The sequence below is a fragment of the Mus caroli genome, unplaced genomic scaffold (assembly GCF_978045245.1).
Source record: "Mus caroli unplaced genomic scaffold, Mus_caroli_1 scaffold_3, whole genome shotgun sequence".
Lineage (NCBI taxonomy): Eukaryota > Metazoa > Chordata > Mammalia > Rodentia > Muridae > Mus > Mus caroli.
The window spans coordinates 109608699-109752877 of record NW_028227258.1 but is presented as its reverse complement, the minus strand read 5'-3'; the positions used below and the strand labels follow the sequence as shown (position 1 = coordinate 109752877).

Genomic DNA, 144179 nt, shown 5'->3' with positions numbered 1-144179 from the left:
AGCTGGTGAGTCAAGTGGGGAAACACTTTTTTTTTTTTTTTTTTTTTGGTCTTGCGGCTGATGAATAGAAAATCATTTGCTTTGTTTAAAATATATCAACTTATGATGAATTTAGCTTGAAGCAAATGGATTCATATTATCATCATATTAGTGTCCTGACACTGGAGCTAGAAAGCTTCCAGCCTATAGAAGGGACACAAACAGTTAGCTTTTCTTCTCCTCTGAGACATCTGTCAGAGATCAGATGGGTTTGAATCTCAAGCCAGAAATGGGGACATCTTCCTGTTGCCGCCCCTTGGTTTTTCTAGACAGTTGCTCAGGGGATTCCCTTGCTGGCTGGAAACAGAAGGAACTTGAAATTCTGCTGAATAGTTTTTAGAAAGAGAAATGACTTTTCTTACAACACCTTCACTTGAGAAATTTCGGAAGAAATGTCTGCACGATTGCTCCCTCTTACCGGCTCACCTCCCCAGCATACCTCAACACATTTGGGACTCTGCAAAAAGAAGCTGGAAGTTCCTGTTTGTCTCCTTATAGAGGGTCACAGAGCAGACTGAAGGAGCCAGGCTTCCAAAGACGGCAACGCCAGGGCACCTGAACACTGACTGGCTTTCTAAGAGCTGCCCATATTTCTTTGCTTACAAAGCAGCATGGGCAGACATGGGGTACCAGACTCAGTCTCTTTTCTTTTTTCTGTTCTTTTCATCTTATTTTTTAATGTAAGAAACTTATTAGTAATACTTTTATATCTCTTCTTTTAAAAAGACATTTATTTTCTGGCATGCTTTTAAAAAATCATTTTCACCACCAGGGTGGGGATGCTGCGGGCCTTTGATCCCAGCACTGAGGAGGGAACAACAGGTGGGTCTGAGTTCAAGGCCAGCCTAGTCTGCAAGAGTGAGTTCCAGGACATCCGGGGCTACCTAGAGAAATCCTCTCTCATGAAACAAACCAGCAACAAACAAATCATTTTGACCAATCTAGCTATTTTGATGTGAGGTTTTTCTCCACCCTAAGGAACCTAAGCAGCTTTGGTCCCGGATTGGAGGAGAGGGAGAACGGATGTATTCCGAATTCAGAAGGTTATCAGGTAAGAGACTGAGGGCGCTGAGACTCGGTCTGGAATTCTCAGGCAAGTTACCCTCTCCCTGTGCGGCTGCTGCATGGAAGTGAAACCACGCCAGATAAATAGATAGTATGGGAGCCCAGAAGGGAAGCTGAGTCTGTGATACACAGAAGCACTGTTAGAGGAGAGCCCTGCTTCATTGTCAGTGATAACAATAATTAAAGGGCTCTGGAACCTCGGCGCTCACCCCTGGGATGTTTAATAGTAATTATTGGTAATTACATATTATTATGTCAGAGATATATAATCATATAATTGTTATTATTAAGTATGATGTTGGCCATTGAGGTTTCAACCCCTTCTTCATTTGTGGGTCCGCTGTTGGGTTGGTAATTGAGATAATAGGGGCTAAGGTACAGAAGAGGGAAAGTAATTGGGCGAGGGCATGCTTGCTTGGCTCCTACAGAACCCCGGGAGTCAGCGGCCTCGGTACCCTGGTGGTTTGGTTGGCATCTCTGGCTGACCCAGGAGATAATGATTCTCAAAGAATTTCTGGCACCGATGGATCTGGCTCCATCCTCCTTCCTTCCCCACAGCCTCTGCAGAATGTCTGACTGGCGTTACTTATGGGCAGGTTGTGTGGCACCCTGCCTGCCGTAGTCTTCATTGTGGGTAGGTGCCTGGGAACAGCAGAATCGGTGAGGGACAGCAGAAAAAGAAAGAGCAGACAGGATGGGGGGTGAGGGAAAGGGGGGCCTGGATGGCAGCTCCCTAAATGCTTCATTTTGTGTCATTTTATTGATTCTCTCAACAACCCTGTAAAGGGAAGCTAGAATGCTCAGAGAAGCCATCTTTTGGGCTCGTTAAGAAAGACCTAGAGTCTTGTGCCCCCTGCCCTGGGGCTAACTTCACTTCATCTGGTGCGTCTGTGGGGGTAGCAGTATCATTTGGAGGCGCTCTAGAAGACTGGACAGCATGCACAAACCATCCACCACAGGGTCTGGCTTGGGAAGTGTTCAGTGAATGAGAAGGCTTGGTAGATGGCCCACAAGAGAGCTGGCCTCAGGGAGAGCAGGAAGCTTACTCTTCAGGAGTGAGCACTGAAGGGCATAGCAGCCTGACAGTTTCCATATTGTGGGGAGTGCTATACTGAGAGGCTCTAAAGGCCCTCAAAGGTGCCTCTCCTGTGAAACAGCCTTCTGGGAGCCCTGGGGGTGATCAGTTGAGCTGTTCTTTCAATAAGGTTCTGTTTTCAGTGGAGCCCTAGACAAGCTGAGGCTTGTTTGCCTCTGTCTTGAGTGTTGCCCAGGTCGCAGGGAGGGAGTTGCTAGGCAATGACTGGGAAGCTTTCCACAGAACAGTGGATTAGCAAGGGAGGGAGGAGGGCAGGTTGGGTGGGAAGAGCAGAGCTGGGGAGGCCAAGGCAGAGATGGGTGGGGTGTGGCTGGATGTGTTTCACCTGCAGCAGCTCAGTCTCCAGAGAGGTGAGGTGATCGTCGGAAGAGTTACAAATAGACATAATGTCCCAGTTGTAAACAACCTAGTTACTTAGCTTGTTCACAGTATCCTTCCAAATGCCCACGTGAGCCCATCCCCCAAGATACACAAATTTAGGGAGAGAAGGAAGAATACCATTAGCCCTGGGCTAAGGTGTGATAAAATCTCTCTTCCTGGAGAGAAAACCATTCATGATTAGACTGAAGAAAGATTTGAGTGAAGAAAAATAAGGGATAATAAGGCTTATAAGTATTTTATTTCTCTGGCTTTTTTTTCCCCCTTGAGAACTTAAGAGTAATCTCAGACATTTGTGTTAATTTATTACCAGCTCCCTTCAATAGAGATACAGCGAGGTAGAGCTAGACTCCTGTGATGGGAGCAAAGTTCTTTAAGGTAAGTTGGCTTTGTGTGTGCATGTGTGTGACTGGGATTGAACCTAGGTTCTTATCCACGCTGGGCAAGCGCTCTTCCTCAGGTCGGAGTCCTTATTCTCCTCTCTCCTTTTATTTTGAGACAACATGTCACTAAGTTGTCTTGGGCAGGCCTTGAACACACCCTGCAGTCCTAACAGGCTTTAAACTTGTGATTCCCTTCCCCCTGCCACTCACAACTGCAGTGAGAGATGAAGGTCTCTAGCAGGCCTGAGCATGGCAAACATGTCTGCTGGCAGGTTTTGCCGTTCCTTCCTCCCCAGTCCCTCTTCATTGCTAAAAACCGTTAGATGACACTCCTAAAGCAAACCCTCAAGGTCTATTCCCTTATATGGCCACTTCCTCTTCCTGAGGCTGACTACCAAGGTCCAGCTATCAAAGTATTGAAGTTCAGCAATCAAAAGTCCTCTTTTGGCCACCTTAATTAACCATCCAATCAAAATGAACCAACTTAGCCTAACACCTTTATAAACTGACATTTACCTATGGGCCATGTCTGTCTCCTCTCTACCCAGAGGCAGTCCTTTGTGTGCCCCCTAGCAACCTCCCAGGCAAATGTCCTGTCCCTCTCTCCTTTGTCCCTCCCCATCCCCTTCATTCTCTATTTCCCATCTTTGACTCTTATTCTCTGACCTTTGTCCCTCTGGGAAAAAATAAGTCTTCGTGCTAAGAACTTAGTCTTGGAGTGTCTTGTACTGACTTCGAGGTCCTTCCAAGAGGTCTATGCCACAAGACCCACCCAATATAAAATAAGGTTCTTAAATCATTTTTTCTTTTTACGTCTCCAACTTAGTGCTTCTGTCTCTATTATGTGATTAACCAGACTATTTTCTTGTTTTAGTAGGTATGCATATTTTGCAGCCTTCCAGCATGAGAAGAATAAGTTATGTTTTTTTCCTATTTTGTTGTTAAAGTGTGTGTGTGTGTGTGTGTGTGTGTGTGTGTGTGTGTATGTATGTGGTTGTGGTGAACGGGAGGTAAATTTACACGTGGATACTGGGAACTGAACTCAGGTCCTCTGGGAAAAGACTGAGGCATTCTTCACTGCTGGGCCACCTCTCCAACCCCAGGAGGGAAATTTAGAACCAAAGGGAGGAACTGTCCTGAGAGCAGGACAGCTGAAGCACAGAGTGTTGATTTTGACCAGTTTGTCCAAAAGTGATTAACACCAGGTTTCTTAAGAAGCACGGCCAGAGCTGTAGACAAGTCTGGCCTGCTTTGGCAGCATTGACAGGCACTGTTAAGAGGAAGACTGACATTTGGTGTGGCCACCATCCCCAGGCCTTGCCTCAGTCAATCATGCCTTAATTGCAGTGTCGCACAGTGTGTCCATGTGGAGTCAGAGGAGGATGCGCTTCCTTTTGTTGGCTGACTGCCTGTTGTTTCAGGGACAAAGAGGTGTGGCCATGAGTCCTTGGAGCAAGAGTTAGATGACTGGAGCTACGGTTAAATGACCATTCCATGATCGTTCCAACTGAATCTTTTGACTTTCGAGGGTCAGGACAGGGGCTTCAATGGTGACTGTGGGACAGATGATCCGTACAATTACCTACACTGGCCTCTGTGTTAGTTATGTCTGTTGCAGTAGCAAATTAGGCAGCTCTAAACCCCACCCCTATCCCCACGTGGCACAAGTTCCTTGCTACCTGCCCCAATGCTCTGGACTCTCCAACAAAAGACCCACTCACACAGCCTTATATCTAATATACCTTAAACAGCGCAATGGCTGTGCCGCAAACTTCCACATTGCTAACACCCCCCATGATACTCCTGAGTTATTACTTATTAAAATCTATATTCTATCTTTGCTACCTTGGACTCAATGGAGAGGAGGCTGGGACCACTTTTCCCATGATTAGTATGTCTTTCTCTCCAGCCTGGATTTTACTCCTTTCGTGGCACAGCAATTCTGCTTCTTCAGTTCTCTTGCCCATGAATCCTGAAGTCCCATCTCTGTCTCCCTGCCCAGTCATTGGCCCCCTGGCCACTTTATTCACCAGTCAGAACCAACTGGGGGCAGGGACCCCCACCCCCAGCCTCTTACATTTGGGATTAGCGTGCCATTTGGGAACCCAAATAACATAATACAAGCTTTAAATCCACACCACATGTCTCCTGTTCTGTGACCAAATACCCTACAAGAAGGTGACTTAGGGAAGCAGGTTTTGGTAGTTGTTGCTGCTGTTGTTTGGGATTTGTTGTTCTGTTTTATTTGTGGTTAAGGTTTAAAATTGATACAACCCATCATGCTGGGAAAGTGTGGTGCTAAGAGCCTGGGCCTGTTAGTTACGTTGTATCTGTCAGGAAGCAGAGATGAAACCGGCTCTGTTTGCTCTTTCTCTTCTCTCCTTTTCTCTTCCCTTCGCTTCTCCCCTCCCCTCCCCTCCCCTCCCCTCCCCTCCCCTCCCCTCCCCTCCCCTCCCCTCCCCTCCCCTCCCCTCCCCTCCCCTCCCCTCCCCTCCCCTCCCCTCCCCTCCCCTCCTCTCCCCTCCTTTTCTTCTCTCTTCTCCTCTCCTTTTCTTTTTCTTTTCCTTCAGTTCAGTATTCCAGTTGCTGGATAATATCCCCTACCTTCACAGTGGGTCTTCCTTGCTTCCTTAAACCTTCCTGGGAACACCCTGATGGACATACTCAGAGATATGTCTCCTGGGAGATTGGATCCTGTCAAGCTGGCAAGATCAACTATTATATTCTTGGAAAATCAGTTGAGTCTCACATTCCTCGATTTAAACAATGCACAATGAAACACACCTGCATTGCCTTTGCAAAGGCTCAGAGAGACAGTGAATTCACAAATTCACTGGTTACATCTAGATTTCTGAAAAGGTACCCAGAGGCTTAACAACCTTCATCACTGCACTCTGTAGGCAAGATCCAAGAAGTTTTGATAACAAAGAAACTGGTCACTCTTGGTGCTGATCCGTGCTGGTAGATTTATATTTCCAACTGAGCAAGAAAAGTGGGTATCTGTTTAGCCTTGCTTCCCTTTTTTGGTCAGAAACTGAGGAAAACCTACCTCTTCCTAGTGCTTTGAGACGCCTAACCAGTATCACAAGAACTATCACCAGAAAGCCAGAGCATGACATCCAGTTTGAGGTTTCAGTGTGGTTTTGAAAATGTTTAGGCAATGACTAGCTGTCCAGGCTATTTTGCTCTTGACTATTTTGGTGGTCTCTAAAAGGCAATAATTGAAATAACTTTGCCTTTGCAACCTATAATTTCTCTATAACACAAACTCTAAATACATTCCTCTTGCTTCATTGGAAGTTTGTTGCTACACGTGTGGGTCATGTGGTCTCACACACATAGTATGGGGGAGGTCCTATAGGCATATCTGGGGGGCCCAGAGGAGTCTAACTAATTCACATCTGCTGATGCTCACTTTGAGTCTGAGATAGAAGTTAGGGTTTAAAGTCACACACACACACACACACACACACACACACACACGGACACACGGACACTTGTTATAATTACATGGTAGGAACACAGTGGGTTGGGAATCAAATGTTGATTAATGTTAATTTTAGGATAAACAGAAGAGAAAGACAGGAAAATCCAGTGGACTCCAAGGATAAAAATATTCCTGAGTTGAGCCTCAGCATCTATGGCTGCACAACCCAATAATTACTTGTGAATCGTGATTACCTGTTCTTATATAATTAACCCCGAGGTTCCTTGGGATAGTTAGAACTTCTGTCCTGGAATGTACCGATCTCTGTGGTTCACAGACCACTGAGCCAAATCCAGAAATGTCCACACACTCCACATGGCCCATATAGAACAAGTGTCCTCTTTCTCTGGAGTACAGGAGGGCCAGTGTTCATTAGAGACTAAATCTGCCAGGAAGATAATAACAGCAGCAAGATTGTCAAGGGTGATGCGATCTCTGAAGGGGACTCAGAGGTCCTCGTGGCTTCATTTAATTAAAGCCTCCCGTCCTAGAGTCCCTCTCTCTGCCTCGCTTGGGAAAGCCTAGAAAAGAAAATGTTAATCAGCCCTTCAGCAGCCTAGCGCCGATTAGTACAAGCTGTGTCCAAAATAAAGCAAGAGTGAGAGACCCAGGGGAGACAACGAAAGATCTTTGGTAAACGCGAAAGGAGTTGTAAATGCCTTAAACTCAAACTGTTATGTGATGGAATGGCAATGGAGGGTGGGATGGGGTTGGAGAGCCATGTGCTTTCTTCTCTGGTGGAGACAAGCAGAGAGCCTGTCTATCACTCATTGTCTAGGGAAGCTGTTGCTGATCGCTCATCAATTGCCATGTTCACTTCCATGGTAACAGAGCTGTTGTCTGTATTTGGAGACTCCTCCCTCTTCCACGCTGTCATCTGCCTCAGGAGAAAGTCTCGGTTGCTCATGCTTCTCTTAGGAATCGGTTTAGGCAGACATGTGGAGGAAGGTTTTTGGTGGGATGAAGTTATTCTTTTGTGTGTGTGTGTGTGTGTATGTGTGTGTGTGTGTGGTGTATGTGCATATACATGTGTGGCTACATGGAGGCCAGAGGAGAATGTTGGATGTCTCCTCTGTCCTCTATCACCTTCTGCCTTGTTCCACTGAGATGGGCTCTGCCACTGAACACGAGGCTCAACATTGTCTGTCTAAACTGGTAGCCCAAGTGTCATAGAAACCTTTCTGTCTCTGCCCCGCACAGTGCTGGCATTACAGGGACATGTGCAGCCAGGATTGGCTTTCTTTACGAGGAGGTTGGGGATTCAAGCTTAGGTCCTCCTGTTACTGCAGACATTCTCACCCACTGAACCTTCTCCCCATCCCTGGAGAGATGTATATCTTGTGTTTTATTTTCTTTCTTAAAGAAGATAAGATCAGGAAGAAGGGAAGATAGTATGTATCTTCATATGGTGGTAGAGTTGGCCATCTTACTCCCATGAGCTGAGCTAACGTAAGAATAGGCAAACAAGGAGGACAGAGCAGTGGGGCTGTCAAGGAGCCCTTTAGCTTCTGTTGGAATGCTTCCATCTGGAGCTCTGAATCTGAGAGTAGCTCCCTTGTTCTTTATGGCAATTGAGGCAGGGTAACTGGTGATGAGAACATCTCAGCCAATGTAACACTTTCTTAGGTGGACTGTATTTCTTTTTATAGCACATCTACTGTTCTCACCATGTAGGGAGCTTCAGATCCCTAGAAAGGCATCCTCTGATTAGGAATGACAAGAATAATGGTAAGCTGTGCTTGTCTAGGCCACACGCTCTGTCAAATCTGTTACATTAATCCTTTAGAGCAACCCAGGGAGCCAGGCTAACGGGAGATTATTACTCCTGTTTTCAAGATCAGGAAACGAGCTCGAGGAGGTGAAACAACCCATTGGACACGTCCAACCGGAGTGCCGATGCGAAAGCGAGGATATGAACTTACGTTTGGTAAAGAGAATTATTTTATTGGTGAGGGACAATAAAAAAGATTTATAAACCTGTGGGTCTAAATTCTCACTCAACCTTCTTTAAGGCTGGAGTCTTAGACAAGTTCTGTAAATCTCTCCAAACTTTGGCCTCCCCTCTCCAAAGATGACAATGGTAAAGATCCATCCCACTAGGACATTTCAAAAACTTAGATAAACAAATGTATTTGCAGCATAGGATCCAGTGGCTGGCACAAAGTGGATTCCCCACTCTTAAAAAATATTCAACATTAGGCAGGCATTGTGGGAAGTCTGTCCTTGCAAGTATTGTTCAAATTAATTTTTTAGGTCAGCATGCATAGCAATAGGCTTTATTATTCAGCTTTTTAAAGATAAAATGGGCAACTTTGAGTGCCATTCAAAGCAAAAGACTCAATAGAAGCCATTATACCTAGAAACCATTCAAAACACAAGAAAAACATATCCAACAAGAGGAGGCGCATTGGAAGTGTTTCTGGCTGGTGGGTAAGAAAGGCAAGTGATGGAAAACAGAATCCTACTTAGTAGAGAGGAGGCTGGGTAATTTATGTGGGAATGAAAATAAGGACATAAAAACAGGCTAGGAAGGAGCTGGCAATGTACAAGTATGGAAGAAGCAGCCTGGGGGCTGCAGTGGCAGGCAAGTTACACGTAAGCCTGTTGTGTTTTGTTCTTATTAAGAAAAGGCAAGAGAAGCGCTGGAATTTACAAACCAGCACCTAGCATGTGGGGCCTGAGACTTGAGTCTCCTGCCCTACCCAGTTTCCAGGCGGCCTCTTAGAGCCCGATCTGCACTGTTTTGTTTTTATTTTTCCTACGTCTTAAGTGAGACTGAATAACTGAGGAGGGGTCTAAAGAAAAATAGAGTTGAGGAATGACAGTGTTTAGGATGGGTGAGCAGGACTGAACGATGGACACAATTTCTCCTGTAGGTCCACGGGCAAGCAATGAGCCTAACATAAAGGATGCACGGAGGTGTTACCAGGAACTACCTTCCTCTCTGACACACCGTGTGTCAGGTGCTAAGGTAACCACTTGGCAATGATACTGATGATGTCATCTCTAGATGCCTTCTGAAGATTCAGGTAGAACTCACTGCAAAACCCTTTTGGGCATTAAGCATTAGAGAGTTGGGGATATCAATAGTAGCGTTTTCTTTGTTGCTGCTCCCTTAGGAACACTAATCTCTTTATCACACATGGCTGCCTTGTCTTTACTTGTTTTATATAAAAATTTTAAACATGGGTGCATTCTTCTTCGGGTCAAACCACATCCTTTTTGTACATCTTCCTACCTCACTTTTTGTTTTGGGTTTCGCTATAAACCCAGCTGAAGGGAGCCAGCGATAGCCATGCTACTACTACCTGACTCTTACTGTCTGGAAATCAATCCATTGCTTCTCAATTAAGCCTTACTCAAAGTTCCAGGACGTAAGTGAAACATAGATAGCTATCAGTGACACGCAAATGGCCTCTAGTCCATTAAAATCATCCTTATCCCCAGTGGAAGCCTGTTCTTTTCTTTACTGCCCTTTCTTCTCTTTGCATCCTGGCCATTCAAATTACCACCAGAGGCAAACATTAAATGATGAGACGTTCATTCTAAAGCTCCTCTGGCCGGTTTGGCTATCCTATGAATCCGGTGTTTGAGGCTTCTGCAGACTAACCCAGCCTTCGGGAACGGGATAGTTTAAAAAGAGCTGAGAGGTGACGGTTCATAGTCTGACCTGTTCTTCCGAGGCCTGATAGTCTGTCTTGAAGATTTTCTGTAATACCCCGTCTACAGATCCAAGTTGTTGTTTTCTTTGAAATCAATGTTTTCTGGCCAGATGCCACAAGAAGTTTCCCAGGAAATGTCGGTGAGGGTGGCAACGACTATGGCAAGGGTCCGGTAAGGGAGGACCTTCATGAATCTGCCCGAGAATTAGGATGTTAGCTTCTTAATCTATACTTTTGTAAAGCCTTCCATGGAGGCTGAGTCCCCCTGTACTGCCTGTGCTGGATTTGGTGAAGAAGAACACGTGCGTGCCTGGTGAGTTCAGGTTCTCTGCTGTCTGGAGCAGTCTCTCCCTTCCTTTAAGTCCCTTGCTGGCTCTTTACCGTTTTCCTCTCTGACCAAAGTCTTCTTTTTCCCCAGCAGCCACAATTTAATTATGTCCTGGCTCTTTCAGTCTTAAATTTTTTGAGTTAATGAACTGTAGTAATTAGCATGACGAGCAAACTTTTACATTAAAAAGCAGCATCACATAGAGATTTGATCCTGAAATCCATACGTGAGGCAAAGATTAAAAGCACTCAGTGTTCATACTGAAGTCTCCCATCTATCATCCTGAGAGAGATGGCAGTGTATACAGGTTTTGTGCAGAAACCTGGACTACAATACTTACAAATATGTGTCTGATCATACATGCGGTAATAGAGAGTACCTGATAGTATTAAAATTAGTTTCATCTTCTGCTTTTCCTACTGTCCCTCCTTTGCTGAGCAGATGCCACACTGACCTGTTGTGTTTCCTGATCTCAGAGGTCCTCAGCTTGCGGGGGGGGGGGTGTCATCTCTCATCTGTGTGTGGAAGGTTCTAGTCTGCGCCCTCTCTCTCATTAATCATTTTATTCGTTTACATTTCAAATGACATTCCCCCTTCCTGATTACCCTTCCATAGACCCCCCATCCCATCCCACTTCTCCCCCTCCCATTTGCCTCTATGAGGGTGGTCCTCTACCCACTCACCCACTCCTGCCTCACCACTCTAGCATCCCCCTATGCTGGGGCATTAGGCTTCCACAGGACCAAGAGCCTCCCCTCCCCTTGATGTCAGATAAGGCCATCCTCTGCTACATATGCAGCCGGAGCCATGGGTCCCTCCATGTGTACTCTTTGGTTGGTGGTTTGATCCTTGGGAGCTCTGGGTGGCCCAGCTAGTTGATATTGTTCTTCATATTCAGTTACAATCCCCTTCAGCTCCTTTAGTCCTTCCCCTAGCTCTTCCATCAGGGTCCCCAGGCTTAGTCCAATGGTTGGCTGTGAGTATCTGCATCTGTATTGGTCAGATGCTGGTAGAACCTTTCAGGGAATATCCACATCAGGTTCCTGTCAGCAAGCACTTCTTGGCATCAACAGTAGTGTGGGGGTTTGGTGTCTGCAGGTAGGATGGATTTCCCCTTTGTTGAGTATTTGGATAAAGTATTTCGGTCCTGGGAACCTCTAACTTCCCTGGAGGCTGGGACCTTCTAATGGCTACCTCTAGTCCCCCACACCCCTACATGTTTCCATTCAATTTACTGACCCTCTGCAGTCCTACAGGCAAAGAAACTCATCTGAGAATTAATCAGGTAATGTGAAGAAAAATAAAAATGAAAAATCAGCCAGGAAAGATGCTAAAATGTCAATTATTCACCCAGGCAAAGATGGATTGTAAAAAGGACAGGCAGGGCAGAGGGCAGTACAGTCAGGGGCTCTCCAGCCAGGGTCTGCTCACCTGCAGTCTGTAACATGGAGGCTCGGATGATAAAACCAGACAGCTGGAGCGTCTCTGTTTTGGGGCATGCACAGCTGAGTTTTGTCTCAGAGGCTGGCTCTCCCTCTGAAAACTTCATATCACCCTTGGAATATAAGTAATGACATCCCAGGAACAAGAGTGCTCTTGTGCCCACAGAATGCAGAATGACTGACTGTCTGGGTGTGCCTGTGAGTTTCGAATTCAGCATGACTGACATTTTAAATAAAAATCACCTAGCCTGGTTTACCATATGTCTGAAGAAAATACTGGAAAAATGTAGTGCAGATCTTTGCAATTCCCTTTGGAACAAATGCATCTGCTGTCTTGTCTCTGAGATATTTATTTCTTCTTATTTTAAGTGTGCCCCGTGCCACCCTTCCAGATGTGTGTCAGAGGCACAAGTAAGAAATGGAAAATAACTTCTCAATTATTTGAACATGCAGCAGATACGGGGCTTTAGAAAATAAGAACAGAAAATTCCAGAGAATACGGGTGAAATACCGATGTTGCAGGTGTTGGAACCTGCCTTCAGGGGTTCGGAGATACTAGCTTGGCATCCAGCTATGTCATCTGGGAAGCTGTGATCCCAAACAGTGAGGGAGCCTGGTTCACTCATCTTGACAAGGACAACAAGAGGAGGTAGAAAATAAATGCAGATCAATAAAGTGCAGTAGAAGCTGCTCATGGAGGCTGACCCCGCCCCAGCTCCCGGAAGCTAGGGAGTGAGACCAGGAAATGCTTCTCCCTGGCTATAGGTGCAGCAAGCCCCGTCCCCCTTTACTCCATCGAAGCCACGTGATCAGAAGGCACAGCCCTCACTTTGTTGCCTCCTCGGATGTGGAGCCTGCTTAGCCACAGCTAGCCTCCAGCTGCTCTGATCTCCTAGCAGATTTGAAACATCCTGGCTTCCTGCCAGGCTCTCAGTGTTCCGGGAGGCCTCGAGGACTCTGAGGGCCCTCCACACTGCCTGCATCACTCACTAGACATACCCATCCAATCACACTAGTTGTCGTGAAGTTGGAGCTGGTGCCACCCTGACTTGGTCAGTCAGTATCTTTTGAGGAGTTCGGAAAAGCCGATTCAGTCAATATACGGAGGCTGGCACTCTACTGCTGAACCTTGGGCCAGTATCTTTGCCCTCCTCAGATTTGATGACCCATTCAAACCACAAAGCCACCTTACCATGGACTCTTCCAATAATGTCACTAGTAGGCTTAAGGACTCAAAGACTAGCAGTTTGTCAGTATGGCTTAGCTTCTGCCTATCTCTAGTGCTGATACTCGTGGCAGAGGGTGGCAACTGGTGGCAACAACCCAGAAGTCTTGAGTCCTGGTTCTGGGAGCTATTCTTTCCTCCAACAGAGCCTATTTCTCTATTTGTAGCCCACTATCAGATTGGATTAAGGCCCACCCTAACAATCTCACTCTAAAGGTTTGCCTCCGAGCACAGTAGTGCTCTGGAGTTCTGGGAGTTAAAAGCTTCAACACTGGACTCCTGTGTGACAAAATTCAGCCATAGCGGCCTGCTTATACTTCAGCCGTCTGAAGTCTATGTCCTAACTTGAGGGGGGTGGGGTGGGGATTGCAAAGGTCCAGGAAATCACTGACTAAACTGGGAATCAAGAAGAGGATAGGCCCTCTGGCCGCTCCTGTGGCCAGGAGTTCACCTGGAGGCAGGGTCCCCTACCTATTGCTTTCTTCTCCTTTAAGGGAGGTGGACGTGACTTTCTTCAGTGGTCCCTAGAAATGGCAAACAGATTAAAGGGTAATCCCAGCACTTGAGGCAGAGGCAGGTGGATTTCTGAGTTCGAGGCCAGCCTGGTCTACAGAGTGAGTCCAGGACAGCCAGGGCTACACAGAGAAAACCTGTCTCGAAGAAAAAAAAAAAAAAAAAAAAGGCAATGGAACCCGAATCTGCAAATTCTCTGTGGCTGTTTCCTTTTACCTCCTTTATGTGTATTGAAGGCTCATGCCTGATTGTTGGCAGTTTCTCTTTACACTGGCAATCAATTACCTAATCACAAGGGTAGTTAACGTTTATTGAATTCCTGACGTGTTTCGTGTCCAGCTGGTGCTAAGATCTTAGTGTAAATGTTTACCAGTCTCGACAACAATTCAATGAGGTCATTATTATTACTCTCACATTACAGGTAGGAAAAGGAAGACTACAGGAGGCTAAAAGAACAAAGCCAGGGATTAGGGAAATCCAAAACTGAGCATAGGTCTACATGATAAACACACATTATTGGAATAACTGGAGGGATCTGAGAGCCGAATTGTTATTAGACAACGATATAGTGTTACAGCTAAGTATCCCGAGTGTGGTTATGGCATTGTGGTCATGGAGGAGAATATTGATGTTCTTAGGAGAGTCATGCTAACCGGCTCAGCTGGGAGAGGTCCCAACATCTGATAAAATACTCAATTAGTTCATTCAGCAAATTAACAAGCGTGTGGGTGTGCCTGCACAAATGCACAGTGGATAAGCAGATGAGACTTTAAAATCATGAGCATTCTCTATATGCTGACTGTCATTTTTCTGTAGCTTTGAAAGTTTTCAAAATATGAACATTGCATGGAGCCAGGTTCACACAGTAGAGCATGCTGACAATCCCAGCCCTCAGAAGGCAGCGGTGGGAGGATTGTGAGTTCCACAACAGTCTATGTTACATAACAAGCTCAGAGCCATCTTGGGTGGCATAGTGACACTGGCTTTATAAACCCGAGGGGCTAGAGCACTCTCCCAGCATGTGTGAGGCCCCGGCAGAGCCTCAGGGCACAGAGTTGTAGGGTGAAAGGCTCTGACACAACCCATAGACTCACACAAGCAGTGACACACAGCACATGCACCATTTGGGGTCTAACATGTCATGCCGATGTCTCTCATTTGGGCTCTGGGTCTAAGTCTTTACTGATGTGTGAGTCTTTCTCCTACTGCACAGGCGTATGCCAGCCAACCACACAGAGCCCATTCATTTGCCAACTGTGTCTCCAGTTATTACCTTGGAGTTTTTCACGAGCTCAAATGTAAGGGTTAGCACATGTAGCAGATGAAAGCACAGAGTGCCCGGTGAGTTAGAACTTCAAATGAGAAAATTACTTTGAATTTTAAGAAGGTGTTCAATGCTTCAATGGGACATAATTCTATTAAAGATTGATCATTGTTAATATTATATTTAAATACAATTTGGTATTCTGTATTTAACCTATTAGTAGTTGACCTGTGATTCAGTATCCTACACGAGAGACCATGGTTCCTTATGAAGACTGAATTTTAGGAGCAGAATAGAGTATTAGACATCTCTGCCCCTCCCCTGCAGCACACAAACATACATACACCCACAAGTTTGCTAACTGTAGTGACCCTGGATCTTCTGTTTTCTAGCAGCTAGCTGAACAGGAAGGGATAGGCAGATACAGGGAGGAAAAATGCCTTAGAGACTTACCAAGGCTGGGGTTGACCTTTGCCCACCTACACACATAGATGTGCTGGGCTGCTGCACAGCCTTTCATACAGCCAATGACTGCATGGGGCAGATGAGGAGCTGATCTGGTAGAGTTTCAATCCTACCTTTCCTCCTCACTGTGTGCACTTTCCTCACCTGTATAATCCAGAAGACAACCGTGCCCTTCTGATAGAGGATTAATAGGTCAATATTTGCCAAGTGCTGGGGATGGTGTCCAGTGTATGGTCAGCCCTGTATAAGTATTTGTCCAATAAACAATCTATTGATAGAGAATGTTCAGATTTCTATGGGGTAGGCCTATTGGTCTAAGATCCCCAGGGCCTTAAGTAGCTCTGACTTGGTGGGGGGGCGGGGCACAGTCTTTGGTAACCTTGCGCAGGCTCCGTTCTATGGGTTCATTTCTTTCTGAGTTCTTGGAGTGAAGGAAGTCTCAGAAGTGATATACAGGCAGGAAGGGTGGCAGCCTGCAAGAGTGACTCTATCCCCGTGACACAGCTGGTTATTGGTTATTGGTGCTTGGGGTGGAGATGTTGAGCACTAAGAAGTCTTAGTGTGGCCTGCTTTGGGAACAGCCACTTAACCTGTTCCATTACTGTGACACTGTATTTGTAGTGTTCTCTTCTGATCTCCGACGCCTCTGTTCTCCCACTCGGCACCACCTCATTTCTTTCCCTTTACTTAGCTTTATGTCTTGTCTCACGATCCCCCCCCCCCCCCCCCCGTTCTCATTTAAATTCCTTCATCCACTTTTGGTTTCGAAAAGGAAACCATCACTCACAGAGTGTCTGGTGTTACAGTGGTGGGAGAGGTTGGCTGGCACCTCAGCCAGCCACACAAGAAAACATTCCTGAGCCTGGTCATCTCCGAGGAGACGAGACTCCAGATGCTGGCACAGGGTGCTGCAGTGACTCACAGTAATAGTTCTCCGGAGTAGATTTCCGAAAGCACAGTGCCAAGTCAGAGCCATGTCTCTTGTACATCCTCTCCAGTCCTTGTAGGCAAATTATATGAAACGTTAAACGATTGAGTCACAACTAGGAAAGCCAGCTGTATTATTCTCACATTAAGCCACACCAGTCCGGGATAGGCTGAGCTGTGTATCTTGATACCTGGGATCCACCTGCCACTGGCAAAGTGATTTGTGTACTTGAACTTGACCACGTGGCAGTTTATATTATCCAAAGGCGCTAGCTAGCAAGAACCTTTTCATCCAACACCATCTTCCGAGTGCTCCCTTGTAGATCCCCGTCAAGGCACCAGGAATCTGGCCAAGCTTGTGATCACTTTTACCAACAGATTTGGCGGAGAGACACGAATGCAACCTCCCAGGCTCAGTCATAAAGGATGAGGTGGCTTTCGTCTCAGCATGGAAGCCATGGAGACCAGAGCTGCAGTAGAAGACATCTGTCTACCTGGAGGCCCCGTGATGTGACATGGCTATGTCACACATGGAGTGTCCACAGGCAGGTACTCTCACATAGCCCCCAAGGAAGGTACGCAAGTGAAGAAGCCTCCAGGTGGTGAGGACCCAGATTTGGTTCTCAGCACCCACAGATCCAAAACTAACCTAGGGGATTTATGCCTCTTCTAACACCTGTAGGCTCCTGCATAAATGTGGTTCACACACATGCACTCAGACACACAGATACATGTAAGATGGATATATGTTTATAAAAAGAATCCCCAGATGGCTCCAGCCCAGCTATTAAGTCAATCCAGCCTTCTGTGTCTTCCTGAGATCTTGGACGTCGTGGAACAGAGACAGTCATCAACAGCCACCTCCTCGTGTTTGTTCCAGATTTTCGACAGACAGAATCCATGAACATGATAAAAATGGTTGCTGCTTGATTTAGCTTTGTAAGCTTTGTTATTTCACTGTATTGTGATGAGGACAGACACATTTTACCAATGATGAGCCCCACATTTGCCTTTGTTGTCTAACTTTCCTGTGCCTTTATGGCCTTTCAGTCCTTATTATTGACATATCTGTAATTTTGTTTTCCAAAAATAGTGTTACTGGGCTGGTGAGATGGCATAGTGGATATAGGTGCTTGCTGCAAAGCCCAGCAGCATGAGTTTGCTGCCTGGAATCCACTGTAGAAGAGAGAAATGACTCCAATAAGTTGTCCTTTGATCTTCACATGTGTGCTTTGGCATACATGCATGCACATATACATATACAAATGTGTATATATATATATGTATGTATATATATATATATATACACACACATACTAAATGTAATAATAATTTAAAGATAGTATTTGAATAAATTAGAAACCCAAGATTTAAGATAAAAGATGCCCATAATCCCATTACCTAAATTAGAGCCACGGAGGCTTTCTCTATATACAACCCTATTTTGAGGTAAATTTTTGTTTGACCCTAGATATAAAGGTATGTAAAGTAGGCATACAAATAAAACATTAACTAATACTAAATCATAAATAAACTTAATTTTAAGCATTTTACATATAATTTTGTTATTTATTAAAGATGCAAACAAATTTGCACACAGAGATGGTATGTTTCTTTTTTCATCAATAACTAAACTAAATCTTGGGTGGATAATTGATTCCTGGAATGTGCAGCATCTTCAACCTTTTATGGAGTTGATGGATATTTTAGATTTGTGGTTGTCAGTGCTGAGAACTCTGCTTCACAATTATTATTTTCCTTTAATAAAACTCAAGTCAGCAATTCAAATGCCAATTTATTTTGCTATGTAGCCTTGATGTCTTAGAACTTGCAATATGTAACCAGGCTGTCCTCAAACTCACAGAGATCTGCCTGTCTCTGCCTCCTTAGTGCCAGAGCTGAAGGTACATGCCACCATGTCCTTCTCAAACATCAATTTTAAAATGTAAGTACAAGCAAGTGATTGGGTCTCTGATTCTTGTGCCTTCTCTGGGTTTCTTTTCCTTCTGTTTATTTGCTTTGTCAAATTCCAATGTGTTAGCTTTTGTTTTATCTCATATTTTAGCCTGTCATTATTCCTTAAATGTCTGTTAATTTTCTAATGAGAGACAGAATATCTAGATGGGAGGCAAGGCGGGGAGGAATTTGGAGAAATGCAGGGGAAACAGCAATTAGAATATATTATGTAAGAGAAATATCTATTTTTAATAAAGGGGGAAAATAAGCAAAACAAAACAGCAACAACAACAACATCAAAAAACAAAACAAAACAAAACTTAATCAGGTACAACACAGTCTTAGTGCAATCCAAAGGTATAGTGCTTACATGCATAGAAATGATGCTAAGAAAATATTAAAAGCCCTTGTTTTCTGTAATTGAATTACTACTGTGTTTCTCTAAGAGCAAATGACTTTCTAACTACTGTATAGACACATTTACAACACAATTTAAAATGTGACAGGGCAAGACAATGCAGAAGGTCCTCCATCTTGTGTTCTTACTGAGGCCATTTCAGGTTTAACTAGAATCTGAACTCCTTGATGGGAAGCCCTGTGAAAAAATTACCCAACTGTATTCTAGGAACCCAAGGTCAAGATGCCCCAGCTCACTGCTTATCCTAGCTTCTGTTAACCTGCTTGCTTTCCCAGAACTCTGCTTCCCACCTCCAGCTGCGGAGTGAGTTGTCAAGACATGGTTTTTTGGCTCCAAGCACTTGGGCTCTAGATATTCAGTGCTACACTTAGGCCCTGAATACCCAAGTGTAGGTAGCCCCAGCGGGCCGGAATAAAGACTTTTAGTTGACTATAAATCATGTCTGAATGGTCATCTCTGGTGGGCTTCATATAACAATAGCACACACTAATACTGACTCACTGAAGGAAGCTTTTTGTTGGTGTTGCATACTATGACAGCAAGCACATTTGTATGCTCCAAATTGAGGCTGCAGTTAAATTAAACAATGCAACATGGGTGAGCACTGCCAGACATGCCTCCGATTCATCATACGATTTATGTTAATTTACAGCCATTGCATTTTCAGAAGACTGTTGCTCTACACCTCTGGGACTGCTAGGTTGTTGCTTTTGATTGTGGTTAAGACACCTTCCATCAGCCCCTCTCCCCAATTTGTGTTTACTTTCTCTTGCATGCTCTTCTTTCCTTTCTCCCAGCAGTAACTATAATGTTTAGTACCCAGCACTTTTACCCACTGAGCCATCTCACAATAACCCTAAAAGGTTTTTCTTGGTGAGCAACTTATGTTCTAGCTGTCCTTTTCCGAATCTCCCCAGCTTCTGTGTGAAGGTACTGGTTTGAGTCTGAAAGGTCATGTGACACAATGTATCATGAAGATTTGATGGGGGAGGGGGGAAACCACCTGCTTCTTTATTTATCTCTAAAGAATAAAGGATATATATTTTTAACTTGACAAATATTTTTGCTAAAGTAATAGTGTCAACAACAATGTCAAGATGTCATGCTCCACCTTTGCTGATTCTAGGGTCTCGGTTTGTACTTTTTATTGTGGTTGTTATACAAACTCAAATTAAAATACAATAAAGCCATGAAAAAAAGCTAAAAAAAATAGCAGATTTCTCTGACACTGTGTGTAGGTGCCTATATGGGCTCCTCCCTCCTCTTTTTTTCCCTTTGTTTCTTCCTTCTTTTCTTTCCCCCAATCCTTTTCTCTCTCACTTAATTAAATATTGAGGGTAGTTTGAGGTTGACCTATTTCACATGCATTTTAAATAATGATGACTTTGGTTTTAGTACTGAGAATCTAAAGTTTTCTTTTTCTAGACTAGACAATGAAGAGAGCTTTGCCTTTTGACACTCTGTTTGCTGCTTGTATGAACTTCTGTTTTGTGGGGGAGAGAAGCTGAGATGGACTGCCAAAGTGTACAGTGCATATCAGAGAACAAAAGTCACTCTTTCCAGGACATGTTTTGACCGAAGCTTAATTCACTCTAGAGGAATTTAAAATAAAACTCCTCACCTATAAGATGTATTTGACAACACTTTGGATTTTAATGTGAACTTGTGTAATGTAGATACAACTAAATCTGGCAGCATATTAATGTCACAGAAAGTGTGATTTATTTATAGACTTCACCATCTCCCCAGTTCCCAGTGAGAAGCCCATACACAGTAATTAAGCCATTATAAAAACACAATAGGATATAACATAATAGATCCATCCTGCTGTCAAGGCACACAGAGTGAGGGAATCAGGGGAACACAAAAGAGCACAATTCATCCAATTTAGTCCTGCTGTGGAAATGTCACAAACCAGTACCCTCCAAAGTGTAAGGAGGGGGAAAAAGTCATTTCCACAGACAACTGGGCATTGAGTCTTAATTGTCAGAAAATGGGAGCCCAACCAGCAAGCAGCCAACCAATCCACCAACACTGATCAATTATGGAGGAACAGTGGATCCAAGGTGCAGTCTGTACTTAAGGGGCTCCCAGTCGTACTGGGAAACAGGCTCAGAACAAAAATACACTATAGCAACGGTCCAGGAGATGTCACAAGGAGATTGGCTTGGGCAAACAACACAGAAGGCACGTTCTGTAAAGGTGAAGGAAATCTGTTTATGCAGATCCAGAAATACCAAGGAAATCCTGAACAGACAGTGGAAGGCTTGCACAGGAAGAGAAAGAATGATAGTAAAAAGAGAGAGAGAGAGAGAGAGAGAGAGAGAGAGAGAGAGAGAGAGAGAGAGAGAGAGAGAAAAGCCAAACATTTGAGAAAACACATGCAACTATTCAGTGAAGTGGTTTTTAAAATATAACAATAGACAGATCATAAAGACAATGTTTTCCTTTTGGAAAAAAAATGTTCTGACAATGTGTAGTAGGTAGGATTGCATAGTGGGTAAGGTTATCTTTTGCCAAGGCTAACAACCTGAATTTGACTCAATTTGGAATCCACACGGTAGAATGAGAGATCTAACTTTTCTAACTTTCATGTGTACACTGTATGTGTAGTGAAATGAAAATGGCTCCATGGGCTCATAGGGAATGGCACTATTGGGAGGTGTGGCCTTGTTGGAGGAAGCTTGTCCCTTGGTGTGGACTTCGAGATTTCAGATGCCCAGGCCAGGTTCAGTGCGCTCTCTCTCTCTCTCTCTCTCTCTCTCTCTCTCTCTCTCTCTCTCTCTCTCTCTCTCTCTCTTTCTCTTCTTGTTGCCTTTGGATCAACATGAAAAACTCTCAGCTCTTTCTCCAGCACTATGTCCGCAGGTATACTGCCATGTTTTCCACCATAATGACAGTAGACTAAAGTTCTGAACTGTATGTAAGCCAGTCCCACTTCAATGTTTTCCGATAAAAGAGTTGTCATGGTCATGGTGTCTCTTCACAGCCACAAAACCCTAACTAAGACACAATGACATAGTGCACAGATATGCACAAACACACAAGTAAATACAACAAACTATCTTAACTAAAGATAGATAGAGTGTTTGTAATACGTTACTTTTTTAAAAATTCACATGTAGTAGAGAACAAAACTGGAAAGAAATCTATCGACTTTTATACATTATGATAATCATAAATTTTATCATAATAGATACACACACACATACATCCACATACATCTTGCAGCATAATAGACCGAAACCAGTGCCTCACAGCTGCTTGACAAGTTCTTCCCCCCAGGCCAACTTGTAATAGTTTTTCAAATGAGTATTGAGAATGTGGTAATTCTATTTTTTCTTTTTGACATTTTTCTATTTTCTAATTCTAAGGTGAATAATAAGAGCTGAACAATACATCAACAAACAAAAGGACACTTAGTTGTGCTCCTGAGAACGTATATGTTGAGGTCCCATCTACCAGTGTGATCATTTTTTTCTCTCTCTCATGAGTAACTAAGGCTAAGTAATGTCATAAGGGTGGGTCCCTAGGAAAAGAAGAGGCCCTAAAGATGAGCATGCTGGGGCATGGCCCAGGGGGACACAGAAGACAACAGTTTGCAAACTTAAGAAAAACTAAGCCTGCTAACATTTTGATTTGAATTTCTAGCATCTGGACCTTTGAGAAAATAAGTTTCTTTTGTTTAAATGGCTCAGTTTCTGGTATTTAGTTATAGTAGTACTGGCAGGCACTGTATTTGCTCATAAATTTTTTTTAACCAAAAAAATTAACCTAAAAATAGCTCATGGTGTTTGTGCACTAGCATGAACTATCCATTCTGCTTTTGTTTCTTATTTATGTCATTTCTTTTGGGTCATGACCCCCACACCAAACATTCAACACATGAAGCTTTCTGGAGGATCTTGCATATACAACCCCTTTTCAGCCTGCTGGTCCCCAAGGATGCAGGGAGAACGTGTGTGTGCTTCTGCACGGTGACCAGGTCTTCCCTTCAGGCCTGGATGACTTGTTACCCCGCTGCTGAGCCTGTGGATGGTTGGTTGCCCACCTTTCCTTTTGTTTGCTTATTAATCTACATTCCTAGAGTTTCTGGACCACTAGCCTAGAAAACATCTCGGTTTACCTGCACACTATCTTCTTGTCTAAGAAATTGAATTTTCTTATCTATGCCAAATGAAGGTTATCTGTCACCAAAGATTATACTTCACATTGTGAAGCACCCACAAGTGAGTTTATGAGTTACTGTCGAAGCAGGGCTTGTGGCACACACCTATCATGTCTGCACTTAGGGGGTAGCGGTAGGAGGATCAGGGGTTCAAAGGACATCCTTAGCTATACAATTCGTGTGAAGTCAATCCGGGTTACATGAAATGCTACCTCACACAACCAAGAAGACAAACAAAACCAGCCAAACAAACCCACAATCAAACACTAAGATTTCAGCTTGAGGAGGAAATTTTATTTATCTCTGATTTGCTACTGAAGGTGCCTTTATTTGCCTTTTTCACCTGGGAGCTTTGTCTTCAGCTAGCCACAGGTGTTTGAAACAGGAGTTTAGGTAGGTTTAGTGTGGTCCTAAGCAATATCTTAATATCAGCATTTTAATATAGAATGTCAACTCTAAAAAAGCCTCTTATAAATAACCCAATGTAAAAAATGACTGGGTGATTTTAATGTCTTGTGACTTGGTTAGATTAACGTTGGCTGTTGGAGAGATTTTATGACCAGGACTAAATATTAGGAGTGCAGGGATTAGCTCTGGATAGCACACAAAGCTATCAGGTGGGGACTGGAGCTGCCACATCAATATCCTTGATGATTCCATTTTTCTTCCTTGTCCTCCGAAGGGAGGCAATGCTTTATCTGTGAGTAAATGCTGGGATAAGGTCTTACGCACTGTGTAAAAGCATCACCTGCCAACAAAGAACTGAATGGCTTACAGCAAGGCAGTGGTGTATAGGTGGGACTTTTGGAAAGAGATAGACATTCTGGGGAAGAGGCAGGCACAGAGATTTTCCACCAAGACTCAGAGGAAGTCACATGTATGAAGCTGAGGAGAGGTAACCAGTCATGTGCCAGACATAGAATGGTAAAACAGATTAATTTAGTTATGAGCTAGTTGGGGAACACATCTAGCTTAAAGAGTAGGCATTAATTCATAAAATAGTAAGCCTCTGTGTCATTATTTGGGAAATGAGCAGACACAGAAAAGCCAAATGCTTATAAGTAAAGTCTATGTATCTCTGTTCACAAACAACTCTGCCGCTTACATAGGCATTGCCATTACACGGCAACATTATGGATTACACAGACAGTATGGATAGAAATAGGATGGGGATTTTCAGAAAAGGTGTTTGGAGCTTGGCATAGGCACACAGGACCTGGAAACAGTATGACGACAAAGCAGAAAGTTCAGGGAAATAGAGAAACAGTAAAGGAGTGCTTTGAACCATGTTACAGTCTTGGCCCATCACAGATGGGTTAGGAGAAAGAATATTGGTGCCTTTAGGAATTAGGACTGGCCTACACATGAAAGCCAGCAGGAGTACAGGAACCCCAGTCCTGTAAGCATAAGGCAGAAATCTGTCCACAAACCAAAATACCAGATTCTCCCTTGAAGGTCACAGAAAGAATCAACCTTCTGTCACCTGGATTTTGGTCTGGCTCGCAATAGAAAATGGACCTACAGAGCTCCTCTCTAGCTGTCTGCTCTCCCCCATCTCAGAAGTCAATGAATGGGCCACTTCCTTCACTCAGATGAACTTTAGTTGATCTGTTGCGAATTAACTAGTACTGCTTACTCCAGCCCCATCAAAACTCCACTCTCTGGCCTTTAACTCACTTCTTGCATTAACCCATTTCTCCTTGAAAGGCTTGGTACTTAGGCAAAAATGATTTTATGAGATGACCTGGATAGCATGGGCAATAATAGTGAACCCTAACGAAAATAGATTGCACAATGAAGGGGTACAAATGGAAGATGGAGATGGGAAAATATGGAGAAATATAGTAGGAGGGGTGTAATATCCGATGAATGGGTGACTATGTTATAATAAAAGCATGACAACTCTGGCATTGAGAGAAAAGTGTGTGTGTGTGTGTGTGTGTGTGTGTGTGTGTGTGTTCCTGTGTGTATGCACGAGTGTGGGGCAGTGTGGAAGACGACAGGGTATAGACATTCCCACCTAAGACCTCACAGAGCTTCACTCAGTCTTGATTATCATGCTCTATACCGTGTATCGGTGATAATTCCCCCAACAGGTGGATTAGCAGTGGACTGACTCATCTCAGAGCAGGAAAACACCTGCCACTCACTGACTCTGCTCCATGGACTGCCAGCTCTGAGGGATCTCTGCCCCTTGGCTTACCCGGCATAAAGCAAAAGACTGCTGAGGAACACTCAGGTAGAGGATGGCATGGGGAGGGACAAGGACAAAGTTCCCACAGCTTTCTCAGACCTCACAAAGTAGCAAGAGGAGTGCCTGCAGGACAGCCACACTGAAGGCTCTCCTTGTGTAGCTCGCTTATTGTTAGAGTTTGATTTTCTGCCAAGTCTTCATATTTCTTCGTTGTCAGCAGCTCAGTGCCGGACAATAGGGAAAACAGTTCTTTTGGCCTCTCCTACACTTTAGTCCAGAGAAGAATGGCTTTTGAAGTTGAACTTGAATGGTCTCCTTACCTTATTTGCCCTGACCCGGAGTTGCACTGGGCTAGCTAGCAAGGAATCTAGAACATGGGCATGGAAACTCTGTGTTTACGAGATGAGCCCAGAGCTTCCACACTCTCTGAGTCACAGCCTGGAGTGGTGATTTAGTACGGGTGTGGGAGGGAGGCACGTTGTCAACTCGACAACCACCTTTTTGAGTTGAGAATTTTTATCCAAACTTGCAAGCCCCTGCCTAAGCCTTGAGAGTTTATTTTCTCTTGGAAAATGTCTGGATCTTTTTTTCCTCCTTCCTGCAAGAAGAGACGACTAAGAGATGACAGGTTTACTTGGATCTGAGTTCACTGTTGGAATTTTCTTTTTCTGAGTCTAGTGCCAAAAAGTTCTGCAATTTGCTGAATAAATTTTTCTGAAGTTAGACTGGGGTGGATAATTGGGAGCAAGCTGCTGGGGCTGTTGGGCTGTGGTGGCTCTGCCCTTCTGGGAACATGGGTCCCTCCCTTCCCAGCTAGAACTCCTGGGCAAGCTGACCATTCTGCACACCAGGGTCTGGTTCACAACTGTTCAAACTGCCTGTTCCCAGCGTTGCCGAGATGCCATCACCCTGAGCAGCGATGGGGTTTCCTCCTATCTGTCAGTAAGATGGGCAAGGACTTATTTTTATGGCGTTACTCCTTAATGCTTTTTCTATGGCTCTCAGGAAAACCTATACAGAACTCAAGTCTTAATGCGGCCCCAAGAGCTGCATGGTCAGCAAAAATGGCCAATAACGTGCCTGTGTCACAGTGGGCATTTCTGCCTAGAATGAGCTCTCTGCAGGCTGAGGAGAGGCTCAGTGGTTAGGGGTGCTCGCTGTTCTTGCTGAGGACCCTGATTCTGTAGCCAGCACTCATCTGGAGTTTACAACTGCCTATAACCCCGTTCATCTGTCCTGCCCAAACTCCTGCGGACATGTGTTACACATAAATTCAGGCCCACACACAGATGTGGGATGATGATGATGATGATGATATTTTTTAAAGGAGAAAAATAAATAATCTGTCTGAGTTCCCCTGCCTTTGTGGATTGGAATGAGAGCGGCATCTTGCAGGTGCTACTTAGAAGCCCAGAAAAGGCCATGAAATTATATTTCACCCCAGAAAATGGCTTCTCTATAAAGTTTTTACAGAACATGGCTCTCTCAATTAATATGCGCAAAGTTTTCCTTAGCTCAAGTTCATTTGTGCTTAGGTGGGCATTAGGACTTCATAGCATCATTAATTAACACTGAAAGCATTGCTTGATACCCATATAACTCGAACTCTAATTAAAGGCCCTGGGATAAGTGATATGCAGTCCCATCAGGAAGAGCCTAGGGAAGGCGACCTCCGCTGAGGTAAACTTGAGTTTTGATGCTTCTTTCTCTTGGTCTGACCGTAGCACAGCCTCTGAGTGTAAGCTTCTGGGATGCAGGCTTCCCTACACAGCGTCTGGTGGTAGAGATGGTTGGCTGTTCCATCCCACCTTGCTGTTGGGGCAAGAACTGGGTCCACATTGAGCTCCCCGGAAGGGAAGGCTTTCTGGTCATGGTATTCTGTGCAGGAACAGCACTGGGAGGTTTCAGTCCTCTGATAGCAGGCTGACTGGGAAGAGGCAGCAGCTCCCCAGTGAGTCACCTTTCCTCAGGTGCTCCCGACTGAAGAGGAAATGTTGTCTGAGAGTGGGATGAGCCGGTCAATGAAATCTCTTCTTTGAACTTCTCTGGGGAGGGATTCTGAGACTTTGAAAATCTTCGAAGACCTCAGTCTGTGAAATCAATAGTTGATTTTTTTCCCCTCCTAAGTTGCCCGAGTTAACAGAAGAATTCTGCCCAGAAAGGTATAGGAAAATTCTCCCAATGGAAGACCTAGATATCAAAAGGATGAGTGAGACAGGGAAGCCAGTGAGTCTGGTCTTGAGGAAGTACCAAGGAATAAATAAGGATTAACTTTGGTCATGTCTGTGGCATCTGAGGGCCACAGGAGGGAGGGGCCAGCATGGGCTTTTGGGGTCACCGTCGGGGGAGGAAGAGTGGGACTGGATACGATACTGCCTTGGGGGAATAGGGAAGCAGTGAGGTGCCCTCAATGGCTTCATCATTGTCAATGAATGCTAGTTTTGAAGCTACAGCAGTGATACCAAAGGCACAGTAGTCTGTCAGTCCTTAGTAGATATCAGATATTGTGAGTTCACATGGAGTATCATGGCTTAAAACCCTCACTGTACAGTCTGTGTGGTTTGGTCAACTTTGCTTTCCAGAAGAGAAAATGGACTCAGAGAGGTCAGCCAGCTTGCTCAAGGTACTTCACCTCGAGGCTACCATAACAGGGCGACAAATCTGAGTCTGCCAAGCTCCAAACACTTGTTTTTGCTTAGAAGACCGAAGGTCTTATACCTCATGGCCCCCGATTCTGAAAGAGTCTAACACACTTGTGGGGATTATTGAGCTTGTGATTTTCAGAGTCCTCAGTTTTATGTCACAAAATGAACAAGGGCTGCTTCCAGTTGTCAGGCTCTGGAGCTGAGGCCATTGCGTTCCCTCTTCTGCCAGGACGAGCAGACACTACGGGCTCTGCAAAGTGATGGTTTTTGATGGCTCCTCTCTTTCAGCTATGGTGGTTCCTTTATCCATCTGCCCCACTGGCACTTGAATTGCCAACAGGAAACAACTGCCAAGAGGGAAACCATGCTTCCAGGCAAAGGAAATGCATGGTCCTTGAGTCAGTGGAGCTCCGAGGAGAAGAGGAACCAGATGTAGGCATGATGGCACCCACCACGAGTGCCTGCCAATTGTTGGAGATCAAGGCCTTTTGTCTTTGAGAGTGGATTGTGAGTCATGTGCCTGCTGCTGGATGCCAGTTAAGCCCACAGCACCACTGGGGAAACAGTTGAGTCAAATCTGTCTGGATTCAGTCTATAGACATCTCTGAGCTGGAGCAAAGAAGTCACGGTTTTTGATACGGGATTCCCCAAACCCTCATGCTCCATCTCAATCGCTGTAGGAACGAGCTGTGCTGTGTGAGAAATCTTGACGGCTGTGTCAACTGCTCGTGCGCCAGCTCATTGCTCTGGGTGAGTAACTGGTGTGGCCTGTTTCTTTTGGGTTATTGATAAGGATGTCAAGCAAACAGGAAACCCTGAAGTCTCCTGCTCTTCTTTCAAGGTGTTAGGAGTGACAGATGGCTATTGATTTTCACTGAAAGAGACTGGACTTTTTTTTTTAAGTATTCCTTTCTCTCTTTCCTCTTTCTTTCTTCTTTCCTCCCTCCCATGCTATCCCTCTTTTCTCTATTCCTTTTTTCCTTTTCCTTCCTTCCTTCTTTCTTTCTTTTTCTTTTTTTTTTCTTTTTTCTTTTTTTTGTGGTGCTGGGAATTGAGCGAAAGTCTACACAGACCAGGCAGAATGCTTCTCTTATGTTGAGACAGAGTCTTGCCGAGTTGACCAGATGAGCCTAAAATGTGAGCTCGCCTTACCTTAGCCTCCCCAGTGCTTTAAAATCCAGTCCCCTGGACACAGCATGGCTGCTGCACACATGAGCTCCCACCAGCTGTGGTGACCTCCACAAGATCAAGCCACTCAGAGATTCTAGCCTGGAAGGTGGAGGGACCCTCAGTCTCTACTCGTCCCTCTTATGACACACAGTTTACCTGCGTGGCAAGATCACACGTTCCATGGAGCTTTTGTATGCATTCCCTCATTTTGGTTAAAACTGGGAGCCCTCACTGCTTCCATGCGTCTTTCCTGCCCGTGGCCTCTTTCTAGTTTTCTGTCTTCTATGTGTACTCATGTTAAATACATAAAAGATTTGAAGCTAGGACCTTCACATGGGAGGAAACATGTAACACTTATAATTCCCCCTCTTCTCTCCCCACCTCACCTCTATCTATCTATCTATCTATCTATCTATCTATCTATCTATCTATCTATCTATCTATCCTGACTTCTTTTCTCTCTAGAGCTGAGTAATATTCCGAGTATAAATGTACCACCTTTTCATTATCCATTCATCAGTTTATGGACATCTTCATTGGTCCCATTTCCTAGTTATTGTATATAGAGCAGCAGTAAACACAGGAATGCAAGTGTCTCTGTAGGGAGATAGAAAGCCCTTTGGGTATATGCCCATGGGTGACGTAGTTGATTCATATGACTTTTCTATTCCCAGTTTTTTGAGATGTCTGCAGACTGAGCTTCTTGGTGGCCACACTATTTATCCTCCCAACAAGGTGGGAAAGGGATCTCCTTTTACTACATCTATACCAACATCTGTATTCTTGACAGCAGCTGTTATGACTGGGGTGAAGGGGAATCCTAGGGTAGTTTTGGTTAGTGTGACCCTGATAGCTAAGGTTCTTAAATAAATACTTTTGAAGTATTCACTGGCCATTTGTATTTCTTGTTTTGAGAACATCTTGTTCAGTTCCATAACACATATAAAAAAATGGGTTCTTTGTTTCCTTGACGTTTAAATATATGTATATATATATATATATATGTATGTATATATACACACACACATATACACACACATATATACATATTTATATATACATATATACATATATACACAAACACATATATACATATATGTGTGTGTGTGTGTAGATATATATATATCCTGGTGTCTTCTGGATGAACCTTTTGTCAGAAGTATAGCTGGCAGAGATTTCCTCTCATTCTGTGGGCTTTTTCTTTACTTGATTGACTATCTTCTGTGCTACACATAGAAGCCTTTAAGTCTCGTGAGAGTGAGAGGTTGCCTGTTGCTGATCTTATTTCTCATGTTACTGAGTCCTATTTAGAAAGTCTCCTGTGCATCTAAGGTTAAGCATACCCTTTATGCTACTCTCTACAAGTTTTAGCCTTGAAGTCCATGATCCACTTGGAGTTGTGTTTTATGCAAAGTGAGAGTTAAGGATCTAGTATCATTTTTTTCTGCATACTAAAATCTAGGTTTCTCAGCACTTTTTGCTGGAGACCCGTCTTTTATTCAATATATATTTTGGGAATCTTTGTCAAAAACCTAGTATTTGTAGTTACATAGTTATATACCAGTCCTCTGTTTTATTCCATTGATCCAAATGTCCATTTTGTATTAGTATTTTTTTATGCACTTGCATTTTGATTGTGCCTTGTCCACTTGGGGAGTTTCCCAGATGTGGACTAATCCATCATATAAAACCTTTTTCTATCTGAAACATTTCAAATGCCACATTTCCAGAGTAGGGATGTTCAATCAGCAGAATGAAAAAAAAAGATGTGCACAGAATGAATTTTAATACAAGCTAAGACACAGTGTCGTGTCAGGGATGCAGCAAGTGCTTTGGGGCCTTGTGGGCATCCTGGCAATTGTTTGAGAACTATGAGACAGAATTTAAATCAAATGAGGGTGACCAGTGAGCAATGAGATGACAGAAGGGACAGAGCAGTTGTTGTTACCGGAGCTAAGAAGTCCTTGTGATAGTAGACAAGTGGAGGCAGAGGAAAGTTTAGCTGTTTTCCTTGAATAACTTCTGCATTTCAGCATTTTAGCATTGCTAGTGCTATCTGTTATGCAAATGGCAATGGCCTATTTCCTTGAATTGTTAAGTTTTTTCTATGTGTTTGATATCATGCTGAATTCTTCTCATATGTTATCTTCCTTGAATTTGCACATCAATCTATACATTAGATCCTACCATTGAACTCCTTTTACAGATGGGAAAAAAAGTGGGTTCTCAGAGAGGCTAGGTGACTTGCTCATGATCACATAGTTCTTTATATGGCAGCAGTTGGTGGCTAAAATATCTCCTAAGATGAAGACATGTATAAATATGAACAGTTGAACTTTGCTTACACTGAATATGAACATTCCTGGGCGACCCATTTTATTAGTCAGTTTTCCATCAGTGTGTCAAGGTGCTTGGCATAGTCACTTTATGGAAGGAAAAGTTTATTTTGGTCCAAGGTATGGGATCTCCATTGTGGGCTCGTCCCATTGCTCTTGGGTCCATGATAAGCATACTAGTCCAGGATAGTGTGTAGTGAAGGAAAACATCACTTCCTGGCAACCAGGCAGCAGAAAAACAAAACAAAACAAAACAAGGGTTGGAGACCAATTCTCCACTTTAAAGGCATACCCCAACGTCCTACTTCCATTCCCCAGACTCTCCCTCCTAAAGGTTTCCCCACTTGCCTGCTGCAGTGCCCTAGACTGGGCTCATTTAACTAAACCATAGCAGCTAGAGTTTTGAATAAAAGTGACATATTCCCCCAATATGTCTTTAATGAATCTTGGCTAGGAAATCCTTATAAGGGATATTCTAGAACCCCCTAACCTTTTGTACAGTAAATTTTGCTGATGATTTTGATCTCTTATTGAAACTTTTCTATCACTCCCAGAGGCTCCAGGGCTTAGGTTAGCTGGAGTTGTGGCTCCCAGGCTCTTCTCTGCTTCTCTAGAGCTGACCTTGCTCCATCTGACGCCTTCTGCATGCTTGCCCTCAACCTGACATTCCTTACCAGTTTTTATCTCTGTTTTCCCAACCAGCTTTGTGTAGGGCAGCTTTTGGTGTGCATATCCTTTTGCAGGGCTGCTGCACGATGCCCAGTGTTGAGTGCTTGACATTTTGAGGACTTTGTTCTCACAGACCAACTAATCCTCACTGCAGGCCTAGGGACGTGTTGTTCTACATCCAACAGAGAGTACAGGGCTCAGGTGTACACTCACCGATCTCTGCTTACTTACAACCTTGGAAGTGGAGTTGTGATTGAAACCCATAATCTAGTCCCAACCCTGCTTCCTGGGAGGCAAGAGGTACTGCCTGTCAGGTCAGGGTTGGGCAAGGAGACTGCTCTAGGGCTTTCCCATGGCACAGCAAGGTGGAAACCTCTGTCTATGGTGACAGCAACTCTTGCCTAATAGTGAGACCAGTGAGGGAGAGTGTGCGTGTAGTCCTGACCACCTGCAGAATAGTTTGTTTGGAGGAAGGAGACCCAGGCCAAGCCTTCCATTTCTACATACTTGTTTGGTGGCTTGGCATTCATTCCAATGCTCAGTTCGTTGCACTTCCAGCAGAAAATGCATTCTGTGTTACGGTAAATCATGGTGATGGTAGTTAGCTGCGTAGTTAATAATAAATAAAAATAACAATGGCACTGCTGCTCTTAGCTCTTTATGCACATTTAACTCCCCGGGTTTCACATCCACCCCTGAGAACCTGTAGATCTCTCTTCCTATAGTCTGAGGAGACTAAGGCCAATGGGTCAAGGAGTTTCTGAGAGTTCATGGCTAGAGAGTTGTGGAGCCATGGCCCAGACTTGGGTGGTCTTGCTGCCATCCTTAGGATGTCCTATGACCCCACAGGGGAACTTTGTCCCTCTCCAGGTAGCCCCATACTTGTTCTGACGTTGTGTGGCCTTTTCCTACATCCTGCCCTTACTTCCTCCCCATTCTCTCTCCTTCCTTCTCTCTTGTCTTCCTCTACAATCACTCCTTAATCTTTCTTTCTTCCTTCAATCTTCAGGTGGCCTCTTTTGCTGGCCTGGGTGGCTGAAAGGCTGGTTCCAGGAACTAGGGCCCTTCCTGCCTTTCTGCCATGGCATCCTCTGGCACATGGGCATCTCTGGTATCTGTATCTGCTCCTGCAGGAAGGCCCGAGTTGCCACCTTGCTGCCAATTAAGCCCATGTATCATAATTGTACATTTTCCCACTGAAAGCTAAATGATGAAGCTAACAGGGCTCCTGCTGAGAACAGATGTTCTTACTCTGGCCAGATGCTCCACATGCCACTGATCTGCTGGAGCGCAGCGTTAGTGAGTTTCCTTTGTACTTGCATTTGAAGTGTTTCTGGCTGAAGGGTTCTTGGGAAGGGCTAAAAATTCATGCTGTCCTTAAATCAAGAACTGGGCACCAGTCTTGAGGGGGTGTGAAGGAGCCATCCTGGGCACTTCACCATCCATCTGCTACAGGGGAACAAAATCCTGTTCCTATTTGAAAACTATCTTGGTTTGCATTTTATAATTAAGCATACAGATGCTTGCTTCTCTGCTTGTTTTCTTCTCTAGCTAATCTGGCAGCGAGCAATTCTATTTCCACTTCCTTTTCTCATCTGTCTCTACTTGAAAAGCATGGAAGCTCTCCCCCCCCACCCCCCCACCCCCCCCCGTCAAGGAACTTTGAAGACTGTGGTCCTACCGTTCATCCGATTAATATTCAGTATGCGCCTCTTTAAAATCCCATTTTTTTTAGATCCAATATTTTTATTGTATGTTTCTGCATGCTTTCTTGGCTTGTAGGTACCATGTGTGTAGTGGGGGTCAAAAAAGGTCATCAGATTCCCTGAAACTGGAGTTATGACGGTGGTGAGTCACTATGTGGGATCTGGGACTCAAACTCCGGCCGTCTCCAAGAGCAGTGAGTGCTCTCAACCACGGAACCATCCTCCCAGCCTTTAACATGTGCATTCTCTGTGTAAAGGTTTTTCATCTTCATAGAATTCACATTCAGGTCAAGGGAAACAGAAAAAACATTACGAAACAATGCACCTGCTGCTCAGGGGAGAATAACAAGGGAACAAGCCAAGGTGCTAGGGAAGGAAGAGAGAGAGAGAGAGAGAGAGAGAGAGAGAGAGAGAGAGAGAGAGAGGTCAAATGAGTTGCCTTGTACAAGACTGGCAGTTTTACTGTCGCTGAGGCATGAAAGTGTTGAAAAGTTAGAGGTTCGAGATGAAGACCATTGCGGCCGGGCAGACCCAGGAAGGAAGGCACGATGCAATGTGGTCACAGACATGGGCAGGGATCACATCTGTAAGGCTCTTCTATTGTCTTTTGCTCCTGGAAAAGCCAGCCAAACTCCAGATATTCTCTGAAAGTTGTTCCTGATCTCAGGGTCCTTTTTAGACCAATGGACTCTGCTGGTTAGCTTGGTTTACCCTTCACTGGTGGCCTTTGGGCACACTTTCTCTTACGTTCTAAGATGGAGAAGGTCACTCTTTCATCTAGACTGTAAATGGTTTTTGGTGAATCTGACCTACAGACTCAATTGTGGGTAAAAGAAACCACAAATATAGCTGGCATCTCCAGAAACCATGCTAGGGTACCAGTACCAAAGTCTAAGTAATGTGCAGTCTGGGGACAGAGCAAAGCTTGCAGCTCTCCTCGTGCATTCCAAACAGAAGTGTATGCATTAACTCACATTGATTGTTTGAGTCAGGGTCTCACGGGGAAGCCCTGCCTGTCCTGAATTTTGCAATGTAGATCAGACTAGCCTCTGATTCAAAGATCAGCCTGCCTCTGTGCCCCAACTACTGGGATTAGATGTGGGCACCACCATACCCAGCTCTCAGTGAGCTCTAAGGGCTGGTCTTTGTTGTGGTGACTGCACAACCATTAACTCATTGCCTTTCTACCTTCTACAGGTTAAGGATCCCCAGGGGATCACTGGCCCAGGTACCTCACGTGTTGTCTTGGACAGTGTTCTAGGTTTTCTCTTTTTAAACTTACTTTAAAGTGTGTGCGTGTGTCTGTGTCTGTGTGTGTGTGTGTGTGTGTGTGTGTGTTTCTGAAAGCAGGAGCCCACAGGGGCTCAAGGTCTTGGATCCCACAACTGGAACTGCAGGTGATTGTGAGTCACCTAATGCAGGAACTGAGACTCAAACGTGGGTCCCTTGGAAGGACACTAAATGCTAATCTTAGCACAGAGTCATCTCTCCAGCCCTGATTTGCCTTTTCTATATTTCCATTTGCATCCATACCTTCCATCATATACACAAGGTCTGCCAGAGATGCCTCCTCATCTCCCCTACAGTTCAGAGTTCCCTGGGGAGCATTTCTGTGTGATGGGTATCATTCTATTATTGTCCAATATGGTAATAATCAATAGCAGATACTGCCAAACTTTTACTTGGACTTAGGTACCATCCTAGTCATCATTTTTAAAAAGCACTCTTATGACAACTCTTAAAGGTGTCTTCCCCATTTAGTATGCTCAGAAATCAAGAATTAGAAATCAATCACATGACACATACAGTCAAAGGTGGCAGGCAGATCTGTGCTTAGAAGTCAAACCTTCCTGACACCAGGGCACAAGATTCGTGGTTACTGTATCCTCAGCCTGAGCATATCAGTTGTGCTGGGGGCGCCCTGAAGGAACTGGTTCTCTGTTATTTCTATGATGTTAGACAAAGCTACAGCCAAGGGTCAGGGGTTTGATGAGGTTGATGATGCTGTATATCTTCTGAGACAGACTAAGCAAGTGTCATGGAACAGAGAAGAATGACTTAGAGTCAAATCACCGAGTTGGAATATTTGCTTTATCACTTGACAAGTAGCATGGTACTTCTTTATTGACCTGGGAATTATAACTCCTGTGTAGCTTGTAGTGAGGGTAAGGCAAGAGATAGTATGTATAGTATAGAGTGTCTGGTTTAGATAGTATTCACCTGGGATATTTATTGTGTCATTATTATAATCAGTACTTACTGCTATTTGAAGCTGAAGTTCTACAGAAAGCAGCAGCATGAGTTAAGCTCATTATTAACAAAACGCAAAAGGCTCTGAAGAGATATAACATGCTATGGAGGGAAGCCAGCCATCAAAGGCTCTGTGTTGAATGGTTCTATTTGCATGGAATGACCAGGGTAGAAAACTCTGTGCCAAAAGAAAGTCATTTCAGTAGGTTTTTAAGATGAGGACATCTATGGAGACAAGGAAGATGGGGATTGAGTTTGGGGCGTGACATAAAAAGTCCTGTTATACTGGTTATGGTGTTAGATGCACGACTTTGTGAACACACTAGCCACTGAATAATATTTTAATTTTTAAAATCAGAGTTTTAGGTTTTGTTGTGGCATTTTCACACGCACATAGTTTGGTTCAAGCGAACTCTCTACTCTCAGATCTCTCCTCTATCAAGTGTTCAAATGTGGACGCATGTAAGGAGGTCTCCCTCTATCTGTCGTATAGTTTGTTAATCCCAAATCACAAGGTAAGTGAGTTGTGTGTGGGGTGCTGGGACTATATCTCATGAGAGTTTTTGTTAAAAACAAACTTCTTGTGCATGCTAAGAGAAAGGAAAATGAATACATTTCAGTCTATCAAGTCAAACTATGCATTTCTCCAAACAACATGTGCTGTCTTTTATCTGTGAAAATACTCAGAAGAAAGTACTACATTTGTGTTGTTGTTGTTGTTGTTGCTGCTGCTGCTAAAAACAAACCCAGTAAGGGAAGTGAGATAGGAAAATGGGGGGGGGGAGCAGAAAACCAAAAATGCGGTTGCCTACAAGTCTACCTAACCACCTCGAGTTCAACAAGGCTTGTGCTGAGGCTATATGCGGTCAGGATGAGGGATCTACTACTATGACCTGCGCACACACTACCTGTGAGGACTGCGTGAAGAAGGGATGTGACCTTGCCCCATGGGCCATAGATGTTTGAACAGCTGTGAACTGAGACAAGAAGAAACAATGTGGCATTTGTGAAGTAAGCCATGGTGTCCACAATGTAGTTTACTGACCTAGTCAACCACAACTCCAAGCGTGTACGTGCCAGCGTGTAAGACCCATCAGATTATTTAAGGATATAGGAAGATGTAGAACTAACAGGGTCATAGCTATGGTGCCTTGAATTTCTGAAAAGGGAAATAAAGAAATGAAAGGGCCTGCCTAGTGGTAAGGACCTCCAAGGAAGACTATTGAATGTGTTGTTCCTAAATGAGTCTGGCCATAATGATCTTGGCTACATGTCTCTCATACAGTCAGTAAGCTCAGCCAAAAAGGAAAAGAGTTTAATTTGTTTTTTTGACACAATAATAGTAGATTTGTTTTCTTTTTATTATTCTTGGTAGAACCTTAGAGTGTGTAGAGAGCTCCTATACCAATCTGGTTTTATATTTAAACAGCATAGAGCAGACTCAGAGATAATGAACGATTTCAAGGGCACAAAGCCACGACAGAGGATAGGCCCAAGTGCAGTTCTCAGGTCCCAGGTGATGAGCTGAAGTTCCTAGGCTCTGGTTCATCAGATTAATAGTTCACTTTACAAGAGTGTATGCTGCTGTGAACATTAGAATGGTTGAGAACCACTGCTCTGGATGCTTGGATGAACTTGGACACGTAAGACAGTAACACCACTGGTGGGTCTACACCACTAAGCAGTCTGAACAAAAACTGTGTTCGAAAGACCTCCTTTTGCCAGGCCCGGTTAGCTCGGTCAGTAGAGCATGAAACTCAGGATTGTGGGTTTGGGCCCCACGCTGGGCATCATTATGTTGTAGAAATTATTAATCCCAATCTGAGGCTTCTACCTTTGACCATTTAGTTCCCAGATAAAAGACACAGGCAACCTTACATTTACAATAAGCCTTAATCAGCTCAGGCGCTGGGCAGATACTCTCTATGCTATTAGAATCTATGTTTCTAAGATAACCCTGAGTTATTACTTACTATGTTTCAAACTGAGAAGGCACAAAAAGGTGTAGAAACTGTAAATACTTACAAAACAGTGATCTCATTACTTTTAAAATAGGGTTTTTCATATAGCCCAGGCTGCCATGGAAACTACTTCCCAGTTGCTGGAATCATGATGTAAACCACCATAGCTGGCTTCAGGGTGGCTTCTTAAACACATGTTGCTGCTACCTGGATTTGCCTCTGCCTTAAAAGACACAAATAGTGTCAGGATCTTATTTGGAATATTCCTAATTGGAAAACCGTGAACCCATATTGAAGTTCTTCTTTTATACTTTGCCTGCCTTCTCAGGCCTGGGTTATAATTACTGGGCTGTGTTTTCTGATTAATTTAATTGTGCATCTGAAACTGGGGAAAGTTGGAATGACTAGTTTAATTAATATCCGCTTTGGCATCTCTTGGCATGACTTTACCAATGCTTGATCATTCATAGAATTAGGATTTTATTATCGGGGATGGTACTCTTGCCACTGGAAAACTTGCATCTTTCTGCAAGATTCTGAAATGCCACCAAGCCCATGAGTCACACCACAGATTCCTAAATTGCATGCTCTCTCATGAACTGGATGTGGCTCTCATGAAAACCTGGAGAGCAGTACCATTCTGAATGTACGATGATAACAATTAATTCATAAAGAAAGCATGAGACGAATCTGAGGCACATAGAGCAGTGTTCACTTAAATTGCGTCATGTGACTTCACTGCAGCATTAGTTCTGAACACATGACACACATGTTGTCCCACACATGCCACAATATCAGTGAATGCTGTCTGAAACAGCTCTGCTCAGATCTGAGATTATTGTACGCTATGAATTGCAGTGCTTTTTCTATAAACACAAACTTTTCTGATCTTATAGAAATGTAATGGTTTAGTTAAAAAGAACAACGAGTTCCATAATTTCACACCCTCCTTCCTCAGCGTTTAAGTATTGAATTAGTCTATCCTTTTGGGTTGTATTGTGTTTGAGTGCTTAATTTTAAAAATGATTGTTATTGTATTGTTATTGTATTGTTCAGGGTTTTCTAGAGAAACAGAACTTATAGAATAAATATCTATATTCCTCACCTATCTATCATCTATCTATCTATCTATCTATCTATCTATCTATCTATCTATCACCTACCTATCAACTATGTATGTATGTATGTATCTATCTATCTATCTATCTATTAATCGTATGTATGGGATTTATTAGAGTGGCTTAGAGTCTGTGGTCCAGCTAGTCCAACAATGGCTGTCTACCAATGGAAGGTCCAGAGTCCAGTAGCTGTTCAGTCTGATAGGCTGGATATTTCAGCTGACAGCTGGTCTTCAGTATATGTTAGAATCTTGAAGAAGTAGGCTGTAATGCCTATAAAGGAATGGACTTGCTAGTGAGGATGAGAGCAAGCAGGCTAAGAAAGAGAGCTTCTTTCTTCAGTGACCTTTATATAGGCTGCCAACAGAATGTGTGGCTCAGATTTAAAGATGGGTCTTCCCACCTTGAAGATCTGGATGAGAAATGGGCCTTCCCAGTTAAAATTATTTCATTAAGGAAAAAACAAAACAAAACAAAAAACCCTCACAAGTGTGCCCAATCTTTTGTGATTCAGTTAACATCAGATGTAGTCAAGTTGACAAGAATAACCATCACAGCTACTGATTTGAATTTCATTTAAAAATGAATTAAATTCATTTTGGCCTGGAATTTAGGTGAACTTTCCAATCATTGCTGAAGTGGCCTGAAACATATGCCTTTCGCTTTTATACTATATATTTGTAGAAAGAGCATTCTCAGCAGTGACAATTATAAACTCAAAATAAGGATCAATTCAAAAAACCCTAAGGTTGTTCTAAATCCTCCTGCAGTCTCCAACAGGCAGACAAGGGTTCATTTCTTTTCTAAAGACAAAAAAAATGATGTCCACTTTTGCATGCTTGAGGCTATGTGTGGGGGCCATACATACATACACATGCAAGCGCCCCAGAGGCGATGTGGGTGTCAGATTCCCTGGAATTGGAATTGGAGTTATAGGTAGCTATGAGGTGCCCCATATGGGTGTGGGGAATAGAGCCCGGGTCTTCTGCAAGAGCAACAGGTACTCACTCTTAGCCTGTAATCCATCTTTCCACCTCAAGGCTTAATTCTTTAAGTAAAAATGAATAAGCCTGTTTGTTTCAGTAGTATGCAAACGTTCTTTTTTGGGGGGGTGGGTATTTATTTCATTTACATTTCCAATGTTATCCCAAAAGTCCCCCAGACCCTCCCCCCAACCATCCCCCCACCCACCCACTCCCACTTCTTGGCCTGTCGTTCCCCTGTACTGAGGCATATAAAGTTTGCACGACCAATGGGCCTCTCTTTCCACTGCTGGCTGACTAGGCCATATTCTTATTCATATGCAGCTAGAGACACGAGCTCCAGGGGGGTACTGATTAGTTCATATTGTTGTTGCACCTATAGGATTGCAGATCCCTTTAGCTCCTTGGGTACTTTCTCTAGCTCCTCCATTGGGGGCCCTGTGATCCGTCCAATAGCTGACTGTGAGCATCCACTTCTGTGTTTGCTAGGCCCCGGCATAGTCTCACAAGAGACAGCTATATCAGGGTCCTTTCAGCAAAATCTTGCTAGTGTATGCAATGGTGTCAGCGTTTGGAAGCTGATTATGGGATGGATCCCTGGATATGGCAGTCTTTAGATGGTCCATCCTTTCATCACAGCTCCAAACTTTGTCTCTGTAACTCCTTCCATGGGTGTTTTGTTCCCAATATATAGCTTGAGGATTGCTTGAAAATAAATTTATTAGTAGTCAATGTTTAATTTGTTTATCTATTTATATTCCTCTGTACGAAAAGTACATAAGAAAGTTTTTTTTTTTTAGGCAAAACGGGACTGTGTGGGGGAAAATTTCAACAAATTATTTTACTTTAATCCATCCTTATTAATGACACCTGGGTCTTTTTATCGCCTCCCTTTTTGAGTGACTCCCTTTAAGTAAGCACAAGTCATGTTAAGGCAGGCTGGAAGCTGTCACCTGCAGAGGATGAATGTGATATCAAGCTCTAGACTTATAGAGATGACCTATGCACATGGCTATCACAAAACTAGGTGAGAAAATGTTAAAAGAAAAATCAAGTTTGTAGCAACATCACAATCAAAGCTGGGGGCAACAGAGGTGAGACAATTCGGGCCAGAAATAAAAGATTTTAGCACCAGTAAGGCAGGCTACCAGGGTCAGGGTTTTTGGGCCAGCAGAGAAAAAAACACAAAGTTTGATTCTAAATCCGCACTCTCTCAATAAGACCTGGCTAGGTGTAGCTGAATGCACCCTGGGCATTTATGCAGTCTGAGGGCCTAAGGAGACTGCAGAAGGATGGAGCTAGACAGTAAAAAAGTACAGAGAAATAAGCCAGGCTGTGTATTTGGTCTATCAAATGGATCCAGTACTTTTGGCTGCAATGACACATCTTGAGGCTATATGACTTGAACAACATACATTTGCAAAGAGCATAGCTTGTTTGACTTTAATCTCTCACCGAATGTTCTGGGGAATCTTGGTTAAATGCTGATTCTAATTCAGCAGACTTGAAGCAGAGGACTGTGTTTCTGCAGCCCATCTCTACCTGATTCTGGTCAGAGGAGTCCTGGTGTAGCAAGGACTTGGGGGATGGGGTGGGGTGCGGGACAATGTTACTGCATTCTTAAAATAATCAAGCACCTTGCAGAAACTTGTCAGGTTGTCTGGATCGCCCCCATTCTTTAGCTAATTTAAGGGAGCCTTTTATATTTGCTGAATGGTTTGATGCCCTTCAGAAAGGTAATTTTGCAAAGAGGTAAAGGTCATGTGGTTTCATGCCGCCTCATCTTTCCCCACATCCTGTCCTATAGAAAGGACTGATAGTCTAAGACTGAAATTAGGCTGGCGTTGACCTAGCATAGCAAGAAGCACACATACGTAGCCTGTTACCTGGGAACAGAGCAGCAATTCTTTCATAAATGAATGTCAATGAGGTATAATTTTCTGCTGTAGCAGAATTTCTACACCTGACAGTATTCCTAATATACTTTAATTAAGAGGTTAATCTGTTGTAGAAATTGCTTTTCTCTGAAGCCACCTGAAATCAATTTAAACTCAATTACAAGTGGTTAGCTATTGTTTATGTGGTTAAAGATTAGAGAATACATTTTTGCTTGTCAGGAGCCATCAGAGCAAATTTTGAATGTCACGATCAGAGGAGAGCCAAATAGTTGAGTGCTCTTTAATGGGCATGGAGAAACCATTAGAAACTGTAATCAGTCATATTTGATGACTTGACCTTGGGACTCAGCTAGAAAAGGGTCTAATCATGCCTGTCCCCTAAGTGCCACCAAGATTGCTCTGCTGAAATTAATTGATCATTACGTGCTTTCTGAGAGTCTAATATACCCTATTTGATGGAATATAAATTGCAAAAATAATCTGTAAATTATATAACAGGCTCCAGAATACATTTGCCCTCTGTCTCCTTAGCAGATATTAAATCTGACAGCTACTTTCAAAATGATCAAAATTGCTTAACTCTTTGGAATGCTCGAGTTTTACAAAGAAGAGAAAACTACATTTCGGTGTATGTGCCCAGTATATAAATTGGAATTTTACACCATTTTCTTGAAGAGATGAAATGAGATGGTATGGAAAGGTTCTCTAGTGGCTTTGCATGCATCCTTTTATTCAATTGCTTCATAAGGTTCTCAGTTGCTATCAAAAATTTGAAGGTTTGTCAGAGATGAGGAAGCTGTTTTGAAACCTGTCTGCTTCGGTGCTGAGTCTGTGGGAGGATTTCACACCCCTCTAACAGGCCAGCCACTTTGCTAGTATGCTAGCCTATTGCCCGATCTAGTCACTCACAAAGTGCTCTCTGCTGGTTATTGGTAGGTTCAAGGTTACTAAGTCACCCTATCAGATGTCATAGTGATGGCTATAACTACTGGATCTGTTTGTGTACACTCCTTTTGGATCCTTACATTATCATGTACACATTTCGTCACATTTGGCCAAAGTTGCTGAAAGTCTCTTTCTAGAACTCTTCATTTCCTAGGGAGGGCAAGAAATTAAAAAAGAAGTTTCCTTTGGGCTGACACTTATGTTGCAAATAAACCTTCCAGGATTTTTTTCCACGAATGTTGAATGGGTAACAACTGAGAAGAACTAGACCATCTGTTCTTGCCTAATTGGCATCATAAGGGAAGACCACATTTCTGGAGCCTTGGAAGAAGAACGTGGGATGAAGTAGGCTCAGGATGGTGTTTTTCACGAGTCTGTTCCTTACATGCCAGAACAGAGGGAGGCTTTCCAGGAGAGACACTCTGGGAACTGGACCCTAGAAAGCTAAAATCTTGGGAGATGAATTAGGAATGACACTTATCTATAATGACTATAGTCATTATATTAGGGCTTTCAGTTACACTATAAATCCAAATATTGGCTCTATCTCTCATCAGTTGTGAGCTTTTAAGTGGATTTTTGAGTCTCTTATGATGGTTAATCTTTACTGTCAACTTCACTGGGTTTAAAGTCACCATGGAAACAGACTTCCAAATGTGTCACTAAGAACGTTTCCAGATATGTTGAACTAAGGAAGGAAGACCCAACTTGAACGTGGAGAGCACCAGATCCCAGGTTCAGAGTTAGTGAAAGATGGATCACGAGTGAAGTGTGACATGCCTCTGTCTTTGCTTCCGGAATATGTAGGCAGTGTGGTCTGACACCTTACACTTCTGTGGTCATACCTTCTCTGAAAACCATGAACCCAAGGAAACACTACTTTCTTGGGTTGCTTTTGCCAAGTGTTTTATTCCAGCAATAAGAAAAGTAACAAATATGCTTCTTAAAACTCTCAGTTCTCCCAACTGTAAAATGGAGACAATAATGAGGATTAAAAGGAGAAATGCACATAGCATACACAGTAGAGTGCTGAACATGCATACTTTCTTTGCTAGCTTCTTTTTACTGTGACAAAAATACAACAGCCAGAGAACTCACGAACCAGGCAAGATGCATATGATTATAGTCCCAGCTCAGAGGAGTAAAGTCAGCTTGAGCTACATAGGGAGAACTTGTCACAAACCAAACGACCAACCAACAAACCAAATACAATGTAAGGAGGGGGGGGACTTCAGAAGTTTTTGGTGCCTCATAGCTACCAAAAGTGTGGCTTAATCGATTAGCTCACCTTGGGGCAGCCAAGAAGCAGAGAGACAGATAGGGAAGGGAGGGAGGAAAGGGATCGAGATAGTTCTTCCTGGTGACCTTTTTCCCTTTGATTGCATCTGGGTCCTGTGCATAAGAGACGGGTACCATCAACATTCAGGGGTTAGCCTTTCTGGAAATGCCCTCATAGAGATACCCAGATATGTGATTTATTGGTCTTATAGGTGCTTCTCAAACTAATCAAGCTCTCAATGAAGACAAGCCATGGCACTAGCTAAGCTTTTATTCCAGTGAAGCAACTTTGGTACCTGTCTTTTCTAAGTTGTACTTTGCACAAGCTGAGAAGGGTTTTTTTTTTTTTCTGGCTCGCAAAATGTTTTATATGAAGAGTCATACAAAGATACTGAAATAAAACTGGATTTGGTTCTTCACAAGTATTCTAATGACTGAGTCTCTAGGAGTAGAATTGGGTGAAGTATAAAGAAGTATAAGAGTGGTACAGGGTGTGGTCTGGCGGAGCCACAAACCAGCTCTGTAGGGTTGAGAGCAAGAATTCCTCCCTTCTGTGGCTCAATCCATGTGTACAATAACAGGGTCGACCAGATGCCTAACTAAGTTAGTTTAGGGCCCTGAGAGTGCTGACTTTGTCTGTAAGACTAATTTACTGTTCCACCATCATGATGCAATGATCCATGGGCAGAGGGTGGTATGGGAAGGCATCCTGGGAAGTTGATTGATGCATGTCAATGAATTGAGGTTAAACCTGCTGTTTGCAATATATGATTGTATACACATAACAATACTTGAGTGTCAACTTCACAAGGCATTACTGGAAACCATATTTGCATTTCTTCTCTGTCCTGAATGATGCTGATACCCACAAAAGTCCCTGTGTGGTCTACATACATGCTTTAGGAAATGTTGCTCAACTCCAGTGTGTCTCATCTCTTCAGGATTCCCACCTCCACAGAGTCACTCACCTGAGACCCTTTAGCACGGTTGTCCTTTTGAGACACCCAATTCCTTGCCCCTTGGCTTGCTTCAATCCTGTGAGTAGCTTCGAGTCACGTCTCCTTCTGTTAGATTTCTGCCCAGAGTCAACTTTCATGAGACATTTCACTGTGACCACTAAATCTCCGGAAGGACTTGCTCTTTGAACTATAAACAAGTTGTAAGTGATGAGACAAAAGACTGAGTACCCCTTTTGCTAAAGTCTAAGAAGAAAGCATTCCAGGACAAAGCTACAAGGTGAAGGGATAGATTACAGGGTAGGGTAGGACTGAGCAATGGACTGGTAGCTATTAGGATGTGCCCTGGAATAGTAGCACTAAATATAAGTTGGAACAGGGGAAGCTGAGGTGGCCCTGTCTGATGAACTATGATTCTTTCCTATGCTAGATCTATACATTCTCCTGGAGTGGAGGCCATGTGGAAGGTGGGGTAGGGCTTCGTGCTATCTGCCCTCTGCTGTTTGAAGGAAGAAAGAAAATTGCCAGGGCACCAGAGAATAGTGGTGTGGATACTTGCAGACATTCGTAGCAACTTCTCTGCAACTCATCTTGGGACAGGAGAATGTGTAAGTGGTCTTACTGCCCATTGGGCTGATTTCTCTCAGGACACAAGTCGCCATATAGTCTGGATCTGTACAATTCCAATGTCTAGTGTTCTTTCAGAAGAGTTGTGCCTTTCACATCGCTAGCACTAGTTTACATGTGACTGCATAAGCTGCTGTGGTTTGCTTGCTAAGGAGGCTGCTGCAGATCAATCCTATATTGAAAGTAACCCTCAATAAACTGAATGCTGGAGAAGTCTGTTAGGACCACAGCTCTCTGATAGATTTAGTAGGACCGTAGCTTGGGAAGATGAAGTCAACCCACAATGCTGACTTCATTGTGTCTTGCTGGTCAATGAATGACCTTGGAAACAGTCAAAGGCTCTATGTAGTAACTTCCATACAAAGTTCAGCATCACCTTCCATTGAATCACTCACTTCAGGACCTGGCTACTGAGTCAGAAGCAAAAATAGATACACGCAAAGAACACGTGCAGACAAAGGCAATTCTGACTGAGGGAATAATCTCCATTGATTTAGTCACACAATGAAAGTTTTTACTCCTGTGGAAAGTACTGTAACAGCCAAAAGCTTTTTGCTTTATCCTCTAAAAGCTCTCTTTAACTCCGTTTCCCTGGAAATAGCAAGCACATTCTGTCACATTATATTCTCCCTGTCAGTTGAATTTCTGGCATGGAATTTTGGGGTTGAATTGTTTTGTCCAATGTTTTTTTCTTGAAATAGTCCATTTGTTCTTTCTCTTCATAATTTCTTCATTAAATACATCAGCCAAATCCAACTGAAGGTATAAAATACGAATTACATCACACGCAGTCAGAATAAGAGGTGTGGATTTTTCAGTAAAGTCAGAATACTTTACAAAAAGCAGCTAAAACCACAGCTTTTTCTCCATCTTATGCAACTATCGTCTGTGCTTTCTTCTAAATGTTTATTTGCTTGTTATAAAAGTTAATGCCATTTTTTTTTGGTTTGTTTTATGTTGTTTAATCTTCTAACATGCTACATGGGCTTCCTTTTGTAATGGTTGGAATATAATCTGTCCAATAAACATACCATTGTGGCGGACTGAGAAACTGTTTTCAACACCCACAGCCTGCCCACACACATCCTCTGCATGGGATTTTGCAGCTGCTCTCATGAGGGTGTGAAGATGATTTTCCAGCACCTAGAAGATGGCTGCCATTGTTTTGGCCAACAGGATATAACAGACGTGAAAGCCTCCATTCCAAGCCTGTGCATTACTAAGTCTTATGTAATATCGACTCCCTGGAACCCTGATACAGACAGATTACTATGATGAGAAAAAAAATTCCAATTGAGCCTTCTAGTACGGTGAAGCCTCAGTTTTGCAATCATTGGGTGTATACCTCCTGAACCAATCAGACCCCAGTTATACCAGCTTCCACAGTTGGATAAAAGAGTACAGCTGAGACCAGAAGCTGGACCTCTAGCTATTGTATAAATTGCATAAAAAAAGGTTCACTTTTTAGTTCAAAGAATTTTTGGGGGGGGGTGACTTGCTAATACAGCAATAGCTAACTAATATGGCTATGGATCTTATAACTATTTCTCTTTTCTATTCAATTTGGGTCTTTTCAAACATTCTCTATTATAGAAGAACGTTGTGCTATTGTCATTGTGGTGTAAGCAGTGCAAAAGTTTTTGTTTGGTTTGGAGACAGAAGTAATTAGATTGTATGACCTGTAAACATTTCAAAATACTGTGTGATTAAATGAGATTCTAGGGTCATCTTCACAGAATACTTATTACCACCAACAAAACAATTTATATCTCCATAATTGTTTTGTATGTAAACGCACTTAGGAACAGCAAACACTTCCTTGTGGAAACATTTGAACAAGGTCTATAGACTTGCAAACCAGGCAAGTGCTAAACAGTATAACCAACCTGTTTGTTCAGGGTGCATTGATTTATTATTGTTATAGCCATTATTAGCCGTATTTTGTTGTTATTGAGGCCACATTAAGAATGGGTGGCTCATGGTTTTCAGAAGGTTAGGTCTGTCGTTGCTTAGATCCATGCCATTGAGTACAACAGCTCAGTGTTGGAGCGTCATCACAGAGAGCTAGTCCTGCTACGGTTCTGTAGACAGACAGCAGTATACGGACTCAGGGTCAAAGGTGCCTACCACGAGTGACCTTCCTTCAGCTATGTCCTTCCTCCTTATAGCTCCAAAGTGCCCCCCAAACGACACTTCCATCTGGAGAGCAATTAGTCAGATCTCAGGCCTTTCCCATGCAGGCTTCAACAACTCCTTTCATTGAGAAGTGAATCTAAGCTTAGCAAATGTGTACGTTTGAAAGATGTTCAGAGGGTGATGCGGTTCCACAGCAGAGGCTCGGACATGCTGTCCCTGCCCATTACCTTTATTAACACTGTGAAAGGGAACCCTCTATTGTTTTTCTCAATTATCAGCCCTACAGAAGCCCCCAGATTAGCAGCTTGATAGAACCCTATCCCGGGAAAGCCCCTTGCTCCAATGGCGCTCTGCATCCCTTCCTATTGCTCTGAAGATCTTTATAGTAAAACACTTCTCCCTAAAACCCACCCTCTGTTGTCTGTGAATTTCATTCTTCGAACTCCCAAGAACCAGGAGTCACCGATTCAGTGGCAGTTCTTCAAGACGGTGAACATCCTGCCCAGGACCCTAACACTCAGGATAAAGCCCACCTGAGGTGAGAAGAAAGGCCTTCTCCAAACTTAAAGACACTCCATGTCTCCTGTGTTACATAAACAGAGTGTGCAGTCTCAGGATAAGGGCTTCTGTTTGTGTATTTGGTCAGAAGCTTGGCAATGGTTTTCATTCTGTCCTGGCCATAAGCCAGAGATGTCTGAAGAAACTTCAGGTTCCTGGCCTGGGCTCTTTATTCCCTTACCCTAAATGAGTACCCCAGCCAAAATTCTACTTAGGAGTGGAACCCAAACTCCAGTTCAGATAATAATTCCCTTTAGTTTGGGAGTTGGATATATATTTTTTTGTGGTGGGGATGGATTATATCTGTTCTCCAGTTCAGACCCTTTCCTAAGCAATTTTACACCCTTAGAGTTTGAGGAGGGTCTTTTATAGGGATTTGTAGCCTTGGATGCCATTGGGGATATATATCAGGACTATGTTGAGGCCCATTAAGGGAAATCTATTTCTTCCCGGTTAAAAGAATGGAATACCTCTGGGTAGAGACGTGATATTCAGATCTGCAATAAAGACTAGAATGTTACATTCCATTGTCTCTTCCCTTAGGAGAGAATGCAGCTGGTCCTGTCACTCACCTGCCCAGGAGTCCAGCCCTCCAGAAAAGCTAGTCTATCTGAAGACAAGGGAAGGAGACTAGCCGAATAATTATTCCCTCAATGAGAAAATGTCTGTGTCTTCCTCAAAGCAGTTTGCAGCTGTTTGCAGAGCTTCCATAACGTGGACCTGCTTGGAGTCTGTTTGCTTTTCTGAGTTACTGGGAAAAGTGTAGTTTTTATTTCCATTTTTTTTTTTCGATACTGATCAAAACCTGAGCATGATTTCCCTGCACTCTGGGCTTTCTTGTTTATTTTCTAAGCTCCCCACACCTTCCTTTATGTGGCCCCGTGTCTGCCACACAGCTGTTTGTCAACCTCCGGCACTGAATCTGCCAGCTTTCCTTGACTGTAAGTCCCAAACCGGGGCTTCTCTCATCCTTTCCTTCTTTCTCTTTCTGGTAGTTGCAGAAATTTACACTTTGCCTACCCTATTCCTATTTTTTTCAAGTTCATAAAACTGTCCCAAGAGTTCTCAGTTTCTAAATTCTTTTTATCAATGAAACTAAGAGCACTAAAGAATGAACCCTAAGTCTCCTGGTAGCAACATGGTCTAGTGCCGCCAGGGCAAAAGGGCTCTGTGTCCCGCCTCTGCACCATGAGTGGTCCCCTATGTCTGCCGCTCCTTCACACTTTTCCCAGGACCTTTCCTCCACAGCACTGTCCATGAAATCTGGAGCTATTATGTACTTTGAGGCTGGTTGGGCTGGTCCAAGTGATGATGGAAAATTAGGGAAATTTGTAGAATTGTATCATTTATAATGGTGATGTCATATAACAAAATTCTGAGTCCTTAAAGAGTTTATTAAACCATCATTTAATATAACTCATTAACTGTAAGAATTTAGAAGAACTCGGATTTTCTCAAGTAGGAATCAATAATTTACTAAAACGCCCTTCAAAGTTCTTGAGCTGTCTCTCTGAAAGTGAGTCCTAGTGAAGCATCTCCAACTAGAGGGATTCACAAATATGTTTTACTGAAAGAAACTAGCATCTCAAGATGTTCTCTGAAGCAATGGTCTTAACCCATCCCTTCCTTCTGTTGCTTCATAGTCAGAGATTCTTCTGGTAATAAGGTCTCCGTTATCCTATTTCTGCCTGGCTCACTCCCCTACCAGGCCTTTCCTTTGCTGTCTAAACAAAGAGAAAAATGTGTGCATAGCCTGGTGCAGCAGAATAGTGGTGAGGACCACGTGGAAGCTCCAGGGTTCTGTCTTCCTGGCAGAAGGTCATCTCACAACGGGTCTATGAGAAGAGAATCCTGAGGTGAAGGATATGGAGGGGAGAAAGAATTGAGTCGAATCTGAGATAATGCCATTATAAAAGCCATGTTGATGTTAACCACTGATGGTCACTGAAATTCATTCATTCACCCACTGCAGTTTGATTAGTGTCACTCAGGTCTTCTGTGAACCAGGCAGCAATCTGTGTGTTGGGAATAGAGCAGTGAAGACAGAGAAATCCCTCGTCTAACATGAAACTTGCATTCTTCTGTGAGGAGACACAGACAATAAGCTAACGTGTCAGCTAGTAATAAGAGCCCAAAGTTAGAATGGTAGTGACAAACTGAGAAGGAGGAAAAATGCACACACACACACACACACACACACACACACACACCCCTCTACACATACACAGACATACACATACACACACATACATACACATACATACACATACATGCCCCTCTACACATACATGTACATACACATACATACACATACACATATGCATACCTACAGACACACACAGACACATACAGACACACCTTCATATACACATACACACAGAAACACACACAGAAACACACACAGACATATACATTCACACATACATACATACACACCTATGTATATACATACATATATATCCATACATATACACATTACATAAACACAGAGACACAGACACACAATACACCTATTTACACAGATACACACACATACACATATACACACACACCTACATATACACATACATGACATTCACACAGACACACATATACACAGACACATACCTATGTATACAAATACACACAGATACACACCAATGCATGTACATACACATACATACTTATACATATATACACATACACAAACATACACATGTACACAAGCATGCGCATGCACAAACACACACACACACACACACACACACACAAAAGCATGCATGTGAACAGAATATAAATATGAACTCTGGGAGTGAAATTTTGAGACCATTAACTTCTTTAGAAAACATGAAGACATTTACAGCTGTTTGGGGCAGCAGTTCCGATCTGTGCATCTCAGCTTGCTGCAAACACCCTGCTGTGTATTTATACGCCATTAGCCATGGCACCTGGGAGAAGTAGCATGCAGACTGTGACCCTGGAGGTCACCTTGCCCTTCACTATTTGAGGTGGGTGACGTCAGTTGGCAAGGCTGACATGATTCAGTGGTGTGCCCTGCCTTCGTTGGCTCCTGCTATTGTTTTTCGCCTCACACTTTAGTTAATCATTTGTTTGAGTTAAACTCACCCACTCACACGTTTTATTAAGTCTCTCCCCACAGTTTCATCTACACCAACTCCACTGGGAAAAGGAGGGTGGAGGTTATGTATCTATTAGCACTCTGAGGCCTGTGCTCTTTACATTCGTCCTATACTTAAGAAGCCAACACCTTGGATTGAGGGGAAATAATGGCTGAACACTCTTTAGGAGACACATCTAAAATTACCTCTAGGCCCAAGGGCAGAATTTATCATTCTGCATGCAACGAAATGCAACTGTAACAGCTTGGCTCTGTGAAAGTACTATGGAAGGAAAAGGTTTCATACTGAGTTGCCAATTTGAATCCACACCTTCAGATAACAGCAGAGAGGAGGAAACCCAGGACTGGAGGAGAAATGCAAGAGGGGCACAGACCAGACCAGGGGTCATCAGGATTTCAAAGACTCTGGTTGCTTGCAAATTTCTTTGTAGCCCAATGCTTCTGAGTTGAAAAGTCACTTCTAAGACACACGGATGTAAAGGGAGGGCCTTAACAGAACCCTAGTTCCCATTCGGGGCGAGTGCGAACAGAAGATCCATAGCGGGGACGTGGTGGTACACGCCTTTAATCCCAGCAGAGGCAGGCGAATTTCTGAGTTCGAGGTCAGCCTGGTCTACAAAGTGAGTTCCAGGACAGCCAGGGCTATGCAGAGAAACCCTGTCTCAAAAAACCAAACAGAGAGAGAGAGAGAGAGAGAGAGAGAGAGAGAGAGAGAGAGAAGATCCATAGCAATGCTTTCTTTTCCTTTCCTTTTCCCTAAAGTGTCTTTCATAGATTTGCAGCAAACACAAGCAAGGCAGGCCTTCCAGGCCTTGACTGCCTCCCTCCCTGTGGAGAGCCTTTCTTCTACCTGGCCCTTCAGAGGACTTTGCCCTCAAACACCAAGAAAGGCCTGATCTTGCTGCTGTCCACAGCCCACTTCTGACCAGACTCCAAGTGAAATTTTAGCCCAGACTAGAGTCTTTCAAAGCCAGGCCCAGCCAAAGCTGGGCCCGGCTTGCAGGAACTACTAATGACTTGCTGGTAGCCACCCAAGTCTGAGAAGCCTACAAACACTTGAAATAGGGCCTTGGAATCGGAAAAGAAGTTTCTTCTCTTCGTTCATCACATCACCATCTGGAGAGCTGTTATAATCCTTGTGCTATGATTATATTTTTTATGCCATAGAGTCTGCTAATTAATTGTAATTACCAAGAACAGGAAATTTCAGTATGACCAGATCATGTTTATCCAGAAGAGCAAAGTTGGGGAACTGTTCTTTACGAGAAAGACTTAGAACTGTAGGATTTTAAAAGCTGGGTAGACCTTCAGAAACGAGTGGGCTCAAACGGCTCCTATCCTAGCTTAGGAGACAGGGGCAAGTGGGCCCACCTTTCAGGACTATCTACGTATTTTAGTGAAGGAGAAATGGCTTCCATCTTCCTAGTCTGGTGATGGCCTTGTGTCCCCCAACCTGAGGACTAGGGGCACTCAGAAAGGTCACCCTTCTGTTTCTGGGTGGAGTCATCAGACTTAGGCTGGAGTTTAGTCAAAGTGTCTCATTTCATCACTTTGTCTCCATCAAACTCCAAGTCTTTTTGGACACGGTGTTCTTCTCTATGTGACAGGAACCAATAAATTATCAAGAAGAAAAACTAATCCAAAAAACTAGCTGGTGTTTTAAAGGAAAAAAAAAATAGAAATCTGGGTAACTGGAATTTTAGAATTGAATTAAGTAGTTGTTCCTGCTTCCTGTGACACCCATAATCATGTCTAGATGAAGTTGCTCCCTGCTGGGGTTGGGGCATAGAATCTCTGGACATTGTGTGGCATCCCTGTAATATGACTTACAGTGCTTGGCCTCACTTCTAGAGTTAAGGAAAGCTTTTTGTAACTAGTTTGTAAATGGTGCGTCTTTTAACTAGTTTTCATTTATCATTTCACGTATTAACATCGTTGTGTGCGAAATCTCAACGTGTAAGACAGACCAGGGTCACTTAATCTTATGTTTCCAGTGACAGTCTTTCTCTTACCACAAACAATAAATGGAAAAATCTAGTCAGTCTTAAAACAGCATCAGCCCACAACTCATTCCAATGCGAGTACTGCCTGGCTCACCGGCATCCTCACCTGCGGTATCAGAGGCTCGACATGGAGGCTTAGATTTACATCCATCTGCAGTGTCTCACTTGTGACCTTATGAGACATGTGCTATGCTTTGTGTGTGTGCCTGTGACTGTGTGATGTATGTGCATGTGTGCACTGGACTCTGCATGCATGGATGGAGGCCATCGGTCAGCATCTGGAGTCTTCCTCTGTTTTCTCTATTGACGGATTGATTTATTGGTTGGTTGGTTGGGACAGGGTCTCTTAGTGCACTTGGGGTTTACTAATTTGGCTAAACTGACTAACCAATACACCTCCAGGGATTCCATATCTTTGGCTTCCCCAACACTAGATTGCAAACATGCACCACCATGCCTGTCTTTTTCACATGGTTACTGCATATCACACACACACACACACACACACACACACACATACACACCCTACAATATGTCAATAGCTTTATACTGTTTATTGGTTAAATTTCACATTAAAGGCTCCATGCTCTCCTACTGGTATCTTCATTTTACTGGCCTTGAGGTCATAGTCCTTCTGGGATCTCTGTTTCTTTGCTTATAATTTTCTGCCTTTTCATCTGTCCCACAGTAGACAGGGACTTCCCAGCAAGGTCCCATTTCTGTGCCTTAACATTCCATCCCCAGAACAAGAACCTGGCACAAATACAGCATCCAGTACATATATATATTTTTTGAATGAGTGAATGAATGAATGAATGAATGAATGAATAGGAAAAACTTTCAACAGATCAATGAACATGATTTGCATTGAACTAAAAATCAAATTTGCTTTCATTATTAGAAGGGGATACACCCCAAGTTCCAGTTATTTCGCCATCACATGTAGAAGGACACAGTACGAGTCACAGACATCAAATCCAGCTTTGGAGAATCAGTCAGAAGCAGGCAGCACTGCTAGAATATGCAATAACCACAAAGAGAGGTTGCTTAAAAGAGGTAAACTAAGGCACAAGTCTGCTTCCTGGATTCCTTGCCTGCTCTTCTGACTCATCCAATGTAGTCTTTATGCATTTCTGAGATTTTTTTTTTTTTTTGCATTCTCTTTTGGACTTACAAGTGCTGACAATCAAATGCCCAAATGATCCTTGCCACCTACACATGAACGACAAACAAATTATCAAGCTCTTACAGTCTTCCCAAAGGATCTAGTCTGTGTCTTTTAAGATCGGTGTGCTCTCAGGATTCTCTCTTCCTCTGGGGAGCCTCTTACATTCACAAGCTGTTGTTATTCTGCTCTGAGAAGAACACTAAGAGCTCTGCTGTGAGGCAATCGCCATCTTAGGAGCAACCATTCCTGCTGGTACATGACACGCTGGCTGGATCTGAGGAGGCAGGTACTGGCATTTCAGAGAGAGCTCTGTTCTTCACTTCTCACGAGTCCCTTGTTGTACAGACCATTGTTTGGTGTTATACTTCCAAAGCCATTTTGTCTCCAGGTGCCTCCAGAAAACACTTAAGAGTTCTCTATCCTGGATTCTTCTTGCCCTATACTTCCAAATTAACCAGAGTGTTTTTTTGTTTTTTTTTTGTTTTTTTTTTTTTAGTTTAACTTTCATTGTCTTCCAAAGTCTGCCCACTCACTCTCTACAACAGAGCTTAGCATTCATAAAGTAGCAGAATTGAGTTCTGTGAGGAGGTTGCTAAAATGCAGGTAGATTTCTGAGCTCCTCTTGGAGAGCTATGCATTTTAGATCTATCTGGCTGCTTCTGATTTAGACACTTCACTGAAGATACTGAGAAACACTTGGATTGTAATCACCAACAGCCCTTCTGCATTCATTCATTCATTCAGCCTCAGTCACACACACACACACACACACACACACACACCCCTTTCTTTAACATCAAAGATTTAATAACAAGGATTGTATCTGACAGGAACAATTGATTAGTGGGTTATGTTTACTGTCATTACTTATAAACTATTGTTTTTAAACCCTACTTAAGGATAAAAACAGGCTCATATCTACCCTACACAGCTCTAGGGAGAAGCTTGGAGTTTAAGGCTTATTTGGCTTATCACTGGGTAATGAAGAAATGTGAAAAAATTCTTTCCTTATATTCCAACAGGAAAAGAAATGCTTCTTTAAGTTAGATGTGTGCCTTTGTTCAAAGATGCTTTCTACAACTTGGACTGAACTGTTGGTAGCACATTGCTGCCACATATAAACATGGGGAAAACTCAACCAGGTTCATACGATGGCCACATGTGGTTGAAGGATGCTAAGTTCACCTCTGCTTAGAGCCAGAGGTCTGAGCAGGTTATATCTTGAGGACTCTATCAATGGCAGGCCTTATCTCCTCCATCAGTTCTCTGGGGTCCTCTGACTCACCATTTTGTCAACTTGACTGAAATGCAAATGTATGACTGGGCTCTGCGTGCAGGTTTATCTTAGTAAAGCTACGAATTTGTGTACACATGGAGCCCCATTCTCGAGATCACTAAAAGTTCTCCAGGAAACACGTTTTGTTGTTGTTGTTGACTTTCCTCCATGACAGTTTGATAGCCATGGGTGCTTTACCTGGCTCCAACTCTCTCCTACCGCCAGCAGGTCCTTCACTTACCTTTGCCACCTGCCTTGCCTAGCCCTATGAATACCAGACAAGGTAAAGGTCTTCTAGCTGATATTGATTGTACATTCATGTTATGTGATTTGTGTATATTTAGACATTTATTTTGTTCTGTTTGTAGGCAGGTGCTATGGCCGCTTTTCAGCTATGGTTGACATGGTGTGACTCTTCTTTCCTCTGGCCACCATCTTTCTTAACTTCTGCTTTAAAACAACAATGCTCTGGTAGAAGGAGTCAGCTGTTTCAATAAAGACAGAACAATGTAATCCCAAGCATGTGAAAATTGGCGTGAGACAGGTGTGGGTCTTCGTCCCAACTCTACTCACCACTGACTCTTTGAACTTGGCTAATCTTTTTTTTTTTTTTTTTTTTCCAAGACAGGGTTTCTCTGTATAGCCCTGGCTGGCCTCAAACTCAGAAATCTGCCTGCCTCTGCCTCTGCCTCCCGAGTGCTGGGATTAAAGGCGTGTGCCACCACTCCAGGCTTTGAACTTGGCTAATCTTTTTCTGTTTTTTTTTCTTTCTCTCTCTCTCTCTACAAAAAGAGCATCATGTAATAAACAGGCCAACCAAACTGACTCCCAGACGGTGCTTCTTCCTGGCTTTCTTTCCCTTGGAGTCTTTTCACTCTGCGTAAGCAGCCACAGCTCCCGTGCTGTAGGAAGTATCAGTCAGTGTTGGAGATGTTTGTTATCTATGGCCTCTCTTCCTTCTCCTGTCTTTCCTCTGTAGTCCTCGCTCCCTTACCTTTAAAAATTATGGTAGGCAGATGTTTAGTGAGTAAGATAAGCAATTCGTTTTCCTGGCACTGATGTAAACGGCTTCCATGGGCCTGCAAGCTAAGGTAGTAGTATCCTCACAGTGTGAGCTGCAAACCACACAAACTAGGCAGACCTACTACCCTACTCCGTTGAGTCTGGAATGGTTCCTTGGAAGAACTGGTTCTAGTTTCTAAACATAATAGCCAACTAAATGTCCTTCTGTTAGCAGCATTGCAGGTCAGGGCCGACTCTGTCTTTAATCCCATTTGTTGGATCCTTCCTTGTCTGACAGTTTACGCATGATGGCATGTACCTATCAGAAGAACAGCCTTGGCTATAAGACTGTCACCCACTGAAACTCAGCTGAAGTATCTCACTTGAGGTCACACAGCTAGCAGAGGTCCTAGCTGAAATTTGAATCAAGCTCTGATTGGACACAAGTATATGCTTACATGGGTTCTCCTGTCTCTGAAAAATCAAGGAATTCCAAGATCCGACCAGGCGTCAGATCAGCCTTCAGGGTCTGAGGGATTGTAGATCATTTGCATCATTTGGATCACCATTGCCCTATGGAGTCTCGTAAAGGGTGAGTAGAAGGCAGTTATAACATGACACCATAAAACAGCAATGTCAGATCATGACCCTTTGCCTGTTACTGTTCCAGTGTTGATTGATAAATTACATTTTCAAAGATTACATCAGTAATTCATGCTTTATTACTCCTGAATTAGTATAATGCTTCAAATCATCTTGTTGTAATTCAGTGTAATTATCTGTAATTAAAAATAAATTCCTGTAGGGTGAGAATATTAATTCCAATTCAAATCTCTTTATTTCAATGTGGCTTTGAAGGAACCAATGCTCAACTCTTACGCAACAGAGCTGAGCACAGCCTGTGGCGGGAACTTCGCTCACTCTGGTGTGTTTGTGCTTTGTACTCTTTCTGTGAGCTCCAGCGCTCATCCAACATTTCTGACCTACTTGGTGTTCTTACAGGTACTAGCTTGCATTGTTGTTGTTGTTATGTTAGATTAATTCACCTCACAATTCTGAGGAAAGCTGTGGAAGGTATTCAAGAGCAAACTTCACTCAGGCACATATGCCTATCCTGTGAGCATCCCACCTCTCCCCTCCCGCAGAATGACCCTCACCTGCCGTCAGCATCAGGACTACTGGCAACTTGTTCTATCTCTGAGGCTGAGAGGATCAGGATTCTAGTTTTCACCCTGCCTTCCGTGTTTCTGATGGCTGGGAGGAATGAAGAACCCTGCCCTGGCAGATGCTCTTGACTGTGCTGTAAGCTCTCTCTTTCTCTCAGCACTCTGTGAGAAGGGTAACAGATCCTTGCAGCTCTGAACTTGTTGCCTTCCCTGGGTGTTAACACCTGGTTGCAGACCAAGTATCTTTTTGCTCCCGTGGGAGCAGGGTGGAGACAGGTGGCACTATCACCTCCAGGTGTCAGGGTGGAGACCCAGCTGGGGACGCCTCCAGGGAAATGCTCCCAGGTGTCTGAAACATTAAAGCAGATTCAGGAGATGATAGAAGAGGCCGGCTTCTCTCACAAGGAACATACCTACAGTGAGCTGGTAGCACTGCCCACTTGTCTCAGCCCGAGGGACCTTTTGCAGGCCACCATTGCAGGGCTAGAATATGGTGACAGATAAGGCAATCTGGTGCTCAAAGTGTCTAGAAATCCACTTCCAGAGTTGCCTTCTAAACGGTTCCAGGAAAGAAATGGTTTGCTTGTTTCTTTGTTTGCTTGTTTGCTTGCTTGTTTCAGCCAGATAAATGTAGTTGGAGCTGGTAAATGCTGAAGTTTTACTACATGAGAAAGACATTGTGTTACTAAGATTCAAAAAAAAAGTTCTCACCTAAGCCCAAATCACTCTCGAGCAAGTGTTTCCATGCTTACTGCCATAATTAATCACCACGTGGCCTCCTTTTAGTGAGCATGCTTTGTTGGTACATGGATTCATGTATACATGTATCATTCCTTGATTGAACTTTTGAAGCAATGCACAGAAATCTGATGTGTCAAGACCAGGGCACCATGCATTCCTTTCTGAGCCACACAGTGAAAATATGGGTCCTTCCATCCTCTTTGTGTAAAGAGGAACATCTGACTGCATGAGACAGGTTTGGGGAAATGAACTCCATGCCTTGTTTTCTCTGGGCACGCAGGCTCTGCTCTGCTCTCCACCTGCTGGTTGTTAAGGTTTGTTGGGGTCAGTGAAAATGAATGATTCCATTCTGAATGTTAACAGCGGAGTGGCCTGCCTATTTTCTGGGTGAAATATCTGGGAGCTGTTTGCTGATAGATCTGCTCTACATGGTCCCCAGCCCAGCTTCCCTATCAATCAGATATTTTGAGTGCCTTCTCTCTGATCTTTTTATCTCCTCATGGGTTTACTGCTCTGATGCTGCGGGTCGCTGCTATTTCATATCCTTATAAAAAGCTCAACTTCCCTTTATTTTTGACTTTCTCAGTTGCGATTCATCCCCTTGTTCTCAGAGGAGGGTAGGGCAGAACACTTTCTGTTTCTTCTAAAAGTACAGGTTGGTCTATATGTTTCACCCATTTTCTGGTACCAGTGAGTAGTTGATCAAGTTCTGCTTCCACCACTTGATCCCTCCACTTCCCAAGGCAACTAATTCCTTAGACCTGGGGCAGGCACTGGGCAGGAATCCAGTATCTACTGGGCTTATAGCCTATGAGATACTGACAGAGAAACCATACCCTATTCAGGTCAGGAAATGGTTAACTAGCACAGTTAAAATTTACCTTTGAGGGAATTGAAGTCCAGAAGATGGCCAGTGCCTACTGTATGCATAACCCATAAAGAAATTCCAGGACACTGCTGCAACCTGATAGCAGTTAAGACTTTTTAAAGGAGAAACATCATGGGGTCAGGGGTGGATTTGGAGAGCTGTGGGGCTGTGGGGCAGTGCTGAGTCCTGCATGGCCACTTTGGAAGGGACAATGAGACCCAGTTCCCATCTTTGGAACAAAGTTAGCGGGGGGTGGGCCTCCACAAGTGCCGATGGTTGCTGTGGGTGTGGGGTTTGTTTGTATAAGAATGTACATATTTTCATGTCCCTTGTTTGGAGAATGCTCTCCCTGGTAAGGTTAACGCCATGATAATTAGAAGCAGTATGAGTCTGGTAGGCGAGGGTGTATCTAATGTGCTTAGCAAAATGGTAAATGCTATGACCTTCAGGACAGCCTTTAAGGCTGTGGGAAAGAATTATGAAAACATGAGTTCAAGAATGTATAATTTCCCAACTATGCAAAATATGAGGATGAAATATTAATAGTATGAGGGGCTTCATGAACCTAAAAGAACAAAGGCAGCTGCACTAATGAGCCACCTTGTCAGAAAGATGCACAGGCAGGTAGATTTCTGAGTTCAAGGTCAGCCTGGGACAGAGCAAGTTTAGGTCTAGGTGTAGTGGGAATGCTAATCTCCGGATAGCTTCCCACCCAGCTAAACTTATTGTTTGTGCTTACAAAGGCAGGCAGATCTCTGAGCTCATTTGATATATATATATATATATATATATATATATATATATATATGTGTGTGTGTGTGTGTGTGTGTGTGTAATTTACTGTCTCTTTCTAAGAATCATAGGCTAATGTCATAAAAAGATGATTCCTGGGATAATCAAAAAGGAACCTGAGGTAATGATTGAATTGATATGTAAATAAAAGACTGGACTTTGGTCTGAAAGAGCTGAGCTATCCACACAATTGTCTGGAGAGCCAGCTCAAACAAAACCCAGAGATGTCAGTTTGTACCCACATTTTACATTGAGTTTTTTCTTTGCTACTCCCAAACACACCTTCCTCAGGAACTCCCCTCCAAGCCAAGGCTGGTCCTTGGCAGGGGTTGGAGAGAGGTGTGGTTGTTTGGTGGTTGGATTCGCTTTGATGCCCTTCATCTACCTCCAGTACTTTCAGAATTTTCTTTTCCCCTTGCTGCCAACAAAGCTCACTAAGGCCTCTCTCTTCAGGGTACTTTCATTGGCTTATGCCAACAAATGTGTCCACAGCTCCCCAGAGTGCTTGCCTATGGCTTCCCTTGGCATAAGCCACACACCTCTTCGTCCTGTACCAAACAGTTCTGTGTATAGGTGGGTTCTGGTTAATTGCATGTAGGAAGCTCTGGCCTCCAGATCCATATGGTTGATGTGACAGAACAGAGGCAGCAATGTGGTCAGAACTGAGAAGCATTCAATTCTCACCCCAATCCCAAGCCCCCATGAGTCTGGTATGTGTAATTGTGCCCTTTCCCCAGCCTTGAGCAGGCTAAATAGACTGTAAGTGTTTGCCACAGTTGGTCTTCTGCCAACCTAGGTAGAGTCTTCAGCCTTTCAGGAGCAGGCTGACTGCTGAGCTTGCTTTGCAACATAATCCAGCAGAAACACAGGATGGGCTTTCCCCATACAAATACAGTGCTAAATATCAAACTTTGAGCCTTGATCAGAAACGTTTGTCTTGGCTTCATCCTTCTCTTGCTCCCCACCCTTGTCCTTTTTCATTTCCAGCCTCCCTTTAAGGTACCCAGTTCATCCACGGCTGCTGGACAGCTACATGTAAAACAAAAAAGTTTATTTCTAAGGACCTTATCCCACTCCCAGAGGTTGCACTCATAGGACAAAGCTAAAGAGAGGCCAGTCAACTCCTCATCATTGGCAACAGCCTTAGCTCTAGTTCTTTCATAGGTGGTCTTTGTCACTAGTGGTATTGTCTGACCCTTAATGTCATTTTGTTTTACACTCAATGGTAGAGAAAGAATGAATGAGCTGTATATATGGAATATATATATATATATATATATGCATTATATGAAAGATCAGAACTTATTTATAAAGCCAGTGCTGGAGAGGAGATTCAGAAGAAAGATGCTAAGGACAGTATCCAACTGTGTAAGGGCATTTGATTAAGAAAAGACCATTGCTGATCTCCTTCAAAGCCAAAACTCAGAAGGAAAGAGTAATGAGCCAAATGATGGTCATGTTAGGTATTAAAGATTCAAAATAGTTAATGACAAGATGCAAGAACAACACAGCAGCTTTAGACATGTAAAACTTCGACTGTTGACACCATCCTTAGAATTACAGAGAGCTAAGAAAGAGGGGCTTTAAGGGGTTAAACTGCAAATAAGAGAGAGAATTAGCAAATTCAAATGGGAAGCACTGTTTCTTTGAACAAATCTGAAAGGGAAGATGGGGGTTACTGACTACCCTGGGACAAGACAGGTTTTCCCACTGGGGAGAGAAGGTTTGCTTCTGAGCTTTGTGAACTCCGAATTTTGTCTAAATTTAGTGTTTTCTTGCAGAATGGATGGAATCTGGAAAAAAAGAAAAGACTTACCAGCGATAGCAGCAACTATGTCCCTATGGTAAATTTGTTTGTTTTAAATACCTATGCCACTGCTTGCTCTTTCCAATGTTTTTAGGAATAGCACTTATGAAATTACTACCTCGAGTTTATGTGAAGAAATTCGATTCACAGAAAATTGTGTGTAACCATCACTAAACATTATTTGCAAGAGTGGATATGATCACTGAGAACACAGCCTCTGTCTGTAAATCCCACGTGCCTGAACCCACTACTGAGGAGACCTCAAGGTAGAGTCTGTCCATGTCCTGCATCCCAACTTTCCTAGGAGTCTCACTAAATGCATCCATTTCCATTTCTAGAGCAGGGAATAGTTGATTTTTGGTTGAATACTTAGTCGCTGAGCAACCCTTGAAGGAAACCAGAAAAAATATTTCAGATCCTCACATTTAAAATACCATATCTTCTTCCTCCTATTGTCTCCAGTTCTATGCCTCCTAGTGTTTTGAGTTCCACAAGCTTTGCGGTATGTTTGCCTCCTTAGGTTAATTTCTACTGGGACTGCCAAAATGTCCAAACTCCCGGAGTTAGTTCACTGGTGGTGGCCATCTTTTGTCTAGTCCCCAACCTGGCATCTCTCGATCTCTTCTTGCTAGTCAGCATCTTCTCCCATAATCAGACTCCTTTGCTTATAGCACCTCCTATAACACCCAACTGTGCAGTTTCTTTCTTTACAGTTTACCACAGGTTCATTATGGTTATGTTTATTTGAGGGGGAAGGTTTCGATTATACTGCAGCTGCCTCATTCTTTTAAACTCCCACTTATTACCCACTCTACCCACCTAGACTTCTAAATCTTAGTCAACTGTGTGAAAGGAAAATGATAAAATATTTGGGGCTGGACCAATTGTATGACTCTTTGCAAATAATAGTTATTTGTCTAAAAGAGATATTAAACACTGAGGGCAGTAAGAGATTACTAAGTAACACTGCATCAATGACCTTTGGAGCTGCGAAGATGTTGGTAAGACTTTAACTTTCCAGATGTGGCCTGGGGGAAGGGAACTAATTTTCACAATATCATTTAATTAGCTAATGAAGTCTCCTCCATTCTTAGACAAGACCCCATATATAACCCTCTCTCCTTTGTTTGTTTTGTTTGTTTGTTTGGTTGGTTTGGTTTCTACTACAACAATGTAGATGCACCTATATAGTCATTTCTTTTACTTTTCTTTTCTTTTTTAATATATAGTCATTTCTATGTGCAGTGTAGTAACATGTGTGTTACACTTACCTGGATGCTCTGAGACAGAATCTCTGGGGCTAGACCAGGGAACCCAAAGCCAGACCTTGGCTTCCATCATTTTTCCTGTATAAGGTACTGAACTTTCAAAGATTGACCCCAGGTTTGTTTGGTTTTTTTTTTTTTTTTTTGGGGGGGGGGGGTTTGGGTTTTTTTTTTTTTTTGGAATTTATTTTTTTTAATTAGGTATTTTCTTCATTTAAATTTCCAATGCTATCCCAAAAGTCCCCCAGACCCTCCCCCTACTCCCCTACCCACCCACTCCCACTTCTTGGCCCTGGCATTCCTCTGTACTGAGGCAGATAAAGTTTGCAAGACCAAGGGGCCTCTCTTCCCAATGATGGCCGACTAGGCCATCTTCTGCTACATATGCAGATAGAGACATGAGCTCCAGGGGTACTGGTTAGTTCATATTGTTGTTCCACCTATAGGGTTGCAGACCCCTTTAGCTCCTTGGATACTTTCTCTAGCTCCTCCATTGGGGGCCCTGTGTTCCATCCAATAGCTGACTGTGAGTATCCACTTCTGTGTTTGCCAGGCCCCGGCATAGCCTCACAAGAGACAGCTATATCAGGGTCCTTTCAGCAAAATCTTGCTGGTGTATGCAATGGTGTCAGCGTTTGGAAGCTGATTATGGGATGGATCCTCCAGTATGGCAGTCTCAAAATTATGGAATGCTTCACGAATTTGCATGTCATCCTTGCGCAGGGGCCATGCTAATCTCTGTATCGTTCCAATTTTAGTATATGTGCTGCCGAAGCGAGCACAGGACCTCAGGTTTTTTAACAATGAAAAAAGGGACCCCATAGATCTCCTAAGTTTTCATAGCAGAAATAAGGCTCCACCTTGAAAGGGAAGAGTGAGGGTACCAGGCTGCTGCCCTCAGCTCCAGGCCTGCATCTTTGAGGAGAGCTCAGCAAACCTAGAAACTGCTTTTGTTTGTGTGTTGAGGTGGTGGTGGTGGTGGTGGTGGTGGAGGAGAAGGAGGAGGAGGAGGAGGAAACTGGCTTGAAGCAGTACCTGAGGAGCTGTGAGTCAGGCCTGCAGCATGGCCAATTGGAGTCATTGACACACTTGGAAATGGTTCAAGGACACAGCTGAGATCTCAGAATGCCAGGCTATGGGGGCAAATCACAATCCCTGGCAGAGAGCGGGACCTGTACTGATGGCACGAGGTCATCTTGACTTGTTTAGCAGCAGAGTCACCACTATCAGCAAAGGAGAAGGAGGCAGCATTCACTTCCCTGGAGTCAGTCCCTGTATGAGCACACTGACAGCCATGGTGGTAGGAGGCAGTGATCCAGGATGTCCACTAAGGCACTACCAAGTTTACTAATTGGCTGGGAGAACTGGTGGGTGGCTACCTATCTGTCTGATATGTAAGGTGGCAGATCTAGGTAGGTAAGATGGCAAATACGGTAGAAACCTCAGCTACAGTCTTACTTGAAAGAAGGAAAATGAATGCTAGAGCTGCCGCCAGTCCCTCCACAGGAAGCATCCATTTCTGAATTCAGCTCAGGTGTCCCTTCATCTTGATGCCCCTGGGGAGTGAAATATTGGCCACGTTCATGCACATGGAGACTAGGGTTCTCTTAGCCTCCCAAGCTTAGGCAGAGCTCATAACAATGCTGATTTTTGTGTCTCTTCCAAGCCTGCTGTTTGGCAGGAAAATACAAATGGAGAAGCAGGATGGCACTTGGATCTTTCAGGCACGGCAGATTTGAAAAGGTACTGCTGCATCTCCACTCCTGTGACTTATGTAGAAACTGGAGTCACAGGACACAGAGTAGGCTCTCGTAAATGACGGAAGAGGTCCCCGGAGGAGGCCAACAGACAGGGGCAGACAAAACAGTTGCCTTCCTCCAGGTAGGCCAGGAAGCACCATTCATATGACAGAGAACACTTTTGTTGGTCTACTTTTTGCTTGGGGTCTTTCAGGCCTTCTTGTTGGGAAGGTAATATTGAAAGACAGGGGGTTGTAACAAGAGGGTTGGTAACCTTGGTAATAATACTTCCTGACCATGATGCTATGGTCCAGATTCAGGAGGGAGTAAGGGATGATGGGTGCTTCTTGCGTGGCAGGAAATGCAGGATACAGCAGAGGACATCTCTCTAATGAAGCCCCTGCATGATTAGAGTTGGAGAAGACTCCTGCTAGAGACCTTTGACTCTGAGGACCCCCAGTCTGCATGAGCATGAACTGTACTGTGGTTTCTCATGAGGATGCTCAGCCAACCTCAAGTCCTGCTGCTCTGGATGTGTGATCTTTAGCTTCTCCTCTCACCACCATCACCTTAACAGTCATCTCTCTATTACACTGTCAGCTTAATCTGTAGTTTTAGCTTTCTAGCCATTTTGGCTTATACTTAACTGAAGATGACTAAGGCTCCTCACGACCTTACCAGTATACCTTTCAACCTTGCCCCCTTTAGCAAACAGCCAGAGTCTCTGTGTATTTCTCAACTAAAAGTCCTGTGGGTGGGGATGTGACTGGCACATGGATCCTTCTTTGAACTCACCTCTTCATCCGGGGCACCTGATCAACCCAGGATGCCATGCTTGAGTCACATGTCTACTTCTGGTCCAATCATTTGAGGACAAGGGTAACAAGGATATACCTAGATTTGCTATTTTGACAGGGACACTGGGCAGAATAATGTTCCTTAGGACAGGACTTAATTAACTATAAATGCCCGTGGGTCAAGACAGAGCACACGCCCTGCCAACGGTGAGCAGGCACAGAAGCACACATGGCAATGTCAAGGTTGGCTTCCGTGGGTGGGAACCAATAGAATTTCTTGTAGTCACAGCATAGAAGAAATCCTAACGCTTATGTAAGGAATAGGTCTGGGTCTCAAGAAAATATAAAAAGTATTTCAGCAGGGCAAAAGTTTTCCTCCTGCAAAATGTCATGCACCGTGCTTAACCCCTATCCCATCCCCCTGCTTCTATGAGGGTGCTTCTCCACCCTTCCACCCACCTACTCCCTTCTCCCTGCCCTGCCATTCCACTGCACTGGGGCATAGAGCCTTCACAGGACCAAGGGCCTCTCCTCCCATTGATGTCCAACAAGGCCATCCTCTGCTACATATGTGGCTGGAGCCATGGGTCTCTCCATGTGTACTCTTTGGTTGGTGGTTTAGTCCCTGGGAGCTCTAGGGGATCTGATTGGTTAATATTGTTGTTCTTCCTATGGGATTTCAAACCCCTTCAGCATCTTCAGTCCTTTCTCTAATTCCTCCATTGGGGACCCTATGCCCCTTCCAATGGTTGGCTGAGATAATCCGTCTCTGTATTTGTCAGGCTCTGGCAGCTATACCAGACTCCTGTAAGCATGCACTTCTTGGCATCCACAATAGTGTCTGGGTTTGGTGTCTGTATATGGGATGGATCCCCAGGTGGGGCAGTTTCTGAATGGCTTTTCCTTTAGTTTCTGCTCCACAGTTAGTCTCCATATTTCCTCCCTTGAGTATTTTGTTCCCCCTTCTAAGAAGGACTGAGTCATCCACAGTTTGGTCTTTCTTCTTCTTGAGCTTCATTTGGTCTGTGAACTGTCTCTTGGGTATTCTGAGCTTTTGGGCTAATATCCACTTGTTAGTGCATACCACATGTGTTCTTTTATGACTGAGTTACCTCACTCAGGATGATATTTTCAAGTTCCATCCATTTGCCTAAGAATTTCATGAAGTCGTTGTTTTTAATGGCTGAGTAGTATTCCATTGTGTAAATGTACCCCATTTTCTGTTGCAAGGGCCGCTGCTCCTCAGTCTGAGTGGTCAGCGCTCAGACTTGCTCTCATACCGAGTGGTATAGTTTCTAGGAAGACATAACATGTGATCATATATTCTAATGTCAAGAAATGCTGACCATAGATGGATTTGAATTTCTACCAAGTGGCTTTTATTTTTCAGTTTCTTTAATGGCGCTTTGCATGATTTGACCCTTTAATAAGGGGAAAAAACAGTACATTTTGTTTAAATTGTTCACACCTACATATCTTTTAAAGAAGATGAGAAAAGGGAAATAAAGATATTCAAGAGACTTGGAGATGGGGGGTGGTGAAAAAGATATAAGGGATGTGAAATAATAGTTGGAGTCTTTGTAATCCCTTGAAATTTAGAGAAGGGGAGGCTGCAGCTTGACTTTTAAAATCAAGCCTGGAAGTCCAAGGCAGCAGATGGGTGGATCATTCCTTTATTCCAATGCTACAATTAAAATCAGAGAGAAAAAGGGGGTTGCTGAAACTATTGGCAAGTTGATTGCCAAGCAACCGATCGAATCGCAAAAGGCCAAGCCAATTCGCTTCCTTAACAACAAAATAACTGGGCTCTGTCTGAACCCTGTGAAATTATCTCCATTTTAAAGATGCCAAATGAGTTTGATTACCCAGTCATCAATGCAGTTCGCAGGATTAGCTCATTACATCAGCTCAAGTAGTTGGTTTGCATCCAAAAATGTCCTACAGATCAGGGACATGGTGAAAGTATTTCTTTAGGCCCCAGGACTGATCCGATAAGCACTGCTTTGCCTAGAGACACACCTGCTATAGAATTTAGCCATGGAGTTTGCTGGGAGAGTGTAATGGCTGTGAAGGCAGAGAGGCACGACCTTGGAATGTGCAGGAGATACAGTCACTCATTCAAAACTCTACTCTGCTGCACTCTGATGGTAACTACTGAGGGTGGGCATTGATTTCACAGGCCTGGGTACCATCCTTCACGAGAGCTACCTGGCTGCTGCATACCTGGCCATGAAGGATCCCCAGTCTACCTGGTATCTGACTCAGTGACCTCACGTATCAGGCTATCAGGGTATTTACCCTCTCACATTAAGTAGCTTGCTAGAGTTCTCATCAAGCACAAGAGGATGTTTTATGATATTACAGGTATATGAGAAAGGATGCCGGCCATGACCAGGATGCATGCGATAGGAAGGCAGATGGGGAGACCGAGAGATAGACAGAGACAGAGAGACTGAGGCCAGGTCTGGGAGAGTCCCAGACAGGCAGTGACCTTTTCCCCCCGCAGAACCATTTGTGTTGCTCTTCCAGTACAGCGAAGTGTCCATCAACTAGGAATCCTGCCCAACCTTTGGAATATAGAAATCATTTTCCTTAGCCTGTATGTGTGTGTTTGCATGTGTATGTTTACATGTGTGGGGGTGAGCATGCATGTAGAGGCACAGGTTGATATTCTATGTCTTCCTCAATGAATTTCTTACCTTACCCACTGAGGCAGGGTCTCATTTGTGATACAATCTAGAGGTTGGTAGTGTTGAATATCTCTGCCAGTTAAAAAATCAAAAGGCAGGGGAATCTTGAGGACAACAGGAAACAGCGGAGAAATCTCAAACACCATAGATAGAATAAGCAGTTGAAGAAAGGTATTTATTGGGGGTGAGGAAACAAACACACACACACACACACACACACACACACACACACACACACAGAGAGAGAGAGAGAGAGAGAGAGAGAGAGAGAGAGAGAGAGAGCAAGCAGGCACACACAGAGAAAAGGACCGCCTGTAAAACTGATGGGGGGGGGCACCTGGGATTCCAGAAGCTGAAAAATCCAGTCTCCTCTCAGGGGAGGGAGTTTTTAAGTCTCTGAACACTTTTTCTCCTTGCTAATGTAGGGTCGGTCAGTATGAAGAAAATAGGAGGGTTGATTGGCCCTTAATAGTTGTGTAGCATGTCCTGATCTGGCCTCCAACTTGCAGAGTCAGCTTATCAGCAGGGAGACTCTTGGTGGGTGAAAAAAGCCTGCAGGGCCTTTGTTTTAAACTACCTCAGACCAGATCAGGGAAGAAGGCAGCCATCTTGGGAGTATCTCCCCACCCCGCTTTATTGCCTAACCCTTTCCCTATCTGTCTACCAAGAAATCTCTCATTCCCTGTCTCTCACTTTAACCCAGAGCTCAGCAATGAGGTGATCTATCTGTCCAGCCTTCGCCTCTCTCTCTCCCCACTTCCTGAGCACTGGGATTGTAAGAAGTTGTCCTTCTCCTTCCAGCTCCTTCCGTCCCACAGGTTCCGGTGATCCACACTCCACTCTTTGCACTTACACAGCAAGCATCTCACCCACTGAGCCATCTCTCCAACCAATGTACAGTTTGTGTTGGGATTTCATTCTGCAGATGTGATTGACCGGATCACTAGCCATACGTAAGGTTAGGCTGCGGTCATGACCAGGCCACTCTGAGCCCCAGCCCTCTGCTTACATGGCTGGTTTTTCTTGCATGGCCAAGCTCCATCATAAGCAAACTAGGGTCTCAATGACGCATCACCCTTTGGTCTAAATCCAGGAAGAATCTGAGGAGCCACTGTCCTCTGCTGAGGCTGGAGCTTCCTATGCTGCTGCTATGGCTGTCACAGTGAGAAACATGACATCACGTGGTGTTCCTGTCTCCTGATCTACCTCTAATTCACCTGTGTCCCCTCTCTGCCCCTACCTTTCTCCTTCACCTACCAGGTTTCCCTGTAGCTCTTACTTCCCCACCCCCAACCCAGAGTTCTAAGATAGGGACACTGCTCTTTGCTCTTGCCTTGCCTGAATTTTGAGTCACCTGATCTGTGTCCTCTGAGAGAGGACAGTGAACTATTCACCCAAGCCATGCCCAACAAACCTTCATCCCACATACATGGTCCCACATACATGCCATGGTCCAGGGGCTGCTTCCTTGTGTTATCCATTCCCATCTCCATCACATCGTTATCCTTAAGACCCTAGAGCAGATGCCCAATAGAGTTAGTGAAAAGCATATACAAAGGGAGGAGGGAGGAGACACAGGCTCAGCAAGCAGCTCAGGCAGGAATAACCCCCACTGTGTCATGAGGAAGGGGAAAAAAAGACAAGAGGAAGGGTTTGAGACAGGGGCCTTCCTGCAGAGCTCAGAGAGGCCAGGCCCCTCTTGACCAGCAAGAGCCAGCTCTAGCATGGCCTTGTGGAGAGACCAGTGGCTGTGACATGTCAAGGTTAACATCCGAAAACAGAATTGTAGAGGAAAGATGATAACAACAGCGACAGCCTGGCCCCCGACCTCTCCCCTTTGCAGACACCGAGCAGGAAGAGCACTGAGCCAGAATGGGGAGACAACTCTTGCTGAGTTGGAGAGTCTGTCGTCATGGAGACAGGGACACCTCTTGCGTCTCTCAGCCTCTGATATGCAGTTCAGGCTGGTTTCATATCAAGTGGACTTGGATTCGAGTCCTGACTGTCAGTTGTGAGCTGTGTGATGCGGGTTGAGTTCCTTAACCTTGCGGAGCCTGTTGACCTTGTGCTCAACAAAGACAATGGTACCTTGTGCATCTGTCATGAAGACTGGGGCAGTGTCACGTGGAGTATCAAGAACATTCCTCTTCCTTATCCTTGCCTTCTGGCCCTGGTATCTCTGCTTCTCCAGTTCCCAGTACCCTGTCTTGCACCCTAAACTGAACCTCCTGCTTCATCTCTTGCTTGACAGTGACCCTTGTGCTCTCCAAACCCCACCCTCTCCACCAGTGTCAGAAACACTAGGACAATGAACTGGCTAAAAGTTATCTCTCTACTGCCATCTTGCTTCTTGGTCTTATGGCTTTCCCATAGTAAATATGTGAGTTTTCTTGGAAGTCATTCTACATTTGGCTTGTCTGAAATACTTGGGAACAGGAATGGTTTGTTTGAATTTCAAGTTTTGAATTTTAGCAAACTTGCATATCCGTAATGAGACATCTTGGGGAGGGAGGTAAGACCAAGTGGAATCCTGAACTTTGTTTAATGTTTCATGTATACAGTTGCCCAGTCTCAGGGTCCCCTTGTGCAATGTTTTCAGTACCCTTTTGTTTTGACTACAGCCTGTCACGAGAGGTCAGGTGTGGAACTTTCCACTTGTAGTGTCATGTCAGAGCTCAGAAGGCTTTGGATTTCAGAGTTTGCAGTAGGGGTACACAGACATGCCACCCTCTCTTGTGAGGTCTGTGCAGAGCATGGATGGCTACTGGCTGAGGAATCAGGGGGCACAGAGCTACCTAGAGCAGGTGCTACCACCAGTTCACCCTTGGCTGCACCTCTGCACAGAGCCTGCTTCAACAGTGGGTGCAAACCAGTTAGCAAGGCCCTGAAGTCCCTGAGATCAGCCTTGGAGGTTCCTTTCCCTGGCTCCAAGTAGCTCCATTTCCTTCCAGCCTTTGTGCATTGGCACCTCTGCAGGAAGGAAAGATCTATGGTTTGCCGGGGGCCCCTGACAGGCAGTCCCGAGGATAATGTATGTCACGTCATCAGAACCACTTTTTCTATATTGGCAGCTGGTGGATGTGATCACGTGGCCTCTGAGAAGGAGGAACGGGAGAGTTAATAAATATCCCTATGGGAACTGACTCTAAGTTCTCATTAAGTGGTCTTGGCTGTTTGTTCTTCCCACTTGATCCTATTTGCCCATTTCCACATTTGGAAAAAAAAATTAGAAAGAGGAGAATGTATACCAAGCATAAAATAATCTATCATAAAACATTTCAGCATTTACAAATGGTAACTCTGGAGCTGGCGAGATGGCTCAGCAGGGAAAGGCTGAGCCAGCATGATCTGAGTTTAGTCTCTCCTACCCACAGGGCGGAAGGATAGACCTGACCCTGCAAGTTGTCTTCTGACCTCCATGTGCATGCCGCTGCATGGGTGTCCACCCTGTGAATAAATGAATAGACCAAACTTTAAAGATTCTTCTAGAAGGTGAAGTGCAGTTTGGCGGATTGTCAGTCGTCACCTCCTGTCTGTCCAGGTGAACTACTCTGTGAGAAATCCTCACATCAAATGAGTTAGGCTGCAAGGCTCCTCAGAGCCTTCCGGAAATACTTTTTCCACAATCGCCCGTGCTCAGATGTTTCTGTGACTTCAATCATGGTTAACAGGGACCCTGGGCCCCCACTGAGGGCCTACTGTGTGTCAGACATCCAGTGATGTACATAGTCACAGCAGTATTTTCACAGTGTCCTGGGGATGGTCCTCCCCAGGAGGACAGGGATCCCACTGGCCCACAGTCCCACATTGCAGAGGGTGCTGCCATCCCATAAACCTGTTACTCAAGGCCACACACCAATCCTGATGGAGCTCCAGCAGAAGCCTAGGAAACAAAGCCCCAGGTCACATTTCACACCCTGAACTTGACTCTCCCACTTCTTTCCCTGAGCAAACTAATTTGCATAGCACAATCTGAAAGTGTCATATTCCTCCCCCTTTGCCAGCTCTCTGTGCTATACCAGCCTCTGGAGGTCCTTGTATCAAATGAAAACCATTTAGTTTCCATGAAGGAATGGTGCTGTTTCCCTTAGGCGTGGAGGACCATGACTTTGGACTTTCTGCTTCAGCTCCTTCACATGCCCTTCCCCAGGTGGCCTGCAGAGAAAGGGGGTGGCCCCAGCCCCCCTTCCTACCTTCATTTGCTCTCACTCACATTTTTAAAGGTGGATGGAGACTGCTTGTCTGTGAGGTTGCATAATCAATTCCAATTATTACTCTAAAACAAGTGGGCAGACAGGTTGACGTGAGTCCACGGTAGAACAGTAAACCCACTGGTTAGCACAGAGAGAACCTGCCGGGCAAGGAGGGGGAGGGGGGATATTTAACCAGCAAGGGCCAAGGAAGGATCAGGGCCTCTCGGGTCCCTTTAGAGCAGAAGCATGTCCTGCTTCCGTGCAATGTGGAAATGTGAAAGCCAGCCCATAAACTGCTGCTACTGCCTGGTCTGTCCCCAAAGGACAGAAAGTGGCACTAGAAAGACAGAGCTGAGGTGACCTCTGAGCCTCCAGGGAGCCAGAGAGCATTTAGTGGGCAGGACACCCTGTCTTAGGGTTTTACTGCTGTGGAGAGACACCATGACCAAGGCAACTCTCATAAGGACAATATGTAATTGGGGCTAGCTTATGTTTTCAGAGGGTTCAGTCCAGTGTCATCAAGGCAGGAGCATGGCACTGTCCAGGCAGGCATGGTACTGGAGGAGCTGAGAGTTCTACAACTTCATCTGAAGGTCACTAGGAGAAGACTGGCTTCCAGGCAGCTAGGATAAAGCCTATGCTCACAGTGACACACTTCCTTCAGCAAGGCCACACCTACTCTAGCAAGGCCACACCTACTCCAACAAAGCCACACCCACTCCTACAAGGCCACACCTCCTAATAGTACCACTCCCTGGGCTAAGCATATTCAAACCACCACACACCCCCTTATGGGGTTTTGGGCTAATGTCTCAGACTTATTATTGAGAGGCTTGTTGAAATAGCCCCATTTCTGCCACTCATCCCTTGGAGGGGGTTGCAGTCCTGCAGTCAGTGCTAAAGAGCATAGTCCATGGATCAGACTGTCTGCTTGCCTTTCACCTAAACCTGCCTTCCCAAGCAAGTCTTCCATCCAGTGCCTCTGCTTCCTTTCCTTGTCCATGGAAAAGAGACCATAATAGGCCCTATTTCATGAGATTGTGGGGAGGATGAGGAACTAGAATGTCTGAAATTATTACACCTGTCTTCAGCACTGGGGGTCATGGATGCGAGGACGCATCCTCATGTGTGTAAGAGGCAGCAAGAGTCACATCACTGGGTTGTTGAGAGGCTTAAATGACCTAAAATTATAAAGCACTTAGAGCGGCCAGCATCTAGGCTGGTGAGCACTCTGTAGCGTGAGTTCACTGGACAGCTCTGTGAAATCTCGTTTAATCAGGTTGACACAGTACAGAGTGATCCTGTAAATGAAGGATGACCCAGGACACTTGTGATTTTGTTCTGTAAACAGGTAATATTAACCAGAAAATGACCACTTCTCTTTATCATGTTTTCCCCATCACAGGACTTTCACTAGTGTCACCGAGTGTACTTCATCCAACACTTTACCCAGCTACTCTGCCTATCTGAGTCCTGTCCCTCGGCTTCTCCTCGACAGGGATATGCCCACAGGACAATCTTCTGTGGCTGATCACGAGCTTTGTTTCTTCTTCTCTGTGCGGGTTGGTACACTGGCCATAATCATTTCACAACATTGCCTGGCTAATCATAAGGCTTATCAAATGGAAAACTTAACCACAAATGAGTTGGTTTCATCATATCTTGCAAGGGTGTGTTCATTGTTCTCTTTGGTTTGACTTGATTCCAGCCTCAAATCTTGTAGGATTTTCATGCTGGCAGCTACTATTTATAGCTTACATCATTTGGGGCATTTCCTATGAGCTGTGGGCACTCTATATGTGTGCTGTCTGTTAGTTCTCCCTTGGTTAAGCTACTGAATGAAAGGACATAAGTACTATGGTTTGAATGTGTTGACAAGACAATCCCTCAATTCACATGTTAAAGCTGTCTAGAGGTGGAGCTTCGGGAGGTAATTGAAATTAGGCCAGATTAGAAGGGAGGATGCCCATGATATGATGGCATTTGTGGCTTTATGACAAGAGGCAGAGGGACCTGATTTAGCATGCTTGCTCTTTCACAACATGCCATTCTTTCTGTCATGTTTTGATGCAGCAGGCAGATCCTCATGGGATGCAAAGGAGAAGCCAGTATGATAACTTAAACTTCCGGGGTCCAGATCTACAATCCAATAAAACATCCTAACATAAATTATCCCATCTAAGATGCGTTCATGGTAGCAATAGTAAGTAGGCTAAGGTACTAACCGCGTGAGCTTTACGATTTCCTTAGCCTCCAGCCCCACAGCTGACCTGGATGTTTTTGGCAATGGAGACTCCAGAGAAGCAGAGGAGCTTGGTCACTCTGCTGGAAGTCCTCTGTGGAGCACTGGATTGGGTGGTAGACTTCAGCAGCTAGAGAATTGCTGAGATGTCATGGGGAAGGATCATTGGAATGGTTGACAGTCTGAAAGTGCCAGGCAGGGAAGCATCAAATGATGCCCTTTGCTTTGAACATAGAATAGGAGAATAGCTTGAGAGTTTGACCTAAACGAGGAGGAAAGATTTATTCTGGCTTATGGTTTCTGAGGATTCTACCCATCAAGGTGGGGAGCGCATAGTTGACTGGAACAATTCAATGACAGTGAGGACAAGCAGGTCCAGGCCATGAAGAAGGGCTTCACTGCAGGATTAGTCTTGTTTTAATGACTTTCTAAATGGACAATCACTTCAAGTGCAGTTGTGGACACTAGGCTGTAGAGAGAACATGTTCTCTAAGCTACTTTTGAAGCACCGACAAAACCCACAGAGGTCGGAAAGATAGGCAAGACAGTACAAGCAAGAACTGGGAGGCTGAAAGGCCAGAGGCAGGGCAATGTTCAAGAGCGGTGTCATGGGAGGTGATCAGTTGCCTGAAAAGCTGAAAAGGTAGATTGGCATCTAGGGACTCAAGTCACCATGCAAGTTTTCACAAGTGACTTAGCCTCGATCTGACCCAGTTTCCGTGTGTAGAGTGAGAATCATGGAAGTGCCTACTAGACAGGGTTACTGTGAGGAATAAATGATAGACTGCACGTGCACAGATTGTCCCTTGGTACACAATGAAAACCCACCACGGTTAAGTGGTGGTGATGACAATGACAATGGCGATCGTTGTTGTCTTAATGTTCTGGAAATGGTGGAGACTGAGCATGGTATCCCCTTGTTTTATAACACATATTCTGATATGTAACTCACAAAGACGAAACATTTGTTGGGATCACGGTTTCGGACGTTCCTGTTGCTTGGACACTATAGTTAGGTAGCATATTGTGTCAGGAGGATGTAGAGGGGGAAGCCCATTCATTGCTTTGCTAGGGAGCAAAGAATGGAAGATTGAGGGAGCAAGAGTCTTTCCAGTCAGTCTGGGGACAAGTCCACATTGATGTGAAGTTCTCCAAGTAGGCCCCAAATCTTATAGTCTCTACCACACCTCAATAGTACCATTGGGATCAAAGCAGGAACCATGAACCTTTTGTAGAGAGCCAACATCCAAGATATAACAAGATGCCACAATAAACTATGAGGCTAAGGATGACGAAGATGATGTGAAGTAAAAGAATATGCTGTGTAAATTTGTCAAAGAACAAATACGAGAGAGAGAGAGAGAGAGAGAGAGAGAGAGAGAGAGAGAGAGAGAGAGAGAGAGAGAGAGAGGAAAACTTATAGGGGATCTTTGGAGGAATTAAAAAATAATGAAGCATTACTACTAATTTTTATTGGGGTGATTGTCTAAAAAAGGATTTAAGCATGAGGATAATATGACTGTAGATTTAAGGAAGGCAGGAGTGGGCAGAAAGGATGGGTAGGTGGAATCAGGAATATACCAGTGGGTAGAAGCTTTTTGGTTTTTTGTTTTGTTTTTGTTTTTTGTTTGTTTGTTTGTTGTTGTTTGAGAACTTAGGTGGTGAATGATATTGTAGGCATTGGTGAAGAAAAGAAAAGCTAAGATCATTTTCAGGGTTTCTAACCTAGGCGACTGGATAAATAGTGGCCCAACTATTGATATGAGAGACCTTTTAAAAAAGCATGTATAGGAAAGACAAAGATGAGGTTGTTTGGAAAGGATGCGTGTAGAGCATATATATGTGTGTGTGTGTGTGTGTGTGTGTATGTATATATATATATATATATATATATATATATATATATATATATATATAAAACCATGGTGTCTTCCAAGAGATCCCAGGTGGGATCGGATTTAGATGCTGCAACCCTGTTATAGGAGATGTTTCCTGTGAAAGAATGCAAGGCAAGAGAAGAGAGCAAAGGAAGAAACATTCTGAATAGCACTATTTAAGGAGCAAAAGAGGAAAAAAATATCAATATGAGAGAGGTTGAAAATGAGAGAAGAGGGTGAGGTGTGACGGAAACTAGAACAGAGTTTGAAGAAGCGAACGATGAGCCATCTCGAGAACCATCTGTCTGTCTCCGAGTTAAGACAGAGAAGGGGCTAACTGACGTAGCAAGGATATGTGGATGGGGAGAGGATAGGATGTGAGAAGGAAGGAGAGGCAGGGGATCCAGACTTTAGCTGAGATATTCTGAGAAAAGGAAAAGTGAGTAGAAGGAGGTGGCAGAAAACAGTTACAGAGTGTGACCGGGAATTTCACCATTCGCTTGACTGGAGACACATTTCTGGGTATTTCTGTAAGAGTGTTTCTAGAGAAGTTTAACTGAGGAAGGAAGGGTTCGTCTTGAATGTGGATGGCATTATCCCATGGGCTGGGGTCTGGGCTGGAGAAAAGCAGAGGGAAGAAACTGAGCGGACACATTCACCTCTCTCTACCTCTTGAGTGTAGATCCCTTGTGATCAGCTGCTGGCGTCATCCTCTCCCTACCTGATATCTTGCTGCCAATCTTCCCCACGGTGATGGAGGACAGCTCTAGCCAGTGGGTGAAAATAAGCCCTCCCTCCATCCCTTCATCTTTTCCTTCCTTCCTTCCTTCCTTCCTTCCTTCCTTCCTTCCTTCCTTCCTTCCTTCCTCCCTCCCTTCCTTAAGTGTCTTTTGTTAAGTATTTTACCATAGCTATGGAAAGGCAACAGTATATAGGGTACTTTTTTTTTCTTCTAGTAAGGGAAATAAAAGAAGTTTATACTATTATTATCGTTGTTGTATGTACAATGTGTATGTGTGGGTGTACATGCTGTGGTGTGCACACAAGGGTCAGAGAATAGCTTTATGGAGTTAATTCTCTCCTTCTACCATTAGGTGTGCCTCGGGGTTTGAACCCAGGTTGTCAGGCTGGGCAGCATTTTTACCTCCTAGGTCATACCATCAAAGCCACGGAAAGCTTTTCATTGGATAGAGAAGAACTTATGAAGAGGAGGATGCTACAGAGGCAAAAGAAAAAGACTAGAGATGATGAGTTAGAGTTACCAAGGGGACAGATGAGCACAATGCCACGAGCCTGCGTGGAAAGAAACTTGACAGTGTTTCTCAACCTTCCAAATGCAGCAACCCTCAAATATGGCTGCTCGTGTTGGGGTGAGCTCCAACCATACAATTATTTTGTTTCTACTTAATAACTGTGACTTTGCTTCCGCTATGAATGGTAATGTAAATATCTGATATGTAGCCCCCAAAGGCATTGCAACTCACAGGTTGAGAACTGGCCCTAGAGCAACCAAGCAAACAGAACTGACCCTTTGTCCACAGTTTGTGAAACTCTGCCAAAAAGGTAAGTGGGTTTCAAGGTTTTGCAGATGGGCAACCTCACATTTTGCATGTAATAATAGCAAGCTTTTAAAAACATGGAAACACAGGCTGGATTCCCTCAGCGAAGCATGGTGATTGTTAAGGCCTTTCGAGAGAGTTGTGAAGATTTGGAGTTCCCACTAAAAAAACTGTCAAAGAAGGATAAGAGGCAGATGAAACATCATATCCAAGGCTTGGTTTAAAATATACGAATCTGTGACAAAGCCCATTGTAGTTACTGGGCGACTTAGTCTCTCCACTAAGAGATTGAGTACAGAATGGGAAATAGTCTGGAACAATCCTTCAGGACTACATCTTGGCCTCACAGATGCATGGCAAGTCTGGGGATGTAAGACAATTAGTGATGCTAGGCAAACCCTACTTTCAAGGAACAACCAGGGACACAGGATCCCGATGCTAACGGTGATCTTTCTGCCTTCTTGTTTATCCCTGAAAGGCTCATGGTGGGGCGGGGGTGGGGTGGGGTGGGGGATGACCTCAGAAAAAATTATGTGTCTTCTAATCATTATTGTTTAACTGGCTAAGACCCCATTTTCATTTTAGCTCCAAATCACAATTATGAAAACCTGTATCTTTAATTGTCTTCTCTTTGCCCCGGGGTTATGTATCAGCTTAAAGTTTTGGGAACCCCCAAATCACTGGAGACCTCCCATAGCAATTGAACATTTCCCCAGGGACCAGGGAGGCAGCAAAGATCTTATGTACTGTTATCAAAGGAGTACACTTTTACCCAGGCCTGCAGAGGCAAGGCCTTCCAACTCAGTGGAAATGATCAGAAAGAACAGGGGTATCATGAAACAAGCAAGTTTTGGAATATATGGTGGGATGTGAACCCAGTTAGCTGTCAAATGTGAGGTCAGAATATATGGGTTGTTTTCTAAAGAAGCAGGAAATGGTCTAAGGGAAGTTAGTGGGCTGTTGGGAAGTTTCAGAACACAGTGAACAAGGTGCTACCTGGCCATCTGTTTGAGTTGCTGGCAGCACAGAAGCGACAATTATTTCTTCTCCCTGGCTAGAGCTGCCCCTCGGTGCAGTTGACAGAGGGGAGCCCAGTCACTCTAGATGCATGACACATCATCAGGACGCCAAGGAAATCTGAGCATGCTCTCTGGGTTGCTCTGACAGATGTCTTGGGAAAGCTCCTCCTCTTTGTCAACTGCGAGCTATATAACTCTGTTGGTGGCCTGTCCCATCTGATGTCCACATAGGCAAGGGTGTCACCCCGATTTTGTACAAAAGATCACTCACAAGGGTATGTTGTTAAAGACAGCAATACCTCTATAGAACACAATACAGTTGACAAAGGAATTCTTCTTCTCAGCGTATTTGAACTAGATAAAAACTACGCGGTAAGTTGTTATTCTTTTTAAAAAGAATAATCCCTCCCTTTCATTGTACTGATTTGATTGTATTTCTCTGTTGCCTTCCATGTTTTTCATAAATCATGTTAATGTTAATCTCCCACTCCTAAAACCTTTAGCAGTTTTGTAGAATTAACTATACTCTCTGGCTGAATGGTCTTCATATTTAAGTTCAATTTGACCTTCTGACAGCATCTCACATTGGCTTTGCTGGAGTTCATTTGATCACGTTTGCTCTCTGCTCTTCCATGGCCTGCCCTTACCTTCCCCTTCCTTTGACTTCTCTCTTGCCCTACATCTCTACCCAAAACTTCAATCAGCACTCAAAATTCCCTTAGTTCCAATCTAACTAATAGAATCCGTCTTCAAGTTTTTCCAAGGTTCTCATATATTTGATGCCTTTGTTTAAAAAAAAAAACTCTACCATACAGTCTCCTTCTTTTATTTATAAAGTTTTATTTTATGACAAATATTTTATGGGATAACTTTAAATTCAAAGTTTTTTATTTCAATAATGTTTGAAGGACACTTGTTCAGAAGTTATCTAAACGTATAGGAAGTTAGTTTGGCAAACGTTTACAGGTTTATAGAAACTGACTGTCAAGTCTCTTGTTACATTGAAAGCCGTGGCTTCTTCATTTGTAATCCAAAACCTGGATCAAGCATCATTTCCAGTGTGAATTAATTTCCATAGGCAAATAATAATTCTCATAAATTTTTTCTCCTTACCATGCTCATGAGAGAGAGAGAGAGAGAGAGAGAGAGTTTTAAGACAGCTTTGTGAAGTACTTCCCTTTTCCACCTGTGTGTAGAATCTAGAGGCCAAACGCAGGTGACCAGGTTTGAACAGCAAGTCCCTTCCTCTGCTGAGCCATCTTGCCAGCTCTGCCTTTAACTTGTGCTGTGCTGAAATGATAGGTGATGGTGTTTGTGGCCAGTAGGCTGAATTTCAACTGTCTACTACAGTGTGGCTGTAGGTAAGTTAAACTTGCTCTGTGCTTCTTCTCTCTTACAACTAAAGTGGAAATAGTAAAGAGATCTGTCTTAAAGAGTCCCTGTGGGGTTGCGTGAGTTAAGACACATAAGATATTCATCAGATCATATGCTGGCATATTTTCTCCATCATTTCATCCTTTTTATATTTATTGATAAAACGATACGCAAACAAAGCAGAACCAGGACAGCTGTTGGTCAAATAAACAAACCAGGAAAGGGATGCTTGACGCTTCCTTATGATAGAGTCTAAATGAAAAATTGGAGGGTATCCTTCACCATAGCTTTCCCATGCAAATTAACGTGAGGTTCATCATTGGCGATAAACATTTTCAGAGCTTTGCAAGTATTAATCCAGGGACTGACAGACTGAGAGCAATATAAACAAATTTGGAATGAGTGATTTTCATATCAAATCAAAAGCCACGCAGAGTTGCACATGAGTTTGTGAGACACGGTCTCTGTTTTAATGCTGTCTGTCGGAGAGATTACTTAATGTGCACAGTTGTTTCTGGCCGTCTCTTATGCTCCAATACCACCCAGCACACCTACGATAACTGAGTGTGAATGGTGGAGAGAGCCAGGCTGTGCAGGATAATAAGGCAGATGTGGACTTTGAACCCCAAACCTAGTTGTCAACCAGAAAAACTGCAGAGAAGTACACTAGCTTCTCTGTAGTCTGGGACTCTGAACCCCAGAGGAGTGCTCCCCCTAAACAAAGACTTGACAGAGTCAACTGAGTCAGGCGTGGGCCTATTTCACAGTCCAGCAGATGTGCACTCTCAGGTCAGGGACCACACTGCAGAAACAGCGGTGACCTGTTTGTCACTCAACTTCCCTCATCTGTACCAGAGAGGTTTCTCCACCCCCACCCCAGTGCTTTTTAAAGTAACATCGGTGAAACAGCTAATGAGGCGGAGGAAAGCAAGCTGGTCCCTTCTGGGCTGCTAATGACTCCATGCCTGGGAGCCTAATCAAAGATTTGTACATTTAATTGCTGTCAAGTCAGCTCCAACCACCTGCCATTTCTGCAGCACCTGAGCTCCCAGTTCGGTCGCCCCTGATTTGAAATGAATCCATCACTGTTTCGAAAAGCTGGAACACCAGGCTGCTGGGCAACCTTGAACCAGGTTTATCCAGGAGGGCAGAGAGCAAGGGACCTGCCTGGGGCGTGTAGGGTGGGTGGATAAGATGGGGGTGTCATTTACCTCATGGGGTTGGCATTGGGGAAGACACCTGCTCTCTTCAGGATCCGATTCCTGCTTTTCTAGGGGTAAATGAAAAGTGTGTGAGGGTGACTGGGGCCAGGAGGAGAAGCAGGGAGTGGCGGCACTGGATCGCATTCTTCAGAGACTATGGATGCCTTTATTCTGCAGGATGAATTATCCCGATATGGGTCAGTGGGTGATGAGATATATTCCTCCTGGAGAACATGGCATTTGCTTTTTTTGTCTTTCTCCTGTTCAGGCTGGAAAGACCTTCTAGGCTCTTTTGGAGGTTAGGGGGAGTGACATTAACCAGGGCCTGGATTTAGCCCAATGGCCTGTAAACTAGTTGCCTTGCAGAGAGTGCACCAATGGGGTGAGAAAGTGATGGTTATCCATTGTTTCAGTTGCTATACAACACTTCAATTCCATACACTGAATGTAAACCTTGCCCTCTCATCAGTTATAGGTACATCAGGGATGCCAGTTCAGTCTGGCTTTTCTGGCTTAGTTCTAGGATGGCTGTTTTAAATATGAGCACACAGTCCAACTAAACACAGTCCTAGACTCCAACCCCAGGGGTCCCGGTGCAGTTGGCTTAAGATTTAGTCAGACGATATGCTGGTCAAACAAACTCTGCTGATCCAATCGTGAAGCAGGGTTGACTGAGGACCTTAAAGCCTCTGCTTTGTGAGCCCAGCCTGTCCCTAGTGGGAGGACAAGGTGACATCTAGTGAGAACTTGGCCAGCTGTGTCTGTTCTGAGTTGGCCAAGGAAGAGCCTCTGGCCTTGAGAACTGAAGCAGGAGAAAAGATCTCTCCCTTCTTCCACCTCCCTACATGGGCTAAAAATCATATGTAACTAAAGGGAGTGACTCCATTGGAGCCAATGGCTGGACGGGAAGAGTGCTCTGCCACAGAACCTCTTTGGGACTTGTTTGGGAATTTGTTCTTCTCCAGGGTTACCATGCAAGGGGTGTCCCAGGACCCTCAGTTCTACCAAACTAGTGGGCTTCTAGTCCGATCGGCTTGCTGCCTACTTGCTGTTCCTTCTGCATTGTAAGAAACGGACTGTTGGACTGTTAATTCAGATTTGCAAAGGAAAATACAGGTGAATATTCTCATGTTTTCCATACCCTGGACAAAGAAAAGAAAAAAAGAAAATCAAAACCAAAACAAATTGACAGCAAAGCAGGGAAGTGAAGCGGTGTAGGCCGTCTGCATTCGCCCTCCCCAGGAGCCTCCCATGGCGAGTGTTTGGTTGAGACAGCTATAGAACAGGACCGCTTTTTCTTTGTCTTCCTCATCCTCTTCCATGAAGAGAGATTTCTTAAACTTAACCTGATTTGCAAAGTAGGTTAGAAGTGATTAAAAAAAAAAAAACCCTTCTACCCTTTTCCTGAACCCAGTGATGCTGGGAAGCCCTTGACCCCTCTCTCTAGCAGTGTAATAGCTTAGGACCAAGTGTGACAGAGTTGCAGTGGCTGGCTATGTCCTAAGCCTTGCTGTTCCTTGTTTTCCTGTGTTTATTTGCCTTTCTCTACTCTACATAGCTGTCCCCGTGTCCCAGACAGATGCACATTTGCTTTGGTTGCCCTGTTGCTGCCTGGGCTGTCTAATCAGAGGCCCTGGAACGTGTGTATGATAACCTTACTGGAAAGCTAAACCAATTTCTAAAAAGCAAACACCGTTTGATCTGCCAATGAGATGGAAAGATACTATTACTTGTTATTCACTTAGGCCTCTGAATCTCTCCCCAGAGGGCTTAAAATCACAGAACTAAGGGACATTCGTTTGTTAATCACCTTTGGAATTTAGGTCTATATTTTTTTTCTCTGACCTGGGAAAACAGAACAAAAGAATAACTACTGTCAGTCTGATACGCTCTAAAATAGAAAGCATGTATGGAGGTTTTATGCATTTTCATGGAAACAGTCACTGCAGCGTTCCACTGCACACTCTTCAATCCCCCCGGGAGTCAAATGCCCTGAAGAGACTGTGGTCACAGATCCCATTACAGTTTTGGAGATTCCATGCACAGTCCTGGCCCTTCTTTTCTGCAGAATCGATTGTGCTTTTAATTCTGTCAATCAGATTTGGATCAAGTCAAGAAATTCTTACTGTTCTGCCCTTGCAACAAGCAGTCAAGGCACAGACAGGCCCACAGGTTAAGTTGCTAAATTGCTGTTTCTTGAGAACAGGATGAAAATCGGGTCATGAAGGCAATTGGGCTGCTGTGTTTCTTACAGAGTTCATGTGCTTGCCTCCTGTTGTTCACATAGAACCCAGTGCTATGAAAGATTAAAACACCAGGAAGCACATCTCTTACCTGGTCCTACTTACTTCTGTGTTCGGGTGAGCTGGACAATTGCCTCTTATGTAGAAGGAATTTTGACCCAGAGAAGCCTTTGTTTTCACCCTGGAAGTCTTTCCAGGAGAGGCCATGATGGCAGGTTCCCCTGGGACTTAGAGAGAGGTCTCTGCTCAACGAGGCCTAGCCCTGGGACTCACCGTTTCTACACTCATCTCATGGAGATGCAAAAGACAATAATGGCATCGATGGAAAATGTCCTAAGAAAAGCTTATGTTCCTCACAAGAGTAGCCTGAAGGAATGACAGAAAAAAAAATCATACTTTAAGACACAGTCATCTGTGCTATGTGACTGCGATCCCTGTAGCCAGGATGCTAAGAAAGGAAGGTTGCTAGCCTAAGGAAGAAGAAGAAGAAGAAGAAGAAGAAGAAGAAGAAGAAGAAGAAGAAGAAGAAGAAGAAGAAGAAGAAGAAGAAGAAGAAGAAGAAGAGGAGGAGGAGGAGGAGGAGGAGGAAGAAGAAGAAAGAGGAGGAGGGGGAAGAAAGAGGAGGAGGAGGAAGAAGAAAGAGGAGGAAGAAACACAATAAAACAAGCAATCCAGCTCCCCCAAACCCAAGCCAACCAAACAGAAACAACAAAAGATTTTTTTAAAAATGTAATCTAATTTAAAATGTACTTGAAAAAGCCAGCCACTTATTGGAGGTATCGGAGGCTTTCAAAAACTGAGACACACAATTGAGAGTGTGGCTGGCATTCTCTAAGGCTCTTGGCATCCAGAAGTCCCATTGCGTCTCTCTCTCTCTTGCACTCATTATGTGGATGATAGGCAAAGTTGAGGTTTTCGGAGTAAGCAAGTGTGGGGGCTAGGAGAGGTGCAGGCATAGAATAACAGGGACAATATGGGCAGATGTAAGCCACATCTGTCCTTTATTCTGTCTCTCTGACACATAGCGGTGTACCTAAGAAGAGGAACTGGGCATAGGCTGCAATGTGAATATACACAGCACATGGCTATCCCCACTCCCATGCTCCCTCCACCTTCACTAGCCCCCCTCCCCATGCTCCTGGGCCCGTAGTTTTTCCTGTAGGCACTGCGGAACATTGGAAGGGGTTCAAACGGAGGTGTGTGGAGAAGGTGCCATATGTTTTGTGCAAGTATCCCAGAACCACACTAGACTCTTAGGCAGTGTGCCAGCGAGAGAGAGGAGAGACGGTCTGACTGACTTATCAGCAGTCACTGCAAGCATTTCCTCCACTGTAAATGTCCTGACATTCTGACCCTGCGGCTCTGAAAGTTTCCAAGACTGTTCCTATGCCAACCCAAAACATGACATGACCTGTACTTCTTGTGCAATACAGCAGTGGGGTCTGTCACACCAGGAGGATGCGTGTGACATTTGATTGATTGTTCATTCTTTCCTATGGGAAAAATCTAGAGGCTTTAATAGCCACCAACAGAACTCTGTGAGACCCTGAAGTGCTTGTGTGATGTCCAACTTCCTCATGTCTTCACGGTCTTGTTCGTGTGTGTGTGTTGTGTGTGTGTGTGTGTGTGTGTGTGTGTCTATAGTATTGGATAACAGGGACAATGTGGGCAAATGTAAGCCACATCTGTATTTTTTTTTTTTTTTTTGGTTTTATGAGACAGAGTTTCTCTGTGTAGCCCTGGCTGTCCTGGAACTCACTCTGTAGACCAGGTTGGCCTCGAACTCAGAGATCCGCCTGCCTCTGTCTCCCGAGTGTTGGGATTAAAGGCATGTGCCACCATGCCTGGCCCACATCTGTCTTTTATTCTGTGTCTCTGACACATAGTGGTGTACCTAAGAAGAGAAACTTGGAGTGGGCTACAATGTGAATATACACAGCACATGGCTATCCCCACTTCCATGTTCAATCCACCTTCACTAACCCTGTATTCCATGCTTCAACACATTTGAGGAATATTGGGCAAGTCACCTAAAAATTCCAAATATCTAAATAGTTTCACTGTTTGGGCCAAGTACCCCATTGCCTCCCTAGAGCAATCCATTGTGAATCAGATGTTTGGTTTTATGTCATCCAACCTGACCATTCTAGTTTAATTAAAAAAAATCAACTATATTTTCTCTGTTTATTCTTTTTTTCAGAAATTTACCATTTATCCCAATGTTTGCCTTTATAGAAACACACTCTCTCTCTCTCTCTCTCTCTCTCTCTCTCTCTCTCTCTCTCTCTCTCTCTCTCTCTCTCTTTCTCTCTCTCACACACACACACAACTGGTTATTTTGTTCTAGTGTCAGACTCAATGGAAGGGAGATGAGTTGCAGTGCCATCTAAATACCAGATGAACAAGGGCAACCTCAGAAGCCTTCCATCCAGTCCAGTCTTTGATGCTATCTGGCCAAGTCATATTCCTAACTACAGGGACGTAATCCTAATTAGAAAGTTCTTTAAAAGGCCAATCACGCGGAACACTGAGAAACTAGATGTTGCTGTATCCTTTTACTCCCAGAACATTCAGATATCTGCCCTTTGCCCACGAGGATCTCCACCCATGGCACTGGTTAGTTTCCATCTTACCTATCTCTTTAACATTCCAATGTACACCATTCACGACTTCTAGAGATCCAGTTTAGAGTGCTGTCTGTATCCCTAGAACATCTATCAGCCTGCCTTGCTGGGTCACATGGCCAGTACTGACTTCCTGTTCAGTTAACAATATAATCATTCCCACTTGAAAACAGCCACCTAAATACTTATAGGGGTGTCTTAGTAAGGGTTTCCATTGTGAAGAGACATCATGATCATGGCAACTTTTATATATTTGGTTGTGAGCCTATTCTTTAAGAGCTAAGCCATCTCTCCAGCTCCAAGACAATTCCTATAAAGGACAACATTTAACTGGGACTGACTTACAGGTTCTGGGGTCCAGTCCATTATCATCATGGTGGGAAGCATGGTAGTGTCCAGGCAGGCATGGTGCTGGAGGATCTGAGAGATCTACATCTTCATCCAAAGGAAGCCAGAAGCAGACTGTCACCCAGGCAGCTAGGAGGAGGGTCTCAAAGCCCACTCGCACACGACACACTTCCTCCAACAAGGTCACAGTTCCTAACAATGCCACTCCCTTGGCCAAGCATACTCAAACCACCACAAGGGTTAAGAGTAACAATATAATCTCAGTCATTCAGACCTTTTCTTTCACTAAAAAAAAAAAAAAAAAAAAAAAAAAAGACCATTTAAAAATTTGTCAGTCATACTTACTAAGCAGTTTATATATACTAAATGTATTCTTCTTTATATCCAGATCTCTAAACTTTAGCAGATATATAATTGTGTCACCATTTGCCATGGTCAAATAACAGAACAGTCCCATTTCATTCCCCAAGCCCCTATTCCCTTTTAAGACAAGATTTGCGACAACTTTCTTCTAACCACTGCTAACTCCTTGCTGGATTTCTGCCTTTTCTGTGTCCCCTTAATGTGTAGTCACACAGTGTGGAGGCTCTTGTGTCTGCCTCATTCCATTTAGCTTAGCACACATGAAGTAAATCTATGTACTGATCATCGGTTCCTCTTGTGTTGCTCATTATTTCTACTGCACGAGTGTGTAACAGTTTGACGGGCGTCCATCCACCAATGGAAGGAGACAAACATCTTTCCCATTTAGGGTGAACATTAATTAACAAAGCTAGAAACGGTAATGTGAAGAATTTTGTGTGTGAATTAGTTTTTAAGGCATTTGGTCTAAGAAGTATGTGGAAGTTTAGCTCCTAGTGAGTGCCTGGAGCCTGAAACACTTAGGGGACCCCTGGGAAGAAGAGAGAATGTTTCCTCCATCAGTCACCACTCAGGCCCAGACCTGTCAGTTAAACATGGGCTAGTTGCAGCAAGAGGCTGTTATTTCCACTGAGGACAATCGAGGAGTAGAAATTAAAATTAGCTCTCTTTCTCTGAGGCCCTGGGGAAGAACATAAGTAGATGTTGGCAACCATCAATTTAGTGAGCCTAAGGTTATCCAGGTGGTGCAGTAATACTTTTATGGCCTGAGCCAACTCCCAGTGCAGGGCACTTCTCTGTGCTGGAAGAGTTCCTCTTCAAGTCATGGACAAATGTTCTCTGCTATTACTGTGATGTAACACCATTTTTTTTTTTTTTTTTTTTTGCTTAAACTTCAGCTTTGTAGTTTATCACTTAAGGAAGTCAGGACAGGAACTCAAGCTGGGCAGGAACCTGAAGGTGGGAGCTGATGCAGAGGCCATGGAGGGGTGCTGCTTACTGGCTTGCTCCCCATGGCTTACTCAGCCTGGTTTCTTATAGAACCCAGGACCACCAGCCCAGGGGTGGCCCTACTCACAATGGGCTCGGCCCTTCCCCACCGGTCATTAATTAAGAAAATGCCCTATAATAGATTGATCTTATGGAGGCAGTTTCTCAAATGGGGTTCCCTCCTTTCAGATGACTTTAGCTTGTGTCAAGTTGACATAAAACTAGACAGCACATACACTTTAAAGCTAGAGATTAGTAGAGAGACTCTGGGAAGTGTTAATAACCTCTTCATCTTCATTAAGTTCTCGAGTACTTTTCTCACTAACTTTGGTGATAGGGAGGTATCCATGTTTCTTGGTTAACATAGTTATATCATGATTTTCTTTCCTCCTCCTTTTCCTTCTTCCTTCCTCCTCTTCCTCCTTCTTTGAAATGTTGAGGCTTGAATTCAGGGTTTTATGTGTATCGGGCAAATGCTCTGTCACTAAGCTACAGCCCCAGTCTTTTTTACTTTTTATTTTGAGACAGGACCTTGCTGAATGACAGGGGATAGCCTTAAACTGTAGCCTAGGCTGCCCTTCACCTTTTCATCTCCTTGCTTCAGGCTGTTGTGCCACAGGTCTGTAATACCAGGCTAATTCTTCATCCATATTACAAATTTCAGGATCACCACAAATTCAACCTGCTTTCTCTCTGTACTCATAAAAAAGGGGAGTTCTCTTACTGATGTTCAGCTTAACCCCATATTATTGTTAGACTACAAAGGATCCCTTCAGGGTTCATATATTAGAAGCTGAAATCAGGTGGAACTGTGTGAGGTGACTGGATCAGGAGGCTGCTAACCACAATCCATTACATAGCTCTGGTTGAGGAAAACAGATTACAGAATGGAGGGCCCTTTGAAGGGTTCATCTTATCTTTGTGCCCCCCCCGTCTCTGTCTGTCTGTCTGTCTGTCTGTCTGTGTCTGTCTATCTCTCTGTGTGTTTGTCTCTCTCTGTCTGTCTCTGTCTCTCTCTTGTCTGAGGTGCAAGGCTCTGGTCTACTGCCTGCTCTCTTGCAGGGTGCTCTGCCTCACTCATAGTCATGGTGTCAAGTGATATCCAATGAGACTTCTGCAGCTGTGAGAACCCCAACTGTCCTTTTCTCCTGACTGTCAGTTTTCTTAGGCAATTTGTCTTAGGAGTGGAAAATGAAAAAACATGCCCTAGAGCCCTGGTTCTCAACTGGTGGGTCGTGACCCTCTTTCACAGGGGTCACTAGTCAGATATCCTGCACATCAGCTGTTTACATTACAATTTCTAACAATAGCTAGCTTAGAGTTGCGAGGTAACAGTGAAATCATTGTATGGTTGGGGATGACCACAGTACAAGGGCCCCTGCATTAGGAAGGTTGAGAACCACTGGTCTGGAATCCCATTCAGCCTCTCTCCCAGCATTCTTCTACCTTTTCCACCCCAGGATGTAGGCTTCCCTAACATCTCACCACTAAGCATTTTCACTCAGCCATGATGTGTTTATTATGGGTGTGCTCGGGTTGAGTTGTAAACAAGAATCCATTAGCTCTATTTTAATAAAAAAATGTATATAAAAAGAATTATAGGACATCAAGAACACATGCCTTCAGAACAGATGGGCTCCAGTGATGACATGGCTGTATTTAGTTCTGAACAGAGTTCAAGAGAGAAGAATGTGTAGGCAAAAGCTGCTGCTGTAAATTATAATGGGCTTAGAGTTTACGATTTCAACTGTATGTGAATTTTTTTGTGATATGCTCATTTTTAAAACATCATTTTAGTGTTAAAATGTGTTTTCACTGAACAAATAACTTGTAAGAGTGGCACTGAACAAAGCCCATGAATAATTTGAGAACTTGTGTCTATCAATCACTAACTTAAATGGATGGTTCTGGGTTTATTGGTAGCCATGTTAAAAGATGCTAGATTATGAAATAATCAAGTTTCTCTGGAGCCACAGATGAATATTGTGATTTTAATGAGATGAACACTACAACAATAATAACGGTAGTACCGAGAGCTAATGTTTCATGAACACAAGGGTTAAGACAGGCGATGTCGGAGTTGGTCTTATTTGTTTAGGAGGCAAACCATGACTGGATTTGTCTCTGCTCTAATGCCTCCTAGCTAGGTACCATTTTTCAACCATAACATATAAGTAGATGGGTCTTTATCAAAAATATAAATTTATAATAATTATAAATAAATAACAATCACAAACAAATTATTGATAATTTATATTGTTTGGTCTAAATTATAAATAAAACCACAGATTGGTAACAACTATAAATGAATAATTATAATTAGTTATCAGAAATGTATAAGATGGTGAGGCTTACCTGAGAAGCTTCAGGTATTTAACTTAGAGCCTAACATATAACAAAGACAAAATAACTATTTGCTGCAGTTATAGTTGTGTGCACGTGCATGTATTTGTGTGTAGTCAGATTTAAGAGATAGTTAAAAGTGAAGAATTCTTATCTATACCTGTATACTTGGGCTAAGAATTCTTATCTACAATTCTTTTTTTTTTTTTTTTTTTTTGGTTTTTCGAGACAGGGTTTCTCTGTGTAGCACTGGCTGTCCTGGAACTCACTCTGTAGACCAGGCTGGCCTCGAACTCAGAAATCCGCCTGCCTCTGCCTCCCGAGTGCTGGGATTAAAGGCGTGCGCCACCATGCCCGGCCTTATCTACCATTCTTATCTACAATAGCCTATTCCTATGACTGTCATGTTCTTCACACAACAAGGAAGTGATTGAACCAGCAAGATAAAGAAAAATCTCTGTTGAGAGAACAGGAACACATCTAGAGAGCCACAGAACAACAACAGCAACAAAAAAGATGCAGAAGACCAAAAGTAAAACCATTCCTTATGTACTCCCTAAAATTTCAGTCTAGACAATTAGATAGGTAACCTGCAGGCATGAGTATGGATAAAGCAAAAATAACAATTAAAATCAGTAGAAACAAAAATATTCTTGTTCTCTGGAAATACAAAATTCAGTAGGCAGGATGGAAAGATGGCCCAGTAGTAGTGCTTGCTGCATACACATGAGGACCTGAGCTTGAACTCTTGGCACCTCCTTACACTCTGGGCACAACAGGCTGTGTCTGTGTTCCCACTGCTGCAGAGGTGGAGAAAAGACCATGTGTTACTGGGCAGCTGGCTTAGTTGAATCGGTGAGCTCCTGGTTCAGTGAGAGACATTGTCTCAAAAGGCAAGGTGGAGACCTACTGAGGAAGACACATGATGCTGACTTCTGGCATCCACACGCGGGTTGATGTATGTTCAAGTATGTCACGTGCACAGAGGGAGGGTCCGTGGCTGGTGGTTGTCTAACTGTAACAAACCCCAAGCAGAAAAGCCAGAGGGAGGCAGCCTCCCCTCTTCTCTCTCTTTCCCCACAGAGTCTCTGCCTTTCTTCTCTCTGGTTGTCCATCCACAATTCTCGAAACTGACTGTCTACTTGTTTCTCAGCATTAAAATTGATGAAATGTTTGCCCCAGCTTCAGTGTTGCATCATTTATCATCATTTATCACTTCACCACCATTGGCTCCACTCTCTGTGGGTATTATGGTTTTATGTCTAAAAGGTGACCTAGGCCAGAATTAGAGTTGAGATGACAACCAAACATCGAAATCACTTGAAGTTCCAAAGAAGGCCCATGTGAACATCAGGGAGAGACAGTGGAGTTCTAGAGGAGAAGATACACGGATAGAACGGGAAATCATGACATCTAAGCAACTCATGAAAACAAACAAAACAAGACACAAACCTGGGTGGGTACAGGTTTGGCGATATATACCTATGAAACCAAAGACGTAGCTTCAGGATCATTCTGATTGTGGTCTCACACCCTTGTTGGACATGTAGAGGATATTTCACCCAGGGAGGGTCGCCAGGAGAGCACAATATCTACAGCAAATATCTCATGGTAACTGAAGAATGACTAGTTGGGAATAGCAGCTGCTTATGAATTGTAATGGCGACCTGGTGGGAGAATGTTACTACCTCCTTCATTCTTCCCTCCCACCCCCTCCCCTTCTTTCATGATCTCCTCTCTGTACCACACCTCTCTGTCCTCCTTTCTTGCAACAAGCAGGCCAAGGCCAGCCCAGCAATACTGCAGCCACTGAGCTTGACACACTCCTAAATGGAAAATAGAGAGGAGCTAGTTTGACAGGGAAGACAAGTTTCATTTCTATCAGATATGGAAATTACTGGGAACATATTCTGGCTTGATATAAGAAAGATTTAATCAACATTTAGCTGTGTAGAGAAGTGAGTTTGCCATCATGCAGGGTATCCAAGCATACACTCAGCTATCTGTGACTTTGTAAAAGAGGGACTCTTATATTTGCTAGAATAGATACCTTTAGAATTTCATCCAACTCAAGGTTCTGTGGCGCTATAATAGATAAAAAAGGGGCTACTTATTTCAATCATTGATGTCTCTTGGCAGATTTTAAATACCACGGTGACATATACCAAAGATAAAAACAAGCAGAAAAGGGGAGTACCTGCCCAAATGTCTGTGTATATTGATAGCTGTATATTTACCTTATATACATTTCGATGTGAGGCTGTTTCTATCTAGAACTCTAGTTGTTATTTCAGAAATCAACACATAGCCTTTGACGTAGTTGAAAATGTTGGGGACTCTGACACAGCCAGACCTTGTGCTTGTGTATAAATATGTGATGTTGTGTGTGTAAATATAAAGAAAGGAGCCCTGATTTGTAGTCAAATAATTACTAATTTCCATTTAGTGCGGCATCGATTCTATTGCTGTGAAGTAGCCATTTATACATCTTCTGCGAGGTTCCGTCTCTGAAGGAAGTCAACTACCAGTGTAAGTGTATCATCAGTGTGTAAACAGAGTGATGAGTTGCTGGATTGCTAACACAAGAACCATATGGAACCGCAAATGACGCTCTGAGGAGCTGGGGATAATTTTAGCGTTTACGAAAGCTGAGGACTCGGAGAAACAGTCTTTTGATTAAACCTCCCAACACTTCTGATTTGGCTCTCAAGCCTTTATGGGGCAATTTGTATTCCGTACATTAAAAATAGGACTTGATGGATGGCTTCTCTCCTAATGCAGGATTAATGAACAATCTGGGTGTTCTTTTGGGGAAGGACGGAAGACTTAGGAAAAGTCTGTTACTCGAGAGACTTCCTTAGCTTTTGTATAGATATGAGTAAGCTTATGAAAGCTGGGGGCAGGGCTGGGATTAGGTGGCTGGGCCCTGAGGACTATGACAATGTCAGGACTTTTGGAGTAAATCTCTGCATCAGAGGAAAGCCAGATGAAGCACCATCTAGGTGACACTGGGCAGTCTAGGTACATTGTGGGAACCACTGAAGTCTCATTGAATTTGGGTCCTGCATGTCTGACCTGAATTTCCAAAGAAGAAATTAATATCCTGGAAGTTCTTAGAGGGTTCTCCCGGAAATATTCGGTACAGAATTCTTAGAAAACACTCTCAGGGTATCAGTCCTCCACCAAGTAGACTTGACTGTGGCCAAGTCCACATAGCCTCATCAACTAGGGATGAAGCTCTTGGTGACTGAACTTGACCGCTAAAGGGGTAGAAAGCCACCTCTCATGGCCATCTCTGCAATCAACTTCTGGGGAATTTGATGATCATGTGGCTTTCACTGGGGTGAACAGGTGGCTAGCACTCCTCCAGAGACACTGGGAGCATCCCTTGAAGGAAGTCCAGGGAAAACAAGAGATATACGCATACCCCACTGAGGGCAGAGGGCCCCTGAGGAGGCCTGGGCTCAGGTACACAAGGGCTGCCTGCCTGCCCACCTTTTTATCATCAGTGCCCAAATGACTCCTCTTCTCCTTTAATGATGAGAGCCTGCAATGTTGATGTGTCCCACTTTATTATATTCTGCTCACTGTGGAATCTTTTTTAAAAACATATTTTAAAAATTAATTAATTAATTGTTAGTACTGTAGCTGTCTTCAGACACACCAGAAGAGGCTACTGGTTCCCATAACAGATGGTTGTGAGTCACCCTGTGGTTGCTGGGAATTGAACTCAGGACCTCTGGAAGAGCAGTCAATACTCTTAACTGCTGAGCCAGCTCTTCAGCCCCAGTGGAATCTTTTTGTAGCATTAAAAATAAAAGTATTTGGGGCAGGCCAGATGGCTCAGCAGGGGAAGGAACTTGATACCAAGCCTGAGAACCTGAGTTCCATTCCCGAGACCCACATAGTAGAGAGAAATGACTGCTGAAAGTTTTCCTCTGATCTCCACACCTATACCTCAGAGTGCACATGAGTGCAGGCGCGCGCGCGCGCGCGCACACACACACACACACACACACACACACACAGAGTAATGATTTAAAAAATTAAAGCATTTAGTTAATGTATACTCTGGGTTTTCCTTCTGAAAAAGGCAAGATATAACCTCAGCAGTCTAGAGCATGACCTGAGGGGCTAGTCCTAGAGAGACTCCTTCAAGCTTTTTGAGCAAACTGCACTGTTAGCACTAAGGGTAGGTGTGAGTGTGCAAGCATGTATGTGAGTGTGTGTGTGTGTGTGTGTGTGTGTGCGCGCGCGCGCGCGTGCACTGCACCCTACCCCACAACAGATTGCTCTGATTATAAAGAGCTACTGTGTTTTTTCCTTTGGGAACCAAACTACCTACCTACTATCTTAGGATATAAACTTTTATTTCCATGGGATATTTACTCCAAATGATCATTTGTTTAACCCACTGAACTCTACAGATCACAAGAAGGTAGTATTCATGGTTAATATCTTGCTGGGACAATACTAAGAAAATATGTTTTCTAAGAGTGAGTGTATGAAACAGGTAGAAAAATAAAAGCAGATTACGTTACGTAAAAATGGTGAGGGGGTGGAGGCGGCATCTGATGAGGTTTGGGTGAGAGACATAATTCTAACTGCACAAGGCAGACTCAATGTTGAATTCCGTGATCACTATTTTATAAGCAAATGGCGATAAAAAGGAGAAAGGGAGCAGGAGGGAGGAGGAGCACGGTACAGTGGCATGAGGCACCATTCTGCATTGTTAAGGTTCTAAACCCCAAATTTCCAAAAGGAGGAATTCCAGTGTCACTATCTCCCCAGCCCATGGCGCTAATCCTCCAAAGTGCATGTCACAGCCCCAAGTGACCCTGGTTGTGTCAGCAGCTCCACTGGGTGTATGACCTTTGGCACAAATAAAATGTATTTACTCATGCCTGAATTCCAGTGACAAATCCCCTTAGATAAAGCCCCACTGGGGGCCACCTGCCCTCAATGACCTGCAAGGCTTTCAGGACCAGCTTTCCTGCTCTGCGCACCTCCTACCGAGGGCTGCCTCACTGGAAAGACTTGACTTCCAGCACCCAGGGAGGGAGGTGGGACTCTGACTTCTACAGTCCATTTGGCTTTGCTTCCCTTTGAAACCATTATTGAGAAGATTTCCGAGCACGGATCTGCAAACACAGACACCAAGGATCCTGGGCCCAGAGTTCAAACAAAATCGTAAGGGCAAGTGAGGCGAATGGTAATGATATCCTGCGTAGACCTCTCCTATTCAGAGCAGTCCTTCCTTGTCCTCACCCTTTGGAGAACATTTGAAATGATGGAAATTGTATTTGAGTCTCCACTCTGAATGCTTCTGCAGGGTAGTGGTTCCTATGCAGAGCTTGTGAGGGTTAAATGAAGCAACAACCTCTTTTATGTCTTTACAAGTTGTCTGTTCTCCATTTTACACATGAAGAAGCAGAACAACAAGAGTTTAAGTCACGTGGGAAGTAATACAGCTGTGAAGTGTCCATCCGAGACATCGGGTCAGAGCAGGTCAGGAAATACCCACTAAATCAGATTAGCTGCACACTGCTGTGGGCTTGTCTCTCTCAGAAATCTGTGAGGAAACAGCCCTGGTACTCCCTAGCATTATTATGTTCTCTGTCAGGTTCATGGGATGTCTGTAGTTTGTTCCTGTAAAGCAGGGTAGGCCACTGTTTATCTGCCCTGGGATCTTTACAATCCAAAACTGATAGCACAGTTTATAGCAGGGTGAACAGGCTTTATAAACACCCAGTCAATACCGAGCCAAGGACAGGTGCTGTTTGCAAGACCCTGAAGACTGCACTCTTGAGGCAGAGGGTCAGAACACTAGGCATGCCATGTTCCAGTAAGGGTCCAGTGTCCTGACGGCAGGGCTGGAGCTAAGTCATCAAGCCAAGGATTACACCCAAATTGGTTATTTTGGCAAATGGGGCAGATTCTAGACACTCACTACAGTATCAGCTGATGTTGCTTTGTAAAAAAAATGTAGTTAGATGTATCCTTTGGATTGCATTCTTCCTTTACAAGGAAATGATGTCAGATTCTGCTAAAATAAAGCAATGGCTACTCTGCCTTTATTGTGCACATTCAAACGCAGACCTATTTATCCATGTTTACACTCTTTAGCCCCTGTGCTTGATGCCTGGAACCACGAGGAACAGGAGGCTGAGAGTATTGGTTGTATCTAATAAGACAACAGGCATAATAAGTCTGTAGTGAGCCGGGCGTGGTGGCGCACGCCTTTAATCCCAGCTCTCGGGAGGCAGAGGCAGGCGGATTTCTGAGTTCAAGGCCAGCCTGGTCTACAAAGTGAGTTCCAGGACAGCCAGGGCTACACAGAGAAACCCTGTCTCGAAAAACCAAAAAAAAAAAAAAAAAAAAAAAAAAAGTCTGTAGTGAACAATGAACTATGCTTAACAGTGATTTGAGCGTTTGCCATGGGACAGTCAGCGAGCTGTGTGTACTTCTTCAGTAGAATCCAACATGCCCATGATGTATGTGTGAGTACCACCCACAAGCCAAGTGAACTCTGCCAGGCTACTGAAGCACTTTAGGTCCAGCTTCGTCCTCTATTTTAGGAGCTGGGAGGTAGCTGTAATAACTGGGTTAAGGCATACAGTAATTGCAAAGACTGCCTGGGTTAATACCTGGGTGGCATTTGGAACAGTGCCAGCATTCATAAATGCCCAATAAACACTGGCTAGTTTGTGTATTTATCTTAAGATAACCTCTCAAGTCATTTGAGGAATCAAGATTGGAACTCAAACTGCCTGACTTCAGATCCTGTGTCTCTGTGCACAATTTGAAAGCTTAATCAAATAAGTGAAGAAATAGCCGGGAGTCACGTGACTATATAGTGGCAGGTTTCAGGTCCCTGTCACTCAAGCCTACAATTTCACTGTCCAGTCTGAACTTCCCGTGTGCATTAGCTGTCCAGTACTCTGACAAAATCCCCCAATTAATGAACTTAGAGTGAAGGAGAGTTTGTTTTCATTTTGTCTCACAGTTATGGAGATTTCAGACTGTGACCAATTGGCTCCGATGGTTTGGAGCTGTGGTAAGGAGGGTGTGGTAGAATAAACTATTTACCCCATGGCTGGACTGAAAAAGCACAAGAAGGGCAATCGCTAGTGGTCGGAAGTGGTTCCCACCTTTTAAAGATTCCACTATCTCCCAAGAGCACCATGGGTCACTTTGCTAAGTCGTAGACATCCTCCGTGCCCAGGTCTGCACCTCTGTAGGAAGAAGCGGAAGTGTACCCTGCACGTGGTTCCCACCTCTTCCCTCCTCTTTAGACCACACCCTCTTCTCTGCTGGGAAGCTTCTGATGATGTCCTTTTACAGTTCGGTCAGAGCCAGTTATGATGGGCACTCAGTCTCAGCACTCAGGAGACAGAGGCAAGCCGAGGGTCTCTGACTTCGAGGCCAACCTGGCTTAAGTTCCAGGACAGGCAAAGGAGGCTACTCAGAGAAATCCTGCCTCAAAAAACCTAAACCCAATGCAACCGAAACAAAAACCAACCAACCAACAACAACAAAACCAGATTGCTGGTAAAGGTTACATTCTGTAGCGCATGCGGGGGTGGGGATGGCGGTGGGTAACAAACAGCAGAAACAACAGTAAGTAGTATTTGTAAGGTAGTGTTGGTTTATAAAGTGTGGTCTCGTCCTTCTCTTTGGGTCATTGGAATAACCCTGTTTTGGGGTGACTTGTGTTCTCGGGGTTCAGAGGAACAGAGCTCCAGTTTGTATAGGGGTCTCCTGAGTATGAGTTCCACGTACTTTGTATGACAAAATCTTTAACGCTGTAGTCAGAGACCACTTGATCCTTGACCTCAGGATTATTTCATGACACTGCTAGTGTAGATTTTATTATGCTTGAGGAAGTTTTAGTTTAAGCCTTCCCCCAAATAGAGAGACAGGACTGTTTGTTTTTGGACCCTGGGTCCAGGGACAAGGGACTGAGGTACATATATTACATATCAAAGCAGACCTGGCCTCTAGGTCCTCCAAGAATCTCCCAGTCCATACCTGGCATACCCTGCTCCCAACTTGAACTTTGCAGCCCACAGGTTGGGCTACCATTCTCCTAGAGGCTGCTCCCTATATAATCCAGACAGTTTGGCCTCCCTCCTCCTCCTTAACCTCCTCCTCATCATCATCGTAGTCCTCCTCCTTCTCTCTCTGCCTCAGCCCTTTCTCTCTTTTTCTTCCCCTTCCCCATGGCGACTCCCCTGGCCTGTGAACTAACTCTCTCTCTCTCTCTCTCTCTCTCTCTCTCTCTCTCTCTCTCTCTCTCTCTCGCAGCTTCTGTTTAATAAATCTAATCTGGCTTGAATTGGCTCATTTTACCAACAGAGAAATAACCTATCAAGGACTCGCTGACTTAAATTATGTCCAAAGCATGTATCTTGTGATTCCTTTCCCAGATTTTATAAAAGAGGATTCACTCAGAATATTGCTGAATGAAGTATGAGTTCTATAGAGAGCTATTCATTCAGAATCTTCTTTTTTTTTTTTTTTTTTTTAGATTATTTGAAATACAACTTTATTCTGATTCTAAACGAAAAGAATGGGAATGACAGTAACAAGATTTCACCACTGGATATTGTGATGGGACTGCAGCAGTCTTATCTTTGAAATCCAATCATGGATTCTAACAGTCATTTTATTCACTTCAATATCATTGTCTTTTTCAGATGATATTTCATTTCAAAACCTGGGCTCGCAGCCCCCTTCCACAGAACTCTGTGGTCTCTCCATCCTCCTCATTTTGTCTTGCTCCACGGAGGGAGTTTTGTTTTGTTTTGTTTTGAACCCAATTACTTCCTCTTTGATTCTGTGGCAAATTGACGGTCTGAGTGAGTAGAATAATTACTTCCATGGCAATGGGTGAAGTTAGAGACAGGCCATTATGTGAGCATTACAGAGAGACAGGGGCTGTGTTAAAATAAATAAATAAATAAACCTCAAACCAGTAGCCTTAATAATGGCAGGATAGAGAGAGAAAATTACTGGCATTATAAATTGCTTTTTTTTTTTGGAAAAAAAAAAGTTTATCTTCTAAAAGGCTGTGACAGTTGAAAAAAATCTCTCTCCAGTTTTAATTGTAGATAATTTTGTGAAAGGAAAAACCTCTCTATGAAAAATGGTGTGATGAAATGTGTTTAGTTTGACTTTGGCAAAGCTCTATGTCACTCTGAATGACTGCTTCAAAACAGACACAAACAATATTTGCTATTACTTAAATGTTTGTGATAATTTGCCTCCGAAGAAAAGGAAGCGATTGAGAAACAAAGGTTGGGCCCTGAGTCTAGCTCCTCCCTAAGGAAGTGTTGTGTACTGCCACCACGTGGAGAGCCAGATAAAGAGTCTAGCATGGCCTTGCGAGCTTCATTCACCTCTTTGGAAGATGGACACACACCAGGAAGAGAGGCAAGAAGACTTCAGTGTTGCCAGAGCAACTGCTAGGAGACACCTTGGAGTTCAGATGTCACATCTCAACAGGGATGCAGGTCAGTGGTAGAACATGTGCCTAGCATGCACACGACTGTGTTCCCACCTCAGCACCAGCAAGAAAAATCACACCAGAACGCCACAGCTGAATCTCATTTACACCAACCTTTGGTATAATTTGAGCAGGCATTGCTTTCGAGTTCCACAACACGTTATAATTAAGCAATTAGAATGTAAGAAAGAAAGAAAGGAAATTTAATAGAACAGGCATTTCATGTATATTTTAGCCCAACAGCAGGCAGTGGTATACTAGGGTGATTGATACACTTTAAATATTATTAAGCAGCTTCACGGGGTGGGGGGAGGGTGCTCAGCCAGCCAGTAGATAGCAGCTTCTGCACTGATGTTTAAGACACATAGTCCCTCAACTTCGTTCTCTGGCTTTTCCAATGGCCAATGGAGAAACAAGCCACACTGGCTCGGCAAGAACAAGAGACAGCACTGAAATCAGTATCTAAAAGTTCAGTATACTCTGGGACCATCAAATGTAGATGACTAACATATCTCTTCTGCCAGAAAGGTCTCAAGCCTTTGGAGAACCAAGGAAACCTGAAACTTCCCTGTATGTAGGCTTCACTGTGCAGGAGGCAGCAGCGCACACTCGGGGAAGGGCCCAGAACATAAAGGAGCTTGGGTTCCAAGGTCACTTTGCCTTCTACTAGCCGTGACAGTTTGATCATTCACTGTGTTCCATTTTTCTCGTTTGAAATAAATTATCATGACAATCATATTACCTCCTTCAGGGAGCTTGTTTGAGGCTAAATGAGGCAGCTCCTAGGAGCAGAGCGGTATAGGAGGCAGTAAGTACTAGACACAAATGTTTTGAAACCTTAATGCTTAGGTTCACTAAGGGTTGAATCCCAATTGTTATTGATACTGCTCATTTGCTCATTCTTTCATCAGATACACATTTGTTTAGCAGATAGTATGAGCCTAGCCGTGTGCAGCAAGCACGTACCTAAACCCGTCGAGCACAGCTCTTCCCATGCAGGAATGCAGACGTGCCGACAAAAAAGTTACAGCAACACGGGAAGTGCATAGGTGAGCATTTCCATGATTATACATGTCTCATGCCTGGAGACGCTGGCATGTGATGGACAGCAGACATGGAAGGCGAAGAGGGTCCTCATGAGCCGCACTCTAGAGAGGAAGGAAGGCGTGTAAGTTAGGGGGAGGGGCTATGGAGGCCAAGGAGACACAGAGGGCACTGGAGGGGCCACTGAACTTTTCAGTGTATTCTATGGTCTTAATTTTCTTTAGCATGAAATATCCCCCCACCCCAAACAAAATATGATGGATAATCTCAGCATATGAAACATAAAAATATAATTTTATCGGGGGACATTTACTTTATAAGTTCACGTTGGTGGCAGTTACAAAATCAATCAGTGAGAACAATAGCAGATATTAATTAATACACAATTAGCAGTTGTATATGATAAACTCAGCCTCATATATATACATATTCACATATATGTATATATACATATTCACATATGTATATATATTCACATATATATATTCTAATTGGATGATATTGAAAATTCTCTGACTCATTCTGCATTGAAAATTTACCTTTTTGAGGAACTCAGTTTGTAATCTCTAAATATGCTTAATTGATATGGAAGTATAAATAGTAGTGAGCTTGTTTTATTTCCATTTTAAATTGTTATCCATCAGCACCGTATTTTCTTTTTTTTTTTATTAGATATTTTCTTTATATACATTTCAAATGCTATCCCGAAAGTTCCCTATACCCTCCCTCCACCCTGCTCCCCTACCCACCCACTCCCACTTCTTGGCCCTGGCATTCCCCTGTACTTAGGCATATAAAGTTTGCAATACCAAGGGGCCTCTCTTCCCAATGATGGCCGACTAGGCCATCTTCTGCTACATATGCAGCTAGAGACACGAGCTCTGGGGGTACTGGTTAGTTCATATTGTTGTTCCACCTATAGGGTTGCAGACCCCTTCAACTCCTTGGGTGCTTTCTCTAGTTTCTCCATTGGGGGCCCTCTGTTCTATCTTATAAATGACTGTGAGCATCCACTTCTGTATTTGCCAGGCACTGGCATAGCCTCATACGAGACAGCTATAGCAGGGTCCCTTCAGCAAAATCTTTCTGGCATATGCAATAGTGTCTGGGTTTGGTGGCTGATTATGGGATGGATCCCCGAGTGGGGTATTCTCTGGATGGTCCATCCTTTCATCTTAGCTCCAAACTTTGTCTCTGTAACTCCTTTCATGGGTATTTTGTTTCCTATTCTAAGGAGGAATGAATTATCCACCCATTTGTCTTCCCTCTCCTTGATTTTCTTATGTTTTGCAAATTGTATCTTGGGTGTTCTATGTTTCTGGGCTAATATCCACTTATCAGTGAGTGCATATCTAATGACTAAATCTCAAGTCTAAGTGGATCAAAGACCTCCGCATTTTTCTTATCATGTATATGAAAGCTGAATGACAAAGCGCTACGATCTTAGTCTCATTGCTAAAATGATCCATAACACAATATTCCTGAGGTGTGAGTTGCTCTGTCCCTCTCTGTAGATTAAGCTGTGGTAGGGCTGTGTTCTGAGGAGGTATGCCTGAGCTGGGCTTGGTCCACATGAAGAAGGTGTCATAACCAGTTGGAACTGGTAGATTTACAAACAGCAATTTGCTTCTCATGATTCTATAGGCCAAGAAGTTTGTGATCAAGGAGTTTGCAGGTGTGTCTGGTGAGGGTTCACTCTCTGCTTCCAGGATGGAACCTTTCTTCCTGTGCCCTCCAGATGGGAAAAACGTCATGTCCTCACCAGATAAAAGAAGGGAACGACAAGCCAAGGAGACACTGGTCCTCCCAAACTCTTTCAAAAGGTTCCTGACCCCAGTTGTGTGTATGGGTCCCTTAATCATCTTTTAAATACCACCCCACCCTTAATAACATCACGATGGAGATGAAGAGCTAAAATAATTCACTCAGTCTGAAGTAGACTGTGATGCATGTTCTGAGGCCCAAAAAGTATTTTATACTGAGCAGATGGAATGAAGTAATTTGCTAAATTCTCAACAAATAGCAGATTTTTAAAAAGCCATTATTACTGTTTTTATTACTACAAGTTTGAGTGAAAAAAAAAAAAGCAGTAGCCCTAGACCCCCAAGCTATCCCTAAGTGTTGCCAGCCAGCACCGTATTTTACTGACCTTCCTGTGTCTACTTTCAGTTGGCTTGGTTGGGGCCTGTCACATAGCAGGCTTAGGAGACACTGTTGACCCCAGGACCTGGAATTGGGCATTTGTTGACCGTGTGTGTGTGTGTGTGTGTGTGGTAACTGAGGCGTCCACAGCTGTGAATATACCTCTGTGGGGAGTGTGTACAGAATCATAATGCGGTACGAGCTTGTTTGAGAGGATTCCTGCCTGGGTCACTGACCCTCAGAGCTACTTAAGGTAGCACTGGATCCTGCTTCCCTTTCATTTAGTGTGACAGCACACACAAGGTGGAGAGTAAGCAAGGTCGCATGAAGGAACGCCTCTTGGAAGGGTATGACTGGGTGCACCCAGATGCTCCGTGGTGATGTGCAACCACAGGTAGATGCTTAGATGAGGGCACCTTTGGTCTGCTTCTCTGTTCCTTCCTCATCCTCATTTAGTTTGAATCAGACCTTGGCTGGTTCCTCATGGTCTCTCCCGTGTCAGTCTGACTCATGATTCATGCCACCTCCTGGGACGGCCTCTCCCTGCAAGAGACAGTTGACTCTAAAGGATTATTGAGCTGGGAACCAGTTTGGCACACGCTGAGGGCACTGGGACCTCTTCCTAGGCTGATGACTCGTATGTCTCAATGGAAACTTTCCTCATCTGGGAGTCATTAATTTGTTTTAACTCATAATTTAGAAACTATTGGGTGTTGAAGACTTCCTCTCTCTCTCTCTCACAACCCTGAGATGCACTTGCTCATTTGCAAGCTGAAGCTCCTGAAGAGAATTCGAGGGGTATCCACCCAGGACCCTTTCCTGCTCTGTTAGCATGTGGACAGACACACCTAATCCAAGCTTGTTGACAGGACAATCACTTTACCCTACCAACCTCTGGTGCCTGACTGTAGAGTATGGTCTTAAAAATATCAAGATAGTATTTTACTTCTGGCAGGCTGTGGGTGACTAGTTAAAGTGTTCCTCACAACTGGACATCTCACTGGCTCTCCAGCCACCAACTCACAAGGAGTCCTCCAGAGTGGAGGCACATAGGTCTTGCTGGTCAGAGGAGGAAGCAATCTTCAGCAGGGTTGAATTTCCAGATGCTCTTAGCACTCGAACATCTTTCTGATTCCGTGCTGACCTTGTGGGATTATAAAACAGAGGTACTAGCTGGGAGGCGGTGGCACACCAGGGCAAACCTCTTTTTTTTTTTTTTTTTGACATGCCCTCCCACACAGTACCTCCTAAGTCTGGATTTACAGGTGTCACTGAATGTCTGTGTTTCCATCTATTCCTATGAAAACGTTTGCACGGCCATAAGTTCGAATTGTGATATGATCAAGCCTTGCTTCCCCCCAGACGCTCACCTTACATCCTAAGCCCACGAACCCTGCCTCCCTCCAGAAATTTCCATGTGATGTCTCTTGAGTGTGCATTGAAATTGTCACAGGACAGCCAGAGGACATCTGTCTAACTGTTCTGCTCATTCCCGCCTGGAGTTCACAGAGGCCCAAACTAGATCAGGCCGTTTGTAAGTCAGAGTCAAATGTTGCTGAGTTTAACCCAATTACTCTCCACCACAAGAGAAAAATCCAGTTATTGCAGGCACTGGACCTCTATGAGGAAAGCAGGCTCACAGCCAGAGCCTTGTCAACACATGTCCAAGCTGTGAGGAGGGGTGTCAGTGCAGATGACAATGATTGGGAAGGGCAAGCCAAGGCTCAGCTACTCAGTGTGCAGTGATAGAAGCTCTGGCCACAACTGCACAATGGCGCCTCCCCTACAGAAGCTTGAAGAGAATGTAGGGATAGCAGCTAGAAGGTTCAGAGCTGAAGTATACATGACACAGCGAGGTTCCACAGCAACTTGATTAAAAAAAAAGATATGAATTATTTACCAAATACTGGGGAGAAAAAGACTAAGCAGAGACGACAGCCACTGCCAAGTGAGGAAAAGCAACCGTTTTCAAGAAAACTTTAAGAGGAATTTCTTCCTGTGGTTACAAGTCTCCGTGACAAATAAGATAATGTTAAATCTTCTCTTTACATTTATGTCCTTTAACTGTGAGTGACCTCCTTTCAGGGATGTTCAACGATTCTGTTAGCCAGCCAGTGGTCAGCTCCTCAACCCCACGAGACATGAACTCCAGTATGTCATGATAGAGTCAGTGAACATGAAGCTAGAGAGGCCCAGTGGCCTGCTGAGTCACTGTCTGTAGAAGTCAAGCCAAGCTGGCTGCTCACTAAGCCATGCCTCTCCAAGGCCTTATTTTCTCAAATTATTTGTCCTGTTATAGGCAGGTCCTCATGTCACCAGAGAGTCATCCTCCCAAACTCTCAGAAGTCCATTGGGTGCACCAGAGCCTGTGTCCACAGGAAATCATGCCCTCGTGTCTTAAATAGCATAATAATTAAGCGTAAGATGGTAGGTTCATGTCCCAACTCTGGCATATCCTAATGGTGTGATGATGGTGGATCTCTGAGTCTCTGTGAAATGAGAAAACTATTTCCTCATAGGGGTGCGTTTCAGTGTTGTCAGTACACTTGTGGCACTTTAGATGGTATGTAAGAAAAGTATGAAAACAATATCATTTTCTTCTGAAAGCCAAGCTGTCCAGTGGGTCCTGAGATATGTGTTCCAGGATCCTGCTCCAACGTCAGATTCTAAGGTGGGTCTTAAGTTACTTATATAAAATGGCACAGTAGTTGCATATAACCTACACACACTCTCCCTACACTTTAAATAATGTTTGTATTACTTAGAGTGCACAATCAAATGTAAAGACTATGGGAATATTAGCTGTCATGTATGTGTATATTGTATGATGAAAAAAGGAAAGAAAAAAGTTCATATTTGTTCAATACAGATGTGTTTTCCGTAGATACTGCCAAAGCCCAGGTAAATCTGCACATGACAGCTACGGCTGACTGTAATGAAAGTATTGAAGCTGACGGACACTTTCTTGTTAAACCCATTTGTGTGCATCGGAGACACCTTTAGAAGCTGGTTGGTGTGTTTATGATACATATAATAGCCAGGCTGAGAATGAGCATCATGTCACAAACAGCTGGCTAGCATCCTTGGGGAAGGAGACACTAGGGAACCATAGCAACTCATAAATTTCTTCAGGGGTCAAGTGAACTGTTACTTTAATTAATCTTTGCCTCTATACTCAGGAGCACAGACAATGGTGGGGGGGGGGGTTGGAGGACTCAGATAATGGGAGGGTGTCCAGGTTTGCTTTCTGTTGCAGCGATAAGCAACGTGATCAAAAGCAAGTTGAGGAAGAAAGGGTTTATTTCATTTCATCTTGGACTTCCAGGATGCAATCCACTCTTGAAGAAAATCAGAGCAGGAGCTCAAGCAGGAACGGGGGCAGAAACCATGAAGGAGCAGTGTGCACGAGCTTGCTCCAAGGCTCGCGTTCAGCTACCTTTATTATACAGCGGAGCCTAATCTGCTTAGCGATGCTGCTGCCCACAGTGGGGCGGGGTCTTCTTACATCAACTAGCAATCAAGAAGATATCCCATAGACATGCTGACAGGACAATCTGATCAAGGCAATTCCCCAGCTGAGACCCCCTCAAATAACTCTGGATTGTGCTGAGTTGACAGCTGAAGCTAACCAGGGGAGAGATGGTACCTCAAGCCACCTTCTATAACTAGCTCACATTCACTCAGGCCTGCCTCTCCTTCCCTGGGAGGCAGACTGGTGCTGGGACTTGTCTACAGGGCAACTATTATGCTTGGCATAAGTTGACTGTCCATTGACATATGTCTTTCACATTTATATCAGGTTTTTTAGTCGACATTTCCAAGGCCTTATCGCATCTGCCCCCATCATCATGATGGATTTCTTTCAGGGCCAGAGTCATTGTTTTCAGGCACTATAATATAGTCAAAGTAAGCTTGCATATACTCTTTGCTATGTTACATGATTTTGACAACCACTGTTGCAATGACTTTTGACAGGAGAGACCGCAGAACTAAGCGTGCAATTGCCTATGCATCTCTTTTCATCAAAACCATCATGGCTCACTGTTACCCACGATCCCCTGTGGTTAACACCTCGTTGCATTCACTTACAATATCCTGGCCTCATGTACTTTGCTTGAGATTCTCTTCGGAGAGTACAGGCCATCCGAACAGAAGCCAGATCTCTTTGCTTAGTCTTGTTCTAACTTTATAGAGTTATGACTCGAGAGCATTGTTTATTTTCAATAATACCAGGGATGGGTTGCTGTCCTACCTAGAAATGGAATCTTCATACGAGGCTATAGCTCCAACATCTGGAATGAAAGCCAAACAGAGAACTGGAGTTGGTGTCTGTGCGTTACACTCTGCAGTAAGTCCCCTGGCTTTCCCAGAGTTTGTCAGTCTCCTGGGTGTGTCCTTGATGCTTGGATTCTTTGGGGGCCATCCCTGTAGTTGAAGTTATGATTACTGGTGCTGGACAAGCAAGAAAAAATGCTTCCAGCACCAGGAAGAACGGCTTTGACTGGAGGAGGCAAGGCAGACAAGTTAGCCATTTCTTGGGTCCTCCGTGGGAAAGATGGGGAGAAAAATGGCCATTCTAGGCGGGTAACTGTGTCATCCTAACACCGATATGACACCTCGATTCTCACCCCAGCTGAACACCTGAATAATTATATTTTAAGCAACACAGAACATAAAACAAATTCACCTAGCATCCAGGTACTCAATTGTACTCAGGCTTGCCCAAACTGGCCTTTCTCATTGCAGGGTGTGGGAGAAGACAGGGCTTCGTGGGTCCCTAGGGGGCCTGCCAGGTCCTGAGCTCAGCTGTGGGAGGCACGCCAGTTCTCAGGTCTGCTAATGAGTGGTGTGGTACTGTGAGAGAGTGTGACTAACCATGAGTCTTTTCAATAACGCTGACAATTCACTCTCCTTTCTCTCCTTCATCTGCTTTCTTGGCTGGAGCTGGCTGAAACAGGAGCAAATTAGCCTCGTTCTAGAAGAGGCAGGGCATGCACAAAGGACCCCCTGAAAGATTTCTGGTGCTCTGTGCCTGCATGGTTTGCAGTCAGTGTAATTACCTGACTTGGATGAGTGCAGGATGTAGTGTTTTGTTGTTGTTGTTGTTTCCTGTATTCCACAATGGGCATCTATGGGCATCTAATGACCAATATGCTGCATGTCTTAGGGAAGTTAGTGCTGCTGCCTACTGCGTAGTGGGCTGTTCGGTAGTGGGTCCTTGGATAACAGGCTGTTGGGTAGTAGGTTGGGACATTGCCTGTCAGCTTTCCCTGCTCTTGGATCAGAACTTTTAGAAGGGAGTAGCAATTCCCTAATGACGTGTGCCCTCATCATTAACCAGATCCCTGAGAATGACTCAAGTACATTTAATTTCCTAATAATCCAGCCAAACACTTACAGATTGAGAGATGTGAGCAAGCGAAAGCAAAGGAAAAAAATGCATTGAGATTTAGAAAATACCGAGGCAGTTTATAACATTCTTGGTTCTTTAAAATAAATACTATGTAGCTCAGCCCGCTTCTCTCCCTTTAATATGAGAAAGCCTGTTTCTTCTTTGAGTCTAGGACTTTGGGGACTACTATTAATATCTAAGGCAGTCTAAAGTGGCAATTAAATTGGAAGTATCAAAGCTGTATTTTCTAAATTAAAAATTGGGACATGTGTTCCAACAGGCACCAGAATATTTTCAGGAATGATAAGTAAAAGTATTTAAAATTAGATTTTTCTTTTGAGTATTTTGACTATAGGACTCCCTCTCATTTTCTGAGTTATTGTGTTGCCTGGTTGCCCAAGGTTAGATTGTGTGTTACACTAGACTCTGTTTCAAAAACTAGGAATTTTTTATATAAAGATCTATATTTACTTTTCTCTTTGAAATTTGTGAGGTCTCTACCAGTCCAGCGGCCAGACTGGGTCCATGGGCCCCGGACAGGAGTGAGCTTAAGATTAGTGTCCTAGGACCTGGTCATGGATCTAGCTTGAGATGTCCACCAACCTGGTACAGCATGGTGGGAGGTGGAGGGTGGGGAGGGGGAAGATTATGTAGAACATGCCCAAAATCACCCCTGCCAGGTGCCATCATGCAGAGAGCCTGGGTGCTACTAAGAAGCAAGTAAATGGCTGAGATATAGAAACAGAAGGAAGTGAGCACAACGAAGAAAAGAAGAAGTGGAAAGACACAAGGGTAGTGAGCAACAGCCAGATATGAGGAGCTGGTGATGCCACCTGGGACCATGGTGAGGGCCTGACCTTATTATGCTGCCATTAGGGACCATGTCTGGGTACATGGGCCTATATCGGTAGGGGTCTGCTACCACCAAAGCCAGGTGGATGTCCCTGGTCTGTGCTACCACCAGGGGACACGTTGATGTCTGAAGACTGTGCAGAACTAGCCTCACCCCTCACCTGGGCATCATAGGAGAGCTAGCCCTGGAGGCATGAGAGTAGAAGAACTGAACCTGCCCCTAGCCAGCTGCTGTACTCAGGAGCGCATGCCTGCACATTGTGGAAGTTGCAGGTGAGTGTGGGAGAGCTGGCCTACCACACATCTCCTGAGCGGTGGTGTGGGGGAGGGGAAGCTACCCTTTTTCATCCTCCTCCTCACCACCTGTGGCAGGTGAGAGAGTCTGCCATGCACCTTGCCTGGCCAACACAGTAGACCTAACCCTGGTAATGAGGGTGTAGGAGAGCCAGGCCCCTAGGGTAAGCCCTTGGGCTGACTAGCTCAGATACCTCTCAGGCCAGATGCAGGGCTTTGAATTTGCCCACCTCAACATCTACCCTATCAGTGAGCTATTGGAGTGCGTGAAGGGGCTGGACCTACAGATACAGAGCACATCTCCAAAGATTTTCAAGACATGGGGCAACAACGGGATATCCTAGATGAGTCTCCGTGAAGTTCTAGTACTGATAGAGTAGCAGAAGCCAGAAGCCTTGTAACAGACCAACAAGTTGTTGCAATGAGCATTTGCAAGCAAAGAAGTGTGGGAAAAAGGGTGTACTGTGGGGCACACTGTGACACACTACAGTTTCCACAATGAGATGATTTTTCTTTTTCCTGTTGAAGGGGAGCTTCTCAGGGTTGGGGGCAGGTCTGAGAGAAGACAGAAATGAGTGGGATTGGGGTGCATGATGTGAAATTTACAAAGAACCAAATAAAAAGCTAAAGAAAATCAAACCAAAGCAAAAAATTTCCAGGTCTGGAAACACAGGGTGGAGGAGCCGACACTTGGCTGGGGCTGGACAATGGAAGCTTTCTCACGAGCCTGTGCTGTGCCCCTCCATTATTTTCTGTCCTCTATGTCTTACCTCTGTCATCTGTACAGGTATCTATCCAGCCTCTCTAGCCATCTGACTTTATTCTTGTCCCAGTCCCAGAATCCTCAAGGCTCCTTGGAGCTCATCATTAGAACAGGGGTAGACATTTGACTCAGGTCTCATCTCAGGGCAAAGCTGATTACAGGGTGGCAATCTATACTTGAGGTGTTGGAGCCTCGATGGCTTTGCTTCTTTGCCTACAGAAGATCAGAGGAGTAATCGAGAAAATGTGATTCGGGACAGTCTCTGCCAACTGAGACACAGCAGCCTGAGCCCTGGAGACCCACCATTGTTTTGTGCTTGTGTCTTACAAATCTGATTGAGAACTTTTAGGACTGGGACTTGAATGCAGAAATGTGTTTGGCTTTCAAGTAATGCTGTGGTTGATTATAACCTACTGGACAAGTTACTAAACCTTACAATGTTTCCGAATGTTTAGCTGGAGGTCAGTAGGTTTTTGCCAAGTGCCTACTCTAGGTCAAACTGTACAAAGATCCATTTCTAGTAAAGTGGAGGACTTATGTGTCTTAATCAGGTACCGTGATAGGCACCGGAGAAACAAAAACACAAAAACAGTTACATAAATAAGCTGTCACGAAGGATTATGGACACCATGGTAGGTATGGGGGAGGGGGTCCTGAAGAATGGGGAACCAGTCCCTCTGTGAGGATAGGCTGGTGCAAGTCAGTTCTTGAATGAATGAATTTGTGCAGCCTGGAGAGATGGTGCAGTCAGTAATGTGCTTCCTTGAAGGTGGGGAGGGCATTGTAGGTATGGGTGAGCACTGGGGTCAGTATTCATCCCAAGGACAGAATGAACAGAAACCAGGCTGCAGGTCTCACAGCATCTTCAATAGTTTGAGCATGGACCAAAATGGGTCCTTCAACATTGGAGGCTAGGCTGGTAGACTGGTCCACCCAGACCATGTCAGTATCGTCTCCTTGTTGTATCAGAGAAAAAGAGCCATCCACAGACGTTGCCACTGTGAAAAGGCCATCTCTTTTCAGCATGGAGCAGGAGAGCTGAGTTGCAGACTGGAACACCTATAGATATCGTTGGTTTGACCTGGACAAGAACCCGAGACAGGTAAGTAAATGCCACACCTCTGTTATATCAGTTCATGCTCTATCAGAGATCCCTGGACTATTCGGTCTCATTAGAGACCTTTTGCAAATGAATACAGATACCCAAGACTACTATAAAGCCACTAAATGCAGTAGACAATGCAATTGCATTTATCTTTTTATTAGTAACATTAATCACTAGTAGTATTAATCAATATAAACCAGTTGCTACGATCATAGTGTTCTGTCAGGGAGTATATACTCACCTCATGTTGTCCTCAGAAAACCTTATGGGGGAAGGTACCATTGCAGCCACCATGTGCCAGAGGAAGAAACTGAAGCATACAGAGGGAAGTTATCTTTCCAATGCTGTACAGCAGGTAAGAGTTGGAAGCAGGACCCACGGAGGGCAGTGGAAGTGGAGTATCGCTATCATCCTAAAACAGCAGCCATAAGAGCAAGGATCCTTCACGCCTCATGCCAAATCCTTCACCAAATCTGCAACTGTAGGAGCTGAGCTCAACCACCGGTTGTCCAGAATAACCCTTGTTAGTTTTCCCAATAGTTTCCCCACTAACTATAATAGACAAAGCCATTGGAGTGGTGTGCGCACCTTTTTAACAGAGTGGAAGCTCCAGGGCTGTGACTAATTCTGTTATCAGCTGAAGGCAGTTCACTCCTCTTTCTCCTGGCCTTGATGTTGTCAAGAACCAAACCTCTACCAGGAAGTGCCTGGTACATTGCACTGTGTGTGATTCTAGATGTGTCTGCCTTTCTTTGATGTCATAGCATCTTAGGGCTGGTCTTCAACTGAGATGGATTAATAACCAACCTGGTTTTGATCTCTTATATGCAGTTTTCAGGGGTTGGTCTAGATGACTTGGCATGAATGTGACCAGAAACATAACAACATCTGGATCCACATTTATCTGAATTCTTTGGAATAGACTTCCTTCGTTCTGTTTCTTGACCTCAAGGGTGCAATGGAAAAGCACCAGTATAGATGGTATAATGATTTGTATATGCTCGGCCCAGGGAGTGGCACAATTAGAAAGTATGGCCCTGTTGGAGTAGGTGTGTCACTGTGGGTGTGGGCTTTAATACCTTCATCCTAGCTGCCTGGAAGCCAGTATTCTGCTAGCAGCCTGCAGATGAAGATGTAGAACTCTCAGCTCTGCCTGTACTATGCCTGCCTGGATCCTGCCATACGCCTGCCTGATGTTAATGGACTGAACCTCTGAACCTGTAAGCCAGTCCCAATTAAATGTTGTCCTTTATAAGACTTGCTTTGGGCATGGTGTCTGTTCACAACTGTAAAACCTTAACTAGGACAGACAGTTTCTCGAGCAAGTTTCCTATCAACAAAATGGAACTAGAAAGTTACAGTGACCTAGATTTCAGGGATGTTACACAAAGGACTTGCTGCCATTTGTACAATGTTTGACTTTCCTTGGAAGAATAGAAATGGTCATCATTGTGTGGCCGAAGCTCAGAAAGCATCAAGGTGGTTGGGGGGTGGGGCACATTTAAACCTCTTGAAACCCTTTGACATCGAACACAGTGAGGTTGGTTTTTCTACATATTCTCAGGTCCCTTTATGCAGAAAGCCCCTGGTGCTTTCCTGTCCCCAAAGATCCCAGAGCCATTTGTGCAAAGTCACCCCCCATGCCAACCTTGCAGAACACAGGCAAGCCAGTCTGGGAGTATGATCCTGGTAGCTCTGAGATGAAGAAAGCAAACTTCATAGGAGCAAGGACATCAAGGGCCTCTTGGGACTCAGCTCAGCCCTCCACTCACCTCTGTAAGGACATCATACTCCCTCCCTGCTGGATAAACAGATGATGCAAAGGAGACAGTATCAGGAAAACGTCCAAAAGGCATAATGAGCAAAGAAGTGAAGACTTTTTTTTTTTTTAAGAGCCTTCTTGTTAATCCTTGTATGTGAGAGGAGATTGGCCTTAGCAGAGGGAAAAGGGAAGGCTGCATAGTGTCCATGGCCTGCCATGTTAGTTAGGTATAAGATAACTGCAGAGACAGTGGAAAACCCAACTTATAGTGATGTAGCACAAAATTTGTTCTCCCCCCTCCCCAACAATCAGTGATCAGTCTCAGACTTGTCCAGCATTTCACAGTACATCAAAGAATCACTCTCAATTTCTGTTGTGCTTTCTCTACCTCCTGCCTTCTTTGTTCCTTCATTCCTGAGCTTGGAGGACCACAGCAAAGTTCCCATGTGGCCAGGCCTCTGTGGCACACATCATAGCTACCCACGTCTCTCTACAAAGGAGTACTCAGAGTAGACCCACTGACAAAGTCTCAGTCATAGCCCCCCAGCTCAGGAACCCATGACTCTGTAGGCCGTTCCTATCTTGGATACATTTGTGCTGATTACAGAACGCTGAAAATCCTCTAGAAATGTTCTTTATCCAAATCACTCACTCTTTCTTAAACTACTGACATGCTGTGCAATTTATGGTGGGGCCCAGGCTTAGCTAGCTATCAGAGGATGGAAGCACCAAGTTGTGATATTATCACTGGGAGATAAGGATACACGGTACCAATGCCATTCTTTTTTATCTGCCATAATTTTGAAACAATTTTTATTAAATCCCATGTCCCTGGGAAGACTATTGTATTAGCTACTGTTGGAATTAGCATTATTACGGGTCACTGAATTTTGTCATAATCCTTTACACTGGGTGGGACATTCTCTTTCATGTATGTATATTATGGAAACATCACAAAGATAGTTTCATCCACACCTGTGTTTTAAAGAAGTTTGATGATTAGAAATAATTTGTTAGAAAATCTTTTAATGATTTCTTTTCTATCATAAAGAGTCATCTCAGTAGCTTTCCAGTTAAGCTGGAGACGGAGGTGCCAGATGTTGGAGAGAGGTTAGCAACTGTGTCCGGCTTGGATTTTTGTCAGTTCCCGAGGGACTCTCTCTCAGAGACAGCTGGGAGCCGAGCATCCGTGGTTCTCTGTGTCTCTAAAGGGGGAAACCAACCTTGCCTTGTCTCATCCTCTCTGCACAGTGTCAAGGATGAATGTGCATTAAGACTCCTGTGAGAGCCGGGCGATGGTGGCGCACACCTTTAATCCCAGCACTTGGGAAGCAGAGGCAGGCGGATTTCTGAGTTCGAGGCCAGCCTGGTCTACAGAGTGACTTCCAGGACAGCCAGGGCTACACAGAGAAACCCTGTCTCGAAAAAAAACCAAAAACCTGGAAAAAAAAAAAAAAAGACTCCTGTGAGGAGATTGGAAACCAGAGTCCAGTTACAAACACCTGTCTTGAAATTCAGTCAAGTCCTGTATTAACAGATATGAATTGTGTGTGTGTGCCTTGTGGCTATGTATTGCTGTGCATTTTATGTCTCATTTCTGCCAACTTTGTTTTATTCACACTCATTTCATGTTGAATATTGTTTCTTTCATTACTTCTATAACCTTACAGATGATGATACAGAAAGGTGTACATGTGTACCTATGTGAGTACACACATGTGCGCGCGTGTGCACGCACGTGCATGTGCACGCGCAAATGCACACGCGCGCGCACACACACATCATTGCTGCCTTAAAAAAAAATAGTCCTCCACTTTAAGTTGTTCCTGATATATTTCACTAAAGAATACAGAGTAGAGGTGCAAAAAAAGCTATAATTAGGTAAACAATGTGGATGGCAGTGTTTTAGGCAGTGAGCTGGGGTGAGGGACTATTCTGGAAGGTCCACAACATATTTTAGCTTACATCATGCTTGCCAGAATCCATTCACATGTTCATAATCAGCTATGAGGGAGTCTGGGAAGCAAAAATTCACTAGCTCTGTGCTTGAGGAAACTGATCCTTTTGTAAAGAAAACGGGTTGTGAGGACTTCAAACAGGCAACTCGTAGCCATATGCAAAGCAAAGCAATACATCGGGGGCTGTTCTTGGGAATGGAGTTCTAAAGCAAAACAAAAATTATAAGATGGAAAAATAATGATAAATCCTGTCTCCCGCAATCTGAGCTGAATTATGGATGTTTTGACTCCTAGGCTGCCTGCTGTATGCTTCATCAGCAAGCAGAACGCAGAGCCCAAGGTCAGCCCTTTGTTTGCTGAATATAAGAGATTCCCTGTGGCATGTCACACAGATGGAAACAGGGCATCCGTGTCACACAAATGGAGACACCCTACTCATAAGCAAGGACAGTCATCTCGGTTCTTGGAAGGGCACTGGGAACCTCACACCAAGGGCAGGCACCACCCACTCTGGTACTTCTGCCTTCTAATCTCACTCAGGAGATCCCTCTGTGTGTCGGGATGCTGAGGTGAATTGAACTTCCTAGGTCTGAGAACTAGGGCAACTGGGTGCTCACTGAACATGGAAAAATTGCAAAAACACAATCAGTTATTCGTTTCTGTGTATTCTGTTTCTGTGTATTCCACCAACTCCAAGTGGGAAAGAGTCCTGGATATATTGCATTCGTATTGCATCTGTATAGGCTGTCCCCCATCCTTCAACCCTAAGCAATGTGATCTTTATAAAGCATTTATATTATATTATGTAAGGTATGAGGATGTCACTAAGTATCCAGGAAGATATGCAGATGCACAGATTAAACACAAACCCGTTGCTACCTTCTATTAAAGGACATGTATATCTTCAGAGCTTGGTATTGGAGGTCTGCTGGCCCTCTCCTCCTGCAGATGCCAAAAGACACCTATGCCTTGTTTTATGCTGCAGATACCTTGACACACATGCTAGTGCAAGAAAGGTGTGGCACTTTACCCACTCCTCCTCTTTTCTCCTTGCTCTTAACTATTTTTGACCAAAAAGTGTTCATTGCCTGAGCAGAATTAGGTCAGACCGAAGCTGAATATCAAGCTGACAGAGGGGGAGCTAAGCTAGTGCCAGCATCGACTAAATGAGGAGTTAAAAAGAAAGTCTCACTCTGAATCCAAATATGGGAATCTAGAAGGGAAAGGGCTAATATTAGACTGAACAAGAATTAGTACAAAAAGGTACGTTCGTTGCCAGGAACTGGGAGTTTTGATCCATCTCCGTATTTTACTGTACAAGAGCCATACTGTGTGGGTGTCTAAAGGGTCAAACATTAACTATTAAGATAAAAAGTATTATTCTTTTAGTATGGAAGGTCTTGAAAAGCCGCCCTCATCATTTCTCTTCAAAGACACAGCCTGACACACGTTACTATTGCGGGACCATTTCTTAAAAGAGTCTTTATAGAGTCCGCTGCTCTGCCATCAAGGGAACAGCTCCCAATAGCCTCGCTTTCGTATAGAAATAACAATCTCATTAATGATGCTAAGTTTATATTGTAAATACATTATCACCCCTCTCACACCAACTGCTATGTTAAAAAATAATTACTAATTGGTTTCAGCAAATGCATTATAAAAAGGTGGCTAATTTTAACTATTTTCCTCCTCTCGGTTTTAGAACAACAACGACAAAAAAAAAAAAAAAAAAATGGAATGATTCAGAGAAAGCAATCTGTTACCTGGAAGAATTTAAGGGTTTTAAAAAATGATCTTTGATCAAAGTTTTTTAGAGTCTTATGCAAATGGTGTCTCAGGTAAGAAGCGGACTGAGCTGAAGCCCACAGCCTGCATCTTCCTCCCCAGATGTAGTGATAAAAAAATAAGCCTATTTTACTTTCCTAAGTTCTGTTCCTACAGTCCTTCTTAGTGACCTTCTAAAATGCTGCCTGACCCTCCAGCACACTCTCAAGTATCCTTCTAGATTTTTCCCTCCTTTCCCCCTCAATACCTGTTCTCAGTGAAGTGCCTGGCCTCTTTCTGCCTGCCTGCCTGCCTGCCTGCCTGCCTGCCTGCCTGCCTGTTGCTGTGTTGATAATAGACTAAGTCTCTGAAAATCTAATGCTTCCTTTCCTAAGAGTTGCCTTGGTTATGGTGTGTCTTCACAGCAATAGAACTGTGACTGAGACACCTACTATCATTATTACTGGTTTTTGGTGTGGGTTAGGGTGCCATCATGAACTGTGGGTTTAAGGATTTGTTTGAGAGAGAAGGAAAAAGACAAGGACAAGATTCATCATCTAGGACGTTCATTTCTTTACTGGGTTCAGATCAAAGCTCTGGAAATAGTGAGAGACTAAAATCACCGTCGTCTACCTTACGCAGTGTGAAGCCTAAATGAATTCACACTAAAGGGGAAGAGCATGAGTTTCTCGGCGCCAGAGAGTTTTGGATAATGGCGTGTGGTTGTTCAAACTGTATGGCCATAGACAACCACCTATATGGTATCTTCAGCCAAAACATTAGACTGACAGTTTCTTTGGGGTTGTTCTAAATGCCTAAGATAATATACAGTAGGTCCAGCACAATTAGCACACTGAGGAGGTGATAACTGGTGCTATAATTAATCACTACTGAATTCACCAAATTCAGTCTGAGCCCCTTGCCACCAATCTGTATTACTCAATATGCCCGACAGAGACTGTTCTGTGACCGCTGTGATTTCCCTTCCTATAACATGAAACCGTTATGCATGTTTAGGTGTTTGCACTTTTCAACACTCTGATCATCAATGTTGGGAACATGACTCAATGCAGAGCCCACATGTTTGCACTAATTATAGGATTTGGAAAAATAATAACCATGTGTATCATATGGTGACATTTGCCATCTTCCTTGTAAGGCAGATGTTCAAAATTAGAGTTGTATTATTCCTGTGATTGCTACTAACAGCTCCAGCATCCAGCATGGTTACGAAATCATGACTGTTACTTCAAAGGAGTTCGTCTACAAACATATCTGGAACAGCACAAATAACAAACATAAAAACACTTCCAAAGTCCTTGGGTTTGTGACGACAATTTTTCAAGAACTGCTACAGATTCAAAGTCTTTGAAATTCCTTTTTTAATCAGTCTTCCCTTGGTTCTTCTGCTTGTGCATCACTGCATCTGTGGCATGCAAGGAACCATGTTTACAGCCAGGCTCTACAACCCCACCCCAGGCGCATGCACCCCCCCCCCACCTCCGTAACCCACATGCACCATGGATGAAAGTGATCCAGGTCCTTCGTATTACACAGCACCTGTCAACTTCTTTTAACTCTGCTATATGTTTGGAAAATTTTATAATAAAATATTGAAAACTAATAGCGACACTCATAACTGAGGATTGTAATCCTCGAGGTGTTCATTATTATACGTATAGTCTTATTTCTTTGTGTCTGATATCAAGAAATGGAGCTTGAGATGATGATGATAACGGTGGTGACAGCAATGACAATGGCATTCAGAGAACCTCGCAGGCTCTAGATACGGTTTCTCATATTATTAAGTTTTTATTCACCTGCAGACCACCTTCTCTCCCTCTCATTAGTTTTCTTCTCCCCACATGAGAGGGAGCTGTGCGGCAGTGGAGCCTGAAAAAGGAACTGCACCTGCTCAGTTCGTTTTCTTGGCCCTGCTTTCAGCTTAAGCTTCCTGCAAGGCAGATGCTTGCTGCCTGCGACAAACAGCCTGCTTGCTCTCTGAGTAAACTGTGATGGGCTGGGGATGTCTGCAGAAGAACACATTGTGTCCTGGGATAAATATCAGCAAGGTTTTAATAAAGATGCAGAGCTGATCACCTTTCTTTCTTATCTCTTTTACCAGTAATAAAGATATTATTTCTAGTATCTCTTGCCTTGCTTCTATGTCTAAAATTGGCTACCAATTTGAAATTAATTTGTCCTATGGAGTATTCTACGGACTTTCAATAAATGAGTAGCTTTACTTCTTCATCTGTAAGACTGGGGAAGTATAGCGTTATCTGAGTTAAGATGTATAAAGTGTTTAGTATGAACTTTGCCTGGCAAATAACAAACTTAGTCAGCATCATAGTTTTCAGACTTAAGTCTTAGCTGCAATTTAGAACTGAACTAAAAGCTTTGTATTGTATTGTGTGGTGTAATAGTTGGGAGACATCTGAAATAGACACCATGATTTGATGTCACCTGCCCCAACTGAAATTTGGGAAAGTTCCACACTTTATAAGGATAGCTTCATGCTATAATGAGTAGCTCTCTGTTGTACATATTAATTATTGGCAATAAACAAGGAAATGAGAGGGAGTTAGATTTCATGCTCAATTTGTCACTTTTACTAGAGAAGCAATTGAGAGTGCAAGTCTTCCTATCACCTACTGAGAGCAAAGCCTGAGAAAATAACAAATTTGTTTTGATGTGTAAAAAGGCCCCACTTAACAAACATCAAAGTCAAGTTATGTATATGCTACCAATTGAGTCTTGAGTATTCTTCAAAGCACGGTGTACTAAAGGGTTGAGTTTCTAAGAGATGCTATTAGGAGGTAGTAGATCCCTGAAGAGGTGAGGCCATGATGTACTGTCCAAATTAGCAGGCTAATTGATCATAGAGTGGAATTTATAAAACTGAGTCACTGGGACTGGAGACATGGCTCAGTGGCGAAGAGCCACTCATTGATTTTGCAGAGGACCTAGGTTCACGTTCCACACCCACATGGCAGCTCACTGCCATCGATAACTCCAATCCTGGAAGATTCCATGCTTTCTTCTGGACTCCTCAGGCACTACATGCAATTGGTACACATACATACACTCAGGCACACATAAAATAAAAGTAAATAAATGGGTGTGTGTGTGGAAATCTCTGCAAGTCACAATGAACCTTTTCTCTTTATCAACTGGTCATTTAGATATTGTATTACAGTCATGAAAAGCTGAGCATACAGTATTCATGAAGCTCCAAGTGGGTCTTGGAGTATTCACCAAAGTCTGTGTCCAATACAGGTCTCTTGGTGTTTTACCTTCCCTATGGGAGAGTATCCCTGGTCATTGGTACCCAGATGAGCTAGAGGACTTCATGACTATCAGTGGCACCCAGTTACCTGCCTTTCTTTCCCTTCTCCTCTCAGTGGTCCCCTGTAGGCAGCATGTAAACAAGAAATAACATCAGGACCCAGTAGGATGCTACAGCAATGAACCATCAGCTCTGTGTAATAGGTAAGAGTCGGATGTTACAGGGATGAACGTGGTATCTGGACTCCGTCTCCTTTCTTGCCTTAAGCAGGACATGACTCAAGACGTCCCCACGAATCAATCCCATCTTTCTTTTAAGCATCAACAGCCTAGCAATTGGGTTTTACCATGCAACGATTCCGGAAAAGGAGTGGAGAGATCACTTTCAGAAAGAATGCCACCTGAAGCAAACCCTGGACCAGTGCCTCGTGGAGAAAACATGATGCTTCAGACAGAAGCGTAGAACTCTTAAAGCAGATCTGGATCTTGCTGACATCCACAGATGTTTGGAAAGTCTTGGATTTTACATCCTGAATCTGGGCCAGGCACTAGAGAGATGGATATGCTTAGTGAGAAAATAAACGTGATGATAGGCCCCCAAGGCTGCACGCCTTTAGAGGCCGGTGATGAGCTAAACTTCAAAACACTCTACAAATCAAGGCAAGCTGTCCAAATATCTGGGGCTAGTGTGTTAGCCAGTATTCAGAACACGTGAATGAAATTGAAAACGCTTTTTAACTTTTTTTTAAGGAACATACAACATTTATGTGAAATGTAGTTTTTTTGTGCTGGATTTGATTGGTTTTAATGATGAGTGTACAAGTCTATTCTCAAGGATCTCAGTTTCCCAACCCACAATTAGGACTAAATAAAGTGCTTTGGCAAGATTCTTTTTATAAGGCTTAGCTTCGCTTAGACTCTCCCAGGTTTGGCAGCGGTAAATCCACAAGTATCTGAGCTGGAATTTCCTTATGCCTTTCCCACCTCCCCCAGGAATAAATAAAGCACTTTGCAAAAGGACCATTAGCTCTTTTGACTCGAGCTCCCCTGTATCACAGGGTCCCCAGGTGGCTTTTAAGTGTTGATGCAACATCCTTAAAACAATTTCCCATTTCCAAGGATTAACTAAGGCACTTGGAAGGTAGGTGCTGCTCAGCACTTTAATGTTTGATTTATCTTTTTCATAAGGAATATTCAGTCAGACCACCCATGATTCCCATCTTATAAGACTGCCCCTCCCAACAAAAAAGAAAACTTCTTCTAACATCTTTGAAATGAATATAATAAAGTAGTTTTTAAATGGCTGATTTAAAATTATCCTTAAGCAATGAAAAAATGTATATTGATTGTATGAGAGGTAGCTCTACTTTCTGTGTCCTTGGATTTTTATACCTATAAAGGCCAAGAGTTTGGTTGGGTATGGTGGCACATGTCCTTAATGTTGGCACTTGAACAACTGAGGCTGGAATAACTTGAGTTTGAGGTCATCCTGGGATGCATAGCTAGACCCTGACCAAAGGAAGGGGGAAGAAAAAGAAAAGAGAAAAAAGAAATAACCTAACAGTTCCACAACAGAATCACTTCCAAGCCTAAACAAAAGCAGAAGTGAATGAGTTCTGTCCCTGGTTCCTGGTGTCACTCGTCCTTGCTTGGAGGGTATATGTAATCACATGACTGAAGCTGAGAGAAGACACCTGACCAGCTCACCCTTTCTCCCCATGCCTCACCCAGCTTCTGCCGTAAGCATCTCAATGCCATCTAATCCCTGGGGACCTGCTCCTACTGTATAAAAAAGAGGTCCATCTTCTCTTGCTTTTAAGCTTCATCTATAGTAGACATAGCCTTTAGACTCATCCTTTGTGGCCCACGAATTTTATTCTTTAATGTATGAGACATGAACCTGAAAACCAGCGGCTCAGGTGGCTTTGGCAACTATCAGGTTTTTCAAGACGCTCAGCCCTCAAGCTGAACTCACCAAGAGCAGAGAAAGGCTTCATCAAACTCAAAGGTACCTCCCATGTTCCAAGACTAAAAGCCTTCTTTTAATTAGTTCTTTTTAAATGTGAGTCTATAAAGTAGCAGACTTCTCAATGGCATTACTGTGCACACTTTGACTGCACTTGATCCTCCTTCCCTACCACCTTGGTCCTCCCCACTCTCCTCCTTACCCTCCTGAATCCCTCTGCTGATCCCCCTCTCTTTTCTGATAGTCCCCTCCCCATTTTTCTTTCTTGCCCCTTGTTTTCTAGCAGCTTCCTGATTTTCATCCCCACCTAAAGACTTCCTTCCCTCTCCCGTGGCTTTCGTGACCTATCCCCCACCACACACATATGATCACATATGAGACCTGAAACTTTGAAACTGCCCAGAAGGCAGATGGCAGTGGTGGCACATGCCTATAATCCCAGCACTCTGGAGGCAGAGGCAGGCAGATCACTGTGAGTTGGAGGCCAGCCTGGTCTACAAAATGAGTTGACAGCCAGAGACACTCGATGACACTCTGTCTCAAACAAAAGGCCCATCCAAAAACAAACAGACAAATACAACAGACAAGAAAACAATCTACTTATAGGAATGCACTTCAAGGCATTGACCTGGGCAAAAAATTTCTGAAAAACATTCCAATGTCATAGGAAATAATCCCAAGAATGAAAAAATTGAGTTGCACGAAAGTAAAAAGCTGCTACGTAGCAAAGAAAACCATTAGCAGACTTAAGGGAGGCCTTGGCAAACGACTTGAATGGCTCACAGAGCATCTTACATTTTATTCCTGGATCGTGCACAGCTAGAATCACAGCTTTGAAGTGCTCAGCAGTGTACCCCAGTCCTTCGGTAGAGGATTCATGACTATGTGCTTAAGACTTTCTCTAAATTTAAATTTGCTTTAAGTGGTCCTGAATCCAAAAATGTTTGTGCCTTCAAGTAGGGGAACAAAAATGAAGATTTTAAAACATAGCACTCCTTTTGTATGTAAACATGTCTGTATGTTATAGGAAACATAGGGGATTTATATAAGAAAAAAAAAATGAGCCAGCATTTAGAAAGAAAGATGGCCACTCCATTTTATCCCATCTTTTTTGTCTTATCATTTCCGATGGCTGCATGGTATACACATTGGGTATTACTGTCTTGTAGTGAGTTTTTCAAATGCTTACCTACCGTTTGGATATTAGTTCCTGATAAGGTTAAGTACTTGATCTTATTTTGCAGACTTTCTCTTCACTCTGTAAAGAGTTTTGCTTGGATGCCACCTTAGAGGGTGATGTCAGTTTAGCACTACTGTACTTTGTAAAGAGAACTGTCCTGGAATGAATTCACACAACAGCATAGAATCAAAGCCCTGGGTTACAGGGCATCCAAAGACCAAGGAATGAAAGCACTGGGCTTCAGGGCATCCAAAGACCAAGGAGAGCTTTCCCTGCTTACTGGGGACTAGACCTATGTGATCTGTGAGCAGGACGTCCATGCATAATGCAAAAATGCAGTGAGTTTCGTGAAAGGGGAAGTAGAGGGGACTCATGTCTCAAAGGGTTCCCGAGGGAAAGTCATTGCTGAGCCAAACATAAGGTATTTGTAAAGGTGGAGGCTGCAGTTGGCTCACAGTGTTTCTATACTTGTGTTCAGGATGACTACCTATGGATGCTGTTGGTGATGTGGAATTCTCTTCCACTTGAAAATCATGTAGATTGGAACTCACTCAGCTAAATGTAACCCCTTGGAAGCACAGTTAAGAAGCACCAAGATATGTTGCTTCTGAGGAGGATCCTAGAAAATTGTAGGACAGTATCTATATCTTAAAAAAAAATCACCCTTCTTAAAAAGTCTAGAGGCATCTTATACAAAATATAGGAGTACCACAAAAGGAACTAGATTTGGGCATGTTCATACTTTGTAGGTGATGGATGCAGAGGGAGACAAATTTTTACTTTATTTTCTGCATATTTTTTAAATTACTATTATTTGTAGAATATGCTTTAAATAATGAAAAAAGGTATAAGTATAATGATATAACCTTTAAAGCTAAATACTACAAGCTGCCCTTGTAGTCTGTATAGCTCTGCGTTATTAATGTAGCTATTTAGCATCTACTAACAGGAAGACAGTCATGTATACAATAAATACCATGCACCACATAGCAATTTCTTTAAAGATTTAATTAAATATGAATGGAAGGAAAAGGAAGAAATGTGGCCTTAAAACAGTCTTCTACATTTTTTTCCACAAATCACTTTCTTAAAAAAAAATTGCTTTCATATGAAACCATCTAATTTTCTGCATCTAAATATTTTGAAGTATTGTATAGAATAATAATACCAACTAGCAATTTACTGAGGAACAGCCTGTGGGAAGCGTCTCAGTTTGACTTTTATTGCATTAAGAACCTCACTTTCCCATTGTCTGGCTCAGGTGACTCTCCACAAAGCACGCCGTTTATTGTTCCTTGTCTCCTTGTTATGTAGCTGTTTATTAATGTGAGACCAATAAGACCCTTTAAACGGAATATAATTCGATAGAATTAGTTAAAGACAAATTGAGCACGTGTGGTTAGCTGTGCTTTCGAAATTAGCCTATCAGGTGCTGATCTCTGTAATTAAAGAATCCTAATTCATAACGCTCTGAATCACTGAATTTGGCAGGCAAATGGCAGTAATCTTCATTTCACAACACAGTGCCTCAGACAGTAATAAGCCAGAACGAAACACATGCAGGTTTAATCAGGAAACAAAGCATGTCGAGTACTTAGCTCTGAGCTATTGGAGTCTGGCGCCTCAGGTGTGAACCTCGGGAAACTCCCTCAGGGGATGTTATAGTCTCTGATGTGAACCTTTTTGCAGCTGCTGCTGACACCTTTAAGAGAGAGAGAGGGAGAAAAAAAGTATCACCCAGATCAGACATCAGTATTCAAAACAAAGCACCCTTAATATGACTTTGGGGAGCCAAGGACACAAACATACTTGTGTGTGCACCAGAGCAGACCAACATATGAATGCATGCATGCATGTGAAGAATACACACACACACACACACACACACACACACACACGGACACGGACACACACAGACACACATTTGTTATTATCAAATGTAGACATATAAACACTTAAAAACATGGCCACTGAAAAGGAGTCCAAGTTTATTTTCAGGTTAGTTTGGTCCAATTACCAAAGGGAGGGAGAAGAGGAGGGGAGAAAAGGACAGTTTTCTTTTAAGGACTGTTTAAAATTTGCATTTTCATTTATATGGTTCCAGCTGCTGTTGTAGGCCAGATGTAAGCCATCACGGAGCCATTAGACAGAGAGCAGAGGTACAGGCTAGATCTTCAGTATGCTTTCTTACGGCCGTTCCAGGATTTGGCACTTAAGTTCCAATACATTCAGACCATCCAGGGAGCTGGTAAGGCAAAAGCTGGGGAAAATACATCTTGCCTAAATCAGTTTTAAAGGTAAGTTGTATCTACTAGTGAACCCAGCCTGACCATATCTGTTCCTCTCTATCACCGGATGACTGCTAAGCCAATCTCTGGTAACAGGCTGTAGACACAGGCAAAAATGACCGTTCATATTCCTGCTCAACAAGATCTAGATATGGAACTTCAAAGTTCCCCAGCCAATATCCTTTGAACCTGTCTTTTCCTTGCTGTCTCTTCCTTGAGTCCATTTCCTAAGAATAGATATCGTTGCTGAGGTACACACACCCTAGGTCTAAGAGGTAGCCAGGGGCTGCCTGTTGAGGTGAGTATAGGTGGAGTCTATAGGCCAACGTCCCAGTAGGCCATAGTTATGTCCTCAGTGCTTTTGATTGGGCAGAAGAGGCCAAAACAGTGGCTTGGGGGATAAGCCATGGGTGGATTCTCCAAGTTCCACATCTATCTGAGCAGGGACCAACCAGCTTTCTGCAGATAAGCTTAACTCAAACCTGAGGCCTTAGGGCCTCAATAGAGTGTCTTGCACTAATATTTTGTAAAAAATTTTCCTTTCTGCAAATGAAACCATTCCAATGTGGTTTAGCATTCAGATTCAAGTATGTACAATTATAACCATTAAATAAAATATAGTATTTTTAAATCTGCTGAAGAAATACAGGGAAGATTTTTCTCTTTTGGCACGTGTGTGTGTGTGTGTGTGTGTGTGTGTGTGTGTGTGTGTGTTTCTTAGTTAGGGTTTTACTGTTGTGAACAGACACCATGACAAAGGCAACTCTTATAAGGACAATATTTAATTGGAGCTGGCTTACAGGTTCAGAGGTTCAGTCCATTATCATCAATGCGAGAACATGGCAGCATCTAGGCAGGCATGGTGCAGGAGGAGCTGAGAGTTCTACCTCTTCATCTGAAGGTCTCTAGGAGATGAGTGGCTTCCAGGGAGCTAGGATGAGGGTCTTAAAGCCTATGCCCACAGTGACACACACCTACTCCAACAAGGCCACACCTCCTAGTAGTGCTAATCCCTGGGCCAAGCATATTCAATGCATCACAGTGTGTATGTATAAAATATGTAAAAATAACTACAAGAAAGTAACCAAATAAGTAGTGGATGCTATCTTTCAGTTCAACAACAATTCTGAGTAGCAATTCAGAGGGAAGACATGAACATAAAAGAACCTCTCCAAAGACAATATTCTGCTTCAGATGCAAACTAAAACTTCATTTGTCCAACAAATAGCCATGCTTTGCACTTTGTACTTTATTAGTCAGCTTTAAATGTTAAACAAAATACAAACACTGTAGAATCACAACAAGTAACCTCACTGAGTTAGCTGAAATTTTGTTTCTTATTCTTTACATTGGCGATTTGTTATGGACATTCTCGTGTCCCCATGCCCATGATGATTGGACCCCGTGTGTTGTATTTGGAGATGGGCCTTTGTAAGTGAGGTTGTAAAGGTTGAATTGGATCATGAAGTAGGTTTGAGTCCTTGTAATAGGACCAGAGCTTGTGCCCCTGGTCTCCCTCCATACACACAGAAAGAAAGATCCCATAGCTGTAGAAAGAAGGAAGCGAACGCCACGCTGAAGAGAGAGACCCTGTTAGAAACCAAACTGCTGATACCTTAATCTTGATCTTACAGAGCCTGGAGAACAGTGAGAGAACACATTTGAGCCGCTACTCACCGTGTGTTCTTCTGTTATGACAGGAAGCCCTCTCTCACGTTATCACTTATTTTGAAAGCATCATTTAAGCTCACAGAGGTGCACAGGACTGCAGGATCAGGAGATACACTGCTAAGGGGGGGCGGGGGTGAGTTTGGCCATTCCAACCTGGCAGCCTTGAGCTCTGGAAGACCATGGCCAGCAAGTGGGCGTGGCTTGACTTGGCTGGGAATGTGCTGATTTCTCCATGACTGCTACATAAATTACCATGCTCATTAAGTAATCTGTAATCAACGCATGCTAATTTGAAGCTTTGGTAGGTATTTTACATGTAAAATCAACTTGTATTTATAAATTCAGCAATTTCTTTATTAGAGCATAGACAGAAAAAAAAAATACTCGTTTCAGACAGGAGTGTTTTGCACTGCCAGCACACTTCTATGGGAAAGAGGAAACAGATTTCCAGGCCCTTTCTCTTTGCTTTCAAATTCTCAGCAAACCTTAATAGAGCATGCACCTGTGTTGAGAAGCAAGTCCCCCACCCCCACCCACCAAGCCCTGTTTGTAATGTGTACCTGCCCTTTAGAAAAGATGCCAGCTTGTCTCATTAGAGAGTGACCACAGTCACGACATGATAATTCAGGTACTGAGTATTGGGGCACCTCCTGACTGTCATTGGGGCTTGAAAGTTAAAGCAGAACAGCTTTTTTTTTTAAGATAATTTTTTTAATTAGGTATTTTCTTATTTTACATTTCAAATGCTATCCCAAAAGTCTCCCATACCCTCCCCCCCCACTTCCCTACCCACCCACTCCCACTTCTTGGCCCTGGCATTCCCCTGTACTGAGGCATATAAAGTTTGCAAGACCAACGGGCTTCTCTTTCCACTGATGGCAGACTAGGCCATCTTCTGATACATATGCAGCTAGAGACACGAGCTCAGGGGGGTATTGGTTAGTTCATATTGTTGTTCCACCTATAGTGTTGCAGATCCATTTAGCTCCTTGGGTACTTTCTCTAGCTCCTCCATTGGGGGCCCTGTGTTCCATCCAATAGCTGACTGTGAGCATCCACTTCTGTGTTTGCCAGGCACCAGCAGAACAACTTCTTAAAACTATGATTTAAGAAGCAGTCCTTTTGGAGAGATGTCTCAGTAGTCAGTAGCACTGGCTGTTCTTCCAGAGGTCCTGAGTTCAATTTCCAGCACCCACATCAATTTCCAGCTCACAACCATCTGTAATATATATATATATATATATATATATATATATATATATATATATATATAGAGAGAGAGAGAGAGAGAGAGAGAGAGAGAGAGAAAATAAGAAGACTGGTGGGCATGGTCCTGCTATAACTGGAAGTCCCAGGGCAGGGTGGTACTCAAATGGGCTTTTCCAAAGAAGGGCATGATGGGGGGGGGTATTTGTAAGGGTAGGACTGGGAGGAGAGGGGACATAAAGTGAATAAATAAAGTAATGAAAAAGAAAAAATGTATCTCTCATCCTGCTTCTTTGGGAGGGTATGAAAGTTTAGAAAAAGCCCAAGCTTCTGCCTAGCTGTGAACCTCATCTCTCGATGCAATACTACAGCGTAAATTAGGGTGTTTCCTTTTCTGGGGGAATCCCTCGACTCCAATTATTAGAACAGGAAGTACTGGTTTTTATAAGGCCAGCATTCTATTATGGGGTCTATGTGAATGTATTATCTTCCTGAATCTTGGCATCTCCAGTGCTACTTACAGCTCAAAAAGTAGATTTCTACAATGCTAGTCACAAGTGACCCTCAGAGAAGGAAAGGAAACAGTTTAAGTTAGTTCAGAAGCCTCTGGGAAAGTCTGGTTGCCAAAAAGGGAGGAAAAACGAATTTCCAGTTCTTATAGGAGTCCCAGAAAGAGCTCTGGTAGGCACATCTTCTAAGAGCTACCCTGGAACCACACCATGTATTGTGAATGAGCACCATGCTTGCCAGATGTCTCCTTGGTATGGGCCAAAACACCAACCCACTGGCCTTGAATTGAAAACTACATCCTTCAATTTCCTCTGGCCCCAACCTTGGCCAATCGACCCCATCAAAATGCAGGCAGCACAGGTTATGGAGATGTGTGGCACAGAGAGAAAAACCACAAAAAGATAAGATGGAAAAAAATAGACAAGTTGTCTCATCCAGTGGAAAAGCTGTGCGTTCTGTTTCCCTGGGTCTACTCCTTAAGGTTTTCAAAAATAGCATGGCAATATATTCTGAGACCCAGGAATTTTTCTCATAGGAATGGCTCATTTGATCTTGGAAGTTTTTCCCCAAGAAGACCACCTGAGCTAAGTTCTCCCCATAAGATATCAAAGTGTGAAAACTTGAGAGAGTGTCAGGTAGCCAATAACATGCTCTCATAGCTCCATGATGTATGGATTCCCCATCTCTTTTATTGAAGATAGATTTTTTTCTCATATAACATATCATGATTACAGTTTTTTTTCTCTCTACTCCTCCAAGTTCCTTCCCTCTTCCACTCCCATTTGGATCCACTCCTTTTTCTGTATCTCATTAGAGGTTAGCAGGCTTCTAAGGGATTATAATATAATAATATAATATGATATGAGAAAACAAAAATGAGTACATGGGAATTGGACAAAACAAACCAACCAACAACAGAAGGAAACACTCCATGAGAAGACAGAAGAATTAGAGACCTACTTGTTTGCATACTCAAACATCCCATAAAAACACTAAGCTGGAAGTTATAATATACATGCAGAGAACTTGGTGCGGACCCAAACAGGACCTGTGCATGGATAGTAGGCCTCTACTGAGTGTCGAGTTGGTCAAAATGTTTTCCCATTCTGCAGGCTGCAGCTTTGCCTGAATGGTGCTGTCCTTTGCCATGCAGAAGTGTCTCAGTTTCTAGAGGTCCCACTTATTGTTGATCTTAGTAGCTAAGTTATTGAGGTTCTGTTCAGAAAGTCTTTTCCTGTGTTCAAAGCTATCCCCCACTTCTTTTTCTACCAGGCTCAGTGTATCTGCTTTTATGTGGAAGTCTTTGATCCATTTGGAACTGAGTTTTGTACAGGATGATAAGTGTGGGTTTATTTGTTCTACAGGCAGCCACCAATTTGACCAGCACCATTTGTTGAAGAAGCTGCCCTTTTACCAGGGTGTATTTCTGGCTTCTTTAGTACAAACAAACAAGCAAAAATAACACAACAACAACAAAAACCAGATGTCAGTAGGTGTGGATTAATGTCTTGGTCTTCAACTCCCCTAATCAATGTCTGCTTTTTGCCATTACTATGCTCGACTTATTACTACAGATCTGTAGTACAACTTGAAATCAGAGATGGTGATGCCTCCTACAGTTCTTTCATTATTCAGGATTCTTTGAGCTGTTGTATTTGTTTTGCTTTCAGATGAAGCTCAAAATTGTTCTTTCATGATCCATGAAAAATTGTGCTGGAATTTTGATGGGGATTGAACTGAATCTGCCTTTGTTGGGATGGCCATTTTTACTATATTAAACCTACTGAGCCCTGAGCATGGGAGATTCTTCCATCTTCTGACATCTTCAATGTCTTGAGGTTTTTATCGTACAGGTCCGTCCCTTGCTTGGCTAGAGTTACCTCAAGATATTTTGTATTATTTGATGTTATTGTGAAAGGTGTTGTTTCCCTGAGTTTTTTTTCTCAGTCCATTTGTCATTTGTATTTAGGAGGGCCACTGATGTGGGGGAGTTGATTCTGAATCCAGATCCTTTGCTGTTTATCAGATGTGGGAGTTTCCAGGAGGAATTGTTAGGGACACTTATGTATATTAATGATTCATCGGCAAATAAAGATTCCTTGGATATCTTCCTTTCCAACTTGCATCATCTTAATCTCCTTCAGTTGTCTTAGTGTCTAGCTGAGACTTAGAGCACTATATTGAGTAGGTGTGGGGAGAATGGACAACCTTATTTTGTTCCTGATGTTAATGGAATTGCTTTGAGCTCCTCTCCATTTAAGCAGATGCTGGCTGTGAGCTCACTGCCAACAGTTTATTTTGTTTTGGTGTCTCTTATATTCCTGATCTCTCCAAGACTTTAATCATGAAGGGGTTTTGGATTTGGTTGAATGTCTGCTCTGCGTCTAATGAGATGATCATGTGGTTTCTGTCTTTCAGCTTGTGGGTCACTGTGGTGGCTAATATCCACATTTCAAAGTCGGGGAAAGGGAAGATCAGAGACACTAATAATATGTACAAGGACATGTAGCTTGCACAAATGTGGCCACAAGGCCAATTCTTTTTGAAACTGTGTACTTGACTTGGCTTCATAGACAACATGCACACGTGAGAACATGTGCACGCATGCATGAGTGTGAGTGTGTGTGTGTGTGTGTGTGTGTGTGTGAGACAGCGAGAAATAGGAGGCCTTTGATGAGGTGATGAGCCAGGTACCACCTACAGGTCTAGGACTACCTATGAGTAAAATCTGTACTTGGTTTTCTACCATCAGCAGCCTCCAGTTGAGCAAACCTTGATGGCTGGATACGGTTTCACTTTCAACCTCAGGCTGACAGAAATAGTCATGATTCACTCAAATTTCCTGTGAACAGCAATAACCTGGCTTCTCACACTCCAGGGAAGGCTGGCCTGTGATGTTCAGGTCTCAGTTTCTGATTCTTCTGGCCTGTTTGACATCACAGTCTGGATGGACCATTGGTAAGGCAAATGGCATGTTATACATGAGCATGGAGTCACCATGGCCAATGCCGGAGTCACACCTGTGTACACACAAATTTTGAGTCAAGGACTCAGTGCTCAGTTTAGCCTCTGAGTGATAAAAAATGGGTCTTCATCCAGGGTTCTGGTAAAAATAAAATTTTTTTCCTGGTTTTTCAAGACAGGGTTTCTCTGTATAGCCCTGGCTGTCCTGGAACTCACTTTGTAGACCAGGCTGGCCTTGAACTCAGAAATCCACCTGCCTCTGCCTCCTGAGTGCTGGGATTAAAGGTGTGCACTACCACACCCGGCAAAAAAAAATTTTCTTTTTAAAAGATGTAGTAAAAGCTGAGTCTTAAATTCTTTTTCAGAATTTCTGGTCAGTTACACATTAGGGCAAATTTTCCAAATTGACTAGACCTTAATATATAAGAACTCTCAAGAGCAAAGGTGCTGACACGTTGATATGGTCCTGCAAGCATAAGAAGCTGACTTCAAATCCCTGAAGTTAAGTACAAGACAGACTGGTTTGTAACCTCATCTCTGGGGACATGGTGGATCCCTGGAGTTTGCTGTCCAGACACTCTAACCACATGGGGAGTTCCAGGGTCAGTGAGAGACCTGTCTCAAAAATAAGATGGCAAGCAACTGGAAGATGATGCCTAATCTCAACCTCTGGCCTTCACAGGAACACACTTATCCCCCCCCACACACACACACACACTCACACACCCACACCTCCCCCTCCCCCCCACACCTTTACAAATCCTTTCATATCTTCAGCAGTGATAGCATTTCCCAAACAGGTGACTCCGAGGGTGTCATTTCAAGCTTGGAGTTTCATTTGCTTCTAAAGAACAGAGACTCATTCCACCTGGCACACACTAAAAAAAAAGGGGATCTGTTGAAAGAATTTGAGATTTTCTCTTGGAATTCGAGGGAGGAGCTGGGGGGGGGAGGTGTCAGGGTGGGGACAGGTTCAGAATGAGGAATTAGCATGTGGGCTGGCACCAGCAGAAACCCCCTACAGTCTTTGATTTTGTCATCTTTGCAGGTTGTCCCTGATTCTCCAGGACACTGACAGAGGCAAGCTGCCTAGTCCCAAGCTCCCAAGAGGTTTCCTTTGGAAGAGAAAGTACTAATAAATTCAGCTCAGTTTGAGCTGGGCTCCCCTTGTCTACCTCAGTAAAGCTAACTAACATTGTTGAATGACCAGTTTGCTGGGGTGGGGGCGGGGGTGAGGGTGGGGGGAGTTGTGAGGGTTGAGAGCACTAGAGGCAGTTTCCTGCAAGGCATTTTATGCAAGATAGGCACATCTAAAGCAGCCTGCAAAACAACCGTCCAGATATGAAAGAGTTTACATCGATGCATAGGTATAGTAGACTTTTTCCCCCCTCTCCACATTTTAAATTTAGCCAAAAGAGCAAACGTGTTTCACGGATGGGAAAATGAAGGCAAAGAGTTGTCAATAAGTTGACAAAGGCTACTTGCAACCAGAGTTGCTGGCTTCCAACTCAGGCTTTGAGACATCAAATAGTCCTTGAGTTGCCTGGCTGAGGATGCTCTGAGAATGCTCTGTGGTCTTCAGAAAGGGGCAATGAAAAGTGCCAGATGATGGACGGTGAAACCAGGCAGAAAATCTAGTTGATTTGTGGCTCACTCCATACCATCTCACAAGACACCATGTCTCCTCCAAAGTGCAGACAGGTCTGCCAGGGAGGGGCCTGGTCCCTTGAGAACTTTTTTGGTCCAGATCAAATAGTGGTGGTCCAGCTCAGTCTGGGCGAGCCTGGCACTTTTTCACCAATAAAAAGGACTTTTAAAAATTAATGTTGAAATATTCTTCCATCATCCCGAAAGTATGCACTTTGCTCATCTGAAAAATACAACCATCTTGCCAGTTTCTGGTTGAAATTTGTATGTGCTGCCTAGAATAACAGTGAATCAGTATTTCTTTCAACATGAAGCTTTGGTAATGCTGCCTATATTAGTTTTGCTCTTCTGTGTTCCTCTTACGGTCTCCTACTCATAGGCACATGCACATACAGATTACATACCTATATCTCCCGCACACACAGACACAAGCACGCTTATGCACCGCATGTCACAGATTACGAGGATTTTTCAAGGGAGGTGGTCTGTGCTGAGCAAAACACTGGAGCTTAACTTCTTTATGCCAAGGGCTAACAAATCGAGGATTCCTTTTGCAGGCCTCGTTTCTCCTCTGCAGAGAGAGTCTTGGTGATTGCATGGCTGAAGGTCCCACTGGTGGGTTCCTGCATCATCACAATGATGTAGGTGATGCTCGGCAGCATGGTAGGTTGGATCCAGTCTGGGAGTTTGTAGTGCACCTTCCAGGGAAAGCAAAGTTAGTTATACCGGAGTTAGCACAATGGCCTGCTGAGAATAACCTGTGGATGGGCTATTGAGAGTTATGGGGCCGGAAGACTGGCTCTTTACCATTTTCCAATCAAGACACTTTGTGACATAGTTAATCTTTGTGAGCATATTGTCCCCCAGACACACATAGGCATAGGGCCAGACTCTGAGAGAAACAGTTACTGTCTTAATCTAAAGATTTCTCTCACCTCTACTCGTGACGGCTGGGCTTTCTTCCTCTGCCCCGTTACTCCTAAGGCCCCCACAGCCAACAAAATTCCCTCACAACATATGCCACTTGAGAAGGCGAAGGTCTACCTGAGACATAGATAATAACGAACCCAACAAAAGCCACAGTTAGGATTTCGGAACGTTTTCCTAGGACTGGCGAGTACGAGGCAGATAGTACAGTATTCACCTTCACACACTTCTTGTAAGACATAAAGTTAGCTTTATACACATGAAAAGAAGATGCGAGGCCCCTGAATCAGAGCAAGGGGTTTTATTATTCTCATCAACAGAAGAAGTAATAATTCCAGCTTTTCTTGCTGTTTTCCAGACAAGATGTGTACTCTAATCCTCTATCTCATAGTCAATAAAATGAGTTTTGGACATCAGCAACAGTTTTTTAGTTTGGACATCAAAAACTGTTTTTAGCAACAGTTTTTTTTAGCAACAGTGTTTTAGGTGTTCTGTTTCAAGGATATTAGAATGTGTGGCGAAGTAAGGATCCCTCTGCAGGGGCTGGGCTGCATTCTCAGCTTCAGCTCTGACCTCCTTCCTGGCTTGAGACCACAGAGCAGCTGCCATAGCAGGGCTCAGTAAATCGCCTGGGAGGAACAGTGGGAGAGTGTGGCAGCCTTGGATTAGAGAGCAACTGCTAGACCTAGGATTCGCACAACTTCTCTCTCCTTGTGGAATGGTTATTTTCCCCTTTTTCCATCTCTAGCCAAACCAGGCGTGCCATCCCCAAAAGAGACAGTGGGTCACAGAAGGTATGGATGCACGCAGGTATTATGGTTCTTAGATTCAGATGAGAAGAGCTGAAGGTCAGGTCCTGGAACCTTGCACTTTCAGGTTGAAAATGATTTTCAACTTCATTTTACCCAGTTACCTTATTCTCTACAAACACTGGAAAATATAAGAGAGAAGAAAAATCTCTTGACTTGACAGTCTGCTATATTTCATGAGCCTGGACACAACCAAGACAAATTTAAAGACACAGCCCATCTTGGCAATCAGCTTTTAAAGAGTAATGGTTGAGGGGCTGGAGAGATGGCTCAGCGGTTAAGAGCACTGACTGCTCTTCCAGAGGTCCTGAGTTCAATTCCCAGCAACCACATGGTGGCTCACAACCATCTCTAATGGAATCAGATGCCCTCTTCTGGTGTGTCTGATGACAGCAATAGTGTACTCATATGCATAAATTAAATAAACAAATAAAAAAAGAGTGATGACTGATACTGATAAAATTACAGAATAAAAGTTTCATGTGATCTTAAAATAGCAATAATCCATCCTCTAGCTAGCTCTTAAGCCATCCTTTGGGTCATTTATTCCATTATGAATCTTACAGAATTTTCATTACCAAACGGTATATGAATTACTGGAAGGTGTGTGTAAAATAAAGCCCACAGATATCTTCTCACTCATGAAGATGTTTGTCTAAACTTTTACCAAGTCAGTAGAGTGAAGTCATGTTGATATTTTCCCTCTATTCTTTTCTCTTAAGATACGTTGAAAGAGTCCATAAACCACACTGACCCATTAATACCAGCCTTTATATGAGAAGATGCATATACAAAGATTCTGATTTTAAACAAATGTTTGCTAATGATGGTTTAAAATGAGAATTATGAATGAGCATTAATTTCATCTGAGGCCTAATAGCCTTCCTGAGCTAACCTAACCTAAGAGGTTAAAAAAACCCATCTTGCTAAGTTAGCCACAGAGGACACTTATCTCATTATGTGTAGGGTTGGGGGTGGAGAGTGCATGTGCATGTGTGTGCTAGACCAGTGTGTGCACATCCCCACTGTGCAGACCACTACTACTCTGGCCCAGTTTTCAAGCGCATGATACTTTACACATCTGTAGTATGAAACTATTTCAAAGTAGGGATTTAGAAGAGTACCCTGGGTGAAAATATCGACTGCTATCTGGAAAGCTTTCAGATGAATAGATGAGTATGGGGAAGCTTGAAGCTTTGAGCAGCTCCAATCCAGGCATTCCCTAAGGTAAACGGCAGGCTGCTGTGAGTTCCAAGACCCTGGAGCGAGCTGCTAGCATTCCCAAGCTGTTCTCTATGGCTTTTCCAGTACACGTTCTGCTCCAGCCCTCATGGCTACTCTTTTCTTCCTTGAAGACATGTCTTAGGTAGGGCTTTACTGCTGTGAACAGACACCACGACCAAGGCAACTCTTACAAGAACAATGTCTAATTGGGGCTGGCTTACGGGTTCAGAGGTTCAGTCCGTTAACATCAAGGTGGGAGCCTGGCAGCATCCAGGCAGGCATGGAGCAAGAGGACGTGAGAGTTCTACATCTTGTTCTGAAGGCAAAGAAGAGAAGATTGGCTTCCAGTAAGCTAGGACAAAGGTATTAAAGCCCATGCCCACAGTGACACACCTACTCCAACAAGGCCACACCTACTCCAACAAGGTCACACCCACTCCAACAAGGCCACACCTACTCCAACAAGGCCACACCCACTCCAACAAGGCCACACCTCCTAATGGTGCCACTTCCGGGGCCAAGCATATGCAAACCAGCACAAGACACTAGCTTCATTCCTTTTGCCCTGAGCTTTTGTGCTCACCCTTTCCTGTAAGAAATGTTTTCCTCCCAGACCTAGAGCCTATCCCATTACCTTTGTGGTCTTGATTCAGGTGTCACAACTTAGGTATTTTGTTCTCCGTGATACTTAAAATTTGCTAACTTGTTTAATATTCTACTTATTTATTTTGCATATCATCTATTTTATTCCTTGCAAAAAGGCAAGCCACATGAAGTCAGGAAGTTTTGCTTATGTCCTGCAAAGTTTAACGTGGCTTCAGACACATAAGAGGAGAGCAGATATATTAATTAAATATGAAAATGAAGCACGAGGATTAGCTTTACAATGCCATCAGAATGCAGAATGCTGATGAAGGGAGGGAACGCCTTCTGCAGGTGTAAGGGTTCATTCTAGCTGTATAGTCACGGCAAGGAAACACATGGTGGGACTCATGGCTCCAGATGTAGAGAGGATGGCCTAGTTGGTCATCAATGGGAAGAGAGGCCCTTGGTCCTGTGAAGACTCTATGCCCAGTGTAGGGGAATACCAGGGCCAGGAAGCAGGAATGGGTGGGTTGGTGAGCAGGGGGAGGTGGGAGGGGATGGGGGTTTTAGGAGGGGAAACCAGGAAAGGGGATAACGTTTGAAATGTAAATAAAGGAAATATCTAAAATATATATATATATATATATATATATATATATATGTGTGTGTGTGTGTGTGTGTGTGTGTATTTTATATGATATATATTATATATAGTTGTACTGGCTATTTTTGTGTCAACTTGACACAGCTGGAGTTATCACAGAGAAAGGAGCTTCAGTTGAGGAAATGCCTCCATGAGATCCAACTGTAAGGCATTTTCTCAATTAGTGATCAAGGGGGAAAGGCCCCTCTTGTGGGTGGGACCATCCCTGGGCTGGTAGTCTTGGTTCTATAAGAGAGTAGGCTGAGTAAGCCAGAGGAGGCAAGCCAGTAAAGAACATCCCTCCATGGCCTCTGCATCAGCTCCTGCTCCCTGACCTGTCTGAGTTCCAGTCCTGACTTCCTTTGGTGATGAACAGCAGTATGGAAGTGTAAGCTGAATAAACCCTTTCCTCCCCAACTTGCTTCTTGGTCATGATGTTTGTGCAGGAATAGAAACCCTGACTAAGACAATAGTATAATGTCTAATACATAATATATGAAAATATTATATGATATGTGATAAAGAATATATATGACGGGCTGGTGAGATGGCTCAGTGGGTAAGAGCACCCCACTGCTCTTCCGAAGGTCCGAAGTTCAAATCCCAGCAACCACATGGTGGCTTACAATCACCCATAATGAGATCTGATGCCCTCTTCTGGTGTGTCTGAAGACAGCTATAGTGTACTTACATATAATAAATAAATAAATCTTTAAAAAAAAAGAACATATATGACTATAATGTAACATGGTATATAATAAATATACAGTATATAGCATATAACATGACATATTGTATATAGTATATGACATGTGATATATTTATATGTATAATAAATAACATAACATAATATATAAAAGAAAAAGATGTACTTACTATGAGGAAATATCCCCAAAGAAGGCAAGCAAGTGGAGCTTCTGCCCTTGAGAGATAACAAGCCAACTGGAGAGATTAAACATCCACTGCGTGGAAAACCACAGTCTAGATCCGCAGAGCGGTATAGCAGAAGGAGTAAGAAGCTCACAGGGCTACTTTTTAAAAGTCGTGAGTCAGCTGTAGCCCAGGAGAGACTGCCAAACAGAAGCAAATCCATACGAGCCTGCACACTACCCGGCATTTACAGGGACTCTCATACATGTAGTGGAAACTCTTCATCACATATATATGGAGAACGTATGGTCTGCAAGACCCACACATAAAATAAAATTTCTGGGCAAATGCTTTGTTCCCTGAATAAACACAATTCCTCCCAGTAGCAGCACCAGCAACTCAAACCATGGAGAGAAAGCTGAAACATACCAAGAACATTCTGATCAAATCTATGAACTGGGGTCTGGTGCCATCTGATGAAAACCAACTCCAATAATCTTGTCGAGGTGGTGAGTGTCAGAACGAAGTAAAGTCAACTGGAAAGAAACCTGTAATGTGTTCTCTTGCCCCTTCTCCAGCACCAGCCCCTTTCTTTACTTCTTATGCCCCACCCCTTTACATTTTAAAACTCTCCCTTTCATTTCTCAAATGGGCAAGTGATTCCTGCCCTCAGAGGAGTGCCAGCAAGGTGGTAATCAGTCAAAGAAACTGGAAAGGAACTAGCCTGTGTGTGTGTGTGTGTGTGTGTGTGTGTGTGTGTGTGTGTGTGTGTGTGTTTGTTCCTAGTCTGGTGCTGACTCATTGTGTGATCTCGTCCCCAAGAGCTTCAAGTTCTCTGGAAGAGAAGCAGCACACACAACAGAGGCTTATTATGGTAGCATCGGCTGCTGCTGTTTTATTTGTCTAAAAATAATCCCTACATTACTTCTGTTGTAGAAGCTGCTGCCTCCCCCTTCCCCTCTCTCCTCCCTCCTCCTTCTCTGTTTCTATTTTTTCTTCCTCCCACTCATTAAACCTTCCAATAAAACAATAAAGTAGCTCATGGAGGTGGGATAAATTTAAGTTCCAAAATAGAAAGACATGCCTACAGAAACCTACCTCTGATTAAGAGTCCAGCAGGTTTAGATAGTAAAGTAACATGCAAATATCAGAAGGATATTCCAGTATGTTTTTCATTGCCCAAGAAGGCATTATATGCATTCAAATGTCTATTTTATGAGACTATTCCTGAGTTCAAACCGAATCAAACCTGGCACACAGTGAACTTGACCCCACAATGAAACTGTTTCATAGTTTGTTTTTTGTTTTTTTTTTTTCCGTTTCGCAGTTCAGAGGTGAAAACAGATCCACAGGAGAAAGAAAACCCAGAATGAACTCACCGTTATGAATATGTTACAGCAGACATTATAGTGTATAAATACATAAATATATTCATGAGTATATATACATGAGTACATATACATTCTTATTCATAAATTACATATTGTTTGAAACAATGTATACATTGAACACAGTTCAATGCAGTATTTAAAGGATGAATTAGGGTTAAAATAAATACCCCTTTAAATATGTCACCAGGGCTCAAGTCTCACAGTGCAGCAGCATATGCATTGGTTGAGGGTCACCTTTGATGGCAATGAATCCCTGTATCAAAGATGTTTCTTTATAATGTCAAAGTTTCCTGTCAAATTCTTATCGGGTGAGATTAGACTTCTTCTGAGCTCTTAGGTTCCAGTAGCATGCTGTCAAAGAGTTCCCACTGGAAGGTCCACTTTGCGTCACCTCTTCCTGTGCGCCCTCGTTTTCTGCAATGCATTGTGGGTATCATTGTGGCTTACTGCATATACTTTGCAGGATTAGACCTAAGTGTTTTGTGATGGTTGGTTAATTAAAGCTGTATCATCTAATCCTCGTGTCCTTTCACAAAGCCACTTGTAAATGTTGCAGATTGTCCATGCTGAAAACCACCGAGTCAAGAGGATCCTTGACTCTGGGCGGAAGTGATCCTCTCCTTTTTTGTAACTTCTGACACGCAGACTCTTCGGAGATAATACGGTGCAAGTCTGTTACAGGAGACCTGTACTTACTTACCATCAGGAAGACTTTCAAATGCAACATGCTCTCATTTTCGAAAACATTTATTGCTGATTGCTATCAGTGTTCATTTTCCGACGCCTGCCTTCAAGGAGTAGACCTGTCCAAATAAGACCGGCCCATCCTGCCCACTGAGGCGACAGTAGAGAAAGGTTAGATTTACTTTCGTCGAGTTTTGTTCTTGTTTCTACCACCTGTCGACATCCGTCTTTCGCTAGTGGCTTATCGTCTTTTTAAAGAGATGAAATAGGATACTTCCTTGGTGCATTGTGTATGAAGTGAAATAATGATGTGACGTCAGAGAAACAATGAACAAACTGCAAGTACGAGGATGAGATTAAAGTGAGTTGTTATAAGAACTCTCCCGTGAAAGAGCGCACACTCTAAGATCCTAGCTCTCAAAAGCCCTGGGAAAGGCAAACTAATCCCTGGTGGCAGAACCAGGGTAGTGGCTGCTCTTTCAGGTGTGAGCGATAGGACTGCCTGGGAGGAACACCGTGGGAACTTCTTAAGCAGGAGATGAACGTTCTCTTTCTTGACAAGGATACGGATTATGTGGGGGTATGCATTGCCAGAACTTATTGATATTATGGAGTTCAGATCTACAGATTTTTATTGTATGGAATAAAAGCTATGTATACTGCATTGAGGTATCTATTATACCACAATAAAATTTTAGAAGTTTCATAAATCGTTTGTAATGATGAATTTGTATTGATCTCATAACACCCTATAAAGTCACTTAGTTGCAATAAAGTTAGGACGTGGATGGTAGAATGTAAATATTAGCACAGTAGAGCATTTATAATAATAGGTGTTAGTCCGTTATATACAAACTACATGCTATGTGACTGCATTATCACTAACCCATAAGGAAAAAACACTGAGCCAAAAATCTGAGTAAATTCTCCAGATACAAGTATGCAACAGATGAAAAAGCTGAATCTGCCAGGTGTGGTGGCGCACACCTTTAATCCCAGCACTCGGGAGGCAAAGGCAGGTGGATTTCTGAGTTTGAGGACAGCCTGCTCTACAAAGTGAGCTCCAGGACAGTCAAGGCTATACAGAGAAACCCTGTCTCTCTGGGGGGGAGGAGAAAGAGCTGAATTTGAAATTTGTATCTCTTTGACCATGGAGCCCTAGGGCAAATTTCTTCTTAAAGAACAATGTGAGTATTTCCATCTTTCCAAGGCTATGATGTTTTGACAATGTTTATCCCACATGCACCCTATCCTAGGAAGCACGCTGTGACCTGTCATTAGCTGCATAGGATTATTATTCCTGTCTCCCTTACATATGAGGACTTTGAGGCTCAGAGAGGATGAGCATCTATCTCTAGGCCACACAGTAAGTGTAAATATAAAGTTACAATCAAGAGCAGGGAAATACAAGGTTTGTTATTTCTACAGCTGGTGATTTATCGGACTCAATGGTAGAGAGGATTTTAAAATCACACATTCCTAGACTCTGTATTTAGTTCTTTTTAAAAAATCATATCCCAGAGTAATTTGTACAAATAAGACCAATGGTAATGTTAAAAACGAAATTACTATCTTTCCGACCCCTCTTAGCCTCACCACCCACACTTCAAGTTCCATGTTCTTGTCTCGTTTTAAAAACTGAACTGAGAGGAGACCTCTTGTGGTGATCAGCAGACAGACAGGAAGTCACCACCTGTAGATCTTGGTTTCCTTCTTGCATCTGCTGCTGTCTGGCTGCAAAGTAGGATACAAAGTAAAGGACACCTGGGGCTCTTTAACATTTGTAACTTTAGAGCTCGGCACTGCTATGTGATTAATAGCACTTCCTTGGAACGCTGAAGGTAACTTTATAAAATAGCTTACTATACAGTGATATTTTCCAGGGAACCAAGAGATTTTACTCAATTATATGCAAAGTGATTTGCCAAGGAAATTCAGGTCTTTGTTTTGTCAAGAAAAATGAATTGAAAGCAACTTTGTACCTAGCTATGCAAAATCTACAGCACCGCCTATATACAGATGTGTTCAAAGAATGCCCTGTGCCTTCCAGGAGATGCCACAAGACTGACTATATGTGGCTGGCAGTGTTCATACTTAACACCCATATGTCCTGAGGGAGCCGTGGGGTTGGAAGCCACTGCTCATGGTACAGCGTCATTGCACTTCGCAGAGTGAGCATTGTGCCATTACAAAGGTCATTCTTTGAAAATGCCTTAGAAACAAAGATGAGGTCTTTAAACATGGCTGTCTTCAGCATGGAGGACCAAAGGTGGTCTGTGAGGGTGACATTAAGAGGAAACAAGAAAAATCAGTTGATTTGTCAAACTGGGCAAACAAACACAGATGTGGTGTTGTACAGACTGGAGAGTCCAGGTAGTGGTGGAGAGATGGAGGAGTGGGGAGTTCCAGAAATGAGCTCAGCAGCTGCTGCTGCTACCTACTACCCTCTAAAGGATGAGTTGTTCTCTTCTCTGAAATTTCCTATAAATAGAGCATGTAGCATGCAGTGTCTACATAAGCTCGTATGATTCTTTTGAGGTTCATGTTCACTGTTTGCAATATTTTCGGGTTTTAAAATAGCATTGGCTCTGGTATCCAATTGTACAACTTCTTTCCTACCAAATGTTTGAAGTGTCTCCAAATCACCAGGAAACAGATTCCATTTGTCCCCTGATGTGTAACAGTTTCTT

At 43.6% G+C, this 144179-nt stretch overlaps 1 long non-coding RNA gene and 1 other non-coding gene across 16 annotated transcripts; one reads left to right on the top strand and one right to left on the bottom strand.

Annotated features, from left to right (window-relative positions):
• Positions 1–54683: 54683 nt before the first annotated feature.
• On the top strand, positions 54684–116408 carry LOC110290594 (uncharacterized). 15 transcript variants are annotated; one of them, XR_015046750.1, is made up of 9 exons: positions 54684–54821; positions 57112–57405; positions 62162–62224; positions 72053–72219; positions 74277–74433; positions 78085–78553; positions 80765–80929; positions 107072–108094; positions 108691–108878. It is a non-coding gene; the product is annotated as an uncharacterized LOC110290594 (long non-coding RNA). The 15 variants fall into 15 exon arrangements; XR_015046753.1 differs by lacking the exons at positions 107072–108094; positions 108691–108878 and adding exons at positions 79717–79940; positions 106631–106927; XR_015046758.1 differs by lacking the exons at positions 78085–78553; positions 80765–80929; positions 107072–108094; positions 108691–108878 and adding exons at positions 112071–112149; positions 112410–112507; positions 114966–116408.
• LOC115030659 (U6 spliceosomal RNA) lies at positions 64131–64234 on the bottom strand. Its single transcript, XR_003836265.1, has one exon. It is a non-coding gene; the product is annotated as a U6 spliceosomal RNA (small nuclear RNA).
• Positions 116409–144179: the final 27771 nt, after the last annotated feature.